Genomic DNA, 121,861 nt, shown 5'->3' with positions numbered 1-121,861 from the left:
GTTTGATGGAATGGTATTGCATCAAGGTCAGGATGTCTGTGAGGAGGGGTATCGTGCTGTGATTTTAAGTAGATGTTTGATGAATTCCAATTAGTGCTTTTTTTTGTTTGTTTGTTTCATTTTCATTTTTGTTTTTTGAGATAGGGTTTCTCTGTGCAGCTTTGTACCGTTCCTGGAAATCACTATAGCCCAGGCTGGCCTTGAACTCAGAGACCCGCCTGGCTCTGCCTCCCAAGCGCTGGGATTAAAGGTGTGCACCACCACCGCCTGGCCTCAATTAGCTTTTCTAAACATTGGAAAGTAACACATAATTAGTACTTCAGATACTACCAAAGATACCAAATGAAGTAAAAGGCATACACATTGCTATATGTAAATACAGCTCTTCTTTGTGTATTATTTTCCTAAATGAATTCCTAAATGATTCCAAGAAATCCTGGAACTGGAATGGGTGATTCAAACTTATGCTGAAGAAAGTTATCTGTTGCTTGTTTGTATTTACTATTTACCATTAGTCAAGGAGTAAGGTTCAAATACTTTTAAAATGCAGGCTACAGGTCACAGAAAGCATGCCTAGTTTTTAGGTTAATGTCAAAGAATTTTCTGTAACAATTATTATTCAAAGATGCTTAGTAACAGTCCTTCATAGAATGAAAAAATAAGACATATATTTTCATTCATTTCATGATTCCCATCTATCTTGACTCTTATCAGTCCTGAACCTTTACTAACCAGTGCTTTTATTCATTGTTTTACCTTTAATTACCTGGCCTTCATTCCCTCACTTTTAGGTTCATAACATAATCTGTATAAGATCTTTAGGAATCAACATCCCTTTTTAATTTACTATCTCATCCTGATATTTATTATGAAATTGACAAATGATAATCATGGACTTGGTACCATGACAGCAACAGCTTATTTTGAGAATTTAAATCCAAATCCTATGGAATTACAGCTCTAACATTTAGACAGTTCTTCATCTCTCTACTTCACTTTTGGGACCTACCTGCAAAGGAGATGGTAAACATCACAAGGATTAGGTTAATGAGATCCAACCAGGCTAACTTCAACTCTACCTGCCACTTAGCTAGTTAACCCAGCTAAGATCAACACACTCTTCCACAACTCCAGTCCTGTTTTGCATGTGCTACAGACTCCTACTTGTTGCATATACCTTGTTTTTAAAAGCTATAAATGTTTCTTTAAATGAGTGAGCAGAATTGAGGAGTAAGAAGGTCTAATAGGTCTAGCTTTCACACTGCAATGAACCAAGAAATGAAACTCATTAAGAGAAAACCAGTGAAGGAACATGAATATAACACCCTGGTATTCTGTACCTAATACTCTGAACACATTTTCACGTTTGTGAGTAAAATCAGCCTACTTTCTAAGCCTACAGGTTTTAAGTTGGACATTCCCCTCCATATCTTCCCATCAATATGACTCACAGGGTACATTTAAGTCTCCTAAGAACTTTGTGTATATGGTTCATGTGTGTGCATACATGTGAAGGCCAAAATCTGATGCTGGGTGTCTGTCACTATTTCTGAGGCAGCGTCTGATTCTATAAGACAGTCTGGCTAGCAACTCCAGAGTATCCCATTTCCGTCCTCTCAACACTAAGTTACAGGCAAAAACCACAACGCCCAGCTTTTATGTGGGTCCTCATGTTTGCAAGGCAAACACTGACTAAGCCATTTCCCTAGGCTCCTCTTCTGAGAGTTTGTTACGTAAAGATTCCCATTTAACTACAATGGAGCAGAGGTTCTTTACAAAACACACCTACCACTAGTGAAACAGGCATGGTGTCTATAAAGAAAACGCCAGTAGACAATATGGTAGCAATAGGCACACTTTATTAAGCTTCCTATTAAGTTGTTGGGGTCATTTGCTGCTACAGCGCAAGTTATAACTCGAATGGTATCACGAACAATTAGGATACACATCAAGCATTTTCTGAGAGCAGCTTCTGTATCTTGATCACTAAATGGAATGGTTCTTCAGAACAGTCCCTTACCCTATATACAGAAGAAGAGAAAGTAAGGATGCCACAGTGGTATTTCAATGTAACCAACAAAACAAAACAAAAACAAAACACATTTTATAGTCAACTTTGCATACATCATTGACATGTAAAAATTACAAATGAATTTGCAGTGAACATTTGTATAAGAACATTGCATGTAGGAGAATAAATTCATGCTGAATATATTATGGCCACAGAACAATACTAAAAAACATTAGAGTCCAACTGCTAATGGTGTCATAAGAAAGGAAATATACTATATAATCACATCTCACTATATAATCTCATCCCCTAAATGCTTAACCTAAATTTTACATGTGATTCCTTTGTTTCATTTCAGAGGCTATTTCTACCTATGCAGGTAGAGTAGACTAGAAGAAATGCAAACCTAGGGCCAAAATGAGAATACTACATTTCACTAAATCTGCTATACAATAAAATATGTATTTTCTATTCCAAAAATGTCCTGAGTATTTACTTTCATTAGGAAAAAAAGGTGGTAACTATAATGGCAACATATAAGTCACGATATTATTATTATTATTATCATTTTAAACAAAATAGCTGAGAAGGTAGCCACTGGGAATGAAGAAACAGAACGCTGTTACGTTAATCAGGACTTTAGTGCAAATACAAATATGGGGAGGTTGCTGTTTACAATGCTGCTCCTGTTCAGAACCATTGAACTCGAGGGAGTTTCTGATAGTCCCTGAGAACAAAGTCTGGCAAGAGACCTAACATCTATAATGGATGCTTCCTGACTGTCTTTCCCTCCTCTAACCTTAGATGATCACATTATACTTAAAAGTTTTCTGGACACTCTTCAAGGTGTGTGCATACACTGCCCAGAATAAGGGTTTTAATGTTAGAAGATCTTTGGATTAACTGCCCGTGTATAATGATTACATGAATATCCATGTATCTTGGTATTCTTTACTTCCTAAAAAAAACAAAAACAAAACTTGGCTTTAAAATTTTTCTAAAAGACAAAATAGTTTTATGAACCTCAAGTCTGATTAATCACTTGTTATTTTTTTCTGTAAAGTATGAAAGCCTAAAGTTCAAGACATTTATGTGAAAACTATTCAGCTATTCAGAAACATGAACACAGATTTGTTAAATAGAATCGATCATTCACCAAATGACCTCAACCTAACAGAGGTCCTAAACAACTGCAAACTTCCACCTCAGCAAAGTCACACCAGCTCAAGTAGAATGGAGTGTGTACCTAATCCGGTTTACAGAGTTCCTCTGGGAACTGCACCCCCTTTCTCACCTCCCCCACGTCTGCTATTACTATTTTAAGTCTCTGGTGTTAAAAAGCTGGTCACAAAGGACTAAGAGAAAGAACAGCTATTAAAGGAGTCAAACAGCATATTAGAATCTTAGACCATTCATACAATTTAGGTACCAGCTTAAGCTAAAGAATTAAAAGGGAAGGGGGCGCTCAGATAGGCCAGGTAGGCCTTGAATTCCAAATCTTTCTTGCTCCACTTCCCCAGTGCTGAGATTAGAGGTGTGGCCACCACCCCCAAACTGAAGATTATTTTCAAATGTACACTAACTTGGCAGCTTTTGTTTTCTTAGTGATCTTTGGAACCTAATCCTGACAACCACACAATGTGGGCTTTTTATATGACTAACCCTGAGTTTTATTTAGAGGAAGGGAGTAGCTGCAGCACATGTGATAAAACAAGCACTTTACAGATGAGCACAACAGCACTACTACTCTAAGTACCACAGCAATGAAACCTAGATTATAATGCCGAAACTAAAAAGGAAACACACACTAAATGAGAACTGAAAAGATCTTTTATGAGACAGAAACCTTGGCTCATGTCTTCCGGCTGTCATCATCTTCCACTGAGCTGCACCTAAAACACAAAGAACAAGTAACAAGCAACTTTGTTTTTTTTAAAGAGCAGGCAATAGCTTTGAAGGCATAAGATGAATTGTTTCTAGTGGAAATTAACTTTTTAAATAACTATACAATGATGCCATGAAAAGCACCAGAAGCAAAGCATTAACTGAGTGAAAACAACTACAAAAGACTTGAATATGCAGCATACCAGCACCAAAATAAAGTAAGTCATGGTGGGAAAATCACTACTCAGATCATTAAGGTGGATGCTGCACTGTGACGCCTTATTTAAAAGGCCTCACTCTACCTGCAGATGAAAATCACCTTGTATGTATTTTAGTAAGGCTAACCATGAAGAGACGGTGTAGGTTCATAGGTGGCTTATTATCTCATCTACCACCTTCCTGGCTGTGTAGTTCATTTCATGTCTTTAAATGGAGCATAACCCACCAGGAGAATGCTGCTACTCTGATATTCCATTCTTGAATGCACCAAAATGTGCATGCTTGTTGTAATTAGGTGCCTGGGTGAATAAAAAAATCCCATTTACAATGTAAAAATATTATTTAAACCCCAAAATTTTATTGTTCTCCATAATCCTCAGGGAGATAAGCAGTAAGTTTACCCACTCCCAAACAAAAGATTACATAGGATTTTGAAAATTCTCTTCTACCATATTAAAATACAAATTCCTTTGTGTTGCAAAACCAAGCTGATTTACATGATTTTGTTTTAAATTGTTGCTAAATGTTTATCTACACATGCTGTCAGAAATAACCTTGTTAAGAAGGTGAAGCTGGTGTCTCAGCAAATCAGACCCCTTGGAGAAGGCGTCGAATGGCCTGTGCCCCGTTTTCCTTTTCTCTTTCCGCACCATCAAAAGGAAAAGTGAGAAAATAGCAGAAACATTAGTTAAATCCTGAGTTATACCCCATAACCTACAGGAATAACCTCACTACACTGAGAGCTGACAAAATTTGCAGGACTTTTTAACTGGATGAAGTAATTAAGACCCTAATTATTAAGAAAAATTTAAAAATCAGGCTAGACTGAGTTATATATTTAGAGATAACACTTTCAGGAGAAAAACAAAGACTTTTTTAAAACTATTTACAGTTTACCTGACTTACCAGCACTGAAGACAAAATCTTTTAAAAATGGCTACAAATGCCTTGTTCACAAAAGACTTTATTATCTAGTGATGCATACTGAGAACATACAGAAATCTGCATGGTCCACTTCCCATGCAGTAGAACAATGTTCACTTTACAGTAAGTGAGTGTCAACTGTTTATGCAATAGACAACACTTTAAAGTCACATTTTAAAGAAAAGCTTCATTTACAAAAGAAATAAAAGGTAAAGAAGCAATTACCGCTTTTAAAAAGCAGCTGCTTTGTTCAAGAGTGGAAGGTTTATGCCTGTATTGAAAGACAACATGATCACAAATAATGCAAACAATGAACAAATGAAAAACACTTTTACCATAAAGCAGTACACTTTCAAAATGACATACAAATAGTTAAAAATCTCATTATGTTGTCTATCTTTTAAATATGAGGACTTTCAGAAGGAGGCCTCAACATTTTAATCAGTAAATGAAAACTATGCAGTTTCTATGTCACTAAGAACTGTATTTAACAAAATGTATATAAAGTCTATAGCAAGTTGATTAAAAAAAAGTAAAATTAATAAGAAACAGTACACTGAAGGCGCTCTACCCATCAAGCGCATACGCTTCCAATTTTAAATGTGATGAACAGAACAGAAACTGTCACTATGCCACAGTTGCGATGCCAAAAAATAAAACAAGATCAGTTATCACACATGCAGGAAATTCTGCCACAAAGCTATCCCTCATTTTCAATTACTCCAATAAAATAACATCTTAAAACACTGGTGATGTTGATGGTTTAGCTTACCTTCAGTGTACTGAATGTTGTACACAACCTGCTTTAAAAGAGGAGACATCCCTGCAGGCAGGCTCAAGAAGGAACAGACTCCCTTCGGCACTGACTACACCAAGGGCATGCTGCTGTGGCCTGCACACACACACCTAGGAAAACGTGAATATAAACAGCATTTATGCTGGCCATTGTATCTGAAGACCAAAATGAAGCCAAGTCTGCTAAAAACAAATCAACCACCCAGCACTGCTACTCATAACAGATGCTTTTGTCTTTTATGTGAACTGCAACCATATACATTAGCACTGTAATTTTGTGCAGTCTTGGCAATTAAAACATTTCTACAGTGAAATTTCACATAAGACACAAAACAGATTAACTAACATTTCTAAAAGAAATATCACCCTTGGTGTTAATTCAAATATATCATGCTTCCTCAAATTTGCTGCAGAAATATTTATAAGTTTATATACATTAATAATAAACTGCTGTGAAATTTCTTCAGTCTTTGTATTTAATTACTCAAACCCTTGGAGTTTCTTCATCTCATTTAAATTTTTTCCTGGATGAATGCATGCTGCAGGGCCTGGTTGATGCTAATTCGCTTAGCCGGGTCCAACATTAGGATCTGGTCCAACAAGTCCTTTAGCTGGTGTACTTTTTTACGTTGATCTTCAGGAAGTCGCTGGCACCCAATCAAGTCAGCCAACAGGTCCTTAGTTGGATTAATGGTGCTCATGACAGTAACTTTCTCCTAAAAATAATTTTTACAATGCATAGCTCTAAATAGGTTACATGTATGTAAATCAGACTTTGTTTGTCTATCAAAATATTAATATATAAAAGAAAATACTTATGATCAATCATGGTTTTTCTGTAGTTTTATCCTGCACAGCTTTTCAAGGAGCAATCAAGAAACTTTAATGGAAAAGACCCCCAATTAGCCATGAAAACGCAGTGAGCATCTGCTGCCTGAATGTGCTCTCTCTGGTCTTATTTTCAATGGCAAGAGACAGTCTGATCCAGGTCAATACCAGGACATGTTACTCAGTGCTCTGGCAAAGCAAGGGCTCAGTATTACAGATCAAAAATCAGCTAACTATTACTTCATCCTATAGATCTTTAGAAAGGCTGATATGGAAAATTTATTTCAGCAATACTGGATAAGTGTGTTTAGGAGAGAAAGTAACTCAGGATATGATTCAGCTCATGGAAGTCTGTGAGCAAAGGCACTAAGGTCTGCCTAAACCAGTGTGCTTCTGGCCAAGAGTGGACTCGCAGGGAGAAGAAAAATGCCGAAGAAGGCAGAGTTCATGGAGAACGTGGCTTGTAACTCTGCAAAACTCAAAATATAGAAAGTGTCCTCCAACAGCAACATAGAAGACACATGGGAGCCCTATCAAGGGATCTACATGAGAGGTGGCAAGGGACTAAATATGGACTATTATCACCTTAGAGAAATGTTTGAAGTCCCTTCACTGTTTTCATAGCCTGAAGTGCTTTATTCAGGAATTAATAGCAAAAAGGAATGGCATACTTTGTTGTCATTTTAAAAATAATCACACAGAACTCAATTCATGGATAATAAAGCACACAGCATTGGGGATTTAGTGAGTGGTAGAGCACTTACCTAATAAATGTGAAACCTTATCTCGATCCCCACAGTGAAAAGACAAAATAGCAACAACTATAGCACACTTAAGCCAGACTTACCCTCTCTGTTACTTTATCAACCTCTATGTACATGAAGTTCAGATTTTGGTCAAAATGTTGGTCTTTGAATACACCTTTCCGAATCATCTACAAAATGGGGGGGGGGGCGGGGCGGAGAGAAGGCTTTAAAACTACTACAAAGCAGCCTGGCACACTACCAACTCTATGTAATAATTCACACAAATATATTATTTAAGACTCTCTTGCTGAGCCTTTGCACCCAGAACCAAGAGCGCTAAGAAGTCTGCCATGCTTAGCTACCTTCTCTTCTGACCAGCACATTCTCTTCCATGCTAACTAACTCATGTGCCGCTCTTTCCATTGTTTTTCTTTCATTCACTGTCTCATGGTCGCAATTCTTTCTCACCAGCAAGGGTGTCTCCTCCTGTTAGTGAAAAGGGAGTTCCCTTTGATAGCTCTTGGCTGATTAGAACCATTAACTGGAAGCCCAAAACAAGAAAGGAGCTAAGGCGTCACAAAAGTCACCCACCCACATAAATCTCTAAGAGCTTTACTTTACAAGCTACAGTCTAGATGACAAAGTGTTAGGAGTCTTTAAGTCTATAGGAAGGAACTTAACCTACTTTATTTGGCATCTTTCCTTTGAGGTCCATTGCGAGCTTCAACATATGGTTATTAGTTTTGCCAGGAAATAAGATTTTTCCAGTATAGAGTTCATATAAGGTGCAACCTACAGACCACATATCGATACCATAGTCATAGCTTTTTCCTATAACTGAAAAAAAAAATGGAGGTTTTAGCACATGAGGATAAGAATGAATGACTCCTTAACTTTTATTTTCAGTAATGGGGCACTACACCTGAGCTTGGACTAACCACATCCATGTCTCAGTTTAGTTTCATGTTCTTTCCCACTAATTCTTAAGAGAGATACTTTAAAAAAAACAAAACAAGAAACAAAAAGAGCAAAACAAAAAATGCCAACAGGTTTAAAAACAGGGGCAGGAGAGGAACTGGATGCCTTCCTTCTCTTTGACCTTTCACCTTTGCTGGAGGTGCTAGTCAACCTCAACCCAGGCAAGAGGAAGAGAAAACCAAAGGTCCCACACAATCCATAAACGTGATAATCAGACCTTGATCAATCAAGAGCAGTCTTCTAAAGTCGAGGTTTTCCACAACTGTTTTGCTACTCTTGCTCGACATGATCAAGACTCCTGTCACAACTACCTTCATTCCACCTGAGGAGGATGAACTTGCTATGGTTCCCTTCCTCATGAATGAACTCGTGCAGCTGCTGAAGTGCGATGGAAAACAGTGCTTAGACATGACACACGCTGCTTCCACCACAGAGGATGGCCCAGATCCAAGAACACTCTGAGAAACTTACTGATCTCCGGAGCACGGTAAAATCTACTGACAAGGTAAGGTGTTATGTCGTTATCTGCAACATGCGAAGCCGATCCAAAATCGCAAAGCTTTAAAATGGTTTTGGATTCATTAACCTGCAAAACATTTTTTAAGGAAATTCAATTCATGCTAGGAATAATTAGGTAAATTAAAATTGTCTTTTTAAATTTATATTAATCTCAATACTGAGAACAAAAATCACTCATTTAAAAATTCCTTTTGTATTATGCAAGTTCCTAATTATGAAAAGGTGTTCTTAAAATATTTTATTACAACTAGTAAGACTTTTTTTGTCCAGTAAGGAAACATGAGGGAACACCAGGTACATTTAACTTTACTTAATGATATTTAACATAGAGTTGGGTAATGAGATAAAAAAAAAAATTCATTTCAAGAGGCAAACCATTTCTAAGCTTCCCTTGACTACCTAAGGTCAAGTTACTCTCTAAAAGAGCAGGAGAATGTTTATTAGTAGGGAAAAAAAATGACCGAGTCAACTAGTAATTGCCAGAAAATTACAATGACAATGAAACTAAATACTAAAATGACTCTTCATCTGGCTACCTGGTTTACATCATCTTAAACTCTGTAATCACTTTAAGTATGAAAAATACCAAATCCCTTAGGTATAAGTATTAGTCAAGAAATGTTAAACGTATCTGACAAAACTGATAAACATGAACTGTATTGGACATCTGTTCTTGTTTCCTTGGTAAATACTTCCACATACACAGTAACAGTGACATCTGCTGAGAAAGGCTGGAGCTGCTCCCATGACTGTTGCCACTCATGATCAGAAGCATGTTCAGGATTAACAAGTGAAGATAATTCATACTCCAGAGTCCCTTCCCCCCTTCAAAAGAGACACATACAAATTCTGAGTTGGGACTTGAACTTGGCCTACTATTCCCATCCCCATGACAATTAAGTTTAATGAGCTCTAGTACTCTCTGGGGCAGGGGGAGTTATTATCACAAAGTGTAATTAGTGCACCAGACTGGACTGTCACTGGGACCCGCAGAAGTGAGCTATAATAAACAGCTTCTTCCCCACAGCCCAAGACAGTCTCTATGTAGCTCAGGATGGCCTAGAACTCACTTATATAGACCAGACTGGCCTTGAACTCACAAAGACTGCTTGCCATTGCCTCCAAGTGCTGAGACTAAAGGTGTGAGTCACCAAACTCAGCCAAACACAAATTAGTTTGAACTACAACACAACATGAACACCAATTTTTTTTTTACTCTGGAGACCAGCAGAAAGTTATCTTAAAACGGTAAACACTTTTATATATATATATAAAACAACAACAACAAAACAATCCAGCTACTAAAAAAGATGTAACACCCAGAAAACACATGGAACCATGTACCAGGGGAACTTCTGAGCTGTCTACAATGCATTCAATGGTAGCAGGGCTGTCTACACTCACTCAGACGGTGGGGTTTTTAGCTGGAGTTGGGTATAATGCAGGGGCCTCATATATGCTAAACATACAGTACTGTACCACACCCTCATCACAGGCCCCCCCCTTTAGTTTGCTATACAACTTCTAGTCCTTATAAGGAATGCTGTACATCAATCAAACTGTGGCTAAAAGCATTGGATTGTCAGGAATGAAATCAGTTCTAGGTGTTCTCTGAGATTTTTTTTTCCTTTTGAAGAAGAAATATTTAGTTCCCAAATTTCATGTGAAAATCAAAACTAACATTAAAAGGAAAAAAGAGGTGCTAAAAAACAAAAAGCTTGGGCACTGCCAAACATCTTTAACTGCCACAGTAATAGGGGTATTTGCTGTATAATTGTCTTCTAAATCACAGGTGTTTATTTGATATGTAATTTTTTTAAAAGAACAATCTGAAGTAAAAAAGTATAAAGTTGGCTACTGAATTTTATAATCCACTTACAATATACCATTTCACCAATTTCTCAGCAATCCCATCCCTAAGTTATATTAGATATACAATATGATATATAAAACACAAACCAATTATCAAGGTGGAATATGCACCATTAGTAATGTAACAGATTGGAAGGAATTATTTTAAGATAGATGGTATGTGTGTGCCTTAGTGGGTGAGATGCTGGCTTTACAAGAGGACCCAGAGTTCAGATCCCAAGTGCTCGCACACACAAGAAGATGGGAGTGGTGGTGGGCACCTGTACTGTCAGCACTAGGATGGTGGACACAGGACACTCCCAGAGGCTCCCTGGCTGACTAACCTAGCTAATGGGTAAGCTCCAGATTCAGTGAGAGACTCTGCCTTGAAAAAATAAGGTAGGGAACAATAGAGAGAAGACATTCTATGGTGACCTTTAGCCTCTACATGCTTACACATGGGCACAAGCACCCTTATGCACAGGTGGACACATTCATCCACCACATGCAAGTAATCACACAAAACTGTGAATGAAAAAGAGTTCCAGGAGTCATTAAATGTTATGAGATCACAATTTTGGGGTATGGTACTGGAGACTGAAGCCAGGGTCTCATGCATTGCTGGGCGAGCACTCTACTCTCCTCTGAGCTGCAATATCCCCTTGCCCAGTCACAATCTCTTTAAGAATTTAGTTTGTCAGCAGGTGGTGCACGCCTTTAATCCTAGCACTCAGAAGGCAGAGGCAGGCAGATCTCTGTGAGTTCGAAGCCAGCCTGGTCTACAAAGTGAGTTCCAGGAAAGGCACAAAGCTACATAGAGAAACCCTGTCTCAACAAAACAAAACAAAACAAAACAAAACAAAAATATGTTTGTCACAGCTCAAACACGATCCCAGTAAAGAAAACCTTACATATGTGGCTTTTCCGCTGAGGCATTATTCTAGAAGTGATTTAAAAAAAAAAAAAAAAAAAGCATGTAATAAAAAACAAACAGGAAAAAACAACAACTAACTGGAGGTGATAAGACTAGATAGATAGTCCAATTGTTAAGAGCACTGCCTTGTACTTCAAGGAGCCAGGGGTGGGGGTGGCGTTTGATTCCTAGCCCCCATATGGTGGCCCACAACTGTGTATAATGTCAGTCCCAGGGAATATGACACCTTCTTCTGCCCTGTGGGCATTGTACACACACACACACACACACACACACACACACACACACACACACACACACACACACACACACACACACGGGGGTGGGGGGTGGGGGCCGTGTGCAGGCAAAACACCTACACATATGAAAGAACAAAAGAAGGAAAAATTAAAAAAGAAAGAGGCCAACAAAAGGAGAGGTATTCTTGTGCATTAATGCTATCTCCATTATGATGTGTCTCCAAATTTCAAAACATCATAGACACCATGAAATCTGATCGCACTACAGCAGAATCACTAATAAAGAGATGTCACAACTTCAAAGGAAGACCTTTCCATTAACACCTAGCCAGAGATTGGGTTTCCAGAAGCCAGCTTCAATGGCAATAAAAAAAAAAAAAAAAAAACAAAACAGAAAAAACCCAGGAACCAAGGGTGGTAGATGTGCCTGCAATCTCACATGAGATTTGGGAAGCTAGGGAAGAAATAGTAAGTTTGAGGCTGTTAAAGAATAAAACTGTATCTCAAAATATAAAACAAAACCAAACAGGCACCTTTTAAATTGAATTCCAAATAGCTGCTCAGTAGAGAGCAATTCCTTTAGTGTTCACAAGATCAGAGCGCACTTCAACACAGCAACATTGCACAGCCTTCTTTATCCAAAGAAATTATCATCATTCTTGGGATCACTGCATACTATAAATCCATCAATCAATTCTTTAAAAAGGGACAACAATTCATTTCCTCTTCCCTCAGTTCTTATGAAACTCCTGGCTCAATTTCAAAGGAAGATAAAATTTGGCAAAGTCCATCATAATGGGTTACTAATATAATTATACTTTTTAATGTTATTTTGCAGCCTAACAATAATCCTATTATCACTTAGTAGGAAGAGATGTGGACATACACACAGGGTGGCCTAGTTGTTTGACTTACCAGAATATTGTCTGGTTTGATATCTGCATGCAGGATATTGCATCTTTTAAGGAGTTTCAATGCCAGGAACAACTGTTGACTATAGGATCTTACAGCTTTAATATGAAGACCAACATCCTTACCATATTTTTTTAATACCTCTCGCAAATTCATACTTTGAGAGAAAACAAAACAAAAGAAAATGGGGTCAAAATCAAATACAAAAGGTAAAAATATTTTTAAGCATAAAGTAAAATCAAGTGCAAAATACATTTTATATAATTTTAGAGAATCCTTATCCCCAATGCTTGATAAATTATTTGGCACTGAGATGAGAGAATAACATATATCCATAATACAATTTCCCAATAAAGCTCAATTTTCAAAATAAACAAAGGAAGAGCTATTACACAGTAACTCCTACCTCACTTGAGAAAGGCCTCCCTTGCAAACACAACTAGGAAGCCATACTGCTGAAGGTAAAACTGCTATCTCTCCCCACCACTCCTATTTCTGTCCATCAGACTGCGGACCTGCAGGGTACCTGAGGTCACTTACTGTCTGCCACACATACAAAGTCAGTTCATGTCTTATACATTGAATATTTTCAGGAAAATAAAGTTAACAAAAAGAACCAGCAGAAAAACCTTAAGCAGTTCCCAAATCTCCCCTGCATGTACCCTGAATGAAGCTGGTAGGTAGGTAAACTACATGCTCACTTGACTACTCAAGTTCTGACACTTTACCTGAGAGGCTCAAATACAAGACAGAGGTGCTGCTTGTGGTAAAAGTGTCTGAAGAGGCGCAGGCAATGAAACTTGTCATCAGGATCAGCATCATTAAGTTTCTTCAAGAACTCTAGTTCTTTTAAACCAGTCTTTTGCCTGAAATGAAAAAGAAAATTAGGACCTAACAAGAATTTAGGAGTAACATCTGTTAGACAAAACCTGATATGCCATTGGTAACACACATTAAGTACCTAAGTGTCATTTTTAACTTATTAAAATTTTTCAAATTTTGGGGCTGGAGAGATGGCTCAGTGGTTAAGAGCACTGGCTGTTCTTCCAGAGGACCTGGGTTCAATTCCCAGAACCCACACGGCAGCTCACAACTGTCTGTTATCAACTCAAAGTGATTTGACATTCTCATAGAGACATAAATGCAGGCAAAACACAAATGTACATAAAATAAAAAATTTTTTAAAAAATTTTAATCTCAAAATATCTTGATATAATTATTATTTTGTGTCTTCTAAAAATGTAATTATTGGGCATGTCTTCCTAAGTATAACTTTGCTAATAAAAACCTGACTATAAACTGTCATAAGGTACATCTTAAAAGTGCCTGCAGTACAAAAGTTCAGACCTTCCCAACCAAACATATCTTTATTTCTAAGCTTAGGACAACCAAAGACATCAATAACAATCTCTTAAGACTTCTAGCATTTGAAGGCCAGTAAAAAGCTGGCTCTACTACCAGTTCAGTATGTGGTACAGATTTAAATATAGGGCTATGGCAATTACTTAAGCTTATGAAAGAAAAAAGTCAGGAGATGAAAGACACAAATAACGGGGGCTGGAGAGATGGCTCAGTGGTTAAGAGCACTGACTGCTCTTCCAGAGGTCCTGAGTTCAATTCCCAGCAACCACATGGTGGCTCACAACCACTTATAATGAGATCTGGTGCCTTCTTCTGGCCTGCAGGGACACATGCAGGCAGAATACTGTATACATAATAAATAAATAAATAAATAAATCTAAAAAAAAAAAAAAGACAAATAACTCCTCTCTGCAGCTAATGAATCACTTTTGTTTGCTGGCTGCTGTATGCTCAGTAACAATCAATGTACATTTTAATTTCTTCCTTCTAGATTAAGGTTGTCACAGCACATAATGGCATTAGGTGAGGCAGAAGAAGATCTGAGGACATACTGGTACTGAAATGAGTTCAACATAATAATCTATGGTTCTAGAACTTTCCACGTAAAACATAGCTGTAAATTTAAAGTCTACAGTCAAAAATCTCTCCTAAAAATTTTATTTAACTAAGATTCCTGACTGGATGTTTTGTTGTTGTTTTCGGTTCAGTTACTTACATGAGTTCATTGTTCCTGATGATCTTGACAGCCACTTCCTGATTGGCTCTAGCGTTATCCCTGGCACGGACAACATTGCTGAACACACCCTGCCCAGTGTAGCCATATACATTATAACGCTTATCTAGGACTTCCCCGATGTTCACTCCTAAAACCAAATTTAAAAATTAGAAGTCTGATTATAAGAGCAAAATCAAAAGGTTGTTAACACATTGAAGTCGTTTAAAAAATAGATCAAATCTCCACTGTTTCTAATATACAATGGGAAACCAGTCACTGCCTCAGTTGGTCCTGTTTTTAGAATGTGGAAGAAGCTGTACGCCTATTTCAGACAACTAAGAGTTCCGTGGTCCTGTCAACGGCTGGCAACTTTACACATGTGCTCACTGAAGTGTCATCAGCTACAGTAGTACATGACAAATACTGTCGGACTGGCACCTGAGTGCCTCGGTATGTTGCTCTCTTGACCTATAATGTAAAGATGGTGTAGTGATAGACCCTCTCTCTCCTCTAGAGGATTCACTCATGGCTGAAAATATCTATACACAGATTTAGCCTTGCTTTATTTAATTAATACGTAATGCTTCTGAGCTGCAGAGTGGAATATAACTAAAGTTCATGTGCTGTGACTGGTTGTGCCACACTTTTCTACTCAGTGTTCAAAAATGTATGATTACATTGAGCAGTGTGCCTTTATGGAATTGCACAATGAATTTTAAAGTTGATGAGAAAAGCAAACTTACGGTAATAGCCTTCTGCATCTGTCCAATTATCTCTGAGGTTGGGATTCTCTTTGAAATCTTTCCCAATGCCAGCAGCCCGGAGACGAGCACTCTGAAATGAGGGAGGCAACATGAGTGGTTGCCAGGTGACTGCAAACCTCCTTAATAACAAAAAATGGCAAAACTAACATTTCATTAGATCCGTTGATGGTTACTATTGCTTATATAAATTCAAGGTACCATAATTACCAAAATGTCTTATAATCCTAATAACAGAAAAAACATTCAAGATTCCCAAAAGCTTTTGGGTTATGATTAGGGCATTAAAAGTGAAAATAAAAATTAAAAATCAGTTTTGGTTTCCTGTAGCTGGTAAGACAGACTGGAAAAATCCCTACACAATGAACTCCGTTAACTATCAGAGTGTCCAACATTACCTACCGATTTTCATCCTTTCTTTCTCTGCTTCCCTGTCTATGTCCACATTTGTACCCTTACCACACAGGCATGAAATGTAGTATAATATTCACGGGCTGTACTAGGTTAAGCCTGTGTGGAATATTAAAAATAACAGTATCTATCTAGCATTTGTGAAGAACCCTATCCATATTACCCCATGATACCCAGAAGGTCCTGCAATAATGTTATTGTTTGGTTATTAAACACCCCCAACTCACACTCCCAAGTCTCTGGTTTCTCAGACTGACACTACTGGAAGGCAGTGGAATCATGTAAGAGCTGACACCTAGTAGAAGTTCAAAGAAGACTCTGAGATCCAAAACTCCTTCTCATTTTCTTCCCCTTCTTGACTATTAGATGAGCAATTTTACTGCCACCTGCTCCTGCACAAGGTGCTGCCTATTCACGGACCCAAAGCAGCAAGGCCAACTGATGATAGATTGGAACCCAAATCAGTCTTTTCTCCTCACTGATGGGTGCTGATACTTCAATGGGGAAAAGATTCACTTCATCTTAACTCATCCTCTTCTAGTGTGTCTGTTGTGGTCCAGGTGATGCATTACAAATTATTATTTAGGCCAATCATAATGTCTTCAGGGTCCCATACACTGTTTATTCTACTTCATTTTTATTTTTCCTGTTACATTTATCCTCTATTTGTTCTTACTAATGCCTTGTATTTCTTATGACCCTTTAAATATAAACTGAAAATGGTTCCAGACTTTCAGGTGTATTTGTAAGTAAAGACTTTCAATAAAAGGCATTGCTAGCCGGGCGGTGGTGGCGCACGCCTTTAATCCCAGCACTTGGGAGGCAGAGCCAGGCGGATCTCTGTGAGTTCGAGGCCAGCCTGGGCTACCAAGTGAGCTCCAGAAAAGGCGCAAAGCTACGCAGAGAAACCCTGTCTCGAAAAACCAAAAAAAAAAAAAAAGGCATTGCTAAACATTACAGCAAAACAAGAACAAAAATAAAATGAAAATCAAAACAACAACAACAAAAAATAACTAGTCACTAAGGTCATTTAAGCAACCCCTTACGGTATCTAACACACACACACACACACACACACACACACACACACACACACACACACACACATTCCTGTTCATGTGTTGCGGTGGGTAAGTACTACACATGTAGGCTTCTGGGTAGGTGTATATAACTTCAGTAAAGTTCTTCTGTTGTACATCTTTTAAAAACTCTGATATAGTTTTGGCCTCCAGGAGGAACAAAGCTAGTCCACTTCAGTTTTGAGATGCTGTGCACAGAGGCTGTCCAGATGTTCTCTTGTGTTAACGTGGACCTCATTTCTCTCTGTAACTGCTCATGCACTAGCTAAACAGTTAAGTCACTGATTTAAAATTACTCACATCAAAATAAGCAGCAAACATATCATCAGATTCCGTAAACATATCAGGCGCCAAAAGCTTCTTCTGAGATGACCCTTAAATGAAATATGTATTAACACTTGAGAAATAAAAACAGAAATTAAAATTGAAGTCAACAGAAAAATCAGTATTATCAAACTCTTTTTCCATCTTTCACATTGGCTTTCAACCAATAATTCAATTGAGAAGCAGCTCATTACGCTTGATATAAAAATCCACTATAAGTACACGCCAAAAAGACTAACATCAACTTTTGCCACTGCCAGTTTAAATAAATAAGTTAACAGCTACTACATGATAATCCTGGATTAAAATGAAGTTAATTTTAAATTAACTTAAAATCTTATTTAAATACCTCAAAGGGTTAATCTCCTCCTCTGGACAGAGAAAGATCAGCATCCATCTGGTTTATAATTTGCCCCTAAAATACCTAATACCCATTTAGAAGACTACAGAGGAAATAAGAAATACAATGGTTTTCAACAAGGGAACACACACCTAAGGGAAATGAAAATTAAAACTACCATTAAGTACAAGAGCTTATTAAGGACAGTGGCTAAAATTCCAAAAGAAGATAACACCTATACTAATAAGACTTTGGCTAAATAAGTACCCAGGTGTGGTTTATGGGATGGCAAGATCACACAACTTGCAAGAAGAGAATCTGACAACAAGAGCACACATAACTAATCCACTCCTGATCCAAGAATCACGCTTCTTAGATTAATACTTGAGAAATAAAAACAGAAACTAGAACCTAAGTCAACAGAAAAATCAGTAGTAGTAATAAAACTTTTTACTTCCTGCACATTGGCTCTCTAGAAAACTATTCCAAAACCCCGTAGCTCAGCACTGAAAACAGCCTGATGTACAGTATTGTTAAATGAGTATCCAATGGGTCACCACAACTGGACATAATTCACATATATCTGTCAGATAACTGAATAAAAATAGAGACATCCTTGACAAGAAATGAGAATCAGTAGAGTCCTTGCCTTGCCAGAATCTGTATTAAAAAGCAGGGCATCACAGCTGCACACACTTGTGACTCCCACACTGGGGAGACAAAGGCAGGTAGACTCCATGGCCACTTAGCCTGGCCTAATTAGCAAGTTCCAAGACAAGAAAAGGTGAATAGGACCTGAGAAATAAAATCTGGGGTTGTCCCCTGGCCTGCACATGCAACCCCTACCATACACAGACACATATCTACAGAAAATAAGCTAAAAAGCACACTGTAGAGCATTATTTGAGCAAAATCTTCCTACTCCCTTTACTTTCCCTCAAATCTTATCATTATAGTTATACAGCTAAAACTAGAGAAAAGCACCATTAAGACACTCTAACTCACCATTATTCTGTTCAACTGTCATCAGGTTATGTTTGGCTTTTACTGAGGCCTCAAATGTGTCAACATTCTCCCGCTCATATTCTTTTACATCAGCAGCCACCCGCTCCAAGATGTCATCTGGAGAAGGTGATCGTGACCTCGTGCTGCTCTGGGGGCTGCTCGGCTCAGATGGCACAGATATATTGCTATCTTCAGCAAGATATTTATATTTCTGTAATAACAATAGATATATCAGTTTTAGAAAACCAATTATCTAAATATATTAATTTCAAAGAGTTGCTGCATTAAGACAGAGTCAAGCAAATGTAAAACAAAGGCATCCATGCCTGGCTTGCATCAGGTGCATAATCCTTACAAAATTCCAAACATCACAAACTCTGAAAAGTGGCCAGGTGGTGGTAGCACACACCTTTAATCCCAGCGCTTGGGAGGCAGAGCCAGGCAGATCTCTGTGAGTTCGAGGCTAGCCTGGGCTACAGAGCAAGATCCAGGACAGGAACCAAAACTACACAGAGAAACCCTGTCTCAACCCCCCCCCGCCCCCCGCCCCCCAAAAAAACTCTGAAAAGTATTTCCGTGTTTGGCGTACAGTCATCAGGTGGTAAAACCTGACCTGACCATATGAAATTCTATTTATCATTGTTCTTTATCATCTGGTATGACCACTCATACATCTCATTTTAGAAATATTAATGAGCTAATTACAGGATCTGTTTTAGTTCCTTCAAAAGGCTCTAAGTGATGTGCACAGACACACACCATATTACTCTTTTAGCATTCAAAAGTGTCTAAGTTTTGAAGCCCATCTGGCAAGGGTTGCAGATAAGGGGTCATGAACTTGAACAAGAGTAAAACGGATTCAACCAAGTTTTCAGGGGTATGGGCTTATTCAAGACTTTACCAGAGTACCACTAAAAACCTTTCAGGTCTGTCCTGCTTCCTCTGCAGTTGATTCTTGCCTTGGTTTCCTGCCTTACCATTTGCTATGTGTGGTAAGTGAGCTGCCATGGCTGTTCTTGTCTCTGTCCTTTGAGAAGGCACTTTATTTTATGAGGACTGTTGTCTCTAACGGCCCCAGTGACTGTACCAGGCTTTGGACTAAGCACAGCCAAGGACACGTGGTTTATCTTTTAAAACAGCAAATGTTATTACTTCATTACTGTTGAGACCTGTGTGGAACACCTTTCTCACACAATTTTCATTTAAACCCCAATTATGGGCTGGCAATTAAGGCTCGGTGGGCCAAAGTTAACTGCTACCAAGCCTGGCAATCCAAGTTCAAACTCCAGAACCCACACATGGGGGGAGGGAACCAACTCCTTCCCAATTATGCATATCACCATACTCATGCCATGATGCATGTACAGACATGCTCGCACGCATGCATTCATGCACACACGCAAAAATAAAATTAAAGCAAAATTGCAATTATAAACCTTGCCATTACCTTTTTAGATAATAAAGTGTTTTTTGTATAACATCACAGACTTTACTAAATGAACTTATAATTTATCCTACACTGTCAGAATTTTCATGTTTGTTAAAAAAATTTCGAATTCTCATGTTTTACACAAAAAGTTTACATTACAATGCAATGAAAACAAAGAGCAACATATGTCAGCTTTAATAACTAAAGAAACGCAAGTGTCACAAATGTTTGAGCTCTTCTAGTGACCTGGTTACTGTCATTATTCCCCCTCTTGGTTTAACTTACAACCCTTTCTGCTTCCGAGTACCGCGCACGAGACGGAACATCACATACCTGCACAATCGCCTGCCTCTGTATCCTCCTCTGTTCTATTAGAGCCTCTTCATCTTCTTCCTCTACATCAAAATCTTCAAGGCTTAAAAAAAATGTTTTCACACATTTTTGCAGATTCCCAAACTGTTACCTTGCACATTTTAAAATTAAAGTTGGAGCCACTCCTAAACCAGCCCTGCTGATCTGACTCTCAGCTGCCTGATGGAAGCCTAGTGGCTTTACCCTCACCTTGTTCATGGCACCAACACTAGAAACAAGACAGATCTCTACATAAACTTAGAGAAGAGTTCTTTTTCTGCTCTGATCTGAGTTTCCTCTTCTCTAAAGAAAAGCTGAAGTAAGCTATTATCACAGAAAGCTCATGGAAGTTTCTGGTCTATTTCCTATCAAAAATGCAAGCGAGCTGTGGTACTACCTGCAAACCAAACAAAAACCAACATGAAAAACAAAAAAAGCATACATCTGCCAGGTGATAGCAGTGCACACCTTGAATCCCTGAAGAGGCAGACAGATCTCTGAGTTTGAGGCCAACCTGGTCTACAAAATGAGTTTCAGGATATCCAGGGCTACACAGAGAAATCCCGCCTCGAAAAAAACCAAAAACCAAAACCAAAACAAAACAAACAAACAAAAAAATCCACACAAACTCTTTCAGAAAGACAAGGCTCAATGTCCACCCACATGTTCTTCAGTCTTTATGACCTCATAAGCGCACTGTTGTCCTCTTAATGCTTAGCGTCTGCGCAGTAGTTTATGCCATTAGCAAGTGCACTGTGGCTGCGTCAGGCTCTAGGCACAACTCTTCTCTTTCCCAGCCTCCTCTCATAGAACCAAATGGGGCTTCTTAACTCAAGCACTACTGATTTGGGGGGTGGGTTGTCAGGTGAGGTGAAATTAGACTGTGTATTGCAGAATCTAGTATCCCTGGCTTTCTAACACCAGGTGACAACCAAATGTCTTCAGACATGAACAAAATGTCTCTAAGGAGGCAAGAAGTGCTACTGAGAAAAACTCAACTCAAACAGCTTTGATTCATAGACAGTGCTTTTAGAAACTTGCATTTTAAATCATTTCTAACACTGTCAAATTAGTCATTCAAGTGTTTCTCTCTCATTGTGACAGACACTCTGTCAACTAACTGAAAAGCACGTATCATCTGACATAAACTGAAAAGTCTAAAATTTGTATAGAAACATCTTCCCCTAAACTGGTCTGGTCTAATAAAAACAAAAGGAAGATTCAGTACAACGATGACCCAATATGCAACTCAATTTAGACAAAGCAGAACCCCTAAAATCAGAAAAGTGTTACCTATGCCATAAGCCTACCTAATAACCACAAAAGGTTATAACTTTTAAATTCTGCATGAAATTAGGGATTCGCTCCTATCATTTAGGTAGAAAATAAAAGTCCATCAATTTTCCTCTACTAGAAACATGAAATGGGCACAGCTGCATTCTTACTTATCATCAGATGAAGACTCTTGCTCAGCTTTCATTCCTTCAGAGAGACTTCCTTTAAATTTATCTTCTTTTACTTTGCTTCTGCTCCTTCTCCTATGACCACCCCGTGATCGAGACCTTCTTCTCAAGCGTGACCTGCTCCTTCGACTCCTATCTCTATTTGAAGGGAAAAAAGGGACAGATAAATATTTGTTACAGTATCAATTAGAGTAAGCAAAGGAAATGCATGTGTAGGGAAGAATAAAGGAAGACTTTGAACTCTATACTCAATTTTTCTGTGAACCCAAATGTCTCCAAAAACTAGTCTTTTAAGGAAAGGTGCATAGGCATGGTGGCACACCATAGACCCCAGCCCGGGGGAGGAGACCGTGAGGACTAGCATTAGCAAGACCCAAGTCATTAAATGTTTCTGTGGGCCGAAATGAATGGATGTATTTATGTATGTACTGTACAACTGGTACCCGTTGAGGCCTGAAGAGGGCATCCAATCTCCTGGAACTGGAGTTACAAACAACAGTGAGCCACCATGTGGTTGTTGGGAACCAAACCCAGGTCCTCTGCTAGAGCACCAAGTGCTCCTGAGCAATCTATCTGGCCCCTCACTTAAAGATTTAAACAACTAAAACATAGCTAATAATACTTGTCAGATTAATTTTTTTCTCATGAAAAAATATAGAGTTAAGCTCAACAGAAACAAACACTCGTGTTTCTTATTTCTTGTTTCTGGAGAGTGTGTGTGCTAGTCAAGCACTCTACTACTGAACTACACTACCAGTACCTCAACACTCTCACAGCACCAAAGTTGTGACTCACAGGCTACTGGTTTGTACTGGATATATGCATGTATTATTTTACATGTAGACATGCATGTAAGGGTGAGTACACACATCCGTGTGTAAGAATGCAGAGACCAGAGGAGCAGGATGTCTTTCTCTATTGTCCTCCATTTTACTGTCTTGAGACAGGGTCTCACGATGACTTGGAAACTTTTTAGCTACAGTGGCTAGCTCTCAGTTCAGGATCCACCTGTCTGTCCCCTAAATGCCAGAGTCATAGGCACATACAGCCATGCTTAGCTTTTTATCTGAGTGCTGGGGATGTGAACTTAGGTTTTTATGCTTGTAGAGTGTTCCTATCCAATTGAGCCACTTTCCAGCCATACATTTATTAATATAGTAAAAATGAGGATTTTTTTGTTTTGTTTTGTTTTGTTTTTCGAGACAAGGTTTCTCTGTGTAGTTTTGGTGCCTGTCCTGGATTTTGCTCTGTAGACCAGGCTGGCCTCAAACTTGCCTGGCTCTGCTTCCCGAGTGCTGGGATTAAAGGCGTGTGCCACTGCCACCCAGCTCTTTTTCAGTTTTAAAATATTAATTAATCTATTTATAGTGAAAGGGGGGAAGAAGGGAGGATTGTGATCCACCATGTGGGTCATGTGGGTGCTAGGAACCAATCCAGGTCTTCTACAAAAGTAGCCAGGGCTCTTAACCACTAAACCACCTCTCCAGCCCAGCTTACTGCTCTTACAGAGGACCCAGGTTCAGTTCTCGGCATCCACATCAGGAAGATCAACTTGCTGTAACTCAACTGCCTGTAACTCCAGTTCCAAGAGATCCAGTGCCCTCTGGCCATCTAGGACACCTGCACGCACGAGAGATGACACTACAAACAGAAAATGGACCCACGACTGAGAAGACAGGAGAGCCACCAAGAGGATGGCAGCAGGAACCCCACTGCCCCAGTCTGCTCAGGAAGGAGATCACAACGATTAAACACACTGGCAGCACAGAAACCTGGCAGAGTCAGAAACCTTACAGTGAGCAGAAGCACTTGACTATTTCCATTTCTAGGAAGATAGTTTTTAAAAGTAAATCATCAGAAACATGTAAAGGTGGTGTTAATGTAAGCCTTTAGTATGTTGTCTTCCTAAACTATATTCCAACGATGGTCAAAGATTGACAAAAGAATGTTCATTTATGCATAAGTTCAGGTTTATGCAAGCATGGATTTTAAATCTTTTTGATTGACCTTTAAATAATATACTTTATGTAAAATGCTCTCTAATAGTGAGTTGAAATGTTTTAATTAGAAAATCCTAACCAAGTTATTTATATAACCTGTTTTTTTTAAAGGTCTTGCTAGTTAAAAAAAATTCTAAGTATTATCAACTTAAGTAAGGATTACTTTTATCATGTGTGCCTGTGTTCATGAATACCATGTGTATTCAAGTGTCCAAGAAATCCAGAAGTGGACACTGGATCCCTTAGAGCTGGAGTTATAAGTGGTTGTGCTCACATGACAGAAATATTGGGACCCAAATTTGGATCTTCTGGAAAGGCAGCTGAACCATCCCTAGGCCCTTAACTAAGTACTTGAAGATCAACGGCTTGTATAAATTTCAAAGGAAACCACGCTGAAGAACTGTGTGTAGTACCACATGCGGGCAAAAGGAGGGTATGGGATCACAAACTAAAATGCTTCAGAGAAAAATGGTCTGTGGGAAAACCTGCCAATGCAGCTAATTGAAGTTTCAAAAGGAGGCAAAGGTTAACAAATTGAGACGATAACATCTATCCTTCATATTCACCTTCTCCGAGGAGACCTGCTTCTTCTTCTTGGAGACCTGCTGCGTCTCAATGGGGAACGGGATCTTCTTCTAATGGGAGACCTACTTCTTCTTCGGGTTGGAGACCACCTATTGATGGGGCTGGCATCTTTTGATCGTTCGCATCTACTGAGGATATCATCTCGAGGTCGTGTTCTTAAGGGGAACATATGCAAGTTAAGAGAACAAACTAAAAGAACCCTTTCAACATGTAAAGAACATAAGATTCACAAATTTAATGAGAGTAACTGTGATTAATTTATTTTGAATTACCATTTAAAGTCAGATGACTCCACTGGCATTATGGTGTTACAGGAGGCATACAATAAAAGTATTTCCCATGACCTCAGAATGAATAAATTTAAAGACTATTCATGTTAAAAAAAAAAACAAAAAACAAAAACTCAAATTTTGAATGTATAACTCAAAGGAAATTTACCTAAATAGGTCATAATATTCTATTTCCTTATTTTCAAGTGTCTATATATTGGTATTTCTATGGTTAAGAAATCTTATTTGTTTATTATATGTATGTGTGCATGCCTGTGCCTTGGCACATGTGTGAGGTCAGAGCTAACTTGAATTTTCTAAGATACAATTGTACATGTAAAGAGACTGGGCAAATTCACTTGTGGATTCTATGAAGAAGCTTCAAATATAACTAACAGACATCTCTACATGACCGTGAAAAATAAACCCATCTAATGTTCATCAGCAAAATACAGAACACCTACACTATAACTTACTGCTGTTATTTAAAAAAAAAAAAAACCTATATACTGTCACCAAAGTATTTTTCCCAAAATAGTATACCATCTGTACTTTGAGATAAATTGCAAGACTCCATTTATAAGAAAATGCTTATTTTCAACAATAATGTGCATACGAAGTAGACTAGCAGGATAAAAACTTATTGGGAGAGGCTGGAGAGGGATAGGGAGGCCAAGAACTTACAGGCTTCTGCATTATTTGGCCTTTTCTTCAGTCTGTATCTTTTTTGGATTAAAAAGGGAGGGGTGTTTCGAATATGCAAATTTGGTCTTCTATAGAACTTTCAGACTTTCCTATTGAACTAAAAGCAAACTGGGCTGACTAAAACACTTCAGATCAAGAGATCAATAAAACAGCCTCAAAGCAGAATGCTGAAGGAAAGGGGGGATTCTAATATAAGGCTACTTAGAAGTGAAGAGTAAAGAACCTCTTAAGATGGCACTTTGAAAACACTCTTCCAAGTTCCCAGAATGTGATGATTGAAACTTCAAGATCAACTTACAGTTACACTGAACATATTAGTATTAATAGGAATAAGTAAATAGCTAAGAATTCATACTATTTTTATAAGCCATCATCTTTTTAGGAAGTAAAACTTGGCAGATCAGATAATTTCAAAAGCACAATTCCTATATACACAATTAGCTGGTTTCTAAAAAGCCTCTCCTATTTTCCCCCAATTTAGTTCTATGATCCTAATCATTTCTTTGACTGTATACTGTACTTAGGGCCAGCATTACAGTTTAACCTGTAAACCCAGCAGTTAGGAGGCTGAAGTGAGAGCACTAGCTTTGAGGCCTGTCACAGCTATATCATGAGACCATGTCTCAACCCTGTCCCCACAAAAGAGGGAGTTTATGAAGGAACCCCACTCTCACTGAGCTAAGATTTAGTAAATTGCCTGGATTTAAATGGTTGATTGAGCAAATGAGAAGCTAAATTAAGTCAAGAATTTGAAAGAAATCACCAAGCTATTCATAAAACAAACACAAATTACTATCAAAACACTTAGTATTAATATAATTAATGCACTAAATTATACTACTATTACGAAACTCATCACTATCTCATTTAAAATTATCTCCACACTCTATTTTTCTTTTAAAATATAAACTAGTAAAAAGCTTGAATGTGGCTGGGTGGTGGTGGTGCACGCCTTTAATCCCAGCACTCAGGAGGCAGAGCCAGGCGGATCTCTGTGAGTTCAAGGCCAGCCTGGTCTACAGAACAAGATCCAGAACAGGAACCAAAACTACACAGAGAAACCCTGTCTCAAAACACCAAAAAGAAAAAAATGAGCTTGAATGTTTCATGAACAGGTTACCTTGGAGAAGAAAGTCGTCTCCTCTCTGGCTCTCTTCGTTTTCTTTCTAAGGATCGGCTCTTGGCCCTTCTACCTGGAGACAGAGTTCGAGAAGGTGATTTGCTCTGCTTAGATCTTCTGTCATTGACAAGTGGGGATCTACTTCTTCTTGACTTGTCTCGCTGTTTTGGAGACAAACTTCTTCTTTTAGGACTCCGGCCAGGTCTTCTACTAGGTGACCTATTTTCCTTCCCAGAAGAGGCATCTTTTGAAGGAGATTTAATTGGCTTCTTTTCTTTGTCAATTTCAGACCGTTTTGACTTTCGCTCTTTGGACCTTGACCTTCTGTCTTTGGATTTATCTCTTAAGTCAACTGGCGACCTGGATTTTTTAGATCGATCTCGACTTCTTTCATTTACAATTGGTGATTTCTTCCTATCCTTTATTTTACCTTTATCTTCAATCTTAATCTTCTCATCAGTAGGAGATCTGGCCTTCCCAATTTTTTCTTGGGACCGCCGTCTAAGGGTAGGGGACTTTGATTTTCTTGCTTGGTCTTGAGACTTGCTTCTTTTGGACGGACTTGTGGATTTCCTCCTCTCCTTGGACTTGCTCCTGTTTGCTTTCTCTCTCGCCATGTCAACAGCTCCCTTGCTTTTCCTTTTGTCCAACCTGTGTCTAGTCCGTTCTTTGGATCTGCTCTTACTTCGTTTTTTTGCACTATTTTTGTTGTCTGTAATTTCAAGTTTTCCCCGTGTACTGGAAGACCTGGTACTGGACCTATTTCCATTTCTTGCCTTTTCATGAATCTCCCCTTCTTCTTCGGAGCCAGACTCATAGCCTTGTAAAATGAGCCCCATTCCAGACTGGACCTTTCCCTCCATTAACTCATTATCAAGCTCAGCTTTAATCAAGGCTCTCTGTTTTTCCAAGTCTTCCAGCAAAGCTAAATCATCAAGTTTAGTTCTTTTTGCAGGGGAGAGGCCTTCTTTGTCAGAGGCATCTATAACTTCTTTTCTTTTGTGTTTCTTATGCTTATGCTTATGTTTGTGTTTTTTATCCCTATCTTCTTCTGAGGAATGTTTATGTTTCTTATGTTTACTTCTGTGTTTATGCTTCTTTTTTTTGTGACGACTGTGTTTATTTTGAGATTGGTCTTCTGATACTTCTCCATTTTCTTCATTTACACTCTTTTCAGAATTATCAGCATCATCCATTCTATAAACATATGAAACACATTTTACAAATCACAATATTTACCCAGTGTTCAGTTATAACAATAGTAAATGATACAATGAATCTCATTGTAACACATTAGCCACTAAAATGTTGTAAGTTTCAGATATTTTATTTCAAAGGCTGAGGTGGCAGAGACATAACAAATTGTTTTTAATAGTTGAATTAAAAATTAAAAGTAGTACCGGATATGTTTTTAAGAAAAATCATTTAACTGAAATGAAATCCAAACCAGCAACAATAAAATTCCGTTATTTGTAGTTACACAGAAACTCCAGAAATTTGATTTTAAACCAGCATCCCTCACAAATACTTAAACAAAAGGCCCACTTTCTCTTTTCATAAGGCACAGATACTGACATACTGGAAAGCTAATCTCTTCAACTTGATCAAACTCAGAACACTTGGTGTCTCTACAATAAGCCTAGCAGCTTACTTGTGAACACATCTCACCTAATCACCTCCTGAAAAAAAAAAAATCTCAGGGGCTAATATTGACCTGCTCCGAGTAAGCGGTCAGTGTGTACTGGAAGTTTCTCAAGATAACAGTAACAATATAAACAAACCCCTATGAGCTAAGACTTCAGAGAACTGGCCAGGAGTAAGGACTCCTGGTTTGTAGCTGCCTAGCTACAACCACCACAGTGAAAGACATTCTGGAGGTCAACAGCAGTCTAACACCAGAAACTCTGCAGGATTTGATCAAGTATTTGTTCAGCAAATTATTCGCTCTCTGTGAATTTCTCCAATAGAAACTGTTATCCAGTTCATATTCATAGGTGGATGCAAAAAAGAATGGACTAAGGGATGTTCTGTTTTAAACATGTGGGTTCTACTCAAAGAGTTTATGACTCTCCACTTATCAAGTGTCCAGTAATTCCAGATTAAATACCACCTCAACAGCATTGTAGATGCTCCTGGACTTACATGGGGTTGTGTCCCAGCACAGCCACTGTAAATTCAAAACATTCTAAATGAAATAACATATTGAATGTACCAATCTGTAAGCTCTGACAATCAGTAAGCATGTAACTTCTCCCTTTGAAGGCACTTCACTGCCTTCTACAAGATGGGTCCAAGAGCAAATTTAAGAGTCTTGGGTTCAGTCCACCACACTAATTTGGAAGAAGATGGAGCTCATCTGCCTTCAAATGATATATTCCTGGTGCTTTTGAGTAAGTTTTTTGTTTGTTTCTTGCAAAGGAAGAATCATGAGTCTATTCATCAGTCTCTGAACATTTTAAATGACCTACTATGATATGCAGATTTTCAGCAAGGTGACCAGAAAATAAAAATGTGCAAGGACATATTTGCCTCCCTCAAGGAAAGTATAGTCCAGTGGGAAAGAACACCACACAAACAACCACAAAACATTAGAGAAGTACCAAGAGCAAAACAATAGCAGAAGACACAAACAAGGGGGTGATGGAACACAGAAGGATCACTTAGACCCATTTTTTGAGAATAGACAAGAAGGGTGTTTTATAGATCACATGAGTAGGTATGTGTATGTATGGGGGGGGGTCCAACTCATTTGTTAAGTGAGCACATTAAAAAAAAGGTGTTAACTGAGAAGGAATGTGAGCTAAAAACTAAAGGTGCAGTACAGTATTGTAGAGAGTGAGCAAAGAATGTGGGGAGACAGCACTTGGAATAATAGAGAAAGCAGACAGCACAAGCCAGTCATGGAGAGAAAACCACACGCAGGTGGCTGTGGTCAGGCACCAACTCTGTGAAGACTGTAGTCTAGCCAAGGCTACAATCTCAAGTGAAACACCTGCAGATGACCAAGAGTGAGTCTAGGTGTGACACAACTAAAGGGCCGCTGAGAACCCAAAGGCACAAGAACTGCAAGGTTAAAGTGCTGGCTGGGTTATCTAGAAAAGCACTATCATTTCTGGGGATTGTAGCAGGAGCTGGGGTGTACAGCCTTTTTCTCTGGCAGGCCTCAGTTTTTAATAAGTTGGTAGGGGAGAGGAATACAGAGTATTTCTGAGAAGTTATCAGCTGACAACAATGAAGGCGTGAAAAACACATGGCCATTACATGGTACTAAACAAAAGGAACCCTGAAATCTACCAACTTCCATTTCTGAAAAAGTACTGAAGAGACATGCAGAGGACACTGTTCTATGAGGAGTCGGGTTTTAGTGTAGGCCAATTTCTTGTTAGTAGATGTTTTAGTATGGTCCCCTGAATGCAGTTTTTCCCTTGAATCTTAATTGACTGGGGGAAAAGTTCAAGAAAAATTACACCAATTGTTTAAAGATAAAACATTCATTTTAAATGTGCATAAAATGTAAGCATCCATAGTAAAGAATTTTAGTCATAAAAGTAACCCTAAGTTACACTACATAAAAATTCACTTAAAATGAAAGTAAGCAGTCCCCAAGGTAGGCTGTTGCAGTTTAAACTTGGTTCCACTACTGTACTAGTACTAAGGATTTGGCAAGGACCCCTGTCCCCCCACTCTTAAATGTGGTTTCTCTGTGTAGCCCTGGCTGTCCTGGAACTTGATTTGTAGATCAGGTTGGCCTCAAACTCAGAGATCCACCTACCTCTGGTGTTGGCAAGTTTAATGTGTCTGTAAGCTCAGGTGGGGAAAACAACCACACCTACCTAAAGACATTAAATGCTTATTTGTAACAGTGTTTAGCATGAACTGCCCCCCCCCAGGTATTACTGTATACACATTAGACAAATATGCCTATTCAAACACACCCTGTGGAGATGACTGAGCGGTTAATTAAGTTACTGAAGGAATACCATCAAAAGAGGATGGTTTTAGAACCAAACTGCCTGACTCAAAGTGCTGGCCAACATACCACAACTAGTGTAACCCTGGGAAAGGTGCTCCTCTACTGCCATTTTCTGCAGCTACAAAGACTGGATAATCAGTAACACGGACAAATCACAGGTTTGTTGTGACAATTAGATTAAATTCGCATGGAATGTGCTCACAGTAATTACACAAGAGCCCTGCTTTTGCTTCCTTAGCACAGAGTGCTCCCCAGAAGACTTCTTTCTGTGCACACCTAATACTCCTTGATATTAATATGCAATACCCTAAGTGATTCAAATATACTCATTTCCTCCCCCCCCCCCCCCCCGCTCCCCCAAAATCTGTTTTTTTATGTTAAGTATAGCCTTTAACTTTAGGTATGAAATAAGTTCCATTAGAAATAGTGACATTATCTAGCTCTTAAAAAAACTATAATTTTACAAATTATAATTTCCTGATAAAAATGTTATCTTAGGACAAACGTTAACAAATCCTACACACCCATACAGCAGAATTCTATCTTCTTCAGTTCATCTTTCAAAACAAACTTCAGAAAACAAACGTTATAGTTTTTAGGGTTCCAAGGGCACCTCAGTGGTAGAGTGCCTAGCATGGGTCAAACCTTGGTACTACACAAGTCCCACAAGAAATGGGTATATAAATAAAGTAGCAAACACGGGTTCATTATCAACAGCTTTCTCTTAAGGCTGCTGGTTAAGAAAACTGGTGGTTTCTTAGACAGTTTACATGGACAACAGAGACTATATAAATCTATTCTTTACATTTGTATTTTACAATGTAACAAATGAATGTGCATAAACCTGTCATGACAAGTATTTACTGATAATCTATTACCAAGTATTGGTTAACATTTATTCACATTATCCAGGATCCAAGCTGAATATAAAGCAGAAACAACACAGGGGGGTTCAGCAGTCTGCTCACTTGTTAGGTTTTACTCTGTAAGCAACCTAGGTCTTGGGAGGATCTGGCACAATAAATACAGACATGGAACAACTTCAAAATAATAGGAAGTCAATAATTACCAAGCACTAGTGTTATTTTAACTTTCTCTTTCACAAATTTCTCCCAGAAAACAGGTAGGGTAAGGTGGAGTATCACAATGCAATCCAGGCTGGTTTGGGACTTTTGTTCCTCCTGCCTCAGCTTTGCAAGTACTGGGATTAGAAACATGCACCATCATAAGCAGCTCAAAGTCAGACAGGGTCTCACTATATAGCCCTACCTGGCTTGGAATGTAGAGAAATCTGCTCCCCTAGAGTTGGAATTAAAAAAATATAATACCATGTCTAGTTATCAACAGATTTTTTTTTCTTTTTAAAAAATTTTTGGCTTTTCAAGACAGAGTTGATGTGTAGCCCTGGTTGTCATGAAACTCATTCTATAGACTAGGCTGGCCTCAAACTCAAAGATTCTACCTTTGCCGATGAAGTGCTGGGTTTAAATGCATGCATCACCACTGCCAGCTAGGATAGTCATAATTTGGAACGATTCAACGTATCCATTAGCAAGCTAGACAATTGTTTTTTAAAAATACAATTCCTAAAAAATATATTAATGTTGAGCAAATGAATGCAGAGGAAGTAGTTAAATAAATTTTTTTACAAACTGAAATACTTTTTTTCGAGACAGGGTTGGTTTTTCTATGTAGCTTTGGCGCCTTTCCTTGAACTCACAGAGATCCACCTGCCTCTGCCTCCCAAGTGCTGGGATTAAAGGCATGCACCCCTACTACCCCGACCTGAAATACTTTTGAAAAAGAATTGATGTAGACTTAAGTTTGAATGGATCCCAAAGACCAATTAATCCTAGACCTAGCTTCTGACCTTACCTTTTCCAATTAATGTTCTAGAAATTAAATTTTAATGAATCAGAAATATCACATCAAAAGCACATCTTGGCTGGGAATGGCAGGGCATGCTTGGGAGGATGGCCTGAAGGACATGGCCAACCCTCATGGGAGTGGGGTGCATCTCTGTGGTAGAGTGCTTACTTAGGCTAGCATATGTGAGGTTCTGAGTTCACTCCTAGTACCAGGCCCTTCTCAATAATCTCAGGCTGAGAATGTGGCTCAGGGGTAAAGTACTAGTTTATTAACATCTGCAAAAGGGAACTGAGTTTGAGCCTTAATCCCTCTTCACCCCCTACAGGGATCTTTCGGGGACACTAGCAAAAAATATTATTTCAAACCTTAAGGGCACCTGAAAAGGGAGTCACAGTACAGCAGTCTGAAGAGGGATTTTAAAACCAGACTGCACAAATTTAAATGTGCCTATCACAGTGTGACCTTGAGCAAACTACTTTATTTCTCTATGTTAGTTTCATCACCCATAAAATACCAGCCATCTACCTCAACAGTATCTACCTCAATAGTATTGTTACAAGAATTAATGAGCTGCCATTTGATGATTTGAATAGTACCTGGTCGCTAATGACTGCAATTTTTTTTTTTTTTTTTTAAAGCTGAACTAAAGAAGCTGACAAATGTGCAGGCCATTACAACGAAAGCCCTTTGAGCCTTTGAGGAATTTTTAAACTATGTAATATATGTATTCTTTCTTAATTTCCTATTAGAATAGCTTCCCTGTAACTATAAGCTATTGAGTGTAACTACAAGCCATTAAAACACTGTTTGAGCACTATTGTCAAAATACACATAGTGCCTACTTTCATATCAAATTGTCACTTTCTTCATTAATTACTTTCAAATTAGCCACAATAGGACACAGAAAAAATATTCCATTTACACAATTTCTTTGGGGAAAGGGAGGGTAAATTAAAGACTACCATCAGTGTTATGTTCAATTGTCAGAGCCTAAACAAATGCATGTTTACAACTATAGTGTTATTTACACATGCAAATGTAATAGGGCTGAATCATCCTCAAAATGAACTCTCCCTTCAAATTAAATAAATGGACATAATACTCAGAACATATTACTAGAACACTTAGCTGTACAGCCGAAGACATCCATTGTACTGACTGAACTGACATCCTGTAACTGCCACACCGTGAACTGAGAAACATTAAGCTGAGTAGTTAAAACCCTATCTGTTCTCTGCTAAGCCAAGTTGTCACAACAAAACATACTTAACCAAAAAGAAAAAAAAAAAAAAAACCCGCTGAATTCTCTGTCAAATTAAGTAAGGCAAATGAAAGGGGAACTCAGGACTTCTTCAGCAAAGTCAAGTTATCTGGTAGCAAAGCTGTCCTCTATCACAAGTTGCTGGAGACGGTATCAAACGCTTTCCTAAAGAGGCTGGGAACACTAGATAATGCAAATGTAAAGGGGGGGGTGCATGGTCTTCAATGCCATTCTCTTTCAAGTTAAGCTTTCCTAGCATAAATATGAGAGAGAGAGAAAAAAAAAACTGCTCTTATTTAAGCAACGGCTAGCCTTTGACTATTTACTTGGTCTCAACTTTTATATTAGCTTAATTATAAACAGATTAGTATGGTTTAGAAGTAGCAACAATTCCCAATACTTCTCCCATATGTCTTCCTATGAACTGGGGCAAAAACTGTCAGGCATCAAAAACCAGATAGGCTACCTTACTTTGCCTCAAGTTTGAAAGTTGGAAATAAGCTGCCCATGGACTGAGAAATACCGGGTTGTGGTTGGAGCAGAAGGCGAAAGACTTCGCTAGCACAATTTCCGGGACAGTCGAAAAGTGTGACCCTAGCACCTCCATCTCTGCTCTTCCCATCAGCGGGACCGCAGGGATACTGTATGCGTTAGGAAAGCGGGGCTTGCCTTGCCTGCCGCCACTGCCCCTCGGGTCCCGCACGCGGAGGCTGAGACCAGAGAGCTCCACCGTCCCCAGGGGAGGCGCAGGAAGGCGCGACCTCAGGGCAGCCGCAGCCGCCACGCGAACTGGACCTGTAGAGGCCGCTCGTGCCGCCGCCTCCCGGGGCAACGACGCGCAGCAGGCCGCGCTGCCGGGGCCCCAACAGCCGCGGCCCCACGGGCAGCAAAGCCGGGGCCGCTCCCACGCCTCCCATCGCACCACCCATGGCGCGCGGAAAGGCAAAGTTTGGCAGTCGCCGTTAGGCCTGAACTTTCCCGCCCGTCGCGCAGGTCACCGCCGCCTCCCGTCCGGCGGCCCGCGGGCCCAGCTCCGACCCCCCCGCACAGTCCACTTACTCCGGCTGCTCCCGCAACGACGGGGCCTCCGCGGCGGCCATCTTGCACTTCCCGACTTCTCCGCCGCTCTGGCGGCGGATCCGTGAACCGTGGACGCCAGGGGAAGCGGAGGAAGAAGGGAAAGGCAGTCGCGCATGTGCACAGCACGTAGAGAAGAGCGGCACTCCGAGTCCGCGCTAAGAATCCGGATAGAAAAGCCCTACGTCCGGGGGCGGGACCGACGAGTGCCTTGATGTAATTTCCGGAGCCAGGGGGCGGAGCAAGCGGAGATCAAGGCCTTTCTAGCTTGAGTGACAGTCCCTATGGAAGCTAAGTGTTGACGTGCAGAAACTTGCTGGAGTAAGGAGCAAAGGGCTAGGGTGCTGGTACCGAGAGTGCATTTCTGGGAGCTGATTCTCCGTGAGGCCCAGAAGTGGGTGAAAATATCTGTCTCGTACTGCTGCCGATTGATTTGCTGAAAGCTTTTAAGCCGTCAGAATATCTCCCATGTCCCCCTTTGACCTTCTGTTCTTTGTGGTATGCTTTATATGGGAATCAAGCTTTGTTTTTGGAAGTGATAAGTAGGAAACAAATAATGGACGCTGTCTGATACCGAACTGTGGCCAATTTCAGATTTACATAAACCATTCTTAAAAGAGCAAAATAAACCAATCTAAGGAATTTGGGGCAAAATTTTCCTTTGAAGATTTTTTTTTCCCCCACCAAGTTCATTTCCATGTTATTATCAGTTTGAGAGCGAAATAGAGAAGTTTAAAACATCCCAAATTGCTACTGTTAACAGTTAGTAAAGGTAAACCAAGCGTTAGCTTAATCCTTCAGGAAACGTTTACAAAGTGACAGACAAGCCAAACAATTCCTTCTTGTACTTTTTCCACCTCGGGAGCCCTGGTACCGGAACGCCCTGATCCGTAGCCACAGTTTCCAAGGACCGGGGAGGAAGTGAACACTCCGAGGCGGAACCAGCTTCCCGGAAGTCTTTGGCCTGCTAGAAAGACGCATGCGTGCTTGCGTCCTGGGGAAAGCGTGGGCGTGTTCAAAGCGGGCGGCGGCGGCGGCTGCTGCCATGCTGCTGTGGCAGGCTGGCTCAGCGAGGCCGTGCCAGTTCCGGGCTCCTGCCCAGCGTGTCTCCGCCTCCCGGCCCCAGCCAGGACCTCTCCTCTGTCCGCAGCGTCAGTGGAGACGCTGGCGGAGATTGCGTCTGCGCTCTGCGCTGCCCTGCGGACCCCAGGTTCCCTCCGGTAGAGGTCCGTCCTGTCCGGTGACACGGTGGGGACGACAGCGCTTGGCACGCCGCGGGCCGACAATGCAGAAAGTTGCGGCTTTGGAGGCAAGCGCGTCTTTGTGAACGCTTCATCCGTTCCTACCATCTGTGCTTGCTTCAAGTGTTATTCTAAACGAGATACACATTCCTGAAATAATTGGAAAATGTTTTTGAGTTTATTCCCGTGGAAAGCTGTTAAACGCGTACCTTCTAAAAGACACAGTAGTCATCAATCCCAGTAAGCTCTTAATAGGCTCATTGTGACAGACTACCAACAAATTACCGGGATCGTAAAATATGTTGACTCTTGTAGTTACCAAGTGTCTTTGAAGAGTGGAGAACGCCATTTGGACGGCACTTGAGTTTAGACTTGGAATTTGGAGCTTTGAGGGAAGACGCAAAACTGATGTTAACAAGCATGAGGCATCATGCCTGTCTTAACTTAGCTTTTTTGTTGTTTTGAAGCAGTTCTGGTGCATTTATGAAAACGGGACAAACTCAAAGTAAAGAAAAAAAATCACCCTCCATTGCCCACATTGAACCAACAAGAATATGTTGGTTTGTTTTTAGCCTTTCCCTATGTGAAATATTAGATTCTCTGACTCTTGTGTACACAATGTCATAGTTTGCTCTCATGTAACAGTTCTCAATGCTTATGTCATTCTGGTTTGACCCACATCTTCTAACTACATTGTTGTCCTTGTTACTAGGTGTCTAGATTGTATCAACTTTGCACTATTATAACTATGAAGAGAAACAGCTAGAACGGTGTTTAGAAAACAAGAGTGCTGGCTGGTGAGGTGGATCAGATGCCTGCCAATAGGCCTGAGGAGCTAGGTTCGATACCCAGACTCCCTCGTGAATTGTCTTCTGCCCTCTATTCATGCAAAATAAGATATAATAAAAATGTTTTTAAAAAAACATAGGATTTATGTCAATAAAGGGCTTCATCATTTACCGTGCAACTAAGACTAACTCATTTTCTTATTTTTCTAGTTTTACCAATCAATAATAGGGGGATAATAGTTCTCATTGTAGAAAAAGGAAATAATGACCAAAATGCCTATATGAATAAATAGTAGTTACTAATAGAGAAAAGTATTTCTTGTGTGATTTTCTTTTTGGTGACTTATGATTTATTTTTATATTCTGTGTATAAGTACAATCATTGCATGGTACCTCCACTAAAGAAAACACAGAAAGTCTGTATTGCCTGCTGGTAACTGCACAGGGAATTTACCCAGATCACGCAGCCCCGAACTTGCTTGCTTGCTTGTTTTCTTTCTTTCTCTCTCTCTCTCTTTCTTTCTTTCTTTCTTTCTTTCTTTCTTTCTTTCTTTCTTTCTTTCTTTCTTTCTTTCTTTCTTTCTTTCTTCCTTTCTTCCTTTCTTCCTTCCTTCCTTCCTTCCTTCCTTCCTTCCTTCCTTCCTTCCTTCCTTTATTTATTTTGTCCTTTATGTACAAAAACCACATCCTTGTTGACACACTTTGATTAGCATTAACAGTAAGGGAGGAAAACTACAGAAGCCAAAAAACAAGGTAAGGACATTTAGGGACTTTCCTAGGTCCAGGAACCAGGGACCAGGTCTTGGATGGATAAGGTCGATGTTCCCATTTTGGCAGGTTTTGGGACCTGTATGCTAAGTTCTAAGGTCAGAATGGTGCCGCCAACATGACATCAGTTGTGCTAAGGTCTGGGGGCCTGTTACTCTATTGCCACACTAGATGTAAGGGGTTTGATGGCTTTTCTTGTTTTGGTGTAACAAATATTGGAATTAGAAATTATGTTTTTACATTAAGAAAAAATTAATTGTATTCTTTTTACCCATCATCATTCATGTTTAGGAATATCCTTTCTCAGACTTAGGCATATGTATATTATGTTTTTCAAAATAGAATTATATTATAAATTTGGTTTAATTATTTGCTAAGGATAGTGAAGATGAAGTTTTGGCAGAAGCTAGGGCATGATGACACACGCCTTTAATACCAGCACTCAGGAGGCAGAGGCAGGCAGGTATCTATGAGTTTGAGGCTACCCTGGTTTACATAATTTCAGGACTATGTAGAGAGATCCTGTCTCAAAAAACGGAGTGAGAGAGATGGAAGGTGTTAAAGGTGTGGGGATAAAGCTATAAAGAGAGCTGGTAGAATTTGGACTTCTATCCTTCTGCTGCCAGCCACCGCCATGTGAAGATGTTAAGGTACTGGTAAGCCATGTGCCACGTGGCAACTTTTAGATCAATAGAAATGGATTGATTTAAGATATAAGAACAGGTGCTCTCTTAGGCAGCACATATACTAAAATTGGAACGATACAGAGAAGATTAGCATGGCCCCTGTGCAAGGATGACACACAAATTCGTGAAGCGTTCCATATTTTTTTCTTCACAGACCTGGAAAGAATAATACTCAACTTCATATGGAAAAACAAAAAACCCAGGATAGCCAAAAGAATCCTGTACAATAAAACAACCTCTGGAGGCATCACAATCCCTGACTTCAAGCTCTACTATAGAGCTACAGTAAGATATAAGAACAGTTAGCAAGGAGCCTGCCACAGCCATACAGTTTATAAGTAATATAAGTTTCTGTGTGTTTACTTGGTTGGGTTTGAACAGCTGCAGGCCTGGTGGGTGAGAGAGATTTGTCCTGACCATGGGCCAAGCAGGACTGGGGAAAACTCTAGCTACAGGATAGTGCTTCTGTTGCCCTTAGTAGTTAACAGCAAGGTAAGAAAAGAAGAGCAGATTCTAGATGCATGAAGGCGGTGAAAATTTAGTACTAGTCTTTTTGTACCCTCAGAATAGAGCATATATACATTGTGATGGTTTGCTTTCTCATCTAACAGTAATTTTTACTTAATTTTAGTTTCAGTAAGCATTTTATCCTTGTTACAAGGTGTCTAGCTTATATCAGCTCTGTGCTGTCTATATAACTAATGAGGCAATAGCAAGAGCAGTGTTGAGAACATGGCATTCAAGACAGACTTCAGCCTCATCATTTACTATGTAACTGTGCATGACTAAGTTTTTTTTTAACTTTACTGATCTTACAAATCAGTAACATAAGAAAAGTTCTCATGGCATAAAATTATTATGAAATGAAATAAGTAGATAATTATTTATGTTTAATCTCAAACCAAATGTCTAATTAACAATTAGCTATACTATAGCTCAGTGGTAGAACATTTGCTTAGCATGTATGAGGCTGCCACACACACACACACACACAAAGTAAAATAAAGTAAGGAAGACATGTAAGAAGGAAAGACAATTGAATCTTAGAACCAGATAGAGTAGTTCACACCGATGATCCCAGTGCTTGAGCAATGGAGGCATGTGTCCAGGTCATCCCCTGCTACTTGGTGAGCTTGGGGTCAGCCTGAGCTACAGAAGACCTGGTCTCAAGCCAACAAAAAAGAAAGTCAGTTCTCTAAGATTTCAGCTGTTGTTGAGGTGCCTTTTCCTTTTCATTTATTTTTACCATAATGCAGTATTTGATTCTCTGTTTTTAATGTGGAGATACTTGCCAGCCTTATCTCTGCATAACAATTCAATCCTTTTATCATTATAAAAATGTACCAGTGTATCCTAGTTAGCTATAACTGTCAACTTGATATAGCCTATAGTTATCAGAGAAAGGAGTCTCAATCACAGCATTTCCCAGATTGGACTGACTTGTGGGCATGCCATGGTTGTTAATTCAGGTAGGAGGGCCAACCCACTGCTGGCAGCACCATTCCCTGGGCAGGCAGCCCTGAACTCCAGGAAAGCTAGCTAAGCATGAGCCAATGATCATGCCAGCAAGGAGTATTCCTCCATGGTTTCTGATGTACTTGGCTGGGAGTGAGTTTCCTGGCTAGAGGCAGGCCTGTCTTTGAGTTCATGCTTGAGTTCTTGCCCTGACGTCCCTTAATGATTGATTGTGACCTGGAAGTATCACCCAAGTAAATCCTTTCTTCCCCTAGATTACTTTTGGCCAGAGAATTTTAATGATAGCCACAGAATGAAACTAGAACTCTGTATTTCACTAGTAACGATTTTACTTTGAAGTTTCTTTTGCCTGATGTTGGTACTGGTAGCCTTTATACGGGTTGATGTTTCTACAAGCAGTGCCAGTAAGTCTAAGGAGTGTCTCCTCTAGAAACATTTTATTGGATCTTGTTTCTTTAAAAAGAAAGAAAATCTAGTGTGACAATGTGTGCATCTTGATTGGTTAATCCCATCATAGTTAACATGGTTATTACGTAATTAGATTTGTCTGCCATATTTTGTTTTCTAACTTTGTTCTTCTAGCTCGCTTTTATGACTTTCTTTTGCACCCAATGACCATGATATAGCATCAAAATTTCTTTAGTGATACTTTTTCACTTTCTAAAAGCTGATTTCCTTCTTAGTCATTCTAGAGCTTACCATGCACATCTTCCCTCACCAGAGTGGGAGTTACTAATTTAGCTCCAGTGCTATGGAAATCTTACTCTAATATAGTTTATTGTTTCCTTATTTCATGTGGTAGAAACACTAAACTCACCAATATAATTATAATTGCTGCTTTTTTGTCTTTTAAAGAATGGAAGAACTGAAGAAGTCAAATGTGAATTTATGGCTTTTGTTACATTAACTTTATCCTCCCAGATTCTGTTTTTGTTTTTGTTTTGTTTTGTTTTTTTCTTGTGGAATTCAATTTGCCATCTGAAGTAATTTCTAAAGCTTTGCTCTGCTCTGCTGTGTAGCAATTTTGTCTTGGTTGGAGGTTCCTTAAGACTAAGGAAGTCCCTGGTGTGGGACATGACCCTTAATGTCAATATTCAGGAGGCAGAGGCAGGAGGATCTTTATGAATTCCAGGTCAGCCAGGGGTGCATAGTGAGACTTTTGTCTCAGAGAGAGAGAGAGAGAAAGAGACTCAGAAAGTTCCAAATTGAAATACTTGGAAGTCTTCTTAACACTCAGGAAGTAAACACCTCACAAGACTCTTAAGGTTCATATTCACCCAAGGCATAACAAGCAGTATTAACTGCTAAGGAGATTCTCCAGCCTGTTGGCCTGCCTGGAGGGTAGGTCAGCAGATTAGTTTGCCAAGTTGGGTTTTGATGGAATTGTTTCTTTGCTCTGTCATTGGTTCCCTATGTGGGATGAGTAGACATTTGCCCACATCTCCTTGGGAAAAGTCACACAATGCAATTGGCTTCTTAACAAGGACTGACAGCCAATGGTGACTTGGGAAGGAGTGATTAAATGACCATGCAATAAGTGCTGAGACATGCTCAAGTGGATGATCTATGTGAGGATGGAGCATCCATGGGAACTGTGGGGATATATTGTGTACCCTGATAAACTTATCTGCAAATCAGAGGACAGAGCCAGCCACTAGATTAGACGTAGAGGCCAGACAGTGGTGGCACACACCCTTAATCGTGTCACTTGGGAGGCAGAGATCCATCAATGCCACACTGGGAACAGAGTCAGGCAGTGGTGGCCCACACCTTTAATCCCAGTACTTGAGATTTCATGCCTTTGCTTGGAAAGCACACACACCTTTAATCCCAGGAAGTCACATGGCTGGGTGGAGAAAAAAAAAAGTGACATGGCTGAGGAGACAGGAACTAAGCAGCAGTTCAGCTGAGACCCTCAGGGTGAGGACTCAGTGACTTTCAGTCTGAGGATTCATGGAAATAGAATTGGCTGAGGAGTTGGCAAGGTGAGGTTGTCTGTAGCTTGTTCTGCTTCTCTGATCTTCCCAGCTTTCACCCCAAGCTCTGGCTCTGGGTGTTTTTTGTTTGTTTTGTTTGTTTGTTTGTTTAATAAGACCTTTTAAGATTCTTGTTACAGGGAACAATCCCCATGCAGCTATCTTTTCCTTTGTGGCTTGGGATTGTATGCCTCCTTTGTTATAGCAGTGTTTGTGTGCGCCTATAATGGGTGATAGGACACGCAACCATGGATGAGCTGAGAATGAGGTGTCCATAAAGAGAATCCAGGGCTGTCTTCTATGTGGTATGGAGTAGCACACCTGCTTAATGGGATTAACCATGTGAGTATGGGGATGCCTTGGAAACGATTAAAGGATATAAGAATGTGTTGCAGTCTCGGGTATACATGGGTCTGGGTGGCCAGTAATACTGGCTAAGTGGCTACAGCTATGTGCAATAAAACACGAAGCTGATGCAGAAATCACTGCCCAGGGAGAACTTGATTGTTTATGGGATCATTACAAAAGGGAAGGCGTGTGCACCGAGCATGATGTGCTTTCGGCTTCCCTCTGACCTAGGCCTCAATGACTCTTCCTCTTGTCTACGCAACTGAAGTCACAAGCTTCTTACTCGGCACATTCTTTTAAAGAGTCTCATGCCTTTCCACCATTTTTGTCAATTATACACTGAGCTCTTTTTTTTTATTATTTATTTGTTGTTTTGTCTTTGTTTTTTTGAGACAGAGTTTCTCTGTGTAGCTTTCGAGCCTGTTCTGGAACTCACTCTGTAGACCAGGCTGGCCTTGAACTCACAGAGATCCACCTGCCTCTGCCTCCTGGGTGCTGGGATTAAAGGTGTGCACCACCACCCAGCCTATGCTGAGTTCTTGATATATTTATTGACTGTCTGATAGAGATCTTACACTGAAACTTGGCATAGTGGTGCCTACTATTCCCAGCACTTGGTAGGAGGAGGCAGGAAAATCAGAAGTTCAAGATAATCCCTGGCTACAAAGTGAATTAGGGGCCAACATGGGCTACATGAAACCCTATCTCAAAAATCAAATAAATGAAGGGAAAGGGAAGGAAGATTGCACAGAACTTGGCTAAAACTTTATTCTTATTCCCTCTCTCTACTAAATTGTCTCCTGTCTTCCTTACCTCAGTACATTCCAGCTTTATTTGTTGGCTCTTTAAATAAGTCATCAAGTTCATAAGGATTATCATCAAGTATCAGCAAGCACTATTAATTTCACCACTAAAACAGTGAACTCATCTGTCTCCCCAAATTCTAGTAGCACAGTCTCAATCTAAGCCTTGGTCTTGTAACTCTTTGCTGTGTTACTTTTCCTGAGACATGAATGCGTCTGTTTTCCCCCACGAAGAGCACCAACAACCAACCAAAGAAAAGATTCCACCCAAGTCTAACTCGTAAACCAATGAAGTTTATTGGGTTTACTTATTGGCGCATAGGTGAGGGAGTGTAAATGACCCCAAAAGTGCTGCACCACTGGAAAGCCCCACGTGGGCGTGGGTGGCAGTCTCCTGAAGGCTGCAGGGTTGGCGTCCTTTCCTCATCATTTACCTTCTACCCTCTATGTCCTCTAGCACCTCCCAAGAACATGGAATTCTGGATCGGATTTTGTGCAGAACTGGGGGAAATTAGGGAAGGAGTGGCTGGGATCTCAGTTGAAGGTCCAGTGATTCTCCCTGTGAGAGAGCGTTAACAGGCCCAAGTTTGTTGAGAACCTCATACAGGTAGTCACAGCTCTGTTAAGATGGTACCAGCTGTGCTAGGCCTGCAGGACAGTGTTTGTGATGTGGTGATGGCAGTTCTTGGTTGTCAACTTGACTACATTTGGAAGGAACTAAAATCCAAGTGGCTGGGCACACCTGTGAGATTTTTCTCAATAATTTAAATAATTTGAAATGAGAAGACCTACCCTAAATCCCGGATCTTTTGAGGTGGGAAGATCCACTTTCTGGTGACAACCTATGATGAATGTGGAAGAAGGAAGGTATTAGCATTGAAACATTACCTGACCAGCCCCTTGAAAGAAGGAAGCACTTGCTCTTTGCCTGCTTGCTTTTGCTCTTGCTGGCAAGTCCATTCCTTCACTAACAGTAGAGCTACTACTTCAGTATTCTGGCCTATACTGAAGACCTGCAGGGACATCCAGCCTCGTGGACTGAACAACTACTGGGTTCTGGGACTTTCCTTTGATAGGCAGCCATTGTTAGACTAGCTGGACAATAACCTCTAAGCCACTCTAATAAATCGCCTTTACATGTATATGTATATACATATTATACATATATATTCATATTATCTGTTCTGCTCCTCTAGAGAGCCCTAATACAGTGTTCAAATGCATTCCTGTGGTTATCTCTTCTGTGACTTTTCTACTTCTCTCTTTGCTTTGCTCCAAACTATTTTCCACCTAGAAATCAGAGTATACTGTCTGTAGACGAATTTCTAAATGGTCTTATTAAATAAAAAAACATGGAGCCAGATATAGGGGTTAAGCTTGAGAGAGATCAGAGGAATAGGAACAGCCACAAGCTAACCTCTCCTCACCAACTCCACAGCTTCCAAATGCGAGCAACTTCCTGTCTACCCCTGCCTATAAGCCTTGCTGTTCTGCCATCTGATTTGCTTTCTCTGTCCAGCTACATCACTTCCTCTTCCTGCCCAGCTCTGTCACTTCCTGTCTGTCTGTACAGACCTCCATACCTCCATGGTTAACTAGTGTTGGAATTTAAGGTGTGTGCCACCACACCTGGCTCTGTTTCCGGTGTGGCCTTGAACTCACAGAGATCCGGACAGAGATCTGCCTCCCAAGTGATAGGATTAAAGGCGTGTGCTACATTGCATGACTTTTGTGTTTACTTATAATGGCTTGTTTTTTTCTCTGATCTCCAGGCAAGCTTTATTTACTAAAGCACAAATAAAATATCACCACAATTGTCAAAGCACAATGTGATCATGTCATCCTCTAGTCAAACCATGTGCCCAGAGCAATAACACTTCAAATAAAGTCAAACTTTTTAACATACCTTGTCAGGGCCTTGATGGGTTTAGTCCTGCTGACGTTCCTGTCTCAGCTTTCAGCACAGATTCAGTGAAGCACAAGCATGTGCTTGTGGTAATCCTAAAACATGCTCTGCTTTTTCTTCCCTGGAGCCCTCAGTTTTTCTTACTTCTCTTGCACAAATTTCTCTTCATCGTGACTACTACAACTCATTCTTCAGACACTGTCTTAAACATGAGGTCCACAAGAACTCTTATACAAACGGTAGCCTTCCTCTGGTCCTGATATATATGTGGAACTATCCTATACTTTCCTTAAAACAATCTATTATTTTTCTAACAAAACACTGGGCTGTAGCCAGGGTAGTCAGTTAAAGGAAGTGTGTATTTTGATTGGCAAATGGACAACATTTACAATCACTATAGAAACAGGTCTCAAGATATGTCTATAAGAAATTGTTTCGACTAGGTTAATTAAGGTGAGAAAACCCACCCTAAATGTGAATGGCACCGTTCCATGAGCTGGGGTTCTGGGCTGACTAAAAATGAAGAAACAAACTGAGCACAGACATTTCTCTCTCTGGTTCCTGGCCGCCTCAGACTCCTGATGCCGTCCCTTCCCCACAATTAACCCTGTCTTCCTTCCTTAAGTTGCTTTTGTTAGATATTTTGTCACAGAAACAAATAAATTGATTCAGTAGGGAAGATTTATTTTGACTCAGTCTCAAGGATTCCAGGACAAGGTCTTTGGCTCCTTGTTCCTGGGTGTGTGGTGGGGCGGGACATTAGGGTGGGGGAAGGATGCTAGAACAAAGCTGCTTATCCCTCTGTAGTCAGAACCAGGAGAGACAGGGGTGGGGGGAGACAGACAAGGGATGGGCAGGAACAAGATGCAGTTCCCAAGTCCCCTTCTGTCATCTGGGCTCTGCCTCCTAAGTTTCTGTTGCCTCCAACCAGCCCATCTAATTGTGAACCCATCAATAGGTTAATGATTTGATGGAATTGAGAGCCCTCAGGATCCAGTCACTTTCCCCAAATTCTCAGCTAGCAACCAAGCCTTTTGCACATGGTTCGGGGTGACATTTTAGCATCATTGTATTCACTTGTACGTTTGTTTCTGTTTTATTAGACTACAAATGATTTTGGGATTTGACCATATATCTGCCATCATTCTGTACCTAGGTCCTGACAATATTGAACACAGTAATGGGTATCCATAAAGTATATTTGGTGAGAAATGTAAGAAGATAAGAACCTTGGTTATATGATGTCATTGAAAACATGGAGGACTAAATTTCATTATATACACGTATGAAACTTCCAAAGGATAAAAAATAATTAAAAGAAAAGAAAGTAGGAAGGAGATATAAGCAGTAAGCAAAGCTCTTGAAGAAGCTGGCACAAACTTGTCAGCATGGGTTGTGGCAACAGAGGCGGGATCCAAGAAATTTTTTTTAAAGATTTATTTATTTATTATGTATACAGTGTTCTGCCTGGACAGAAGAGGGCACACCAGAAGAGGGCACCAGATCTCATTACAGATGGCTGTGAGCCACCATGTGGTTGCTGGGAATTGAACTCAGGATCTCTGGAAGAACAGCCAGTGCTCTTAACCACTGAGCCTTCTCTCCAGCCCAAGAAATATTTTTGATAATTATCCCAGCAAGTTTTTGTTTTCTTTTTTATTTATTCATTCATTCATTCATTTATTTATTTTCATTTGTGGTAACTACCTGCTATGTAGATTCTTCATAGATTTTTTTTTTTTAAACTGGTTAGGCCTGCTTAATTCAAAGTTCAGGTTACTTGGTCTTCCCTAAGAGAGATTACAGGCACAGCCAACAGACTAACCAAACAGAAGACTATTGGAAAACCCTCAACCATTCATTTTCACTATTTGTTAGATTTCAGCTTTTAAAGAGGCCATGGTGCTGCCGGGCGGTGGTGGCGCATGCCTTTAATCCCAGCACTCGGGAGGCAGAGGCAGGCGGATCTCTGTGAGTTCGAGGCCAGCCTGGGCTACCAAGTGAGTTCCAGGAAAGGCACAAAGCTACACAAAGAAACCCTGCTTCGAAAAAACCAAAAAAAAAAAAAAAAAGGCCATGGTGCTCAAAACAAAAGATTAAATTGAAGCTTTAGATAATATCATCATTTTCTACCTTCCTGTATATAAACTGGTTGCGTGATGTAATTTAATATATCAAGTAAATGTGGTATGTATGAATTTATATGCTACAAAGATTTTTAAAGATTTATTTATTTCTACTTTATGTGTATGAGTGTTTGCTTGCATGTATGTCTGTGTTATGCTCAGGGGATGCTGGTTGAGACCGTAGGAGGGTGTTGGATCCCCTGGAAATGGAGCTATAGATGGTTGTGGGCTGCCACATGGATGCTAGGAACCCAACCTGGGTCCTCTGCAAGAGCAGCAAGTGCTCTTAACTGCTGACCCATTTTACCAGCCCTGCAAAGATGATTTTAGAGAGTGGTTACTCATTTAAGTCAATATTAAATGTCAGTAAAGTTTGTATCTCAGTTCTACAAACACTCATGGTAACCCTCATATGTCTTAAGTGCATTGTTCTAAAGCATCATCTACACGTAAAGCTAAGAACAGCTAGACTATGTCGGCTACGGCAAATGAGCCTCCAGTTACTGCTAAAAACTTCTGTGTATCTATGTGCATCTTCCATCAGAGGGCAGTAAAGAACCAGTGTGATTTTGTTCTTATCATGTAATCTCAGCAGCCATTGGCCTATCTTGTAAAAATGGAAATATTCAAAGAGAAGGAGGAAACATGGTACACAATTACCCTTTTCCTTCATCCCTGGGTTGTCTTATATGGTCTAATGTAAGTTTTATTATTTGCTGAGGACTGATATATCAGAGATAATCTGTTGATTAAATGTTTGGTTCTGAGTCAGTAGTCAGTATTTGAATTCTGGAAGAATGATTTAAGGACTTTGTAATGTGGAGAAATGATGTGTGCCTTCTGAGCCTGTCAGTCTTGAATAGAAGCTTTTAACCTTAGGAAGTCTCTGCTAGGAATTTGGTAAAGAAAAGAATAGGCCATTACTCTGTAGCAACTTGTATGTTTTACTAAGTCACATACATTTATATACTAACCAGTTTGTTCATATACCTCCTAAAGCTCATAAAATAAACGCATGTGAGTATTATATTAATGTTATTATCTCAAGTGGCATGTCTTAATTTGGGAACATTTTAAAACTTTCTAAATAAATAAGTAAAAAATACTAATATTGAAGGTTTGTTTTGATGTCTTTTGTTTTGTTTTTTTGTTTGTTTTTTCAAGACAGGATCTCACTATGTAGCTCTGGCTGGCCTTGAACTCACAGAGATCCTCCTGCCTCTGCCTCCCAAATGCTGGCATTAAAAGCATCCACCACTCTGTCCAGCTTTGTTTCACCTTCTTTTAATTCTCCCATATTGATTGTGGTAATTGTATTTCTCCTGACAGTTTCTACAATGACTTTGTTAAGCTTTCTTATTGTTTCCTTTGCCTGTACAGTTGTATTGACTAGATTCTCTTTTTCAGTCTGTTGTGCTTATATTTTTACTAGCCATTAATTTTTTTTAATCAATAATGGGAATTAATCGGTATCTTATCTTCTCCAACTTGCAAAGAAGATGCTTAATGTAGCCAGATTTATTTTTCTATCTTTTCCTTATAATAAGCCTATATTTTAAGGAAGCTTTAATCTGAGATTGTTATTAGTTTTGGTTTACACCTTTAAAAAAATCATATCTCAAGTTGTACACAGAAGTAGATATTCATAATCTCAGGTTCAGGACAGACTCTTGTTAAGGATCCACACAGGCCTTTGTTGACACACTCACATTAACAATCCACACAGGCCTTTGTTGACACACTCACATTAACAGTCCACACAGGTCTTTGTTGACACACTCACATTAACAGTCCACACAGGCCTTTGTTGACACACTCACATTAACAATCCACACAGGTCTTTGTTGACACACTCACATTAACAGTCCACACAGGCCTTTGTTGACACACTCACATTAACAGTCCACACAGGCCTTTGTTGACACACTCACATTAACAATCCACACAGGTCTTTGTTGACACACTCACATTAACAGTCCACACAGGCCTTTGTCACACACTCATATTAACAGTCCACACAGGTCTTTGTCACATACTCACATTAACAGTCCACACAGGTCTTTGTTGACACACTCACATTAACAGTCCATACAGGTCTTTGTTGACACACTCACAGTAACAATCCATGCAGGTTTTTGTTGACACACTCACATTAACAGTCCATACAGGTCTTTGTTGACACACTTGCAGTAACAATCCATGCAGGTTTTTGTTGACACACAGGAACAGTCCATGCAGGCCTTTGCTTATCTTCCCCTTTAACACTGGTTGATTATCTGTGAAATGCTGTGCCATTCAACAGTGCCAAGCCCTCTTCAGTCTTCTGTGCTTACCACATCCTTTATGCCTTTTTTTCTTTGCTTTCTTTACATGATCCCTTTGACTTACAGGACTTACTTTAATCTTTATTTCCTAAAATATTATTAGTTTAAATCTTTTGTTCTTTTTTTAAAAAATAATCATTCTATATATAATCTTTCAAGACTGTACGATTCACACCATGCCATTGTGTGAATATGCCAGGATATATTTTCAATTCTTCTACTAACAGACATTTAAATTATTTCTAGGTTATTATAGCTTTCTGTGTGCTTAAGTGATAATTTCTTTTGGGCTTGAAGCCAGTAGAGAATGTCCATGTATGTTTAGCTACATGTGTATGTATAAATAGTACTAAATATTTTCCAGAAGTGTTGGCACCATTTTAGACTCTCCTGGAAAGGAAAAGAGATTCTACAATCAACATCTTCTGTACCATTTGATACTCTCATTTGAAAGAAGTTAAAAGTTACCTTATTTCTGTCTTCACTGTCACTTGTTTTTGCCACTAGCAAGACTTATTCTCATCTTACAATAACCATTTATGTTCTTTGCCGATTGTTCTTTTTCATCTGTTCTTTATTAATTTGGAATTCTTTGAATGTTGATATTAATTATCAGTCTTGTGTATTCTAAATGTGTTTTTATTTGGAACTTTAAAAAATCATGTAAATGTACACAGAGAAACCCTGTCTCAAAAAATCAAAAAAAAATCATGTAAATGTATTTTAATGAACAACAAAGTTTTTAATTTTAATAATCATGATGGTTAAAAGGGTGTTGTAACTCAAAAGTAACCCCAGCACTTTGGAGACTAAAGGAGGAAGATTACTGTGAGCTCAAAGCCAGTCTGGAATACATAGTGAGTTCCAGGCTTGATGGGCTACTGTCTCAAGGGAACAGGCTGGGGCGGGGAAGGGGGAGTGGTAATAATAACAATAACAATGGTTAATCTTGATTGTGGACTTGAGTGGATTTTGAGACACCTAAGAAAGTATTGAAGCTCATCTGAGTATGTCTAAGAGAGGATGTCCAAGGGTTACTAGATCATGAGGGCTCTTATCTGAACAGTGTTTAATCCAGTAATAGGTTCAAAGTCAGGGTAATGTACTGTTTCCAGCTGCCAGTACATAAGCAGCCTCTCCACACATTTACACTGCTGTGATATTCTGCAAGGAAGCCAGATAACCACAGACCATACCCTCTGCAACCTGGGAACCAAAATAAATCCTTTCTCTTTTAAGAACTTTCTGTCAGGTTTTTGTTCCAGCAACAAAGTTTGACTAACACAATGATCAACGTTGTCACTGTTTATTAGTGCTGTAAGTTCATCCAGCTAGCGTCTATCCCTAGAAATCAAGACTAGGGTTGTCTATGCCTACATGTCACCTGCTATACTTGGTGACCTTTTCTAAAGTACAAGGTGACAACAGGAGCTCCCTTGAGACTTCGCTCTTGCAGTGATAACCACAGTTAACATTTAGTGTTGAGTATATAGCACTTTTTGCTATGTTCTTGTTGATGTTCTTTTTATGAAGACAGTCCATCATGACTACTTTAGAACTTACATTTCTTTTTGTGAGACAGTGTGTGTGTGTGTGTGTGTGTGTGTGTGTGTGTGTGTGTGTGTGTATGTATGGTGTGTGTGTGATTTAGCTCACTATATAGCTCTGGCTGGCCTTACTATGTAGACCAGGCTATCCTCAATCAAATTCACAAAGACCCACCTGCTTTTGTCTCCCGAGTCCTGGGATTAAAGGTGTGCATCACCACTCCCAACTAGGATGTATATTTCTGATTTAGCAGTATAAGATGGATCACTGATACAAGTCAGGGTTTCCAAAGCAGACACTAAGTTTATATTATAAATCGGTATATAATACTGATTTTAGGGATCAACACTTTAAAAGAAAGGTTGAAGAAGTAGGGTGCAAGAAGAGAAGCTATGATGCTGGCCCAACAGTGTCTCTCTAGAGTTTATATTGCTTGATACTATCATCCTTTAGCCAGCTCAACTGGTCCTGCCTTTATGCCCACCCCTTGCTCAGTTACAGATGTGAATTGACCTGAGCAAGTCAGGTTAAAACCAGTGTTTCTGGGCATGTCTATTTGGTGCTGTGGTAACAGAATACCACAGACTGGATAATATCTAGTGGACATAGGTTCAGTGTAGAGACTGGGAAGTCCAAGGATAAGGGACTACACCTGACGACAGCCTCCTTGCTGTGTTTCACCTATGAATACAAAAAGAAAACAAGAAGGTAGAAGCAATCAGCAGATTGAATTGGCAGCCAGGAGCACTGTTTCAACCAACATTAATCCATTCACAAGGGCAGTACCATTGTGACCAAAGTACTTCTCTTTTAGTTCCAACTCCCAACTCTTTCTCGGGGAGTAAGCTTTCAACATATGCTTGGGGAGGGGCACATTCAAACCAGAACAGCAGCTTCTGTGTCTGCCATGATCCACTCGGTGCTTGACCTGGAAGCCTTCTCTTTCCATCCCTTTTGCTTTTAGTGTATGCTCTCTGCATCTTGTCTACAATCACTGAAATAGTTCTTAAAACCACCACAACTTCTGCCTTTCTTAATTATAAAATGGGGGAGCTATAATTCATTTAAATTTTGTGGTCATAGTAATATGCATTATGATTCCAAATTTAAAGAAGTTTCCTGATTAAAAATTCACAATTTATTTTTGTTCTAACATTTGTTCAAAAATATATGACAAATAAAGATTTTTGAACTTCTGGGCTCTCATGTATCTGTACAAGATACTTCAAATCTTGATGCAGACTGGTGCTTATGTATGACTCAAAAGTCTTAACTATCTGTTCCACAGTGCACTGAACATAACTGAGCTAGAGATGTTCGTTGGTTCAAAATCCATTTCAACCTGGCTAAGAATGTAAGATACAAAGACGACTTTTCACCAGATTACTTTCCATGCTGTGATCTATCAGAAGGGTCTCACTTTGTGGTTCAGGTTGGTCTTGAACTCACAATCCTTTGCCTTTGCCTCTGGAGTACTGGGATTATAGGTGTGCACCACTACACCCAGCTGTGATGGCTATTTTCATATTCTTTTTTATTAAAAGCTTATTATTTTTATGTGTATGTATGTGTGTGTGCCTGCATGAGTTTATGTGCACCATATGTGTGCAGGAGCCCATGGAGGCCAGATGAGACATCAACTTCCCCGGAGCTAGAGTTATAGGCAGTTGTGAGTGCCTGATTTGGGTGCTTCAAACTGAACCCAGGTCCTCTACAAGAACAGTAAACACTGTTAACCCCTGAGCAATCTCTCCAACTCTATTTATTTACTCTAAAACATCTGCTTTAAAAGTGTAAGTTAGAAAATTAGTTGGTTCAACCATCTCTATCATAGACCAGAAACCATAAAATGCTAATGAAAGTGATTGTTTTCTTCTTTTGTGTTCCTCATAGCTTATAGAACTGTTTCCTTCTTTTGGGTCTGCTTTGTGCGCCATCTTTCCCAGAAATTCATGGAGCTTATTCCTATTCCAAAACCTATTGTGTTTTCTGTTCTTCTGCCAGAGCCCTCTGTTTCAACATGGTCTACCCCTTAGCTAGAGGATCCATTTTCAGGGACCACCAATGTGGTGATATTTTATTTGTGCACCCCAATAAAACTTATCTGGGGATCAGAGGACAAAGCCAGCCACTAAATTCGATAGGGAGGGCAGGCAGTGGTGGCACACACCTTTAATCCTATCACTCGGGAAGCAGAGATCCATGTGGATCTCTGTGAGTTCAAGGCCACACCGGGAACACACCTTTAATCTCAACACTTGAGATCTCAAGTTTGCTTGGGAAGGACACATGCCTTTAATGCCAGGAAGTGATGGCAGGAAGCAGAAAGGTATATGAGGACCAGGAACTAGAGGCTTTTAAGCAGTTCAGCTGAGATCCCTCCTGGGTGAGGACTCAGAGGCTTTCAGTCTGAGGAAACAAGATCAGCTGAGGAGTTGGTGAGGTGAGGTTGGCTGTGACTTGTTCTGTTTCTCTGATCTTTCAGCTTTCACCCCAATATCTGACTCCAGGGTTTTTTTATATATATATTAATAAGGCTGTTTAGCAATTTGTGTTACATCCAGTCTGAAGTCACTCCCCACTCATAACTTACAAACATCCCATTGTCCTGTTTCATTTCCCTTTCACCCCTTAAGACTACACAGTGTATCACCGCTTCATTAAGTTTTTACAGGTTTGTACAAAAGAATGGGTTTTATGATTACAGTTTCATATTTCTATCATTATGCACTTTTCCTGTATGATTCTTTCTTTTACTTTAATCATTGGCCACTACATTAAATGTAAATGCTAAAACATTAGAAACAGCAGAAGGAGAGAATCAACTCCTGAGAGTTAACCTCTGACCTCTGCACATGTACCATGGCATGAGTACACCCCCACCCCAATACTAATGATAATGATAATAATTTTAAAAGAAAAATGTATGCATTTGGTTCATTTCTACAGTTGTTAAGAAACATTTAATTTAATAGAAGAAAAGCATCTTGCCCGCACTGAAAGCAAAAGACTGTGCTTAAAGAAACTTTTCTTCCTGTTTTGGAAAGGAATCCCTGCCAGCTACTGTCTGTCACAGTGATGCTGAGTTCTCTGTCTGAAGGCGGGGAGCTCCTGGTTTCCTGAGTTTTCTAGGCTTTGGAGATTTGTTTAAGATCTGTGTTTTTGGAGGGAACATTTCCATGGTTACGCTCGTCTCTTCTTTCACCCTTGAAAAAACAAAAGCAAGTGGAATGCCCCAGTTACCAGATCACTGCTACACAGATGTCTTTCTATCTGCCCACACACGAAATTTTGGGGCAAGTACCATTTCCACGAGTTTATTTCCTCCAATGCTTCTTTTAAATGAAGCAAGGCTTAGATTGGCAAATTAAACAGGGAATGGTCTATGTTATATAAATAGCCTGAACTCATGTAGGATAGATTTAGAGGTATGGTACATGAAGGGAGAGATTGTCTGGGGAGCTGAACTAAATTATAGCTCCAAGCAACAAACACAAATGTGTGGAGAATTAATTGTGTGTTCAGAAAAACTATATGGGTTCAGTATTTTAAATGTAAAGTTTCATGTTAGACTGTTAAAGTAAGCATGTACATTTTCACTCCAATAGAGCAATAAACCCACCGTTTCTTGTATCTGAATGTTGTTTACTGCTGGTCTACCAAGTCTTGTTGAAAAGTGTACACAGTCAAATTTATACATTCCTTCCATGAGCATTGCAGAGCATTTGTATAGATATTCTTGAGTTTATACTCATGAATTAATTTGAAGATAGATTAGGGGTAAGAGATAAATACTTGCATGGAAAGGAGTGACCAAGAAAATAATTTTAAAATTAAATACTTGCATGGAAAGGAGTGACCAAGAAAATAATTTTAAAATTAAATTCTAGTAAAAATATATCTTCTATATATATTATCAAATTAAATTATAAGCATATTAAACTATAGGGAGATATATGTTATACATAATATGTTTACATATAAACATAGATATATAGATTTATATATGTCTTATGTACATATTTAGTCCATATATATGGAATATACATACACATATATTTTTATTATTATTATTATTATTTAATTTTATTTTACAATACAATTCAGTTCTACACATCAGCCACGGATTCCCTTGTTCTTCCCCCTCCCACCCCCCTCCCCTTCCCCCCAGCCCACTCCCCATTCCCACCTCCTCCAGGGCAGAGCCTCCTCTGAGGACTGAGATCAACCTGGCAGACTCAGTCCAGGCAGGTCCAGTCCCCTCCTCCCAGGCCAAGCCAAGCAACCCTGCATAAGCCCCAGGTTTCACACAGCCAACTCATGCAATGAGCTCAAAAACACTGAAGACACCTTATGCTGGAGAGGATGTGGAGCTAGGGGAACTCTCCTCCACTGCTGGTGGGAATGCAAGCTTGTACAACCACTTTGGAAATCAATATGGCGCTTTCTTAGAAAATTGGGAATCAATCTCCCCCAAGATCCAGCTGTACCACTCTTGGGCATATACCCAAGGAATGCTCAATCATACCACAAGAGCACTTGCTCAGCTATGTTCATATCAGCATTGTTTGTAATACACACATGTTTCTTAAACCTAAGATAAGTGGAAAAAATTGCATCCTTGTAACTCTGGTTGCCTGCAATGCCCTATGTAGAACAGGCTCGATTTAAACTCACAGAGATTTAGCTACCTGACTCAGCCTCCTGAATGCTGAGATTAGAGGCCTATATCTTCACACCCAGCCTTGGCTCATATTTTGAGGAATATGGTTCATCATATGGGAAGGCATGGGAGCAATCATTTCCATGACTGTGAGAGGGTGTGGCTATGATTCCCACCTCCTCATGTCTTTGCAGATTAGAAAACAGAGACCATACAGAAAGCAGGACCAAGCTGTAACCCTCCAGGCCCATCCCACTGGCCTACTTTCTCCTGTAAAGCTCCTTTTCCTACAAAGAGCCCCAACAGCTGGGGACCAAGTATTCAAACATATGAATCTATGGGGACATTTCACATTCAAACCATGAAGACTCAAGTGTGAACACTGTAAACAATTTTAATACTGTAATTTTAATTTAAGGTCTCCAATAAAATTTAAAATTGTGTGTATGTGAGGGGATGATTTCTTGTCTTTGCATGGTAGTTAAAGCTAGCTTATCACAATGGCCACAAGAAAAAAATCCATGTGGATTTTCTGCTATGTATATGGTCTATTATTCTCTTAGAAAATGTGATATTGTGTTCTTGGGCTATTAAAAAGGACAGATATTGAGAAGGAAAGTTATGTGTAGATACATTGCTGTATTTATAATTCTACAATGTTGACAAAGCAGCATCGTTAGTCATCTGTCACGTTTATATTTCCAGGAACAGAAGATCTTTAATTAGGTTCCTTTCAAAGGTATAATAGCATCATTTTAATTGGGCATGAATTTCACTTCAACAAACTCAGTAAGGAAAAAAAAAAATTTTAATGAAGAGACCAGTGAGCATTTAGAGGCTAATGAACAGGATGAATCTTTCAATTTCATAGATACAGTCTCGACCTTAAACTCTTGATACATTAGGGAAAACTACTGCTATGTAACATGACCTAATTCTTATTAATGTTTAATAACCCTCACTCCTCTGCTTTTGTTTCTTTTTTTTTCCTTTAATTTTTTTCTTTTCTTTTTTCTTTTTATTTATTTATTTATTTATTTATTTATTTTTGAGACAAAGTCTTGCTATGTACCCTTGGCTGGCCTGGAATGCCCTGGATATACCATACTGGCCTGGAACTTATAGAAATCAGCCTGCTTCTGTCTCCCATTGATGGGATTAAAGGCATATACCATGTCCACTGGAGTTTAATAATCTCTTGACAGAGCCCATAAATAATGTAGGCTTTCTAAGCTGTTATGCAACTAAAATGTGTCTCATGACCAACATCTCTATCCCTTGATGTGGTCCACTGAATAAAATATAGGGCTGTTGCCTCTAAAGTCCTTCTATTAATTGTATTCCTAGATCTTCTTCTCATCTTTCTTGTTTTTTGTTCTCTTATAGCATCCCCCTCCACAGGAAAGATTATTTATTTGGGGCTTAACCCAACAAAACATACAGAGTACAGAAAAACAAGGAAATGCTTAAAGGGGAGGCTGCTGGGGTGCATCGATGTCAGTGATTGGTTCACAGAGAGGCTCCTGCACTACTCAGAGTGGGCTGTGATGCTGACATCATGCATCATCCCCGGGCAACTCCAGACTCCAAAGCTCATCTGGGCTGCTGTCCTCATTGCTTAACTTCAGGACCAAAGGATGAAGAATGGTCAATCTGAAGAGTTGAAGAGGTCTAACTTAACATTAATGTAGCCATGACAGGCTACAAACTACCAGTGCTAGACTAGGCCTCACCATTACAATAACCAGGAAAAGCCACAAACTGTACCCTGCAGGAGACTAATCAGAATTGAGACAAACAAGTACTAGGTGCTCCAAGACACAAAGGATAGCTTACATTATTTGTTTATAGGTTACCAATTTCTTGCAGCAATGCCAGTACCCATCCCTGTTTGACAAGACTTTTGTTACCTCACTCCTGAACAATCAGGAGTTCAAAACCCATCTAAATCTGGAATTCCCCTACCCCGATCCTGTACTCCTTAAAAACCCTGCCATAACTGAGCTCAATGCTCTCCCTGATCCAACCCCTGTGTCAGAACAGATGGGAAGCCCAAGCTCAAGTTTGCAGTAAAGACTCTTTGCTTTTGCATGTGAACTTGGACTCCTGATGGTCTCTGGGGGGCTCATGACGTGGGCATAGCAGAGTCACTCTTGTGTTTTATAAAATTGTGAGTGCAATTTTTAAATATATATATACATGGAATAAGCTGTGTGCCTTCGGAGGGTGGAGCCAACACTTGAAGATTAACGTTTTAGTCAACTTTTGAGCCTCTCAAAATATTTAGTACTTAATTTTAGAAGTGGCCCCCTGCAAACTCTTTACCACTGAGCTATATCTCCTGTCCTCTCTCTCGTTTTAAATTTTTATTCTATTTATGTATTTACTTATGGCTTGCCTTAATCTTAGTCATTCTGCATCTGCCCCTTGAGAGCTGGGGTTACTGGTGTGTGCCACCATGCTTGATTGATAATTCCATTTTTTAAAAGGTCATATAGCTAGCATGGTAACTCATGATTTTAATCCCATCACTGGGGATATAGAGGCAGGCATATATCTGGTTGGATCTACATAGTAAATTCCAGGTCAGCCAAGGTTACATCAAAAAATTTAAAAAACCTGTATATTAATCTCAGTATTAAGAGTACATACTGTTCTTGTAAAAGTTCAGTTCCCTCTCTCATTTTAGGCAGCTTACAACCACCTATGACACCAGCTCCAGGAAGATTCAAAACCTTTGGCCTCCACTGGCAACTGCATTTATGTGCGCATACACATTATTAAAAATTAGAAATTGAATTACTAAATAGGTTTCTTTTCTATTCAAAGGAAATAGATACTTTTGTTTCTTTTAAGTGAAAATTGATTCAAGAGCTGCAACCAGCCCATTAAAGTTTTCGTGCAAATTTGACAAAGGTTATTGGTTGTAGTATTAAGGCAACTCCATGTAGTTAAAAGGGAGGTTTATTTTGTGGGGTAACTTACAAGTAAAGGGATAGGTTACAGGTTCCAGGAAAGATGTAGCGCAGACCAGCGGTGTTCTCTGGAAAACTCTGCTCAATCTTCCTCCAGAGTCCAGGATCCAGGAATTAAGAGAGTTGGCACATCCGGATCTCTCGGGTCTCAAGGGCTTCTGTCTTGGCCCCACCTTGTAGGTGTGACAGTTACCAAAGCCTCAATGGGGGTAGTACTTCCAGGACAAAGTTGGAACAGCTACCCACTACAAAAAGTATCCATTCTCTTCCTGATGTATAAAGAGCTCAGCTAGATTCAGATGAAGCCTTCCTGGAACAAGCATGTTCACATGTACCACCATGAAATATGGTATCTAGTGGTAAGTCTTGTTTTTCCAAAGGAAATTTTCTGTATGTGTATGTATACACATATGTATATGGCTGCAGGTGCATATGTGTGGGCATGCATATGGAGGCCTGAGGTTGACATTGGATGTGTCTTAATTAGGGCTTCTATTGCTGTGAAGAGACACTGTCCACAGAAACTCTTATAAAGAAAACATTTAATTGGGGTGGCTTGCTTATAGTTTTAGAAGTTTAGTCCATTATCATCATGACAGGAAGCATGGCAATATTATGCAGGCAGATGAGGTGCTGGCTACATCTTTATCAGAAGGCAACAGGAAGTCAACTGAGACATTGGGTGGTATCCTGAGCATAGGAAACCTCAAACCTCAAAGCCCGCCCCCAGAGTGACATACTTCCTCCAAGAAGGCCATACCCACTCCAACCAAGCCATACCTCCTAATAGTGCCACTCCCTATGAGATTATGGGTGCCAATTACATTCAAACTACTACAGGACGTCTTCTTTGATTGCTCTCCACTTTATTCATTGAGACAGGATCTCTCAATTGAACTTAGAACTTGTGGTAGACATGGCTAGTTTATCTAACCAGTTTGTCCTGGGTATCCTTTGTCTATGCCTTCTGAGCACTAGAATTACAGATGGGCTCCCTCACTCACCCAGCATATATGGCTTCTGGGGATCTGAACTTCAGCCTTCAAGCTTGCAAGGCAAGTACTTTATCCACTGAGCCATCTCCTCAACCCCAAACAATTTTTTCTAAAGTAATTTTTTACTTTTTGGGACCTTAGTATTTTCCTTGTGTGTACGGTACTATTTTTGGTTTTATAAGCATACTTTCTCCAGCTTTGCTATTCAATATGGAATCATTAGAGGCAGTGTTGAGCTGTTTATGCCTATTTATCAGAATTAGACAAAACTCCCAATGCCTTAAGCACAGTACATGTGACACACACTGTTCTGTGTCACTTGTAGGCATATAACATAGTGAAAAATGTATAGAAACCAGTATAAGTTCAAAATCTGAACAGGATAGGGATTCTTAAACAATTAGTTTTTTTTTTGTTTGTTTTTTAGAGAAGGTCTCACTCTGTAATTCTGGCTGGCCTGGAACTCAATATGTAGACTAGGTTGGCCTTTACTTTAACTCACAGAATTCCTCCTGCCTGAATCTTGTTCAGTAGGATCATCTGAGAAGCCTAAGCCTAACATCTCCAAAAGAGTACTTGGTACATTACAGCAATTTGCAGACATGTACAGTGCAAAGTTCTAGGTGAGCTGAAGTAGGGCGACACGGTCGTTCCTTGTTCCAGCTCTCACTGTGAACATCCGTCCTTTCTGCATCCTATTCTGTACCATGTTTTCCATTTTTGTTCTTCTTGTAGTATTTCATTATTTCTAATGGGCCTCCAGCATCATGCTGAGGTGCTGGCTGCTGTTTCCTAGTACAAAAAGGCTGCAGCATGCCTGACAGATGTAAAAGTCAGGTAAAAGTTTAGAGCTATGGCAAGAAGCTCAATGTCAATGAATCAACAACATGCAAGCTCACAGGACAGAAAAAGGAAACCGGCTTCATTCACCCATTCAGCAGGTGCTAACGTGACATCAACACAATACGATGAAACTAGGGGAAGGACAGAAAGCAGTTTCATTCATGGAATGATTTCTGATTTTATCAAAAGAGCGCTGGGCATGTAGCTCAGTGGTAAAGTGCTTACTTTACAAGTATAACACATATGTATATCTGCATCTGCATATGTTAATGTATATGGATGTACGTATGATGGTTAATATTACCAACTTGGCAGGATCTAGGATCACCTAGGAGACAAGCCCCTTGGCATGACTGTGAGGGATTGTGTAAATTAGATTAGTTGAACCAGGAAAACCCACCTTAATGGTGTGTAGCACTGGTCAGTGGGATGGGATCCTGTATTGAATAAAAAGAAAAAAGTAAGTTGGTTACCTTCTCTGCTTTGGGATGATGCACACTTGTGGCCAGCTGCCTCAAGCGTCTGCTGCCATGGCTTCCCAGACATAATGGATTAACAGATTAGATGTTTAACCTGTATACCCCAAACAAACTCTTCCTCCTTAAGTTTTTTGTTTTTGTTTTTCCAAGACAGGGTTTCTCTGTGTAGCCTTGGTTATCCTAGAACTCACTCTGTAGACCAGGCTGGCCTCGAACTCACGGGAATCCTCCTGCTTCTGCCTCCCGAGTGCTGGGATTAAAGGTGTGCACCACTGCCACCCAGCCTTAAGTTGTTTTGTCAGGTATTTTGTTAAAGCAATGAGACATTGCTAAGTAACCAACTAGCTAATTAACCAATCAATCAAGTAACTAACCAACCAACCAACCAACCAAGTAACAAGTAACCAACTAACCAACCAACCAAGTAGCTAACTAACTGAACTAACTAACTTCACAGACCTAGATATAGTGAGTAATTGTGTGTGTGTGTGTGTGTGTGTGTGTGTGTGTGTGTGTGTGTGTATGTGTGTGAGTAGGGAGCAGAATGCCTCTCCCACATTTGCATATTGGGGTGGAGTGGAGGTGACTATGGGGAGGTGCTTTTATTCAGGTTCATCTGTTCTAAGTAAGGAAGAGCTTCTGGTCTTTTTTTTTTTTTTTTTTTTTTTTTTTTTTTTTTTTGCCAACTACTTCTTTCCTGTGCTAATCCTGTGGATTTTTCCTGTCTCTGCTCTTCTATCACAATGGAGCTTTTAGCAATTGACTGGATCCTCATGTCTCTGCCTTTAACAATGGATTACTCCATTGATGAATTGAAAACTGTGAACAGACTCTGGAGGGTTAGTGGAACTATAGAAAGCAGAGCCTGAGTGGTAGAAGCTACTGGAGGCATGCCCTGGAAAGAATATACTATCATCCTTGGCTGCCTCCTCTCACTCTCTCTGATTCCTTGCCTCCCAGATTTGACCAGCCTCCTCCTCCTCTTCCTCCTCCTCCTCCTCCCCCTCCTCCTCCCCCCTCCTACTCTTCTCAAGTTCTTACCACCATGATGTTCTACCTCACCATGGGCCAAGAAGCAACAGAGAGAATTGAACATAGTGAGCCAAAAGAGTTTTTCCTATTTAAATTCTTTCCCTCAACTCTTTATCTGATTATTTTCTGACAGTATTAAGGTGATAAGCTTGGCTTAAATCTGTATCAAGATTAAAATTTGGTCCAAAGCTGCCTCTGTGTGTAACAAACTGTAGCCTTGGTATGTAAATAAACTGTAAGCTAATTTAGAAGTATGTTCTTGCAACAGCTCATTCTCTGCCAATCACAGTAGTCTAGCTCCAGCCAATCACAGGCTGCCAACTGACACACCATGTCCACATGGGGTAAGTGCTGACTGTAGCCAAACAGGTTATCTCCCTAAGCCATTTCCTTTCCTCAGACTGTAAATATAACCACCACAATGGGAGGAATTTGGGACCAGTTCTGCTCCAGAATGCTGCCCCAGAAACTTTCTTGCTTAAATAAACTTCCTTAATTGAACTCATCTCAGATTTGTCTGTAACAATGAGCGTTTCAGTGGGAAAGGTGGTAAGCTCAAAGACATGTCATTGCAAACATCGCCAATCGGAAAGAAGGGGGGGAAGGAATAGAGGGCACAGAGCTAATACTTTAACACCAGAGCGCATCAAAAAGAATGTGTAACATATACATCACAGGACTAACAAAAGGCAAGAAATCGACAGAAGTGATGAGCGGTGAGAGTGTGAATATGATTAGAAATGATAACAGCCGAGGAGTTTCTACAGTTAATGGTAAGAACCAGACCACAGAGCCTAGAAAACCAAAAGCAGAAAGAGACAAAAAGCATAGACATTTAGGCTTGTCCTGAAGAAGCAGAAGAAAATCAAAGAGAAAGGGAAAACCTCAAAAGAAGCCAGAGGTAAAAAGACGTATTATCTACAGGGGTTGAGGATGAAAATTACATCAGAATTCTCTTCAGAAACCATGCAAGCAAGGACAAAACCTATTGTTTTAGCCAACTTTCCGTTACTAAAACAAAGGCCTATAACTGAATTCACAAAAAAGAAGAGGTCAACTTCGGCTCAGTTGTGGAGATCCATCTCTGCCAGGGCAGGGATGTGTCACAGAGCAAAACCATTCACTTATGATGGGAAGGTGAGTAAGAAAGGGAGGGAATGGAGCTCCACAATCTCCTGAGGCTACACCGCCAAGGACCATGGTAAATCATCACGCTCACTGTACTATCATCGCGCCAGTTAGGTTCAGACATCATTGTGAGACCAATTACTCAATGAGGAAAGGAACTGAATTATGTTGGGGTATATGAAAACTAAAACTAAAACTAAACTACTTATAAAGTAATAAACTACTTATAAACAGGAAGGCAGAGGGAGACACTGCCAGCCACCGCCATGACAAGCAGCATGTGAAGATACCGGTAAGCCATGAGCCACGTGGCAAGGTATAGATTTATGGAAATGGATTAATTTAAGCTATAAGAACAGTTAGCAAGAAGCCTGCCACGGCCATACAGTTTGTAAGCAATATAAGTCTCTGTGTTTGCTTGGTTGGGTCTGAGCAGCTGTAGGACTGGCGGGTGACAGAGATTTGTCCTGACTGTGGGCAAGGCAGGAAGACTCTAGCTACAAGTATAAAAAAAAAATTTCAAACTAGAAACACAAAAGAACTAAGGCATTGTGTTGGCTATAATTCTAACACAGGGAGTATTGAATGCCACAGTCCTCAAAGATAAATGCCCTTTGAGTTCCTATGTCCTTTCCTTCTAGGAAACAAAGGATTCTTGAGACTAAGAAGTGAGAAAGCCACTGTGAATTATCCCTAGCTCCCAGCCATAACTGACTCTATTCTTTTTTCTCTTAAAAATTACATTGAGTGTGTTTGTGTGCGTGCGTGTGCGCGTGCGCGTGCGTGTGCGTGCGTGCGTGCGTGCGTGCGTGCGTGTGTGTGTGTGTGTGTGTGTGTGTGTGTGTGTGTGTAAATGACAGCATGTGTGTGGAGCTTGGAGAACAACTTACCTCATATAGGGGCTCAAACTCAGGTCATCAGGCTTGGCAGTGAGCATGTTTACTCCCTAATCCATCCCACCAGGTTCAGGCTTCGTTTCTGTCTTTAACCTCTTAAAGACCTCCTGTGAGGAAATTCCAGTCATCTGTAGAAGTCCCTAGCTGGACTATGGTTTTGGTCCCTTGAACCTGGAAGCTCATTTTTGGTGACCCAAAGACTTGGTGCTTTCAACTATTTTTTCTTCAGGCCCCCCACCCCACCCCGCACATACACATCTATTTTGCTTTTCTCCCCTTTGTTCTTCCTTTTTCTTATTTTGTAAAAAAAAAAACAACAGACAAACAAATAAAACAGCAACAATAAAACCAAAGAAACAAAAAATCCTATCCTTTACTCTTATATTTTTCCCTTTTTTTAAAAATTTATTTACTTCTGTTTTTCTGATATTTGTCTTGCTTTTACTTAATAATGCATTTTGCCTTTAAATTTTTTATTATAGTTTGTCTTTCATCTTGTTAGTATTAATATTATAAAGCAACTACAGCCACAATAATTAACTAAGGGAAATACAATATACTAATGATTAAATTGTGACATCAAGAACATAGACTGGAGGGAGCTGTTGGAAAGTGCAGAGTTTTGGTATGTGATTAAAGTTGTCATCACTAAAAAAACTATAAAATAAGTTCTACGAAGCCTTGTAGTAACCACAAAGCAAACACATATCAGAGAGACATAACAGGTAAAGAGGAAGGAGGGAGAGCATTCTGCTGTTGTTTGAGTGTGAAAAGACCCTCACAGGCTTGTGCTTGTTTGTTTGTGCTTACTGTGAGGTTCATTCATTGAACACTTGAGCCCCAGCTTGTGGTATGATTTTTGAAAGTAGTGAATAAATTTTTTTATTTTTTTTGGTGGGGGCGGCTTACCGGAGGCAATGGGTCTCTGGGAACCTGGAAGACTGGTGCTGGAGGAGACAAAACGTCCTCCAGGCTCACAAAGTCATAGAAGTCTGCCTGTCTGTTGGGCTTCAAAGAGCACTCTAGCCCTGGCAGGCTAGAGACTGGGTCAATCAGGAAACTTTAAGTGTTTTTGTTTTTGTTTTCCCTTACCATGATGGCACGAGACCATAACTCAGTATCAGGAAGAAACTTAGAAAATTCACAAAAAGTATGCCAACAATATTGGCCTGACTGACACAAGGATTTAAAAATCAAATGGGAAATCAATATTGTGGGGCAAACATGAAGGACAGAGACCACACCAGACTTAGGAGAAGCAGTTCTAAAAGGGACGTTCATCCTAACAAGCCGATAATGAAAAGCAGACCGATAGCAGACAATGGATGTTAAACCCCAAAGGGCCTAGGGTACAGCTCAGTGCCAGAACGTTCGAGGCTGCAGTTCTGGTCCCTGCATTGCCAGAATCAAGTCAAAGAAACAAGTCAAAAACTCCATGGAGCAAGAAAGAATGAGTGAAGTCCAAATGTGTAGGAAATAAGGAATATCATCATAGAAATAAATGAAATAGGGACTTGGAAAATAATATAACAGATCTTTTCAAAGCTCGAAAGGTTTTGAAAGATGAAGACATTAACAAACTCTGAGCCTGAGAATAAAAAAGGGAAAACCAATAAATAAAATCAGAAATGAAAGTCAGCAGAAGAACAGGAAAAACTATGTACAGTAATGTGTCAACAAACTGAATGATCCAGAATGGATACATTCTTGGAAATATACAATTTACCAATACTGAACTATGAAGAAATACAAATTCTAAACAGACTAAAAATGAGTAAAGAGATTGGACCTGATATACTTTTCCCCTGAAGGAAATCTTCACTGTTGAATCAATTCTTCTCTCAAACTCTTCTAAAATATTAAAGAGGAGGGAATTTTCCCAAGTCATTTCACGAGGCCAGTACTACTCTGGTACCAAATATAAACAAGGACTCTATGAAAAAAGGACAATTACTGATTAATATTTCTGGTGAATATAGATGCAAAAATTTTCAGCAAAATGCTGCACACTGAATTCAACAGCACTGGAAAAAAGGTTATCACGATGATCAAGTCCATTGTGCTCACAATACAAGGGTGGCTCAAGTACACAAACTGATAAATGTGGTTTTGCCACATCAATCAAGTGAAGGATGAAATCCCACATAATCATATTAACGATGTAGAAAAATCACTTGGCAAATTTAACAACTTTTTAGGGTGATACATTTTGAATGTGAGCTGAAGAGGTGGCTCTGTGGTTAAGAGTAGTTTCTACTTGCAATAGACCCACATTTGGTTCCAAATATTCACATGGCAGATCACCACATCTATAATTCCAGTCTCAGGGCATTCAATGAACTCTTCTGGAAATTTCAGACATTAGGCATACATGTGATACAATATAATACACACACACACACACACACACACACACACACACACACACACAAACACTTGCACAAATAAAATAAAAAAAATCTTTAAAAAAATTGAAAATTGAGCCAGTCATGGTGGCTTTAATCCCAGCATCTGGGAGCCAGTGGCAGGCAGATCTATGTGAGTTCAAGCCCATCCTGGTTTTCAAATCGAGTTCTAGGACAGCCAAGACTTTTACACAGAGAAACCCTGTCTGAAAACAAAAACAAAAACAAATTAAAATTGAATAATAAGGTATAGAAGTAATGTATCTCAACACAATTAAGGCCCTGTGTAAGTCCATACATAATTAGCTAACATGCAGTGCTATAAGCAGTAGTGAAAAGGGGAAGCTTTGATTATCCAGTCAGGGGTTTACAATGATACCCCCAACTGGCCCATTCGGTTCTACATTCCCTAAGGTCCTAGTCAGAAAGTTAGGTAAGAAAATGAATAAAACATGCTCACATTAGAAAGAAATAGATTAAGTCATCTTTATTTGTACATGATATGCACTATAACCTATAGGCTCCACCAAAATCTACTAGAACTAATACACAAATTGGGTAAGGTTGCAGAATATAAAATCAGTGTACAGGAGAGAATCGACCCAGTGAGAGGGAGGTTGCCTCAGAGGGACCTGCGGTGGCAACTGTACCATGGCCGCGCTCTATGGCGGCGTGGAAGGGGGAGGCACACAGTCCAAAGCCCTTTTACTTTCTGAGGATGGGAAGATCCTGTCAGAAGCAGATGGACTGAGCACAAACCACTGGCTGATTGGCACAGACAAGTGTGTGGAGAGGATCAACGAGATGGTGACCACTGCCAAACAGAAGGCTGGAGTGGATCCTCAGGTACCCCTTCGAAGCCTGGGCCTGTCCCTGAGTGGTGGGGAGCAGGCAGATGCAGTGAGGCTCCTGATAGAGGAGTTGAAGGGCCGATTTCCCCACCTGAGTGAAAGTTACATTATCACCACTGACGCAGCAGGTTCCATTGCCACAGCTACACCGAATGGTGGGATTGTGCTCATCGCTGGAACCGGCTCCAACTGTAGGCTTGTCAGTCCCAATGGCTCCGAGAATGGTTGTGGTGGCTGGGGCCACATGATGGGAGATGAGGGCTCAGCCTTCTGGATTTCACACCGAGCCATAAAAATTGTGTTTGACTCCATGGACAACCTGGAGGCAGCTCCTCATGATACTGGCTATGTCAGGCAGGCTATGTTCAACTATTTCCAGGTGCCAGATTGGCTAGGAATCCTCACCCACCTGTATAGGGACTTTGATAAATCCAAGTTTGCTGGATTTTGCCAGAAAATTGCAGAAGGTGTACAGCAGGGAGATCTCCTTTCCCAGTACATCTTCAAGAAGGCTGGGGAGATACTGGGCAAACATATTGTGGCAGTTTTGCCAGTGATTGACCCAGTCTTGTTCCAAGGGAAGCTTGGCCTCCCCATTGTGTGTGGGGGCTCAGTGTGGAAGAGCTGGGAGATGCTGAAGGAAGGCTTTCTCCTGGCACTGACTCAGGGCCGAGAGCTGCAGGCCCAGAAATCCTTTTCCAGCTTTACCCTGATGAAGCTACAGCATTCTTCTGCACTGGGAGGTGCCAGCCTAGGAGCCAAGCACATTGGATACCAGCTTCCCCTGGACTATAGCATCAACACCATTGCCTTCTTTTCCTATACCTTCTAGGGCCTGCACCCCCTCCCCCATCCAGCTGACAGTAAGTGTTAGAAGAAGGAGCTTTTTTGTTGTTAAAAACATACATGGAAGAAAATAAATGCACTTTACCCGCCCCCCCCAAAAAAAATCAGTGTACAAAATATATATATGAATAGGGTTTCCATATACTAACTATGAACTATGCAAAACATTCCTCACTTAGAATAACATTAAAAATTAACATACTTAGGAATGAATTTATCGAAAGATGCTTTATACAAAACTATACCAATGAAAGAAATTTTAAAAAATACCCTAATAAATGAAAAAAGACATTCCATGTTCACAGATTATAAAAATAACTTGTTAAAATGTCCTAGATGACTTATAGATATAATATAATCTCCATCAAAATGTCAATAATATGATTCACAGAGATAGAAAATGAAATCCTAAACTTCAAATGACCCACAAAAAAACCTTGAATAGACTAACCAAAACTGAGCAAAAAGAACAAAGTTGGAGATGTCATGCATCCTGGTCCCCAAATCTACTACAAAGCCATCACAGTAAAAACAATATGGTACTGGCATGAAACCAGACACACAACACTAATTGATCATCCACCCCAAATCAATTAATTTTAACAAGATACCAAAAGGAAACAGTACAGAAAGAAGAGTCTCTTCAGTAAATGGTATTAAGAAAACTGGATATCCACTTGATAATGAGTGAAATTGGATCCCTATCTTATGCCATATACAAAAATCAACTCAAAGTGGATTAATGATATAAATGTAGATTTGAAAGTCTAAAACTCCTGAAAGGAAAAGTGTGGTGATATTTTATATATGCTCTAACAAATAAAGCTTGTCTGAAGATCAGAGGGCAGAGTCAGCCACAGAGTTAGCCATAGAGGCCAGTCAGTGGTAGCACACACCTTTAATCCTAGCACTCAGGAGGCAGAGGCAGACAGATCTCTGTGAGTTCAAGGTCACCCTGAACTACCTGAGATTGACCCAGTCCAAAAGAGAAACAAAGCCAGATGCTGATGGCTTACACCTTTAATCTCAGGACTTGGGGAGTCACAGCACTAGGAAGGTTGAGACAGGAAGTGATATGGCTAGGCAGAGAAAGGAATATAAGGCGGGAGGAGACAGGAGCTCCATGTCCTTTAGGCTGAGGAGTTGGTGAGATGAGAGGTGGCTGTGGCTTGTTCCTTTGTCTCTCTGGTCTTTCAGCATTTACCTTAGTGTCTGGCTCTGGGTTTTTATTAAGATCAGTTAGGATTCGTGCGACAGAAGAGTTTTTTGATGTAAGTCTTTGTGATAATTTTTTAGTTAGGACAACAAATATCCAGATGACAAAAGCAAAAATAGGCAAATGTTACTATATTAAAAAAAAGTTTTCACACAGTGTCTTAGTTAGGGTTTCTATTACTGTAAAGAGATACCATGACCACAGCAACTCTTATAAAGTAAAATATTTAACTGGGGATGACAGCTTATAGTTTCAGAGGTTCAGTCCATTATTATCATGGTGGGGAGCATGGCAGTGTGCAGGCAGTAGTAGCTGAGCAGGCAACAGGAAGTGGACTGAGACACTGGGTGGTGTCCTTAGCCTAGGAAACCTCAAAGCCCACCCCACAGTAACACACTTCTTCCAACAACGCCATTTCTATTCCAACAAAGCCACACCTCCTAATAGTGCCACTCCCTATGAGATTATGGGGGCCAATTCCATTCAAACTACCACACACAGCAAAGGAAGCTGTCAATCCAATGAAAGGCACACTCCCTGCTGGGAGAAAATACTTGTAAACCATGATAGGGAACTGATGTCCAAAATATGTAAGGATCACACACAACTCAAAAGTCAGAAAAACAAAATAACCAGTTGAAGAAAAAAAAAAAAACAGGCAAAGGGCACAAATGTACATTTTCCCAAATAAAACATAAAAATGACCAAAAAAATAAATAAAAAAATAAAAGAAGTTGGACATCACCAAAATTAAGGAAAAAATGCAAACAAGTCACTATTATAATGAGGTTTTTTGCCTCACACTTGTTAGCATGATTTATTCTATTATTAATAAAAACTTGGGAGTCAGATATGGGGGAAAAACCTGATTGATCAGAGAAGTGGCAGAGCATCGATCAGTGACCTCCTCTCTCTCTCTCTACTTCCCTGACCCCAAAGGCCCTGTGATCTTCCTAAGCCCCTCTGTACTACTTTCTGTGTCTTTCTATATGTCCTGGATCTTCCAAACCTCTCTGGCTATTTTGGTCAGCTAGTAGCTAGCTCCACCCTCTGGTTCAAGGTAAACTTTATTACTAGTCTTGGGAGTGTTAGTGTATAATCAAAATACCCCAAAACATTTCCTCCTTTTTGTCTAAATGAAAAGGGAAGGTTTTAACTCTAACATGGTAAAACTATATACAATTATCAATTAAGAAGTGCATTCACAATGTCCAGTCCATTAGTATTTGACAAATTCAGAGAAAACATTCCATTATCTATCCTATCTTAGTGAGTCCAAAGTTTTTTTTATTTAATTTACTTTCTATCATAACTAAGGAAAACTGTTAACTATAACTATCTAGTCTTTAACCCCATCAGAGACCTGAGAAGGATATAATATTACCTGAGTAAACAGGAAATGCAGAGCAATCAACTTCCAAAACTATAGAAAGGAAAGAGACATCTAACTGCCTGGACAGTCACCCCAAGGTTCCTCTGCAACATTGGGGCATTCATCTTTGGCCTATAGGCCTAGAATATCTGACAGACTTTTTGTGAAGCAAAATTTTTGCAGAATTGTGTCTTACCTTGTCTTGGCAAAGTTTGGCAGTTGCCTTTTTTTCTGTCCTGCTTGTCCACTTTGGGCAGCAGTCAAGGCAAGGACAGTTTTTTGCCCAGTGGCTAACTTTGCCACAAAGAAAGCAAACTCCATATAGAGGTTATTCAATGTCCATCATCCTCTTTTGAAGTAAATTAGTGCTGCCAAGAGCACACATGTCTCACTGTTATAAAAGACCTTATGTTACAACAATGTTTTAAGTGGCATATTCTGTAGGTCTCCAAAGTGTTTGAAGACCATCTATCTATTTTAAAATATATCTTTGTTTGACATTGAAAACATACCTAACATGACTCTAACTTTGATTGTTATAGATGACTAATTACTAATCTGTATTTACTATCCTAAATAGCTTTCAAGGATTAGAACTTTACATTAACTTTTCAAATGAGCTGCATAGGTATAATATCTTAAAGAATACAAACATATACAGTATAACAAAAAATAACCTTAAATTTGTATCAATATACAAAAATCCATACCAATGTGAACTATTTGAGATTAGTAGTTGCCTTTTTAGTTTAAGAGTTGATTTAGCTGGGCAGTGGTGGCACACGCCTTTAATCCCAGCACTCGGGAGGCAGAGGCAGGTGGATCTCTGTGAGTTCAAGGCCAGCCTGATCTACAGAGTGAGATACAGAACAGGTACCAAAACTACAAAAAGAACCCTATCTTGAATAACCGCACCCCCCAAAAAAAGAGTAGATTCAATAATCTACCCTTTAATACTACCATTCCTATATCCCTCCTTTTTATTTTCAGAACAAGATCCCTGAATCAAATCCCCTTTCCTTAGTTTCCTCTCTGACTATGACCAATAACAACTTGCAACTAATCACCTAAATTATGATAAACATTGATAATTCACCAAATGACCAAAAACCACCCACCCCACCTTTGGAGAATGTGGGTGTCTTGTTCTTTTTTTGTTGGGTTTTTAGTTTGTTTGTTTTTTGTTTTGTTTTTTCAAGACAGGGTTTCTCTATGTAGTTTTGGTGCCTGTCCTGGATCTTGCTCTGTAGACCAGGCTGGCCTTAAACTCACAGAGACCCGCCTGGCTCTGCCTCCCGAGTGCTGGGATTAAAGGCATGCACCACTGCCACCTGGCCTGGGTGTCTTGTTCTTGAAATTACTTCCTGTTGTCTGGGGGCACCAACATCTTTAAGGGACCTTGAGAAAATCGAGATAATGATCAAGTCCTGAGAGGGCTAGATGTTGTGCAGTCCCTGTGATGGGAAAGTGAAGGGCTTATCTTAAGTCCTGACTGGAGTAGTGTATGAGGCTGGATCATTTTCACTAACCACTTTGAACTTGTCCTGAGCAGCTTGTAGTCCTAAGCTGATCTTTGGGTGGTATTTGTCAGCTTAATGGTGTTACCACAGTCCAGGTGGATTTGTTGTTGTGGGGCCCCATCATCTTTATGGAAACTTCAAAGGTCGATGTTAGGAATGGTCATGGTTCACTGCAGAGAATTAAACACTTTAAATGTCATATGCAGCAAATCTTCAAGAGGTTAAAAGACCACAATTTGTTAAGGACATCTGGGGTATACAAACTTAATTCCCAGTTACCTATTTCAGACTCAAGACCAAAATCACATACAGGAAGCTAAATGAACCTATTTCTAGAATTGGTTAGTGCTCTATATAACAGAAAGCACGCGTGCGCACGTGTGTGTGTGTGTGTGTGTGTGTGTGTGTGTGTGTGTGTGTGTGTGTAATATATGTGTGTATACATACATAATCTTATAAATTTTGAGATAATATTTATACCTTAAGAAAAGTTCTAAAGAGTCAAAACACAACCAAAGGATTATGAGGTTGGTGACAATAGAATAGTCTCTTAATTTTGGTTTGTCTTCTGTTCCATACCAGGTGGCTCTTCTGACATGAGACAGAGATTTTGGATGTTCTTTGAACAAGCATGCTTGGTTTTAAAGAAGGATAGAACCACATTCCAACTCCAAAGCCAGCTTTGATTTTTAATTGAATTGGGACCACAAAAAGGCAATTTGCTTTATATTTCTATAGAGAGCAGTAGAAACAAACATTTGGGAAGATTTATGAGATTTTATCCTTTTGGAAGTGTGCTGTACCACATGGCCAATTTACTCTTTTTCTTGTGACATTTTTTCTTCATGATTCGTCCTTCTTTTTCTAGTGTCTCATTTGTCCAGTGGTCCTTAGATTCCTTTGTTGGATGCTTTTATTATCCTGGAAACACAAAAACAAAGCCCTGCTTTTTTTTTGGTAGGTTATATCTGATCAAATAAAAAGTAATTGTTAGTCTTACAAGTTAGTTTAGATTGAATGACCACTCTATTTGATGAGCTATTGTCTCTCCTAATTAAGGGGTCTCTCCTATTCAAATCTAATCTTGTCAATCTTGACGGTATCTGTAGCTTTTCTTCTTTTGTGGAAACAAAAGCAAAACCTCTTCCCCAGCATTACCCATATCCTGGTTTCCATTCTGAGGTCAACACATCTTTAAAGTACACAGGCTGATTTAATTCAGCAGGTTTGTTTTCGTTTTTGTTTTCCTACTATCCAATGTCTTTCTGCAACTGTCGTTCCTTTCTCATTAGCATTTAAAAATTTAAAGTTAATAGAGCATTGTGCAATCTAACTCTGGGGGTCTTTATTACCCCTTTCTGTTTATTAAGCATATCTTTTAAAATGCAATTAGATTTTTCTATAATTGCTTGTCCTATAGGATTGTGTGGTATATCTATAATATGCTTTATATTATAATATGAAAAAATGGTTTCATTTTACTAGAGACATATCTGGAACAATGTTGTTCTTAATTTGTATGTGAATCCCCATGATGGCCATAACCTCTAATAAATGTGTGAATACAGTCTGCTTTTTCAGAACAGTTGCCCATGGAAATCCTGACTGAGTATCTATGGTTTGGTGCGTATACTTTAATATTTCAAACTCTGCAAAATGAAACACATCAGTCTCCATTCACATGGAGATACTGCCATTCGAGACAATGCAGACTAACCCAGGGGGACATTGTGTTCAGAGAAATAAGCCACATACAGAAAGGAAAAGATTGCATAATTTCACTTGCATGTGAAAATTTTAAACAAAACGAAGAGTCCAATTGGGCATGGTGATGCATGCCTGTGATTCTTCCATCATTCCTGTAGAAAATGACTGCTTTGTTTGAAAGCTTTTGGCTTAGAATCCACTGATATCTTACTACCTTTTTTTCAACTTAAAAAGCAATGGAAATGGACTTTAAAAACAATGAAAAGACAGCTCAGTTCTTAAGAGCATTTGCTGCTAGGCAAAGGACCCGGTTTCAGTTCTCAACACCCACATGGTGGTTACAACCGTCTATAACTCTAGTTCTAAGGGATCTGATGCCCTCTTACAGCTTCAGTGGGTACCAGGTATATATGTACACATGGTGCACATACATACATGCCAGCAACATGCTCATCTACATAAAATAAAAATAAATAAATCTTAAGGGGAAAAATGCCAGCGATGGGGATAGGAGATTAATCAGTGGGTAATGTGGACTGCAATTTGGAGCTGAGGTAAAAGTCTGACAGGTATGGTAGCCTACCCATAATCACCCAGCTTGCCTTAAGGATCTGCTGTCTGTGAGATTATGGGTAAAGAGACACCATGACCACGGCAACTCTTATGAAGGAAAACATTTAATTGGGGTGGCAGCTTACGGTTTCAGAGGTTCAATCCATTATCATCATGGAAGGAAGCATAGGATCTGTGCCCTCCTAGAACAATGCTGCTTCCTCCATGCCAACAACTCCCAACTGGTTTGAAATGGAGCCTAAACACACAGGGACCAGACAGAAATTTCTTCTGGTTCCCTGCCACCTATGGCTCTGCCCCTTGATCACTCCATTCCTCCTTATTATCTTCATATTTTCTCTTTAGCTTGTCTTTTAAATGTTTTCATTACTGAACTTCACTGTATACCCATACAAAATGTTCCACACACACTCCCTCAATAACTCTCACCCTACAAACTGCTCCATGTGCTCCTGATACATCTGCAAAAGGCCTTTTAGAAGCTGTGGAGAAACTCTGGCTAAAAGGAACCTTCATCCCTCTCACCCCAGACAAGATACAGTTCATTACTCTGCTGTTTTCTCTTGTTCACTTCCTTTGAAGTTCTGTAGCTCCCTCCTACTTCTGCTAGGCTCATTTTGGTACAACAGTCCTGGTGATGGGACCAGTCACTGTTACCCTGAATACTCTATGTCCACTTTCTTTTACCTTGATATATGTCTAAGATTTGGATTTGATTTTTTTAAAGTCAGTTGGAAAATTACAAGCTTAAAATTGAAAGTATTTATTATAGATGATGATATACCCAAAAAGATAGGGTAAAGTATATAATTTATTTGTTATAAGATGTGGAAACTCTGGCTTTTCTTTTAATATATGTGTTTTTCCATTCAAGAAAGCCTTTCTTTATGGTATATAATCTATCCATGTTAAAGACCCTCTGGGACTTACAGGGAGGCATATTTGTTGAACTGGGGATACTACATGTGAGCCTACATTATGTCTCTTTGGATTTACCTGACTGTGAAACAGATAGCTGAGTAGCTGGAATTATCTTTAGTTTTATGGACTTTTTAAAAATTAACATTTAGCCGGGCAGTGGTGGCACACACCTTTAATCCCAGCACTCGAGAGGCAGAGGCAGGCGGATCTTTGTGAGTTTGAGGCCAGCCTGGGCTACCAAGTGAGTTCCAGGAAAGGCGCAAAGCTACACAGAGAAACCCTGTCTCGGAAAAAAAAAAATAACATTTATTCATTTATTTATACACATGTGCCACAGTATAGATGTGGAAGTCAGAAGACTTCTTCTAACATTAGGGGCTCATAGTTAAAACTCAGGTCATTAGACTTTACAGCAAGCACCTTTAACCACTGAGCAATCTTACTGGCACATGACAGTCTATTTCTGTGCTATTATTTATGTGGTTCTGAAGACTTCTTCCTGTTTTCCTTATACCAGTAGTTCTCAAAATGATGTCTCTCAAAAAGAGATTTGATTGTCATAGTTTTGTTACTGTGTGTCTGAGACAGATTCTATATAGCTCAGGTGATAAATCAGCCTGCCTCCATCTTAGGCTTAAAAGCCATGTTATAGTAAAGACAAACTAGGTTCATTCCTGTTTATGATCAAACCTCTGTTTCTCAAGGCCTGGGCTATGCCCCACCTGTAAGCTTAGCTGCAAATGGTTCTGTATTCCTGTTTCAGGAAACTGCAAACATGTCTTTATTTCAAACAGTTATTATAATCGTTTTGCAATCCTACTGTTGTTTTTATGTTCGATACTTTGTTATGACTACCTGTTGTTATGACAACCTTGATATCACCACCTTGCAATCATGTCTTTGTTTCAGGAGATCATTATGACCAACTTGTTATGCTTATGTTCTACTTCTGTAATCCCTCCTATTTTGCCAGCCAAACCTTTCATTTAGAAAGCCCCTTCCCCTGACATATAAAAACCTTCACATCCAATGCTGAGCTCTTGAACCCCACTTTTATGGAGAGTGAGCCTGTATACATGAATTTTTTAAAAATAGCTTGCTTTGATTAATTTGGCCATGATGATTTGGGTCAGTGGTCTTCCTCTTTGAATCTTTGGGATGAACACAGGCTAGTGTGGAACTCACTGGGTAGCCCAGGCTGACCTCAAACTTGAGTGTTGTGATTAGCCTATGCCACCATGTGCAACCTGAATCAGGACTTCCAGTCTTTCAGACTTCTATTGTGAGTTTCTGTTGCAGTGAAAAACTAGGGGTTAGGCAGACTCCCTGGTAGGCAAGCAGATAGGGAGAGTGTCCATAGACAGGTAATAAAGGTAGTGGACTTCTAAGACGGCCAGCTTCTTCTTCCTCCTCACTGGAGACAAAAAGGCTGGCAGCTTTTTTTTTTTTTTTTTTTTTTTTTCTCCCACCAGCAAGCCCCTGTTGATGGGCTGGTTCAACAAGTTCAAGACTGGATCATGACATGTCATTCAACAGTTCGGGGCCAACCAACCATCCTATCTTTCTTCAAATTGATCAACCCTAAATTAGCCGAAGAAAACTTTTCAGAGGCCTTAAAACCCTCAGCCCTTGACAGGAAAATGGATGTTTGCTTCCTGAGTCTGCCCTCTGCTTTGCAGAGGACCTTTTCTCTGTATGTCTGCTGTGTGCCTTTATTTCCTCACCCCCAGTAAACACTGTCTTTCAACTGCTGATCCTGTCTGCGGTACTTGGGAGTTCTCTTCTGCCACCTGTTGCACTTCAGATTTTTCCTACCTTTTAATTCTTTTACTGGCAGAGAAAACACACCCAATCCAGACCCCTAGACTGTATCATTTCAAGACCCCTAGAATATGTCAGCAGCTCTTACCCTGAATCTTTCCCAAGTTTCTTACTGGCCAAAAGAGAGGACAGGTGACCAAGAGGACAGTGCAGGAGGCAGAGAGGGAAGGTAGTTAAGTAGCTCGCTCAGGACCTGCACAGCCCTCTCTGGTTCTGCAATAGCTGCTCCAGTCAGTGCTCCCAAGTACCCTCCACTGCTCACAACAGCAACTTGCTTCTGGGATTTTCCCCCTCTTCATCTGGTCATTTATAATCAATTCCCTCCTCCTCCCTCAGCTGCCAATCACTGCTCCTTTTAGAGATAGGTGGCTTAAGGGAAGAGGCTATGATGTTTCTATGATGTTTCTACTACAGTGTATGTTTCACTTCCTTCTGTTAGTGTATGAACTTTCTGGCCATCTCCTCCACTGATCCCTTCCTTTTTTCAGCATTTGATCTGCTTCTTGAAAGGGCATACTCTTCGAATATGTCAGTATAGGGGCCGTTGCTTTGTGAAATAGCATTCTTTTACCCATATGGGTTGAGTGTGTACCCACCTACACACTGTGCAAGAAAAGTGTGTTCACACCCACAATTTGGTGCATCAGACTGAATTCTTTGGCTTTTCCAGCTTGGCTAAAGGACTCCGAAACAAGAATCGGTCAGTTCTCCACCAGGAGCAGGTCATACGCTCCCTGAGTCACATACGTTCTCTCCTGAGATGCTACCCATCTTGCAGCAAAGAGCTTGTTAAAGAGTACCACCAGCAAAACATGTGTTTCCTCATGTTTCTGTCAAAACAGACCTTAGGGTTCAAAGGAATGGTAATATTAAAACAACAAGGTTGGGAACAGAAAGTGAATTAGATACATTTTGGACTTAACAAATTAGGATAGATAATGAAATTATTTTCTCTGAATTTGTCAAATACAAATGGACTAGACATTGTTTAGGTATTTATTACTTGTATATATTGTATATAGTTATTGTACTTCTGTATATAGTTTTTCTTTTGTTAGTTATAACCTTTTTTTTCTTTTTATTAAAATAGAAAAGGGGAAATATGGTGGTATTTTATTTGTATTGAAATGTGATTTTAATTGTATGTTAATAAATAAAGTTGCCCGGGGGTCAGAGCTATTAGAGCCATAGCAAGAGTGTGGCGGTGGTGGCACACGCCTTTAATCCCAGTACTTGGTAGACAGAGCTAGGTAGATCTCTGTGTATTCAAGGATACAGCCAGCATTGGAGACACATGCCTTTAATCTCAATACCATAGAAGACTTGGAAGTCTCTACAGACAGGCAGTGATGAGGCAGTCATGTGTTTGGGTTTACAACCAATGAGAAGGCAGAACAGAAAGACTATATGAAGACAACCACACAGGAAGTAGGTCCCTTTTCGGAGAGGTCTCTTGGCTAGCTGCAGCAGGCAGGTAAGGCTCTTAGCTCTGATCTCTTGGCTTTCTTCTTTGCATTGGTTCTGTGTTTCTTATTTAATAAGACAGTTGGTTACATCTACAGGGAACTCTATTGGGAAGAAATAAAAGGACTTGCAGCTGGGTATGAGACAGCCAAAGTGGCCAGAAAAGAAGGGCATGGCTTTGGGTGAAAAGTCTGTCTTGTCAGGATCTCCCACAAAGCACACACCACCTTCAACACCATCAAGACACTATTACCTTTTCACACACTCTTTCTTTCACAGTGGCCCCCACTTTGTGCACTTGTGTTCACTCACTGTGTGCGTTTGTGTGAGTGTGTGGGGTGTTTTCATATACATGCACATGTGGAGGCTGTTGGTTGACATTCCATGGCTTTCTCAATTGCGCTTCACCTTATTTTAAGAGACAGTGTCTCTCACTGAGCCCAAAGGTTCCCACCCAGCTGGACTGGCTGATTTGGTACACCCCAGAATCCTCCAGTCTCCCCTCTCCCACCCTAGTAATGGGCACTGGGAATCCTAATTTAGGCCCTCATGCTTCAGCAACAAACACTACCCACTGAGCATTCTCTCCATGCTCCTCCCAGCCCTTTAAACAGATCTTTATAAAGTCAAGTTTCCTCCCAGAGGCAGAGGGAGAACTCAGAGCTCATTCTTTTGAGCAGGAGAAAGTAGCTGTCCCTCAGTGATCCTTAACAAAGCCCTGACACCCCAGCCTCCTCCTTTTCACATGATATTCTGAACTCTAAAGAGGGACAGTTGTGATGTGTCCCTTTCTTGTGTGTGAATGAAAAAAAAAGAAAAAGAAAAAAAGAAAAGAAAAGAAATAAGAAGGAAAGCACAGGACGGCTCCTAGGTATGGTGGAGGAGAAAGTTTATTACAGATAAAAGGGAGATAGTCAGAGGCAGGGACATCCGGGAGAGTCCACAGTGGACATGACCAGACTGAGTTGGGCCATGTGGGGAGAGGGGCAGAGGGGAGAGAGGGAAACCAAGTGTAGTAGCCAGGAGGCCAAAGGTACAAAGTGGGCAGACAATCATAATGTCTGGATTATACAGGGAAGAGCCTCTGGGGGAAGGGCAACCGAGCCCCTGGGCAGGAGAGTTCAGTGTATAAGGTGTGGTGTGCAAGCCATACCCTGTAACTGGCAGGGTCTGAGGGTGCTCGGAGAATCTGGCGAGCTGGCCCACTTTGATAGGTAAAATAGGCACCTCAGCCATTTGTCTCAGGTTTGAAACTCCACAGTGTGTTCCTGGGGAAAAGGGAGGTGGGATCTGAAGCTGATTAGGAGGGAGGTGATCCTCCGTGGCCTCCTGGGTGGCATGCGTCAGACTGCCTACTGGCATCAAGTAGAGCACGGCCTGCTGGTGTATGCCCAGTGGCTCTAGGGACTCCAGAAGCTGAGACAAGAGGGTGGCTTGAGCCCATGAGTTCAAAGGGGAGGTGGGGGTGGGGAGTGTGGGATAGGGGTTAGCTCTGCCACTAGAAAATGGATTTACATAGACTTTACATTAATTTACATATCAACCTCTCTTAATCAACTCCAAATATTCTTCTATGAATTCAACCAATTAGAGCAGCTAACCAGTGTTGCAGCCCAACTCAGCACAGAGAGCTTTGCACACATGAAAGTCTGAATAGATCTGTAAAGTCATAACCATGGAATTGCAAATCAGCTTAGGTCATTCACAAATGCAGCTGGCAGCCACTGCTTCTCAGCCCTAACGTGAGATCTCTCTCTCTCTCTCTCTCTCTCTCTCTCTCTCTCTCTCTCTCTCTCTCTCTCTCTCTCTGTCTCTGTCTCTCTCTCTGTCTCTCTCTCTCACCAAAGGCCTCATGAATGCTAGTCAAGCAGTCCCAGAACTGAATTACATCCTCAGCCCTGCTGCAGTGATATCTCAACTAGCAAATTCCAGGAAAAGTTGTTCCTTTGTGACAGCTGAGTGATTCCCCTGCTTCAATCCCGAAGGAGGAAAAGGGAGGCCAGCAAGAGAGCTCAGTGGGTAAAGGGGATGTGCAAGCATGAGGGCCTGATTCTACCCCTGGGACCAATGGGGGAAGGAGAAAACGGACAAAAGTTAGACTCGGACTTCCAAGGGCTTCGGTGTGCATGCGTGTTTAGTGGCCCTGTTCACCGTGTTAGAAAAGCCACGAAGCACAACAAAACCCACTATAAGAGTTTATTAAGAGAAGGAACAAAGGGGAAGGTGCTTAGGTCTGTGGAAGATTGTGCAGGGATGTGGGGGGACGGGTCTGTGACCCATTTTTTATGGATTCTCCCCACACATGCGCATTTGGGCTTACAGAGCTATGCCATGCATATGCATAGATTACCATGCAGCACATGGATTACGCAGGATGTAAGGCCCTGGGATGACTAAGCCTCTTGCTTGGCTACTGGACAGCACATGTGTAGCCACGTAGCTGGGAGAGTGGCCAGGAATTCCAACAGTGGCTGTTTCAGACATCTGTAGTGTTATCTCTCCTTCCTTCCTCTTTCCCTATATTACCCTTCCTCACCTCTTCCAAACTACGTGTGGCCAAAGAGGTCCCAGACTCTAGAGGAGAACCCACTACTGATGTGTTCCTGAACCCATATAATTTCTAACTACATTCTAACTACTAATCTTCATACCCACAGGTGGGTGCAGTTCCCACCCTTCATCAAAGATGCTTCTCTTTGCAGCAGCCAGATGCTACTACAGAAATCCACAACTTACTAAAATACAGAGAATAAGTGACCGCGAGGTGCCAGCCCCAATGGCGGTGACATCTACAATGCAAACCCTACATCTAAGGCTCAGGGAACATACCATAAGAGGGGCAGAAAGACTGTAAAAGCCAGAAGACTGAGACACCAGGGGCTAGACTGTGTCTTCTAGCCATACAGGGATGCTGCCCCTCCCTCCCTCCCAATCCACCCCCCCAACCCTCAACCCCCCGCCCCAGCCAACCACCTGCCGTGAAACCCTAACACTATGGCCACCTGAACAATGAGTATTATTAGCAAGGTGTGACTTCTCTCCAAGTATGTGAGACAGGCCAAGGCCAGTGCTTTCTAGGGTTTGTCTCTGTTAAAACTCAATCTGCAGCTCAGGTCCTCAATTCACATGCTAATGTATTTGGAGCTGAAGTCTTTGAGAATCAGGATTAGATGAAGTTTCAGGAAGGGGCCCCCAGGACAGGATTTAGTGGTTTTCAAGGTTGCTCTCACTCACATAATGCTGCAATACTTGGATATTCTCTAAGTATGTCCTCCAAAGTTTCATGTGTTGAAATCTTGGACCTCAGCCTGCCAGAATTAAGAGGTGGTGGGACTTTTAAAAGAAGCCAAACAAATGGTCATTAGGAAAACTGTCCTTGGGACATAAATCTCCCAGAACTCCAATGACTCTCTGGATTCTTGTCTCACTATGTGATCTGTTCCATTCAAAGAAACTCCCACCACGATGCAATTTACCACAAGGTCTTCACCAGATCCCAGCTCTAGCATCATGCTACAGAGCCTCAGGATCTGTGGGATAATAAGCTATCCAGATTTACATGGCCTAATACATGTTCTCGGTCATGTTATAACCCAGAAAGAAACCCTATAATTTGAGCCACAGTCTTGATTAAGACGATGAAATTTTGTTAGTTGGCTGATTTTAACCAAATCTATTGTTAATTTGGTGCAAAAGTCAACCAACAACTCTTTTTGTTGCTATGAATTATTCTAAAGCATGCCAATGCCATTGTTGCAGGAATCTTCAAAGTTCTTATTAATAAAATCAAACCCGAGGCCGGTTATTGGGGTGAATACTGGAAGGTCTGAGAGACAGAACAAGCCACAGCTATCTCACCTCGCCGGATCCTCAGCTGGTCTTGTCTCCTCAGACTGGAGGCCTCTGAGTCCTCATCCGGAATGGGTCTCAGCAGAATTACTGCTCAAAAGCCTGAAGCTTAACCAGGCCAAAATCTGAACCAGCCAAATGCTTAACCAGCCAAATTCTTCTAGTTTCTGGTCCTCATGCCTTATATATCTTTCTGTTTTCTACCACCACTCCCTGGGATTAAAGGCTGGCTTTCTGGGACTAAAGGCGTGTGTCACCATGCTTGGCTATTTCCAATGTGGCCTTGAACTCACAGAGATCGAGAGGGATTTCTATCTCTGGAATGCTAGGATTAAAGGTGTGAGTGCCACCATTTTCTAGCCTTTGTATCTAGTGGCTGTCTGTTCTCTGACCCCAGATAAATTTATTAGAGTACACAATATTTTGGGGAATACAATACCACCACATGCCATGCTTTTCAACTTCCTGGCAAATATACTTGTATTCTTTATAAAAAAAAAAAAAATGAACTACAACAATCGGCCAGACAGTACTGACCAGTGGTCGATAAGCCTGATTGGCCTGTCCCAGTGAGGAGTAGGAAAACGAACTTCAGAATGGCTTCTATGGTGGCGTCAGGGATCCTAGGCTTGGAACCCAATGACACAGTGCTTACTACAAAAGGAAAAAGAGGAGGGACTTCATTGACAAAATGTCATAGACTTAATATTGGGACTCATATTAGTTACACCTGAGAATATCAGTAAGTGTAAACATTGAGGTCCCCTGTGTTATGATATATTATGTGGGGACCCAGAGGATATACCGAGTGTGCAGGGAAACATGCTGACATGCTGGGCAGATGCATTGGTGGACTGGCAGGCGGCTCGGCAGCGGGTGGACATTCACAACCCAGATCCTACAATTCGCGCAGAAATGGTTTATTATAATAGAGAGATGGGGAGAAGATAGGAAAGAGGGGGAGAAGAGAGAAAGAGAGAGAGAAAGAGAAGGAGTTTTTCCTTAAGAAGAGGCTTCTACATCAGGACGCAGGGCGGCCCCAAGGGGTGGGATTTCAAGGGGGCAGGTCAGAATATTAACACCCTGTAGTCTTCAAAAAAACTGATATGAAAGAGGGAAAATAGGTATGATAAATTTAATTACAATTTTTGTATAGTCCTATATAGTATCCAGAGACCTAAAATATTCTATATTGAGCACAGAAACCTTAAGACAATGAGTGATAAATTCAAATTAAATTAAGTCATTGGCAATTACAAATTAATTTGATAACTAGGCCCCACAGACTCTCAGTTAAAGTAGTTAATATTGCCCAATGTTAATTAAAATGACCTTTAATAATTAAAGCTTATTACCTAATATCTAATTAAAAGGAAATGACTTTCCCACTGCTTATCTGTTTAGTAGACCCAATTTTTGCTTTGCTAGTTCTTGAACCTGGAGGAAGATAAATAAGAACTCCTGGGGCCTCACTTAATCCTGTGGTTCCTTCTACTATGGCCTCCAGTACCCAGAACTATTAAAATTGCCCATCTTACCTCATCCACAGCCACAAGTGGTTATTTATAGACTTGGCCAGTATGTTCTCTACACAGCTTCCCGCAACAGCCATCTAGGCACAATCTGTCTTCTCTGGAGGGACACAGCACACCACGGGGACCTGAACAGCTTTGCTGCTATGCAATATCTTACCCACAGGACACAGGGGTGGCATTAGATTAATGACACATTCTGCCAAGGTAACCTGTATAACACACTCATTAAGGGAAAGCAAGTCCACAGTGAGTCCTCTCCAGATTCCAGTGGCAACGTATTCATCATTCATCATTCACAAATTCCACATGCAGCTAAGGGTTGTGGCGACTTACAAAACAGCCTGCCTTTTCTCCCACAAAAGGCCCTGACATCTGTTCAAACTTTTAAAATAGAGGCTGGGGACTGCTAAGTTTCAAACCCGGGACAAATGGCTAGGGTGCCTATTTAACATATCAAAGCAGATCTGGCATGTTCTCCCAGTATACCTCAGTTCCTACCTGTTACAGGGTACGGATCTCAGTGTACCCTGCCTTCCACCCTGAACTCTAACCTGAGGTGCCTATTTAACAGGGACATGGCACAGTTGGAGCTGCTTGCCAGAACCAGTTTGGAGAGGAAAAGGTTTATTTCATCTTACAGTTATAGTCCATCATCAAGGGAAGCCAAAGCAGGAACCTGGAGGCAGGGACTGAAGCAGAGACCATAGAGGAATGAATGCTGCTTACTTTTTTTTTTTTTTTTTTTTTTGTTTCTCTGTGTAGCTTTGTGCCTTTCCTGGGACTCACTTGGTAGCCCAGGCTGGCCTCAAACTCACAGAGATCTGCCTGGCTCTGCCTCCCGAGTGCTGGGATTAAAGGCGTGCGCCACCACCGCCCGGCTTACTGGCTTCCTGTTCATGGTTTGCTCAGTTTGCTTTCTTATACAGCCCAGGACTACCTGCCCAGGGGTGGCAATACCCACAATATGCTGGACCCTCCCACTACAATTATCAATCAAGAAAATGCCCCCAAGGATTTGCCTACATGCCAATTTGACGGAGGCTACTTTTCAACTGAGGTCATTCCTTTCAGGTGACTCTAGTTTGTGTTAAGTCAACAGAAACTAGCTAGTATACCTATTATGTAGGAAGCCCTGGAGCCCAGCACCATACAACCTTAACATGGTGGTGCATGCCTTTAATTCTAGCTTTCAGGAGGTGGAGTAAGAAGCATCGGAAGTTCAAGGTGATCCTCAGCTAGATCTCTAGTTCAACTCAGTGCTGAGGCTACATGAAACTAACTCAAAAATAATCAAATTTAATTTAATAATTAAAAAATGAAGAGGCATTCTATTAGCCTCCCTGAGGAGGCCCTGACTCCCTTTTCTTGTGTTTCCCAAAGTGCCTCCCAGATCACTTTCTATGGCAACAAGTCATTCACGGGCTTCTAATGTAAGATACAGCCCCTGTCAACCCTGTGTTTTATGCTACTTAAGTGAATGTGGTTGGGTACATACAACGTGTCTTAGAAATCCTCTCCCTGCCCCTGAGCCTGTGCCCATCCACATCTGTCTGTTTATGGCACTTTGGAACATAGAAATAACCCTAAAGCTCACCAGCCTACCATGTCCTTCTTAAGACAGGATGCAAGTCACCGGGGTCCTCTTGCATATTCCACCCGCAGGAGGTGGCCTTACCTGTCTTCAGTTCCTTACCAGATGTTACAGTGCCAGAGGACATCCTCTTCCCTAGACTGCTTGTGGACTCCCTTGTGGCTAACTGAGAGAACTACTTTGGAGCTCAGAAAATGTAGAAACAGACTTGCCTCCACCAAAAAAATTCCCTGGCCAGGACATTCCTAATGAAAGATGGGGCAGCTTCAAGCAGTTGATACTTGAGACTTTGGTCAACAAATGCTCCACTTTCATGTTTATTACCAATTGTTGGGCCATTGCCCAAGAGTTTCCCATCAACCCCAGCCCCACTCCCAGCCCCAGGTAGAAAGCCTCTGAAAATCTCTTGCTCCATACATCCCTACATGTGAAATTAAAACCACACTTATCTCTGCATAAATTAAGGCCATGGCACAAAGGCTTGTCAAGACACTCCTATTTCCCTTTCAAGTTATAGCTATCATTCATAAAAACTGTGACACATACATCACTCTGAAAGTACATGATGCTGCCTCTTTATGAAGGTCTCTGTAGAAATTTCATATCCATGATGAGTCTCCCATAGCATCTTTAATTAGGAGGGATTATAGCCTCAAGCAGGTGTCTTTCAAATCCTAGCTTGGGAGCAGGTGTCATTCTTATCCAGATCTTAACTCATCTTTATTCAGATCCCGTTGGCCAACTTATACAACTTACACTAAGTTTTTAAAAAGTCCTCATCTCCATTATATTTGAAGGATGTTACATCTTACCTCTTTGTAGTTAATAACTCGTTACAGAGAAGACCCTTTGGATGTGTGGTCTGTATCTCCATTAAGTTTCAGTGGTCTCCTCCTGCAAAGGCTAGAAGTGTTGTATGCCTAAGATATCCAGGGTGGAATTAGAGAACAGCTTTCTGTAAGTCACAGGTCTAAGGAAAAACAGAAGGACAGGAGGAATTAAGAAACTTGACCAAAACCCCAAATAAACACATATCTAATGTGGGAGGCTAAGTCAGGAAGATGCTGCAAGTTCAAGGCCTGCCTAGAATGCTTAGTGAATTTTAGGTTAGCCTGGGCTACAGAATGTGATGCTGTTTCCTGAAACCCAGCAGCAACACTGGTGTCAGGGAACTTGAAATGTTTATAACATTAATATTACACCTCTGATTATAACTCCAAATTATCTTTGCTTTTGTTTGGTATGAAATGCTATAAAAACTCTCCTCCCTTCAATCTGGATTACTTTTCTCACTCCTGTGACAGAAGCCCTAAGAGAAGGAGCCTAAGGCAGGACAGTTTAATGGTTGTAGTACAGTCCATCATGGCAGCCCGGGAAGCTTGGCTTATGTTAATAGGAGCTTGCAGCACCATCTTGGCCCATCAAGAAGCAGAGAGCTCAGCTATCCCCTTCGTCTGGAGCCTGGGACAGAGTTGCTCTGTAGATGTGAAGTGTCACTGTAAGGATGATGACCTTGATGGAGCTAAACTTCAAAGTTTAGCTCCTGTAAAACTGTTATAGAGCTTCCACACAACTGAGGAGATGGTTGCTCAGTGCTCTGGCTCCTTCCATTCATATACTGTCCCTCTTTGACTTGCTGTTTCAAGTGGAATCGAAGAAAGCATTTATTTAGCTGACAGCCTATCACACGGCATCGTTCTGCATAAAATGAACCAATTTATAGTCACTGCCGACAGCTGGTTTGAAGGGCAGGCCATTTGCCTCCGCTGATTACTAGGAACGGGGATTGATTTAGCTCATCAGCCTGTAGCAGCAGATGTTAGAAAGGACCCCATTGTGTCAAGCTCCCAGGTCTCTGGAGACCGACACGTCTCAGCATCAGAACTTCCTGAGCTTGGCATGGCCCTGTGGAGGTCACTTAACCTTCCCCTGACCCTTCTGCTATTTTTAAGATGTCTCAGGGGGGAAAAAAGTTACCATTTCTCCTTGGCAATGAGCTGTCAGGGGAGGGGAAGGGGATTCAATAGCATCTCTGTCTTAGAACTCTATGGACATCAGAAGAGCTCCTGCTGCCAGAAGTGCCCAAAAGGGACAGTGTCTGATGCTATAGTCACAGAAAACATTTAAGGTACATGGTGAGGCTGGCTTTCTCTTCCCCTTCTTTGCTCTAGTGATGAGGGGGCTTGGTATAGGAACTGGTGACATAGTGTCTAGAAACTTACTTCTAGAAGCTTCCACACAGCAGGAAAACTTCCTTAACTCCTGCTCCTGATGCTCTTCCCTGAGGACAAAAATACATAGTTGGTATGACCTCTAGAGCCATGCTATGGGGCCAGGATTCCCCCAGGGAATCAGAGGGATAGAAGAGACCTAGAACATTGTGGAGGAAGGAAGAAGAGAGATTGGGAGCAGAGAGGAAGGCTTTTCCAAACACTGGCCTGAGCGGAGTGATGCCAGATTAATGAGAGATGATGGATATGCACCCTATTCTCTACTCTGTGACATTGTCGGAGGGTGAGTCCCCTTCAGGGGCACATACCCGCTAGGCCCACCTAATGCTGTGAATGTTGCCAGGTTTGGGCATCAGTGATTTGCTGGCCATGCCTTTTTCTTTCCCAGGTTAAAAACCACACTGCAACACCTGAGTCATTTTGGGTGAGTAGGGTCCCTGGGAGGGGAACCTTGGAGGTGGCTGAGTGCTATGAGACACTGTTTCTGGGGACTATCTGAATGGATATCTACTCACCCCACCCAGGGAACTGATGACAGACCAGAGCAACAGAATCACCAAGTCCAACAATGAGAGACCAGAGCAACAGAATCACCAAGTCCAATGATGGCAGACCAGAGCAACAGTATCACCAAGTCTAACGATGACAGACCAGAGCAACAGAATCACCAAGTCCAACAATGACAGACCAGAGCAACAGTATCACCAAGTCCAACAATGACAGACCAGAGCAACAGTATCACCAAGTCCAATGATGACAGACCAGAGCAGCAGCATCACCAAGCCCAACAATGAGAGAGCAGAGCAACAGAATCACCAAGTCCAACTTGGTGAACCAGTGAGTTTCCAGGGGTTACTTACAGGGACAGAGAGGACACAAAGTCAGCTGCCTGGTGCCATCACAATCAGCTTCATGCTGTTTAGAAATACTTTCATATCTGTTGCTCTCTCTGAATCATGCATTTTAGGACCCTCCCATTACAGATCTGGAGACAATTGCTTGGAGAACTCAGTGGGGGGAGAGCTGGGCTTCCAAGGCTCCTGGCTCCACGGCTCCTGCTGTGGTTATCACACACCACTTGAAGGAAGGGAGAGCCTCTGTGGATGAGGGCTGAATTTTTGTGCATCATCATGGAAGTACCACTGTGGATTTTGTGCCCCCTCCAAAAAAAAAATATGGCTGAGATATTGACTTTTGAACTTGTCAGACACCTGTGGTAGGGAAAGGAGAGTTAAAAAGAGATTGTTTCCCTACTCCAGAAAGTACACTAACTCGTATGTGCTCCAAGCCCAACATTTTCACAGCCCAAGGGCCTTACACGGATCAAGATTCAATGACTGTTGTTAGGGCTGTGCCTCACATTTCCCAGAAAAAGCATGCTGCCCTGAGGAACAGCTGGTTTGCCTCTACCTGCGCAGCCTGGAAGGTTCAAGAAGCCACATCTCCACGGCAGGGTCGGCAGCAGCCTCTGAGGCCTCCCTCACACAAAGAGAAACACCCAGCTCATATGTTGTACCCTGGTCCCCTGAGTCAAGACACCCCCCTCCCCCGCAAGCCACTGGCTTTGAATGAAAGACAGTATGGCCAGGATGCAGAGGCCTGTTCATTTGGCCCTTGGGGGACACATTTTGCCACGTGCTCCAAAGCAACCGCTTCCCAACACTGCACAGTGGGATGCATGCTGGAAATGAGGAGCTTCACACCTTGGCCTCAGCCTGCTTAAAACGAGAAAGGCCCCGAGTGACCAGAAGTCATTTCCCAAAAGGGGGAGGGGGAACACGCCGGACAGGGTAGCTGTCCGTTACTTGCTATGATGGGATATGAGCGTTATTTATGGGATTGTTTGTCCCCGATAGGGCAGTGCCAATTAATGAGTAGTTCAAAGTGGCTCAGGAGCCAAGATAAACCACCAGCCTGTGAGTGTTTAGCCAGTGTGTGGAAGCTGAACCTTTAATGGATTTGTTCCCCTTCCCCTGGAAACAGGAAGAAGAATGTCAGCTTTCTCCCGGAGCCTTTGGCGACAGGGCTCAGGCAAGTCATTTTCCCAGCCTTGCCCAGCAAACAAAGATGCTTACATGCTCCCTAGCACTGCAAACAGACTTCCAATGGCAGCTGGTCTTGGGATTAAGTTCCCCTCCCCCTATCCTGGCCCCAGCAGAAATCCTTAGAGCTTGGGGTTTCATTCCTTCCCTGCACACAGGCTCTTTGTAAATGGAAAGAAGAATCCACAAAATGTTACCCTACATCCCTGGGGAACCAGGAGGGGAGGTGTGTGTTTGCACCCAGCCTTGCACACTGTGCAAGGCAATTCAGGGAGCGAGTGACCTTGGCCAGCCATGTGGATTCTTTCCCGAAGTTGCTGTCAGCTCTTTTCAGAAACTGAGCTTCTCAGACAGTCTGAGGTACCTCCTGTTGTCTGGAGCGAGCTGGTGAAGTAACCCCTGATAACATTGCCAGTGTCTCCAGGCAGCTGCACTCCTGACTGAAAAAGTCGGGCCTTAAAATGTTTGGGTGAGTCCAAGAATGACTCTTTGTATCTAGGTTGGCTGCCCAGAACCCCTCTTGACTGCTCAGCTGAGATGCACAGAGATATTCATAGTCAGTGGAGACGAGATATCTAGGGCACCCCCAAGCCACGCAGTGTTTTTGATGTTGTTGTCTCATAATGAGAGTCTCATCCTGCATCTAGGCAGAACCCAGAGGCCAGGAGAAAAGCCACCAGCTGTCTCTGGATATAATCAGGCTGTTTTGTAGCATTACCTGTGAAGTTCCCAGAAGAAAGAAACACACACACACACACACACACACACACACACACACACACACACACACACACACACACATGGCAGGGGCAGGAGGGGGAGGCAGGGAGGGAAGGAGGGAGGGAGAGAGAGAGAGAGAGAGAGAGAGAGAGAGAGAGAGAGAGAGAGAGAGAGAGAGAGAGAGAGAGAGAGAGAGAGAACCTAACAAGGCCAAATAACTAAACTTTAAGATTATGGAGACCTAAAATGTTTCACACCAGAGCCAAATTATCTAGGGCTATTTTTAGTTCTTTTGAAGGCCATTCACTGCCCACACCTCTGTCTGACCCAACATCCTAGTGACCACCAAAATCTTACAGTGTATTCTCAGCTGGCCATTAGCTTCTACGAATCCCAGCACTACAGCTATGATAAGCAGCACCTGCAGACATTCCCCTGCTTTTCTGTGACACAGCTGTGGCCCCCACCATTGCATCCTGTAAACACTCTGATTTATGACTTTCTTTGTTCTGCAAGCAATAAAACATCATCATGTATCCACTTCCAAGGTGGAGGCGGTACTTGGGGGGAGCTTGAATCCATGTTCCTGGGCCTGGGCATGCATATCTGACTACAGAGTGAACTGCTAAACTGGGACAAGAGCTAAGTTTTTGGGTTAGCACCTGTGGGTCTTTGCGGAAGTAGCATTTCATCGATGTCTTAAGCACTAGGCTGTCAAGCTGGGGTTAAGGGGAGCCTGAATACTGTTTAAAAAGGAGAAAGCTGCAGTTGGACTGTGTGTGAGAAGAGTCCACATTAGCAGCATCTCCCACAAGTCTGTGTTTATGTCACCTCATCTCTTGTCTGTTTCCTGTTCACTTCCTGTCCCGATAGGTCCTTTCTTCTCTGGGAATTGCTGTGGTGTAGCTAAATGTCACCCAGAGGCCCTCGTGTTAAAGGTTTCTTTCTCATCCTGGCACTGGCAGGAGATGGTGGCACCTTTAAGAGGGGGGGGGGGCTAGTCTTTAGGTCATTGAGGTACACCCTTGAAGGGGATTATGAGACTCCAGCTGTTTCCTCTTTCGATCTCTTTTCCCAGCTAGACACGATTGCTTCACCAGGGGCCTGAAGCAGTAGGACCAACTGCCCATGACCAGCACAGTGAGCCAAAGGACCCTCCTCTCCTAGAGTGACTAGCTCAGGGCTTCTGTGACAGTGATATAAAGCTCACTAATGCAGGAGCAGTGTTGGTCATTTCAGCTACGTGTTCAAGGCACTTTGGGTTCATGCTTTCCTTTCTGAAATCGCACTGCCAATCAATCTCAAGTGTCCTACAAAAAAAAAAATAGGCAGGTACTTTTGTATTATTTTTTTTTCTGTTGCTGTAATAATTAAAAAAAAAATGCCAAAGATAACTTCTAAAAGGAAGAGTGCATTTGGCTTACAGTTCTAGAGGGACAAGAGTCCTCACCATCACCATCACAGCAGGAAGGAATGGCAGAAGGTAGATTTGGAGGCTGGACAGGGAAGCGAAGAGTTCACATCTTGAACCAAAGCACGAAGCAGAGAGAGTGACCTGGAAATGGAACAGATACTTTCTTGAAGCCAGCCTCCAGGGACATACTTCTCCCAACATGGTTGTGCCCGTTGTGGAATAATCTTTTTATACACTGTGAAGATGTGTCTTTGTCAAGGTGCCTTCTGATTGGTTTAGTCAAGAGCCAAAGGGCCAATAGCTAGGCAGGAGATATAGGTGGGACTTCCAGGCACAGAGAGGACTCTGGGAAGAAGAGAGGCAGAGAAGCCAGCCAGACGCAGAACAAGTCAGACACACAGAATGGGATAGAGGTAAAAGCCATGTGGTAGAATGTAGATTAATAAAAATATGGTTAATTTAAGTTATAGGAGCTAGTTAGGAACAAGTCTAAGCTATAGGCCAAGCTTTCATAATTAATAAGAAGTCTCCTTGTCATTATTTGTGAACTGGCTGGTGGGACAGAAAAGACTCATTTCATGTGCCTCCTAAACCTCCCCAAATAATGCAACCATGGAGATGGAGTGTTCAGATATCTAAGGCTATTAATTTATAAAGAGAAGAGGGTTATCTGGTTTACAATTTACAGATATAAATCAGACTGAATGGCTTATTAATTTGGCTTCTGGTGGAGGGTACCAGATGGCAAGGGTATGCCAAAGCAACCAGCTAATAGTAAAAGCCAGGAAGTGGAAAGAGACTGAGAGACAAGAACCCCACAGTCCCCTTTGAGGGTATATCCTCAGTAGTCTAAGGTCCTCCCAATAGGCACTACCTCTTAAAAAGCCACAGCACCTCTGAATAAACCACCCTGGGGACCAAACCATTGGTGTGTGGATGCTTAGGGAACAACACTTACATTCAAACCACAGCTCATGGTGGTCAGTAGGATCGTAGAACAGGAACTTGAGCGACTCGAGGAAATCTCATAAATACAGCATGGAGGAACACATGGCTCAGTAGTGGCTATAAATAACTGAAGTCATTATGTGCTAGGCATGCTTTCCACTTCAACATCTACCACCAGTCATCTATAAAGAATCAACATCTGAGGGCCAGGGTGTGGTGGCACATCCCTTTAATCCTAGCACTTGAAAGGCAGAAGTCAGCTTAGTCTATATAGCAAGTTCCAGGACAGTCAGAGCTACATAGAGAGACTACATCTTGATGACCGACTGACTGACTGACTGACTGAATGAATGAATGAATGAGAATCAGCATTTGAATCTTCTATAAGCCCCTGGCACAACCAACCACTGTGGTGATATTTTATTTGTGCTGAAGTGTGGTAGTATTTTATTTGTGCTTTAATAAATACAGCTTGCCTGGAGGAAAAAGGCCAGCCATTATAAGTAAACAAAGAAGTCAGGCAGCTGTAGCATATGTCTTTAATCCTATTACTTGGCAAGCAGGATCTCTGTGTGTTCAAGGCCACACTGGAAACAGAGCCAGGTGTGGTGGCTCATGCCTTAAATTCCAAAACTAGTTAACCATGGAGGTATGGAGGTCTGTATAGACAGACAGGAAGTGACAGAGCTATATAGGAAGAGGAAGTGGTGTAGCTGAATGGAGAGAGCAAATCATATGGCAGAACAGCAAGGCTTATAGATGTGGGTAGACAGGAAGTAACTCACATTTGGAAGCTGCAGAGTTGGTGAGGTAAGGTTGGCTGGTGGCTTTCACTATTTCCTTGATCTCTCTAAGGCTTTCACCCCTATATTTGACTCCATGTTTTTTATTTAATAAGACCATTTAGAAATTCGTCTACAAACCACCAACAATGCTGTGCTCAGCAGTTCAGTGCACAGCCTATCAGATGTCTTTGTGATTCAGATTCTCACAGGAGTTTCTTCTCTCCTCCATGTGCCAAGGTGGAGGTGGGCAGCTTTTCTCTATGCCTTTTCTTCATAATAGGACTGTTTCCTGTTCCCCTCACAAAGAGACTAGTTTTAATGCCTTACCTTTATATGGATGTTTCCTGTTCTACTAAGTACCTTGGGCTCTGACATGGTCTGTTTGTGTGACTATGACAAAATACCTCAGCCTGGGTAATTTATATACAACATAAGTCTATCACTCAGTTCTGAAGTTCAAGAGAGTTCAAGGTCAAGGAACTTGCAAATGTAATGATTGGTAATGGCTTCTCTTATGAGGGTGCTAATCTCAGGGCTGAGGTGTAGCTCAGTGGTAGGGTGCTTGCCTGGCATATATAGTGTCCTGGGGTCAATTCCCAGCACTGGGAATAGGGGAGGCACTAATCCCATTTGTGTGGCCTCCTTACCTAGCACCTCCTAAAGGTTCCACATCTTAATTCTACCGCGCTATAATTAAGTTCCAGCACATGAATTTTGAAAGGACACCAATATTCACACCATGGCAAGCATGTTTTGTTGGTTCATGGTATAGATGGCTTGTTGTAGTATGATGAAGTTGTATAGCTTACCTTCCCTTAGGGAAAATGAAACTTTGAAAAATTGGAGTGTACATTATGCAAATTCTTTGGAGAGCAAGCAGTCTGTCACTTTCTCTTAAGAACAAAGATGCATGTGGTGTTGCTTCTTAGCATGTGTGGAGGAGTTGGTTCAGGACTCTCTATAAACACCAACATCTGGAGATGCTCACGTGCCTTACATAGAACGGTGTAAGATTTATACCTAACTTATGCACACCCTTCGCTACTCATCAATCATCTCCAGATTACCCATAATTCTTAACTCAATATAAGTGTTTGTAAATAGCGACTATGTGAATAGTTATTGTACTAGATTGTTTAGGGGATAATGGCAAGGAAAAAAATACACTGACAAGCTCCAAACAGATGCAGTTGTCTTTGGGGTATTTTCTGTCTGCAGTTGGCTGAATGTGAGGATGTGGCACAGAAGACAGAATGCATATCAGGGTCCAGTAAGTCCTGTACACAAGAAGTCACTGAAAGGATTTGTGCAAAATGTTTATAACAACAAAGCAGCAGCAACCTAACCCTCCTTGGGGAGGAGAATTAGCTGGTTTACTCACTCAGTGCAGCAGTTAGAATGAAGGTTTCCAGTCTGGGAATATTTCAACAATGTCTAGGTAACATGGCGCTGAGAGGGAAAAGCAGAAAATACAGTGGGTTACCATTTGTGTGCATCTCAGGAACAGTTGAAATAGCAATAGATGTCAGATAGGTGCACAATCCAGGAAAAAGCAGCCGGACACTGAGACATGCTGAATGGCACAATTGTCACCTTTGCAGGCAGGTGGGGCATGGGCAGCCTGGGTGGGTGCTTTGCTATGTCTGTTCTTGTTTATTATCCTGAGTCTGGAAATGGTACCTAGTGCCGTGCACATGAGAGTCCCTACAGAGCTACAATCAGGTCCCGTGTTTTAAAGGGAAGAGAGCATGGCAGTGATATAGTAAAGTGGTAATATTTTTATTTTAATGGTGAGATATAGTTAGATACAGCATATATATATCTGTATGTTACTTTTTGTGTATTTGAAATGTTTCATGAATCAAAAATACAACTTCTACAATTTTTCAAAAAAATTGAAAATGGTAAAGAAGTGTATCAAAACGTTCACTATTGCTTGTGGCAGCAAGGAAAGAATGCATGGCTTCTCTCTTCCTTGACTTTCTACATTTTATGACTATGTTATTTTTATAATGAAAAAAGTACAGATTTAGATTTCTTTTAAACGTAATTATAGGAAAAAGAAAAACAAATGCACTACCGTGACAGAGTTCCTGAGGCCTGTGGGTTTGCATCAGCTCTTGGCAAATAGGGAGCCCTTTGTGAGGTATGATTAATAAAACCTCAGGGCAGAGTGCGAGCAGGATATCTGCCAGGCTCATGTCACACAGTGAGCACAGTGTTAGCTACGCTGACACCAGTATTTCCGTAAGACCCACTTGATAGAATCTTTCTGAATGCATCATTCTTTATGCCAAATGGAAAAAAAGTTCATATTGGCGAGCTAGCCTCCAGGCTGGAAAGGAACAGACCAACTTTTATTCAGATTTTTTATTCAGGTTTTACTGTTGCCCATTTTAAGCCCCCATCTTTGTAGTAACCATGTTAATTCAACACAGATTTTGCTGCATTAGGTCCTGGACCTACACAGAGGTGCATCCAATTGTCTGTTACCTGCTGAGGTCATTGGAGGCCCTGAAAGAGAAATAAAGGTCCTCACAGTTCCAGAAAACCAGCAACCTTTGGGGTTTTCTGGGAAGGACAAGGCTCCTCTAAGAGTTCTCCACCATCTCTAGCTGCTGCTTCTTGAATTCTTTCCCAAATCACCCCACTGGGGGTGAAAAAATGCTAATAACACAGCAACCCTGAGCCCCAACAGTGGACATAATTTGGCCACTGTATTTAGGGTTCTGTTACAAATCCCTCTCTTCTGTTTGTGTCTGGAACCTCTCAGCAGCTCTTTAGTGACCCGCTATCTGCTGCATCACTTTCTACAGTTTCAGTGACTTTGGGTCAGCCGCTGTCTGAAATAGTAAGTGGACAATTCAGAAATGAACAATTCAGAAGCTTTGGACAGCTTTTCAGTGCAATCTGTTGTTACAGCCGTTCTATTTACTGTTGTTGTTCTTGCTGCCTCTCACTGTGCCTGCTTATGCTTTATCACACTTACGTATAATCTAGAACTATATAGGGTATATTGAGTTCAGCACTACCTATGGCTCAGCATCCCCGGGGCCGCAGGATGAGTGTCTTTTGGGTGTGTGTGTGTGTGTGTGGAATCTGCTGCAGAATCTTGTCTTCTGTTTCATTTCATTATCTGTTGCCATCCAATTTTATCTGTCTTCCCATTATTTTTGGTTTGAGTTCTCCTAGCCTTTCAGGTCTAAGAAATCTAGAGTAATTTTATTAATAATTTATTTATCTTATTAATTCATTAATAAATTAACAAACCTATTAATCAGAATGATTTTGTTCTTTTTTATTTTTATTTTAATTATTTTATTTTTTAAAAATTTGTCTGTATATTCTTACCGTCTTCTCTCTTCATTTTGTCCCCAAGGCTTTTTTGTTTGTTTTTTTGTTCCCCCCATACCACCTGCCAAAATGTTTGGTCAAAAAAGTACTAGTGTTTTAGTGAATCTGCACTGACATTTAACCAAAAACAAGCTTGCTGCCAGAATTAACTAGCTAGAAAGGAGGGTTTTGAGACAGAAGATGACCCATTCAGTCAGAAGAGTACTTAGAACTGGGTGTGTCACCTCAAATGACAGAAATGGCCTCTACTAGGGCTCATGTGAAATCGCCATTAGATGTTACATGGATCAGTATCATGGCTTATATGCCTTCCTGTTGCTCATGAGCTGAATGCCGAGATATTTGTGGTAAAACAAACAAACAGCAATAAAAAAGCCACTTCTTATGGATGGTTCATGATGGATAGGGTGGTGAATTGAATTCTTATTTTGTGGATGTTGGGCAAGTCAGCCCTAGCATGAGCTGGTGGGTCATAGACCCAGGTTTGGTAAAATGTTTATTTTACCTATTCCTATTCCTTCAGGAATAGATTCATTAGGAAAACATTTGTTACATTTTTCATAAATATCAAGAGTAAGAGCAGTTCAATGTATTCCTCATTGAGCCACATCTCAGTCTAACAGGGCCAACATCTTTGCTCATCTGTTGCTTCTTTGAAGTATTTTGATGGAAATTCTAGGTATCATATCATTACACCTGTAAATATTATAGTATAACTTTCTAAAATAGTAAACCTCTTTCAAAAACCATAATATTGATATACTTAATTAACAAATAATATCTTTTTTTTTCAAAATTTGCTATCTCATGGAGTTTTTAAATAATTTATTCCAATCAAGAGTAATAAAAGGTCAAATTGTTACAAGTAGCTGTTAAACCTCTGAAGTATTTTCTGATTCACAGTGTCTTGAGCTGGGTCACCACCCCAAAGAGAATCAAACGACTGAAGGAGAGTCTCAAATAATATGGTGCATCCTTTTTGCATCACAACATTCCAGAGGCAAAGGTAGTCAGACCTCTGTGAGCTCGAGACAAGCCTGGTCTACATAGTTCCAGGCCATCCTGGAGTTCACCGTGAGACCCTGTCTCAACAAAGAAAAAAAGAGATCAGCTCCACCATGGAAGATGGGTAGTGAGTTCTGGCCTCAGCACTGTGACCTAGTTCTCCTTTCTACAGGGGTTCATCCAGAGCTGTGATTTCCAGAGATGTCTGGCTTCATCTGGTGATTCTCTTGAGAGAGCAAGAGTTAGAAGCTGAGATAGCTTGGCAGTGATGCACACCTTTAATCCCAGCACTTGGGAGACAGAAGCTGGTGTATCACTGTGAGTTCAATGCCAGCCTGGTTTACAGAGCTACTTACAGGACAGCCAGAGCTGTTACACAGTAAAACCCTGTCTCAAAAACAAAGCAAACAAACAAACAAAAGATAAAAGAAAAAAAACTGGGATACTCCAAGTATTCTTTCTGCTGGGAGATGGCTCAGTCAGTACTATACTTATCATGCAAGCATAAAGTCATGGGTTTGATCCCCCAGAATCCATGTAAAGAGCTGGGCATAGGGGTATGTGTTTATAATCCCAGTGCTGTGATGGCGGAGACAGGAGGGTCTACAGGACTCACTGGCCAGGCAGTCTAGTTGAATAGGTGAGTTCTAGGTTCAGTGAGAAACCCTGTCTCATCATATGAGGTGGAGAGTGATTGAGGAGGACACCCGGAACTGACCGCTGACCTCCACATACACGTGTACACACTCTTACACAGTTGTGCACACACATGCACACACACATGAACATGTGTACACACAAATTAAACAGAAAGCACACTTACAATGTGTCTGAGGAGTTTCTGGCAGGGCTTGCTCATCTTTCGTCTCACGTCTTCACTGCATCCTTGATTCTTAAAACATTGTACATGCCCTCCAGCCACTCAACTCCAAAGAGCACTGCCTGAATCATCTCAGCTCAGATTAGAGCCTATTGTAGTCATGGAGATCAGTGTTTTTATTATACATGCAAAGATTTTGTTCTTATCAAAACATAATGGTTTAAGTATGGGTAAAAACTAATATTTTCCTACTGACATTCTTCAGCATATTCATATCAAATTAGTACATCTTTAGATTGGACTGTATACAAATGTTTGAGTTTAAAAATTGCTATTTGGGTTGTTGACTTGAGTTTCATAAAATAATTGTTAGATAAAATGTGGCCTAGGATTAGGACAGAATTTTCAATAATTTCTGAAATTGCCTAAATATGGTGTTGTCATTTTATAGTATATATCTTGTTGTATGTATTTATGCAAAGCAGTGTTTTCAGCATTGGTGATTATGGAATCTAAATATTGACCAACTCTGAAAAATGTTGGTGGTATTCTGCATCATGTAGTATCAAACTTCCAGCTGAGAATTAATTACTTAAATAAACTTAGACAACACACTCATCTCATTAGAACACACATTTGTTTTGTCCACTTAGTGCAGCACAAACATGCACATGGAGGTTCCATCTTCTGGAGCATAGCTAGCCTCTCAGGGTTGTATAACTGACTTTCCCTCCCCTAGAATTTTATCAGTTTCCAATAATGCTTCATCTAGGGGTGGGACTTCATGAACCCCTGCCTCACCTGTGCTGGAATTTTGGTTGTCTTGATCTTGTATAGGTCTTGTGCTGTTGTCACAGCTGCTGTGAGCTCATGTTAGCAGTGTCCATGTCATGTCTGGCAAATGTTCTTCCAGTGCAGATATTCACTACCTCTGGCTTTTACAGTCTTTCTAGCCTCTCTTCTGAGATGATCCCTGAGCCTTGATGGGGAAGGTCATGACAGAGATGTCCTAGTTAGAGCTGAGCATGCCACACAGTCTCTTAGTTTCTTCAAGTTGACTAGTAGGGAGAGGTCTCTGAATTAATAACCATCTATTGCAAAAAGAATCTTTTCTGATGAGGGTTGAGAGATATACTAATCTATGAGCTTAAAGATTAGAACTTGGGGCACAATTTATTACTATGCCCATTTAGCAGTGTTAGGTTTTCCACTAGAGTCTATGATTTAGCCAACCATGGACTTTTTGACCCAGCTAACAGTACCAGACATGAATTTCGTTCTTTGGATCAGGCCTGGAATCCAATCAGAAAGTGGTTGGTTACTCATAATGGTCATGCCACTATTACACAAGTGGATATATCTTGCCAGGCCAGTTGTCATTGAAGCTTACAGGGTTCTCAACTCAGTAAGATTGTTGATGACTTTTCTCCTCTGGTAGAATGCATTGAACCTTCCAACTCTAAGAAAGCTAGCCAGTACCAGCTTGATTTCTCTGTGCCCTATGATCAAGTATGTAGTATTCTTAGCAAAGATCTTACCATATACAGTTCTAGAGGACAACCAAAAACAGTGGCAGTAGCCTGTAATGTTTGGGGAGGTTTATGTGACCCCCCTGCAACCAATAATTCAAAAAGAAGTAACCCATACTTGGCACTGGGCTTTCTATAGTATATGGTATATGAGGAGTCATTTTTCCCTCTGCTATAGGGTAGCTCTATTTAAACTCCATTCATATATGTTCATGTATATATTTTAGGAAGTTCAGTAGTATGTTCAATATGACATTATCAAAGGTCTATATTGTTAGTTATCTCCCCTCATACTGTCCTTCTATCCCCCATCCCATTTAACCCTTCCTGTTCCATTATTACCTCTCCTCTCTTTGTACCATTTGTATTCTATACCCCTTGAAATTGGTCATTTCTATTCCACTTGGGAATAAACTGAGGGATTATAGGTCTATCCATAGTGAAAAACTACATTCCTTGTTCTGTGTATTATATGGTCATAATGCACAACCCCCTCCCACCTCTCTCCTTGAGTTTTCCTTTCCTCTCTTCATCTTTTGCCTATATTTGACAAAATTTCCATACTGACCACAGGTACGATTTAATGTATAAAGCCATCTAAAGCAGTAGTTCGTAGAGCATGGTCAGTAGGCATCAGGTAATACTGCATCACTCTTGTTGGCTGAGGAGGAAAGGGACAGATGTGGCTTCAGTTGCTGACATCACAGTTTAAGGGTGAAGAAAGCCACATAATACATGCAATTACATGAATTAGGGGTGGACAGAGATTTGGGTTTCCACAGTGCTTGCTGCTGTGGCACTTATTTGTGTCAGGAGTAGCCCTTGGTTTTGGCAAAAATGAGGCCATTTGTTGCCTCAGGTTTTTTTTTTTTTTTTTTTTTTTTTTTTTTTTTTTTTTTGGTTTTTCGAGACAGGGTTTCTCTGTGTAGCTTTGTGCCTTTCCTGGGACCCACTTGGTAGCCCAGGCTGGCCTCGAACTCACAGAGATCCACCTGCCTCTCCCTCTTAAGTACTGGGATTAAAGGCGTGCGCCACCACTGTCTGGCTTTTTTCTGCTTCTTAATAGACTCATAACTTTGTTTAGCCATTCCACATTCCCTGCAGTGACTTGTTTAAAGGAGACTGCCACCTCCATGCCCTGAGGTCCTGACGTTTGGAAACAGTCCTGGCAGCTCCATGTTCTTTGCTAGTGATTGGTTTAAATGTGAGTACATGATGGTTTTTGCCCAGTAAGACCCAAGGGACAGCTGGAATCATGTTTTCAGAAATATTTTTTTTCATTGCTAATGCGACATACTCCCTCCTAGGAAACAGTGATGCCCGGATGTTTTCCTTGTTGCAGCCATCTCATAAGCACAAGGATGGAGCTAGAATATGGAGGATAGAGAAGCAGGAAGATGAAAATGAGTCCTGGATGGTCCTCTGAAATTGCTGAGCCTCGGAGCACCCCTGACCTTGACTTCTCTTTTGAGGAGAGGAGGTTTCTCTGCTCTTTGGAGACTGGCAAGGGGTCTGCTTGAGGATGTGATCCTTGGCCCTCTCCCCTAAGGAGGTGTGGAGTTCCTCTAGGCCTGTGGGTCCAACACCTAATACAAAAGTAATAACCAGAGGGAATGGGTGACAGATTGTGAGTGAAGAGACCTAACCTCTATGTTCTGGTGGAAGCTCCACCTCAGCCCCTGGCACCCTGGCATCCATAGACCCAAAGAATCTGGAATGTTCTGGTGAAAGATCCACCTCAACTCCCCTCACCCATTTCTTTCCCCAAACCCACCTCTTCAAAGCCTGCCAAACACAGCTCCTCCCCCAGAGAGGCTCAAGACCGCTCCCGCAGGGTATTTATGCTGCATCCCAGAAAACAGACATGTGGTTTTCTGGTTTCTTGTCCCCGTGTCCTCTCTGGGGGTCTGGAGAATCATCCAGGAACACTTTACCCATTAAACCAGGGCTTTTTTCTAATTTGGTCTGATTTGGTTTTATTTGGATTGCTGCATCAGTGGAGAGGCTTATCGGGGTACAAAAACTTATCACTCTAGACTACATAATGGGGCAGATGAGCCGCAGTGTATATTGTTTAGATGCACAAGCGATTCGGGTTGAAGCTGAGGGAAGCTGCTCCTAACTCAGTTACACTGGAAGCCATCACAGAATGACAAGTATCCACATAATGAAAGCATATTAGAATGATTAATAGTGCAATCAGGAGCTCTGTGGAAATAGTAAGGAACAATAGAGCCTAAGCAAAACTCAGGCTTGCCTCAATAGCTGGATTTTCAATGCATCAGGCAGCATGCAACATCAACAATCCACACCAACAACAGCCAGAGAAAATAGATATGATTTTACTGAACAATGAGCCTAACTAAGCGGGCGGATTTAGTTCTTTTCAAAAAGAAAGGCGGGAGCCACAGCTGACTAAGACGATGTGACCACTCTCCGATCCCAGCTGGAGACTTAGAGGAAAACAAGAATGAAGGTCTCTTTCTCATGCTAACTTTGTAAAACCAGCTTTTATTCACAAAATTGATGGAGAATGGAAGATACCACTGCTGTAACCAGAGCTGTGCAGTTATGCATGGCAAGAACTGTTCAGTGAGCTCCACGGGGTAGGAAGCAATGAATATCATTATTTTCCTTTCAGATGAAACACGAAGAGACTGAATAGATGCCTAGATTGTAAGCCTGACAGCTTTACAGCCACAGATAAATCTCTAATATGGCACAGAATTAAAATAACCAACCCAGACTCCTGGCCCTCACGGGCTATGAAGAAGTCTGCTAAAAAGAAAAAAAATCACACATTCCTTCTCCCGGTGGGTCTTTCTTTAGTTAAAAAAGTCAACAGCATGGGAAAGTTTGTACAGATGATTCTGAGACTTCAGACAAGAACCTGTCTGGAAGCCCAGAGGAGGGCAGGCCATGGGATTTGGTAAAGACAAGTTATCTAGCCTCTCTCCTGCTCATCCTAACTTTCGTTGGAGAAAAGATCCAGCTACTCACCCAGCTCTTTCCTGAAGGAAAGACACCACACATGGTATGAATTGGGCCCCAGAAACCTAATGCTTGAAAATGATATCCTCCAAGTTGACTAAATCTGAAAAATTTATCAAGGAGGTGCAATACCTCAGCAACGAGAATTTTAAGACACTGAGAAAAGAAATTGAAGAAGACACTAGATGTTGAAAAAAAAAAGTCTATGCTTCTGCATCATGTAATTAATATTGTGAAAATATCTATATCACAGTAATATACAGATAAAATTCCAAAGTCATTGTTCACAGAATTAGAAAAACAATTCTAAAAATCATATAGACCCACAATAGATCATAGCCAGCCAAAGAACTACTAAGCAGAAAGACACTGCCTGAGGTTTCGTACATACCTCTCCTCAAACTGCAATATAGTAACAGCAGCAGCATGGTACTGGGACAAACATAGACCTTGTAGAGCAATGAGACAAATGGGACCCAGAAAGAAGCCCATATAACTACGGCCAATTAATTTTTGACAAAGGCTCAAAAAGATGAAATAGGAAAAAAAGCCTAATGGTGCTGTCAAAACTGGATACACTTGTAAATGAATGAAGTTAGATTCATGTCTCTCATCCTCACAAAAATCAAGGTGGATCAAAGACCTTAATTTTACATCTAAAATTCTGACACTTCTAGAGGAAAATATAAGAAAAATACTTGACGATATGGGCATAGGCAAGAACTTTCTGAATAGGACCCCAGCAGCACAGGAAGAACCCCACGGATTGGCGACTGGGATTACATGAACTTAAAAGGCTTCTGTACAGAACTAGCAGAGCAAACAGACTACAGAGCGAGAGAGTATATTGTCAACTATACTTCAAAGGGAATTAATATCTAGAATATATATATTTTAAGTTGTCAAAGGTTAAACATGCCCCCCCCCTATAAAAAGTAAAGTGGTCAATATCCTTAGTTACTGGGAAAATGCAAATTAAAACCAGCTCTTTGGGTATGAATCAGCTTTCCTGGATAAGTGTAGCTACCATCTCTCATCAAAGAAGCCTCTCTTTCCAGCACATGCAAGTCACCACAGAAAACCACCACTGGTCACAATGCAGCCGTCAATGGATCAAGGGGAGTCCAGCCCCCACAGATACAGCTGCATTGCAGCTCTTGCAGCTATGGCTCAGGGAACACTGTAGAGAGGAGGGCAGAAAGGATGTAATGATCAACCAGAAGTCTACTGTGAAAAGGGTCTCCTAGAAATGGCTGCATAAACAGGCCCCAAACAATGGCAGCATCAACAGGCATGTTAATGTGCATCGAGAAACTTTGTGGGGTTCTACCCCTAGACAAGGAACTATGGACAACTAATGACCGCTGGGAAAAAGAGAATTCATCTCTTCCAGGGATGAGTCCTCTGATTGGTTGTCCAATGCAGAGTTGTCTGTCCTGAAACCATATACACACAAACAATAAGAACAGACTCGGTTGTATTTATATATATGTTTGTGCATTCATACACACACACACACACACACACACACACACACACACACACACACACACACATCTGTATATAACAATAATAATCAAAGAAAAAAGACCATTAACTTGAGAGTAGGGGGCATATAGGAGGAATTGGAAGGAAGAAATAGAAGAGGAAAGTAACATAATTTTATTTCAATTAAAACATTTTGAAAAATGTTTTTTTGTAAGATAGAGCGAAAAAACAAAAATAAAAAATAAATTTAATTAAAATTGCTTTGGGGTCTATCTCACCCAGTCAGAAGGCTGTCCAGAAAACAAGTGGCAACAGATGCTGGTAAGGATGTGGGGGAAGGGACCTTTATTCATTGGTGTGGGAGCTAGAGTAACATAACCACCACGAAAATCGTCCTGAGGGTTTTTTTAAAATAATTTATTTAACTTTATTTTATGTGCATTGGTGTGAAGGTGTCAGTTCTCCTGAAACTGGAATTACAGACAGTTGTGAGCTGCCATGTGGGTTCTCTGGAAGAACAGCCAGTGCTCTGAACCCCTGAGCCATCTCTCCAAAAGGTTTTTTAAAAACTATGGGATATATATCTCAGACAAATAAAGGACTCTATATCATGCTGCAGAGATTTTTAGCAACCGTATTTATTGCTACCCTATTTACCATAGCAAGAAACTGGAACCAGCTTTAATATATATCAATAGATTAGTAGATAATGAAAACACAGAAACAGTGGAATTTTATTTGACCATAAAGAAAAGTAAAATTATAAAATTTGCAGGAAAATGGGAGGCTCTGGAAACTATTATGTTAAGTGAGGTAAACCAGACTCAGAGAGATAATACCATATGTTTCTCTCATATATGAATCCTAGCTTTTAGTTTTCATGTACATGTTTATGCGGCTAAGTTTCAATATAGGCCACAGATTTAAGTTTCATGAATGTGTGTTTCTGCAGCTGAGTTTGCATAGAGGCCACAGAACTAGGAAGGGGACCTAGACAGAAAAAAGAGGCTTTGAGGAAGATGTTGGGAAAGTTGAGCACATGTAGCTGGAGAGCTTCTCTCCGGGTCCAAGCCCCTGCATTCCCACAGCCCACTTATAAAATAATCACTCAGATGTTTATATTACTTATAAAGTGTATGGCCGTGGCAGGCTTCTTGCCATCTAGGTCTTTTATCTTAAATTAACCCATTTCTATTATTCTATACCTTGCCACGTGGCTCATGGCTTAAGGTACTTTTTTACATGCTGCTGGCAGCGTCTCCTTGCCTCCTGCATTCCACTTCCCAGAATTCTCCTCTCTCTTTGTCCTGCCTATACTTCCTGCCTGGCTACTGGCCAATCAGCGTTTCATTTATCAATTAATCATAGCCATACATTCACAGCATACAGAAAGACATCCCACAGCAAGCACATGTGACGCAGAAGTGGGAAGGGGACAAGAGAAGGTCAAAGGGTGCTGGGGGGTCAAAGGGCTAGGTAGGAGGAACAAGGAGGAAGTGCCAGCCAGACAAAGTAGGTCTCAAGTGCCACAATGAAACCTCTTACATCGTGTGTGAATTGTAAAAACCAACAACATCCTTTTAAAGAAAGATTTACTCGAATCAAGCCTGACATGTAGCCTTGTGGGATCTCACAGGGAAGGGTGATATAGTTGGGGGTAGGACTTGGAGTATTCATTCTCCCCTGCCTTCCTTCTCCATCCTCAGGCTGGATGCTTCTGTCTCAAAGGTATTTGCATAATTAACCTGCATGACTATGGGCAGATTCACAGTGTTTTGAAGGAATGTTTCCAGCTATGGTTTTATAATGCAATTGTCCCATGGTGTCTCTGGGGGATTGGTTCCCAGGACCCTACTTTGTGTGATAGATGTTTATCCTCAATTGTTCTCTATGTTGTTGTCATTATTATAATTTTTACATTTGTTTAGTGTGTGTGTATGTATGTGTGCGTGCATGCGTGTGTGTGTGTGTGTGTGTGTGTGTGTGTGTGTGTGTGTGTGTGTGTGCACAAATGCCATTGCACACATAAGTGCCTTTACTCACTGAGCCATCTCACCAGCCTCTCCACATTCTTTCTGGAATCAAGGTCTCTGAACCGGGGACTCACTGATTTGCCTAGCTAGACTAGCTGGCCAGCAAGTCCCAGGGATCCTCCTGTGTCTGCCTCTCCAGCACTGGTCAGACACACACAGGCTGCCATGCCTGTCTATTTTAGTGGATGCTGGGAATCTGGGCTTAGTTCCTCATGCTTGCAGGGTAAGCACTTTACAGGTGGAGCCATCTTCCCAGGCACTTTTTTGCACTTGAAATCATTTCCGTGTGCCTTATAATATCTGATGCAATGTTAATGTGATGTGGACGCTCTTGCCAAGTATTGTTTAAGGAATAATGGGAACAGAAAAGTTTGAACAGGGGAGAGAGACAGACAGACTGACAGGGAGACAGAGGGAGAGAAACAGACTGACAGAGAGACAGAGGCAGAGAGAGAGACAGAGAGAGAGAGACAGAGAGAGAGACTGATAGGCACACACACAGAGAGAGAGAGAGAGAGAGAGAGAGAGAGAGAGAGAGAGAGAGAGAGAGAGAGAGAGAGAGAGAGAATATGTATCTATTGTGTACAAGCACCTGCATTCTTGTGGAGGCCAGAAGTCAATGTCAGGAGTCTTCCTTGATCTCTCTCCATTTATCTTTTAATAACAGATGTCTCTCTGAACCCAAAGTTCACTGATTCGGCAAGGCTGGCTGGTCAGCAAACCCTGGGATGCTTCTGTCTCTGCCTCCCCAGCACTGAGATTACAGGCATGCACGACTCCTGTCTGTTTGCGTGGTTGCAAAGGATCCTCAGGCTTGTGTGGTACAGCTGCATCCCTGCTGAGCTACACCTGGCCTGGCTCCAGAGCATAGCACCTAGCCCTAATCCATCCTTTGTTTAACTGATACCTTTTGTTTCACTAGCCGCCCTATGTGAATCTTGTCTGAGAATCACCTAAGGATACAAAGCCTATGCAAAATTTGGTTCAGGAAACCCGGAAGTGGTACCTGAGAAATCAAGGAATTTGCACTTGGCATTGTATCTTTGGGAGCTCCTTTCGGGTTGTTTTGAGCATATGGAAATTAATTGGCTAAACTGTAAGTAGAGAGAAAATAAAAATGCCCTGGGTGAAGGGAAGGTGTTTCAGTCCTTCAAGGCTGGACCCCACCCCCTGCAGCCTTGAAAGGCTAGATACATTCTTTTTTTTTTTTGGTTTTTCGAGACAGGGTTTCTCTGTGTAGCTTTGCACCTTTCCTGGAACTCACTTGATAGCCCAGGCTGGCCTTGAACTCAGAGAGATCCGCCTGGCTCTGCCTCCCGAGTGCTGGGATTAAAGGCATGCGCTACCACCGACCGGCCTAAAAGGCTAGATACATTCTTAAGATGCCTCCTAAGTTTTCTTTCCACGGATCCTCATGAACCCACACCCCCGTGCTGTGACAAACCGAGGCAGTGTGGCATTTACTTTGCCAGTTCAGCCATCTTCTGGGTCTGAAATATGACTATTTTCTTCTGAATATTTTGATTCAGTTGGTTGAGTCTGAGGCTGTCCCTGTAACCATATTTTTAGTGTCAGTACAGGGCACCTGGTAAGTGATCTGTTTGTGTTTCCATAGGGTCCCAGTTCCAAGCCATGCAGGGCTTACAACGCCTAAGCTTAAAACTTGTTGCCTTCTCTCTGAGACAGGTGTCCTTAAACCTTGGTGCAGATAAAAAATCCATCGAGTACTTGTTCAAAAACACAAAATGTGACTCCCCATTGGTGTGCATGGGAATGGAGGGCAGTGCCTGCCATTCTGGATTAGTAATTCTGCAATGGGACCTGGATATCCACGTTTCCTCCCAGAAGCCCAGGTGGTTTCCATTGAGCAGTATAGGAAGCTCACTCTAATCAACCTTGCTCTTTATTTTTGTTTTTTTTTTTTTTTTTTTTGGCTTTTCGAGACAGGGTTTCTCTGTGTAGCTTTGCGCCTTTCCTGGAACTCGCTTTGGAGACCAGGCTGGCCTCGAACTCACAGAGATCCGCCTGGCTCTGCCTCCCGAGTGCTGGGATTAAAGGCGTGCGCCACCACCGCCCGGCCAACCTTGCTCTTTAAGCTTGGGCTTCTCTAGTCCATTGGTGCTGGGATAACAAAACATTTGAGACTGAGTCATTCACAAATAGAAACAACTTTCTTCTCAGAGTTCTGGAGGCTGAAAGTCCAAGGTCAAGGCACTAATAGGTTTGGTGCCTGATGAGGGCTATTCTCTGCTTCTAAGATGGCACCTGGTGACCCATACTCTGGAAAGAACAAACTCTGTGTCCTCTTGTGATGGAAGGCAGGGGAGGAAAAGAGACAGAAGGGGCCCCCAGCCCCTCCCTCCAGCCCTTTTATAAATCCTGTCCACAAGTACCCAGACTCCATGGTTTAGCTTCCTGCTGGATGCTCCACCCCTCAACATTGCCCCATTAGAGATTTTTGACATGAATTTCGAAGGGACACAAACACAGTCCTTGGTAATTCTAATTGCTTAATTTCCTCAACACATGGTCAAAACTACCAGACCCCAAGAGTGCTCTTCGCCTGTTCTTCTCCATGTGATTGTGGCTGAACTATCATGAGGAAGCATCACAGACTGGGAATCTCAAACACTAGGACTTTACTTCCTCTTCTTCCTGAGGGGGTGACAACTCAAGGTCGAAGTGTGGACAGGGCTGCCTTGTCCCAAGGTCTCTCTCCTTGGAGAGGCTTGCCAAGGCCTTCTCAGTACTCACATGACTTCCCTCTAAGTGTGTCTGTGTCCTGGTCCTCTGTTGTGGGAGAATTGTGGCAAAGCTAGCCACTGGACAAAGAACATGCTCTTACCTTGACTGCTGACAGCATGCTGTCCAAATTGGAGCACAAAAGAAGGCGACTGCCAAACTTTGCCAAGACAAGGTAGGACAGTCCTTCAAAATTCCTGCTTCAAAGGAAAGTCTGTCAGCTATTTTAGGCCTGTAGGCTGAAGATGGATGCCCCAACATTGCAGAGTAACTCTGCGGCAACTGTCTGTTGTTTCTTAGTTTTGGAAGTTGCTTGCTCTGCACTTCCTGTTTACTCAGGTAATATTATATCCTCCTTGGATCTTCGATGGGGTTGAAAATTAGATAGTTATGGTTACAGTTTTCTGATGTGAGACACTGATATAATGGACCAGGTAAAATTTATTAGGGAAATAAATCAAATAAGGTATACTCAAGATACAGAACAGAGTAGATACTGCTGCTGATCCAGCTGTCCTTGTCCTGCTATTCTGCCCAAGGGCAATGAGAACCAACTGAAAACCATGCTTCTGCTTGCTTCTGCTCCAACCACCCAAGAGAGTCAGTGAGCGAGACCCCTCTCTTCAGTTCTTAGTAGTCATGAACTCATACACGACCATGCCCTAGGGCTTGTTACCCCAATGCCATTGGCTGAACTGATAGAATTTCCACAATAGTTTTTCCTTAGTTATGATAGAAAGTAAATTAGGTACAAAACTTTGGACTCACCAACATAAGATAGAGTATTTTCTCTGAATTTGCCAGATACTAATGGACTGGACATTGTGAATATATTTCTTACTTCATAAGTGTTCTTACTGTATATAGTTTTACTATGTTAGAGTTAAAACATTTCCTTTTTATTTAGACAAAAGGGGGAAATGCTGTGAGAGAATTGTTTGTACAGCCATTCTATTATCCCAATAAAGCCACCTGGAATCAAAGGACAGAGTCAGCAATTGGCTGACTGGGATTAGCCATAGAGTTCTTGGAGGACTGAGGAGGTCTGCTAGAAAGAATAGGAAAAGAGAAGGGAGGATTTCTAGGAGAGGTGGCTAGGGGAAAATGAGGAGAGAGGGTCAGCCAATTGACTCTCTACTGTCCTTGGATTTATCAGATCTTTATCTCAATTTCTGACTCCTGAGTTTTTATTATACTGAAACAATTTAGATATCGGTTACAGCCCTCTGTTTAATAGGGACACCAGTCACCCTAATGACCCCAGTATAAATCAACCATCTCTTTAAAACCCCTGTCTCTAATTACAGTGTCATTCTGAGGCACTGAGGTTACAGCTTCTAGCTATATAATGGTAGGAGGTATGTCACAGCTCAGTCAATGACATGTTATGAGAGGAGGTTCAGGGGGTCACTGGTAAAGGCTACTTAAGCCATTAAAGCCAAATATCCTAATATCCAAAGAAATCTGAAGTAAAACATTAAGAATTATAGCCATGAGCTAAGGCCTCAGGGCTGTCTGCTGCCTTGGAAAAGACCTCTACCTGAACCTCCTCTCATGAGTGACACCAGGCAACAGTAGGGTATCAGAGTGACAGGATAAGGAAACATAGAGATAAGTTTGATTTGAGGCTTCATCCTCCCAGGGGTGCCCGTGGGCCGAGAGCGGCTCCGGCAGGGTTGTGGTCACAGGTCTTTGCTTCTGATTCCAAGTTCTGTTTACATTGTGGTGACTTCCTGAGCTGGGTAGTTAGGATTTTGAGGGTTTTTGTATTTTGTCTCAAGAAAAATCATTTAAAAAGATGTTGACAGTCCATAGCCATTTTAGAAATGTGGTAGCACCTAGCCTCTAGTTTTCACCCCTATCCAGGTATGTTTCAGGATAAAACAGAGTGTCCCCCTCAAAGCACCAAGATGAGACATGAATGTCAATCTGGCAACTGTATGGACAGCATTAGGTGCAGGAGAATACAGCATTGTGGTGATATATTGTGTACCCTAATAAAATTTGCCTGAAGGTCAGAGAACAGACCAAGCTATTAGATTAAACGTAGAGGCCAGGCAGTGGTGGCACACACTTTTAATCCTAGCACTCAGGAGGCAGAGATCCATCTGGATCTCTGTGAGTTCAAAGCCACCCTGGACTACATAATATTTACTCAGTCTAGGAGAGAAACAGAACCAGGCAGTGGTGGCACACACCTTCAATCCCAATACTTAGGAGTTGCACACCTTTAATCCCAGCACTTGAGATCTCACACCTTTAATCCCAGTTTTTGGGAAGCACATGCCATTTATCCCAGCACTAGGAAGGAAGTGATGGTTGGGCAGAGAAAGGTTTATAAGGTGTAAGGAGACAGGAACTAAAAGCCCTTTCAGCTAAGGAGGCCTAGTGGAAAGACGTGGCAGTGGCTTGTTCCTTTGTCTCTCTGATCTTTCAACATTTACCCCAATAACAGGCTCCGGGTTTTGTTTTTTATTAGAAAGACCATTTAGCAATTTGTGTTCCACAGTGTCGAAAACTTGTCACCATTTACTGCAAACTTATCATGTGCCAAGTACTGTAATAAGTACATCTCCTATCACAATCCATGTGGTTTACACCATTTCACGGGTAAGAATGCCACAATTCAACATCTGTAAACTGAAGTCGTTAAGGTGGTGGCTAGGAGGCGGGCCTTTAAGGAGTGTGCAGGCCAGGAGTTGGGGTCCCAAAGGGTTCTCTGGCCCTCCTTCTGATGTGGGAGATAATAAGAAGCCAACAGCAGTTGGCCACCTCTGGTGCTGTTCTCTGACTCCATTCTCCAGAATGAGAGAAAGAAGCTTCTGTTGTTAGAAGCTGCCACAAGGTTCTTGGCTACAGAAGCACACTCAGATCCTCAGCTGGGCAGAGCCTTGCCCAAGGAAGGTGCAACTAGAATATGGCAGAGTTGGCATTCGGACCCAGTTCCCAAACTAGCTCTAGGAACCCCTGCTCACTGCTCTACATTTCCACTGGGTGGTTACATTCCTGATGGTAACTTCTAGAACTCAGCGTTGTCTAGTCAGTCTCAGTTGGCCGGAGTACATATCTTAGTCCTGATTAACACCACCTTAAAGGAGAGGCATTCTATTGTTTCCATTCTGAAGCCAACACAGAAACAAATGATAAGCTAGAAAACAGATTCTATTTAAAACCTTTACTAAAGTTCAGAGGCAGCACAGAAAAGGTCCATTATCCTTAAACACAACAGCAAAAACATCCACAACTGTAAGAGATTCTGGTTTCAGGGCCAGGCAAGTGGGCCTGTCATGCAAACGAGGGACATAGAGGTTACGAACCCATCCCAGGGCAGAATCCAGGAAACGGCTTCCAGGCTGGCCTTCAACTCTCTCATCTACTGCATGTGCATTCATCTGCAGCCTGGCCTGGCACCCCCAGATGCATCCGAGCCTCTCACTGCCTAGCGAACCTGAGCTGGAGTTTCAGTAACCTTTGTTCGTCAAGCAGGTCCTTATATACCTCTGTGTTTCATTTTGTGATTGTGTTGTTCCCGAGTTGCCCTGTAAACATTCCCATTGGAAAATTCCGATCTTGTCTCAGATGAAGTAAGAGGAAAAGCCATGTGTCCACACCCAGACCAGCACAGCCAAGAAGAGCAGAGGGCCCCTCCAGGACTGGCTTTGTCAATGTGGCCATCAGCAGGAACTCATAAGGAGCCTGTGGGGGCTATGTGGTGAGGTGGACATTTGGTGTCAGAGGCGCTGGGGACCTTGGTACATGGTGGTGACAGTTGTTCTATAAAACCCAGACCCTCTCTCTTCACCGCCAGCATTTTGTCCTTGTTGCTGTGTGTGTGTGTGTGTGTGTGTGTGTGTGTGTGTGTGTGTGTGTGTGTGTAACCACAACACTTACCACTCAGCTTCCTATCTGTCTCTGACTCCTCACTACTCAGGACCTTAGAGCCCAAGGCTGCTCGTGTCAGTATCTCCAATGCCAACGCAGAGAGAAATACAATCAAAACGAATGCGTTGTTTTTAAATTAAATGGTCTGACACCGGGCTTTGAAATTTGTGGTGGTGGTTGTTTTAAGTGCTGAAGAAAGAATGCTGAGAACCATTCTTTCGCAATGTCTTGTTTGGGTCCAAGTTTGAGAAGGGATGTTGGATGTACACCCTACTGCCCCCGCCAGCAACCTCTCCACCAGGTGGCGCTCACCTCTTGGTCTTAGTTCCTGCCATGAAAAATCTGTCACTTGAAAATTGTTCCAGAACAATTAGGAATGTTGACTTCCTTTAGACCAATTTGTACATTCTGAGCCTGCCTTAGAGATTTGAATGCTCTTTTCCCCTGGGGACACAGGACTTGGTGAGCTGAGCCACCTTTGATACAGAAGACTGGTGAGCCTGTTGAGGGGACACAGTGTATCACACAAACCCTGTTTCCTTAGTTGGGGCACAGGTGCCTAGGATGGTGACAAGGGTGAGTGGTTTGAGAAACTTGCTCCGTCGGACACTGTGGCCTTGGTTACAGGGCTGTTGTCAGCTTCTATGTTGTGGCTGTGGCCCTCTGCCATACTGACCTGGTCTCTGTCAACACAGCCAAGTTTTGTGCTTGAGAAAGGAAATTTACAGAGGAAAGATTTTTGATCTGTGGGATTTGTGAAAAAAAAGTTTTAATAAAAATACTCCAGATAGGCAGTCCCATATGAGCCAGGGGGAGAATTCTTAAATGATCCTCTATGTTTTTCCCTCCCCTTTGGCTGCTTAAGGGGTGTGCTTACTCATAGGCTGTTATCACAAATAATATATTGCATCAAATCAGTTTCCTTCCATACAATCTTCCAAGGCTCCTCCACACTTGCCCCCAGGCCTTTTACAGGATGAGACAGATGGCAAGAATGTTAATCTGGCCCATTGACAGATCTCCAGAATCTTTGGGTCAACCTGATATTCACCAGCTTTGACACAACCTCAAGGGGGCCGTCTTCCCCACTTCCTCCCTTCATACCACAGGCCTAGATCCTCAAAGGCTGGGAATGCTTGTTCTCTTGAGGTAGCAATAAATTCATTTCCTGTGAAGCCAACAGGGGAGATGATTCCCACATTCCAAATATGTTTTAAGCAGTGTGTACTTTGCAAATGTTACCATCAAATGACATGAACCTGTCATGTTTCTGCAGGGCTGGATAGTAAATGTGCATTTACACCTGAGTTAGTCCTCACGGCAGTCCTGCTATGTCGATTTTGGAGAGAAAATGAAGATTTGAGAAGGTGGCGATTTGTACAAAGTCGCCAGGCCAGTGTGTTTCAGACCTGGATTTAAAACCTCTGTGACAGCAGAGTCCTGGCTCACTCTCTCGTGTCCGTTCCTAGTTCTGGGTACCAGACCCTGCTGTGGCTATTGGGAATACAGACAGCGTCTACAAAGCCTCCACCCTCGTGATGCTTACAGTCCAGTGGGAAATGGGAACAGGCAGGTCTGGGGTCAAACTGGTGCAGCAAGTGGTGATGAGATTTAGGGTAGAGAAAGAAGGTGGGGTGCCCAGAGCCTTGCCTGACCAGGGGCTGTGGCTTCAGTTTATAGGGTTGCTGTCATTATTCTGTAGAGTGATGCTCCTTGCCCTATGGTTTTACTTTCCTTGGTGTAAGGTATGTGGAGTCAACAGTACACAGAAAATATTAAACGGAAGGTTCCAGAGAGACCAAAATTGTTACTGCTAACCTTGTTCTTTGTCTGGTTTATAAACTAGTTTGATTGCAGGTATATACCCCAGGAGACAACATAGCATGCGTAGAATTTAAAACTGCCTGATGTTTCAGGGGTAACTGGGGCCTTTTCCCCATGGATGAAGGAAGGTAAACTGTACTACTCCCACGGTCTGCCATCACGCTAACATGACTGTGGAAACATGCCTGCTCTGCTGTGCTTAATAGTGCCAACCTACAAAGAAAGGTCCTCCATACCCGAGCTTCTAGGGAGGACTTTCGAGGTGGCCAGCCCAGGAGAATCCTTCTGTAACTTCCCAGTCGTCATCCCCTTTCACAGAAGGGCTGTACTTCTTTGTGGCTCTGTTCTACTTTAAACAGGATGTTCAGGCCACATTTGTATAGAGGTATGGACATGGGGACCGAGTCATGCACAGTGCTGCAGGAGGAGCTTGGAGCAGAGGAGAAAGCCATGTAAAGACCTGCTGGGGATCAGGCCTGCTAGACCCCTGGGAAGTGCTCCTGTCTACTTACCCCTCTCCCTAGTCTATGGCATGTGGGGCCATGCCTGGCTTCTCTGTAGGCACCAGATTGGACTGGAAAACAGGCCCTCATGCTAATGCTCGCAGAGCAAGTGCTGTTACGCACCCAGCCCTCTCCTCAACCCTTAATAGTGTTTAATAATTTTTAACAGAGGCCTTTGATTATTCTTTTGTTTCATTAACAAAATGACATTTTTCTATAATAAACATTTTGAATAGCCTTTATCAAAATGTAATCATTTGACTTTTAAAAAAACTATCCGATTAACAAATAAATCTTCCCAATGACTTCAATAATATTTCCTGAAATGTGATTTTAAAAAAATCTAGAAGTATGACACATTTTCCTAAAATATCAATATAAAAAATCCTGTCCTAAATGTTCAAATACTTAACTACTAAATTGCACTTTTTAAATTATACATTTGACATAACATGCCAGCATCCTTTTCCAGCATTCTTGTCCCCTCCCCAAATCCACTTAAACATAGCAAATACAAGAAAAAGACTGAATATCCATAACCTATTTCTTAACCCCAACACAGACACAGATCTTGGTTTACCATCCTTCTTACACTTAATTCTGCATCTTTTCAAGATCTCAATCAAGTGTCTTAGTTTCTTTTCCCATTGCTGTGACAAAATTCCCTGACAAAAGCAACTTAAGGGAGAAAAGATCTATTTCAGCTCACAGTTCAAAGGAAGTCAAGGAGGTTGGTCACATTTCAGCCACAATCAGGAAGCAGAGGATGAGAATGCGCATCAATCATCACAACTCCACTCCTTCTCAACTGGACACTCAAATACATTTCTTAAGCTATAACCTTCCACCCATTGTCCCCATAAGTCATGATCATTTATAATGTAAAATTGGTTTAGTCCAACTTAATAGTCTTATAACCTTTAACAATTCCAACACAATAAAAATTCAAAGTCTTAAATTTGAGCTCCTATAAAATAAGACAAAGTTATATTTCTAGCATGTAATAGCACAAAATAACTATTTTGATTCTAAATGAGAGGAGTTGGGGTATAACAAGGAATGATGAAACCAAAGTAAGACCAAAACCCAGCAGGACAAACCTCAGATCCTATAGCTCTGTGTCTGCCATTTGGAGTCTGTGGTGAAACTGGCTGGGCTCCAAAGGGCGCCGGTAGCTCCTTTCCTCCCACTACACTCTCAGTTGGGATTCTCTCCTTCCATTTAAGCTGACGTTTTTTCTCAAGTTGTAGGTGGGGTCTTACCTTCCTTCCTCTGCCCACTGTCCAACACCAGGTTTCTCTTTAATGGCACTAATCTCCTTTATTGTTGTCTTTATTCTCCTTGTTTAAAACTTCATGCTGCTCATATACCTTTCCTCCACCAAACAAATTAGTCCATTATCTTTAAATTCAATTTCATTCAAATTCTCAAGACACAGGCAGAATGAAGCCAGCGTCTTGATAAAAATATCACACCAATGACTCTTAGCCTAGCTCCTGTTAGCATCTTTGCTTCTCTCTGAAGGATCCAGGATCCTCCTGTCTGTTCTGAATGAGCCAGGATCCTACTGTCTGTTCATCTCTCAGCATTCTTGTCTTCCAAGCTCCCATCAGAATGGCTCAACTAAGCTCTGCTTACAACACTTAAGGACTTTTCTTTACCACAGTTCCAAACTCTTCTGCATTCCTCTCATAAACCAGTTCCAAAGGCCCAAGAACCATATGGTTAGGTTTATCATAGTAATGAGCTATATGGTCAAGTTTATTTTAGTAATGACTCCACTTCTTGGTACCAATTTTCTTTATTATTTTCTTTTCCTGTTGCTGTGATAAAATACCTTGACTAAATCAGCTTAAGGGATAAAGGGTTTATTTCTGCTCACAGTTTAAGTATACAGTCCATCACGGTGAGAAAATCGAAAAGGCAGGAGCTTAAAGTGTCTGCTCACATTGTGGCCACAATCAGAAAGGATAGAACGTGAATGCATACTAGTGCTAAACTCACTCTTTTTTTTTTTTTTTTTTCATTTCACAGCCAAGGATTCCCTGCTTATGGGGATAAGTAGCAACAACCATCACAACAAGGCAACTATGGGGATAAGTAGCAACAACCATCACAACAAGGCAACTGTCCACTAGAGAAACAGTCGTATCATCATGAACCAATGTGAGGTTTTCAAGGACTACTTATCAAAAGTCTGAAGTTGGTTCACTCACAGGATTGTTATTCAAGACACATAAGCTAGAGACAGAGATGTTCAGGCCATATTTTATTGAGTTTACACTTGCTAAGTCCTTGTCCCCCCCCCCCAAAAAAAAAAAAAACCTGGCCCACAATCCTAGTCTCCTGTGTTTAGCTATGGGTCACCTACTTCTGTGCACTTAGACGTGTCTGCAAGCTTGCCAGAATTATGTCACATGGCCAGATTTAACTGTGCTATTTCTGGCTTAATTCTATCTAAATTCTTTTCAAATTCTACAGATCTGTTGCAGCTGGAGCTTATTTATTGAAATGATGTTAGACTGGATTCCAGGTCTGTCTAAGACTGTCTGACTCTGATCAGGTTTGAAGTCAGGCCAAGGCTGAGACTTGGCTTGCAAGAAAGACAATGACCTGTGTGAGAAGAAAGTGAGTCTGAGATAGCCAGAGGCAGACCAAGTGGTTAGATGCATGGATGCCTTAGATCTGGAGAGAAAAAGCACTAGGAATAACAAATCTCAGAATCCAGGTTGGAGACGAATCCATCTGCAGCAGACAAGATCAATGATGCAGGCAGGGGGCGTGGCAAAATGGAGGGTGGACTTCTCTGACATCATCTCTTGGGCACACGGACAAGCTAAGGAACCCCAAAACCCATGAAAGGAAACAAAGGTGGGAAAGTAAAGAGCTGGGGTGATTCTGCACTGAATACTGTTTCCAAACAGTATACCCAGGAAGGTAACAAGGAGGCTCAAATGTAGACAGGGGAAGGTAGCCAGCCAGTGTGAGAACTGTGTGTGCGCTCGTGCGTGTGCGTGTGCGTGCGTGCGTGCGTGCGTGTGTGCATGCGTTCGTGCGCATGTGTGTGTCCACCCATGCACTGGGTCAGTCAGGCACAGTTAACTGACTATGACCTCTCTGTTATCCTTATTTTCTTTAGGGGGTTACACAGGAGGAAATTATACAAACAGAGCATGGGGCCGTGGCATGGCCACATCATCAGAAACTGAGCAGTGACATTGTGGAACTGGAAGCTCTTACGTGGAAGAGCGGCAAGTGAACCTTTAGGTACTAATAGTCCCTGTTGTTACGGCATTTTCTTTTACTCTGAGTACTTGCAAAATGCTGACGTGGAAACATTAACAAGCTCCATTTCTTTTCAATTTTAAGGCAAGAGGTCCCTTGAATTTCTTCTGTTTTGCAGTTTAAAGCCAAGTCTCCAGGGTAAAGCCAGGTTCTTCAAAATTCCACAAACTGTTCTAGCCTGCAGCTGACTCCATGATTTCCAATGAACCTGGGATTCCCCCAACCCTCTCCTGTCTGCACGAGGCTGGAAACACAAAAACCCACTGACATAGTCTTTTAATTAGTCAAGACTCAGAGGTACTTGCTGTATACTGCATAGGCGGCTGCCTGCCCTGGCACATAGACAGGCCCCTGAACTGTCTGTAAAGGCAGGCTTGCCTCCAACAGGGAATATTCCAAAGGCGGAAGCCTTCAGTGTGGCCCCCTCTCTCATCCTGTTTGTAAAAGAGAGTTGCTGTCCACACAGAAAATTACAGTCTGCACACATGTGGGTTTGGAATCTGAACAAGTATTTTGTTCTGGAAACACGTTGTCATAGCTTGACATGACAACTCCTTGCCAGTTATGATTTCTCTTTGCCACGTTGCCAGGGTGCACAGAAGGCCAGGGAACTCTGGGTTTTGCTGTTCTCAAAACTCAAAAACCACAGGAGGAACGTGGCAGTCATCTGAGCCAGTATCTTTTCTGGAAATAATTACTCTGTGAGAACAAAACTGTGGAAATCTGCAGTGCCCCAAAACAACATTCAGGCAAACCCAAACAAAGAGAACTAAATTCCCTTATGTTTTGTTCTCAGCTGGGCCTGAAGAGCTTTACCTATAACCCACTACTTTGGTTATGAGTCAAAGTCATGTTCACTACTTTGTTAAGTAAGAACAGATTTATGTGTAGGAAAGTTTCTAAGAAAAACTACAGAATTGCCTTTTGTTTACTTCCAGGTTTTAGATTTTAATTCCTGTAGCATTGAAGCCATCCTAGACACTTGTGGTTTGCTATTACTACCAAACTCTGTCTGGGTGTTCTGTGTTGTGTGAGTTGGTAGAAGAAAGAGGTCACCCCAAGGTGAAATTTTAAGGCTTGTGTGGCAGCAAGAAGGTCCAGCCTCAGATGAACTGAACTGACCTGAGCCTTGAACAGCTGTACAAAGGTGTTTTTAGTGATTGTTACAAAAGTTGTTTTTTGGGTCAAGTATTTCCTCATACCAAGGTCCCTATTCGAATTCAGGTGTTTCTATAAAGGAAAGCAGCACATGCCCCTGCTACTTAGTCCTTATTGTGTACAGTTGCAGGACCCTATAATCCAAGAGTTTTAGGTGTGCCCAAAGTGTCTTGTGACCAAAGTCATGCAAAGGCTGTAATGCCACCTTCAGAAAAACAATGCTACAAATCATGGAAAGAAATCACTGTTTTCCATAATGATTCTTCAATGTCAAAGTACTTCTGGAAGTACTATTCACTCTCATAATTTACTTTTGATACAGCGAATCTGCTAGACTTCTACAACAAAACTCCATTCCAGTACCCTGTTGCTACTTCTGTCCTAAACAAGGAGCATGTGATTAAAATAATAATAATAATAATTGGGATTTTGTGTGTGTGTGTGTGGTTATTTATTTATTTGTTGTTGTTTTTTGTTTTTTCTGGGAGGAGGGTTTGGCTTTTGGTCTTTATTTTTTTGCTTTTTTTTTTTTTTTTTTGAAACAAGGTTTACTCTAAAAGCTCAGATTGACCTCAAACTAATGTTCTTCCTGTCTCAGTTTCAGAAGGGCTGCAGTCCAGGTGTGTGTCACCATGCCTGTTTAGTGTAACACTTCCATGTGTTTGCAGCCATCCCCAGACTCGATGTGGTACCGAGTACAATAGACAAACAGATGTTATACTGCATTGTTGAGGGGATAAAGACAAGGAAACCAGTCTGCACATGGTCAAGACAGACACATTTTTTAAAAATGTATTTTCAGTCTGAGGGTAGTTGAATTTGCACATGAAGAAACTGTAAACTGAGCAGCAATGCCTGTGAATACAAGATAAGCTCACTCTCATCATTTAATTATTGTAGGTATTTCAGTGTAGTGACGGAAAGTTGAGTAACCGTGGTACTAAAAAGAGAAATGCAATGACTTGACTTTTCTCTTAGAAAACTGGAGCTTGCCTCTGAGAAACAGGGAAAGCTAGTCTGTTAGAAACCTCACAGTGTCGATAGATTGTTATGGTGACTGCCAATACATACCTAAGTATACGGCACTGCATAATTTCAAGTATTTATTTTTATTATTAAAAATTTTTGTGTGTGTTTTTCTTTCATTGTTGTTGTTGCTGTTGTTATGTGCATGTGAATGGAAGCCAGAGGCATCAGATTTGCCTGGAGCTGGAGTTACAGGCATTTGTGAACTGCCTGATGTGGGTACCGGGAATCAAACTCAGATCATCTACAAGAGCTGAGCCATCTCTCCAACCCCAAATCTACATATTTAATGACAGAACTTGATCGTTCTCTTAGCGCATTGGTTGAACGTGTCATTTGAACAAAGTAGATAAAATCCCAAAGAGCAGGCAAACATTTTCATCCTAGAAACACACTCAAGACACATTTTGAGGGATGTGTGATGACATTGTATTGGCTCAGCAATGGGACTTGGGATTTGTTTGCTGCAC

The 121,861-nt window shown here is 41.2% G+C and overlaps 1 protein-coding gene, 2 long non-coding RNA genes, 1 other non-coding gene and 1 pseudogene across 11 annotated transcripts; 2 read left to right on the top strand and 3 right to left on the bottom strand.

Annotated features, from left to right (window-relative positions):
* Positions 1–1,839: 1,839 nt before the first annotated feature.
* Positions 1,840–4,476, bottom strand: LOC143273457 (uncharacterized). Its single transcript, XR_013051563.1, has 3 exons — positions 4,341–4,476; positions 3,858–3,903; positions 1,840–2,021 (listed from the first exon to the last, which is right to left on the bottom strand). It is a non-coding gene; the product is annotated as an uncharacterized LOC143273457 (long non-coding RNA).
* A 584-nt stretch (positions 4,477–5,060) lies between these two features.
* Positions 5,061–37,270, bottom strand: Prp4k (pre-mRNA processing factor kinase PRP4K). Of its 7 annotated transcripts, XR_013051562.1 has the most exons (18): positions 34,922–37,270; positions 26,760–27,956; positions 24,647–24,820; positions 22,063–22,218; positions 20,600–20,681; positions 18,838–19,048; positions 17,469–17,542; positions 15,661–15,751; positions 14,918–15,065; positions 13,569–13,706; positions 12,844–12,997; positions 9,607–9,729; positions 8,857–8,971; positions 8,603–8,763; positions 8,093–8,244; positions 7,509–7,595; positions 5,811–6,549; positions 5,264–5,309 (listed from the first exon to the last, which is right to left on the bottom strand). XR_013051562.1 is itself a non-coding variant. In XM_042278334.2 (15 exons), the coding sequence occupies exons 1-15, from the start codon at positions 34,960–34,962 to the stop codon at positions 6,346–6,348; spliced, it is 3,024 nt and encodes a 1,007-aa protein (XP_042134268.2). In that variant the 5' UTR covers positions 34,963–37,270; the 3' UTR covers positions 5,061–6,345. The 7 variants fall into 7 exon arrangements, 1 of the variants encoding a protein (XP_042134268.2); XR_013051561.1 differs by having other exon boundaries at positions 5,061–6,549; XR_013051560.1 differs by lacking the exon at positions 9,607–9,729.
* A 1,189-nt stretch (positions 37,271–38,459) lies between these two features.
* LOC121829945 (U6 spliceosomal RNA) lies at positions 38,460–38,566 on the top strand. Its single transcript, XR_006072984.1, has one exon. It is a non-coding gene; the product is annotated as a U6 spliceosomal RNA (small nuclear RNA).
* A 28,374-nt stretch (positions 38,567–66,940) lies between these two features.
* Positions 66,941–68,128, top strand: LOC102921050 (N-acetyl-D-glucosamine kinase pseudogene; annotated as a pseudogene).
* Positions 68,129–72,821: 4,693 nt separating this feature from the next.
* Positions 72,822–88,577, bottom strand: LOC121829801 (uncharacterized). 2 transcript variants are annotated; one of them, XR_013051554.1, is made up of 5 exons: positions 88,358–88,577; positions 87,834–87,892; positions 86,424–86,581; positions 84,024–84,241; positions 72,822–73,071 (listed from the first exon to the last, which is right to left on the bottom strand). It is a non-coding gene; the product is annotated as an uncharacterized LOC121829801 (long non-coding RNA). The 2 variants fall into 2 exon arrangements; XR_013051555.1 differs by having other exon boundaries at positions 84,024–84,229; positions 88,358–88,475.
* Positions 88,578–121,861: the final 33,284 nt, after the last annotated feature.

This window comes from Peromyscus maniculatus, chromosome 5, assembly GCF_049852395.1.
Source record: "Peromyscus maniculatus bairdii isolate BWxNUB_F1_BW_parent chromosome 5, HU_Pman_BW_mat_3.1, whole genome shotgun sequence".
NCBI classification, from domain to species: Eukaryota; Metazoa; Chordata; class Mammalia; order Rodentia; family Cricetidae; genus Peromyscus; species Peromyscus maniculatus.
The sequence above is the reverse complement of the archived record's forward strand: the minus strand, read 5'-3'. Positions and strand labels throughout refer to the sequence as shown.

Coding starts and splice junctions, on each gene's coding strand:
- Prp4k (XM_042278334.2), bottom strand. CDS start 34,962: ATGGCCGCCGCGGAGGCCCCGTCGTTGCGGGAGCAGCCGGA. Junction 17,543..18,837: donor GACAGTTGAACAGAATAATG/GTGAGTTAGAGT, acceptor ATTTCATTTAAG/GGTCATCTCAGAAGAAGCTT. Junction 15,752..17,468: donor TGTTTGCTGCTTATTTTGAT/GTGAGTAATTTT, acceptor CCCTCATTTCAG/AGTGCTCGTCTCCGGGCTGC.